The sequence below is a fragment of the Callospermophilus lateralis genome, chromosome 8 (assembly GCF_048772815.1).
Source record: "Callospermophilus lateralis isolate mCalLat2 chromosome 8, mCalLat2.hap1, whole genome shotgun sequence".
Classification (NCBI taxonomy): domain Eukaryota; kingdom Metazoa; phylum Chordata; class Mammalia; order Rodentia; family Sciuridae; genus Callospermophilus; species Callospermophilus lateralis.
The window spans coordinates 3,285,619-3,415,526 of NC_135312.1; the positions used below are offsets into that span (position 1 = coordinate 3,285,619).

General features: G+C 56.1%; 2 protein-coding genes across 3 annotated transcripts; one reads left to right on the top strand and one right to left on the bottom strand.

The window, feature by feature from the left end:
* Positions 1–17,347: 17,347 nt before the first annotated feature.
* On the bottom strand, positions 17,348–39,645 carry Trmt44 (tRNA methyltransferase 44 homolog). 2 transcript variants are annotated; one of them, XM_076864858.2, is made up of 11 exons: positions 39,076–39,645; positions 36,705–36,819; positions 34,140–34,359; positions 32,839–32,907; positions 31,504–31,611; positions 30,973–31,044; positions 27,452–27,558; positions 25,488–25,671; positions 24,062–24,482; positions 22,126–22,242; positions 17,348–18,117 (listed from the first exon to the last, which is right to left on the bottom strand). In XM_076864858.2, the coding sequence occupies exons 1-11, from the start codon at positions 39,626–39,628 to the stop codon at positions 17,888–17,890; spliced, it is 2,196 nt and encodes a 731-aa protein (XP_076720973.1). In that variant the 5' UTR covers positions 39,629–39,645; the 3' UTR covers positions 17,348–17,887. The 2 variants fall into 2 exon arrangements, with proteins under 2 accessions (XP_076720973.1, XP_076720974.1); XM_076864859.2 differs by having other exon boundaries at positions 34,140–34,330; positions 39,076–39,164.
* A 17,233-nt stretch (positions 39,646–56,878) lies between these two features.
* Acox3 (acyl-CoA oxidase 3, pristanoyl) lies at positions 56,879–97,239 on the top strand. Its single transcript, XM_076865368.2, has 18 exons — positions 56,879–57,321; positions 63,226–63,383; positions 63,757–63,990; positions 64,593–64,667; positions 65,071–65,160; positions 66,320–66,463; positions 70,733–70,821; positions 73,905–74,001; positions 75,581–75,763; positions 77,009–77,131; positions 78,709–78,829; positions 81,801–81,923; positions 82,044–82,157; positions 83,664–83,779; positions 88,601–88,775; positions 90,425–90,492; positions 91,132–91,218; positions 93,858–97,239. The coding sequence occupies exons 2-18, from the start codon at positions 63,240–63,242 to the stop codon at positions 93,975–93,977; spliced, it is 2,103 nt and encodes a 700-aa protein (XP_076721483.2). The 5' UTR covers positions 56,879–57,321; positions 63,226–63,239; the 3' UTR covers positions 93,978–97,239.
* Positions 97,240–129,908: the final 32,669 nt, after the last annotated feature.

Here is a 129,908-nt window from a genome sequence, read left to right on the forward strand (position 1 = left end):
TAGAAACATCACTGGTGATTTTTTCTTTAAAAGATGACTCCTTTTTTTTTTCTAAGATGCCCATTTTTCTCTTTCTCTTCTGAAATTCCTAGTTTTTTTTTGTTTTGTTTTTATTTAGCAAAAGCACATTTCCCCAGGCCTAGTAGCGCACATCTGTAATTCCAGCAACTCAGGAGGCTGAGGCAGGAGGACCAGAAGTTCAAGGCCAGCCTGAGAAACTTAGTGAGGCTCTCAGCAACTTAATTTTGTCTTAAAACTTTTGTCTCAACAACTTTTATTTTGTCTCAAAGTAATAAATAATACTGTCTGGGAGTGAAGCTCAGTGGTAAAGATTCCCTGGTTCAATCTCCAGTGCAAAAAAATAAATAAGCACATTTTCCTTTACATCACTGAGTATGTGTTCAAGAGTAGCTGCTTTAATGACCTCCTCTGGTAATGTCACTGCTTGGGCCATCCTGGAAATGACATCACTTGACTGTCTTTTCCCTTGAGAGTGTGTCATATTTTCAGTTTTTTGTGTCTTGAGTCCTGGACATTGTGACTACTACATGTGTGGTGTTATAGTGCTCTAAAGAGTCTTGGTGTTTTGGTTTTAGTGAATAATAAATTTTGTTACACATAAAAAAAAAAAAGAGACAAGAGGTGGACCTGAGCGGGACTGTCGGGAAACTTCCCTGGGACCCCAATAAAACAAGTGCAGGAGGCGTGCGCTGTCCCTCTCCTCTCTGAGAGGACCACTCTCTCCCTTGAGAGCGTCCCTTTCCCCTTCCCCATCCGTCTAGCAAGCTCATCTTTCTGGCATGATCGCAGGAATAGGGGTGAAGAGGGGCCTCTGCAGCTGGCCTCTGTCCTGAAACTGAACCGGATCCTGCACCTACCCAGAGGACACTCGTGAGTATGAGATGTGTCCAGGGCCCGACCGAGAGCCACGTAGGTATGGGACAGGGGAAAGGTGGGGGCTGTGGGAAGAGGAAGGGAACAGGAGGACCAGGAGGAGGAGAAGGAGGGTCCTCAGGGGTGCAGGAGGGGGCAGGGAAGAAAGGGGAGGGAGGGAGAGGAGCGAGGGCAGGAGGGGAGGGGAAAAGGGCCGGTGCCGGAGAATTCTGCAGTGAGGCCTGCCTGTCTCAGGGGACAGAGCTGCCATCAAGTGCGCTGAGCCTGTGGGCAGAGACCTTCCAGCTCCTGGGGCTGTTGGGGGGACAAAGTCAAGGCGACCAAGGACAAGGCACCCAGGATGAGATGGGTGCCAGGAGCTGGGCTCCCGTCCAGTCCTGGGGACCAGCAGGAGGCAGGTAGCAGTCCAAGGTGGCAGCAGTGCTGACAGAGCCCACGGGTGCCTGTGACACCAGGGAGGGCGCTAAAGTCCCCAGAGGGCAGGACCAACCCGCTCCCTCCAGCCCCACTTTCCCGTCTACCCCCACCTGGCCCAGAGTAAGGCAGAGCCCCGGCTCAGCAGGCCCAGCCTTTTAAGCAAAGCCTGAGAAGACAACCTCCAAGAGCCAGAAAGTACCAGAGGCTTCGTACAGAGGGAGGGGCTGGGATCCCGACCCCAGAAATTGTCTCTGCACACCTGGGCTCCCCCAGGTTGGCCTCTGAGCTGAACGTCTGGACTTGGCCCTCACCAGCATACCAGAAACATTGACAACCCAACCCAGGGTGCACCGCTGCTCAGGTCCTGGAGTGGCCACTGGGTGGTACACGTGGGACAAATCTAAATGCCACCGCAAAACTTTAAAAACAGAATGGGTGGGAATGGCGACGCAGGCCTATAATCCCAGTGACTCAGGAGGCTGAGGCAGGAGGATGGCACCCCCACCCACAGAAGACCGGTGGAAACTTGTGAATTGGACCTCCTGGATTACCCGCCCCCACAAACAGAAACACCAGCATTTTCCATAGGACTTAGTCTCCCACCGCCAAAATCTCTTTAGATATATAAATAAATAAATAAAATATTTTATTTATTTATTTGTATGTGGTGCTGAGTATCAAACCAGTGCCTCACACATGCTAGTAAAGAACTCTGCCCCTGAACCCCAGTCCCAGCCATATTCTTAATGTCCAGGATGTGACCTAAAATGACCAGCCCACAAAGATTCAGGGAAAAGACAACCGGCGGCCATTCAGTGCCGGCCTGACACAATGTTGGAATTTCCCGATGGAGATGCTAAAGCAGGAACTATAGTATAAAAAGAATCCAAAAAGAAACGGTGGACACCGTAAATGACAGAGAGAGAGGCTCAGCAAAGAAGTGAAAGAACCACATAGAAAATGCAGGACTTTAAAATACAGTCTGCAAATTAAAGAGCCGCTGTGTGGGTTCCAGAGAGGGTAGGACCGACAGAGGGACAGCAGGAACCTGAAGAGGGAGAGTAGGAGGGGTCCCGTGGGAGCAGCCGTGGGAAACCCTGTATACCCATGATTATCTATTGTCACCACAGTAGATCATATGTCTGGATCTTATGTACAGGAAACCCTAGACAATCCAGACCAGGAACACTGCTAGAGCCAGTACGGAGCCAGCACGGTGGCCGAATACAAGACCTCTGTACAAGTCACTGCTGGAGCAGGTTCCCAAGGCAACAGGGACCTCAACCAGCTGTGCAGGCGCCCAGACCTGAGGACCCTGTGCACCTCCCAGCACAAGCCGTGTGGCCTTGTGGCCTCACTCAGGCTCAGGCACTCTCTGTGTGGAAACCAGACACAGAGATGGAGCCCCCTGAGCCCTGTGCCCCATGGAGGGCTGTTTGAAGGGTCTGGGGGAAAAAGCAATCTCTCCCTCCCCTCCTCTTTCTTCTCCCTCTCTCTCTCTTTTGTGCTGGACGGGAGAAGTCCTGTGGCAGGTGGCCAGAGCCCTGGGGATATGCTATTTCTGCAGAGCACCTCCCCAGGGACCCTGCTGTGCTACCTGGGGGTCAGAAAGGAAGGCAGCCCCCTGCGGGATGGCTGTAGACCCCAGGGGAAACAGAGGGACACACCCCCCTCAGACACGTGGTTCTGCAGGGGGGAGGGGCCTTGCCCATCCCCATTGTTCTCCTAAAAGTTCTCACTTGGGGCTCAGCCTGATCTGCCGCCCCTCCTCACCCGCCCACCAGTGCCACAATTCCAGGGCCTAGGCAAACCTGCCCGCTGCCATCTGCCCTGGGCCTGCAGCCACAGCCTGGTGGGGATTGAGCGCCTGGCAGAGTCCCTGGCCCTCTGGCTCAGGAATGTACATCTCCATTCCTTTTAAATTCACAATATTTGAGATTCCAAAGCCCTGTTGAACTTCTCCAGAAATATTTCCTGCACAGCAAATCCTCAGGGGCCTCCTTCTCCAGGCCCCTGCCTCCCCCATGCCCAGAGACTTCTCTGGTCTGCTGGAGCCCTGGGTGCCCAGGAGAGGCTGAAGGTTCTAATCTCCGCTCCATGGGGGGCTCCGTGGAGATAGGAGCTCACTTACCCCACACCTCCTCCAAGGAGACCCCAGGCTCACGTGGGTCAGCACTTGAGGGGCTTCTTGGGAAGAGCCAATCCCCAGGCTGATCCCCAACCTGCCACTGGTGTGCAGCTTAGTCTGTGGGACTGACTCAAGGACAGGGTGTGCACAGCTGTGACAAGGGAGCCATTACAGCGAGGTTTTGGGTGATACCCCAGGCTCCCAGGTATGAGAGACTCCAAACACCCCACCTTCTGTGCTCCTTGTGGACCTGTAAAAAGACCTCGTGACAGACAGACACCCCCGCCCAAGTGGACTGCTGAGTCACACGGACCTGTGGACCCTCAGCTCAGGTTTCCCAGGGCCACAGCCAGCCTGCAGCCCGCCTTGCCCCATTCCTCCCCAAAGCCCAAGGCCCAGCAAGGGCCTGTGGGCAAGGGAACGCCCAGGGAGGGAAGGCCAGCGTCAGGGACTCAGCCAGGAAGGGGAGGAGGAGGGAGGGGGAGGGGGGAGAAAGGGGAGAAGGGGGAGGGAAGGGGAGGAGGGGAGAAATAGGGGAGGGGAGGAGGAGGAGGAGTCAAGGGAGGGAGGTCCCTGGGATCTCCAGCAGCATGGCAGACGTCCTGCCTCTGGGCTTTGGGCTCCCTTAGGTGCTCAGGAGACCTGCGTGTCCTGCTCAAGGTCACACTCCAACCCGGACCGCAAGCTCCCTCCTGTGCATCCTGAACGTCTCTGGGTCTCTGACCCACTCAGAACTCGCTCTTGTCAGGAGGCCTGCTTTCCCCAGGAATGTCAGTCCTCCCCTGGCCAGCTCCTATTCATCCCTCAGTGCCTTGCAGTGTGCTGAGGAGGCCCCCAAGGGGAGGCGGAGAGGAACTGGAGGACGGCAGCTGGCACAGATGAGTTCAGGGAAAGAAAGACCCTCTGGGCTGAGAGGCGGGGCAGAGCGAGCCAGCGAGCTCTTGGCCAGGCACGAGTCTGCACAGAAGGTCACTAGTACAGGGACAGGGTCTGTCAGGGAGGGTGTGTTCTGGCACCTGGACAGGTTGGCCTCGCCTCTCCGCCTTGCTGCGCTCCGCCTGGAGGGCGTGCGCCACTCGACACTGTGGGGCCTGTGGCAGGCCCAGCAACTGACTCCTGGTGCCTTGGGGACCTGTGGTCTGCCCTGCCAGCCCCTGAGGAGGTGGGCCTCCCACGGGGCTCCGTCGTGGCCACTCCCAGCTCATCCCACAGGTCCCTGTGTCCCTACCCCACCCGGCTCGCGGCTCCTATGAAGGCCTGGGCCTGGCATCTCCTCTGGGCTCCCGCAGCCCCTCGGCTCCCCTCTGTCCACAGCAGAAACACAGAAATGCGCTGGGCAGCTGGGCCCGGCCAGACACAGCCAAATCCTGTCTCATGGCTGGTGCCCTTGGGCAAGTTCCCGACTTCCCTTCCTTCTCCATAAAGACAGCTCACTCTGTTGCACAGTGGTGAAATCACCTCTGCAGCTCCCTGGCTGCTGGGGACTCAGCCACCACTAAGGTGGACACAGTGCTGGCTGCACTTGCCATGCGCCCTGCTCAGCTCCTCCCTTGCTCTTCTGAGTGCTCCCTGGGGTGGGGGCTGGCTGTGACCCCGCCCGCCTAGGCGATGAAGGGACCTCAGCAGGCCACCCTATGGGGGAGAGTAGTTGTCACAGAGCAGCCTGGGGCGTGGTGGCTCTGAGAGAGGCCACTCCCCTCCTGAGCACTCCCCCACAGTGCAGTCAGCCCTGGTGGCCCCCCAGGGTCCTCTCTCTGGTGGAGGCTCCAGCCAGGATGGAGGGCTCGCCCCCTGCACCCCCACACAGGGGGCAGGCCTTTGGGTCCTCCCACACTAAGTGGGACGGGAGGTGAATGCCCAAAGCCCCACCATCCTCCCACAGGCTTCATGGAGTCCCCCTGTGGCCGGCCCTGTGTGACAGGAACAGGGGCGGGAGAGAGCAGGGACCCTCCAGTCCTGGGCCACAGGACAGTTGTCTCTCCAGCCCCAGCGGGACCAGCACGCCAGACCAGACCAGACCCAGCACAGCCACCCCTACCTGCCCCACCGCCATACCCAGCGGCGTCCAAGCAGGGGGCTCTGTGCTGAGAACCCACCCACTCAGTCCATCCCTCTCTGTGCCTTGATGTCCCCCCTGTAAAGTGAGCACAAGGACAGTGTCCACCCCATAATATTGCACGTCGATCACCACAGGGCAAAGCCTTCATTAGCCACACTCTCACCCGCCTATGACTGGAACCAAGGGACAAAGAAGGCAGGCAGAGGGGGAGGGAAGCTGAGCACAGCCTCCCTCAGTCACCCACCTGCACTTCTCAGCCACGCTGGGCCCCGCCGAGCAGCTGACCCTGTCACCTTCTAACATCTGCAGGCTCTCGCAGGAGGAGTTGTCTGGGGCTGAAGTAACCCTCCTACCTGGTCAGCACAAACCCCAGCTCCTTTCTTTCTGTGTGTGTGTTGTGCGCATGCTGGCGCACACGCACAGCCACAATCTGGCTGCCAGAGCTCTGACCAACACATTTACGTTCCAGGTAAAAAGGAAAGGCAGGTCTCAAAAGGGGTGAGCACCATCTATTCCCCTTTAAGGACCTTCCCTGAAGTTTGCTTATGTGGTGCCCACTCCCACCTCCCTGGGCCCAGACCTGCTGTCTTCCCTTCAACCTATCTCCTGGGGCCTCAGCCAGCCTGTCCATTTCCGGTACTGGGCTCTGTCCCTAGTGCCACCACTCAGCAGGAGCCTGGTACCTTCCCTGACCAGGCTCAGACAAAATCCTTCTCCCCTTCATTCTACAGATAGGGAAACTGAGGCCTCAAGATAAGGGGCTTACCCAGGACCACTCACAAAGCCAGTGGTCAAACAGGGGCACGACCCCAGCCCCATGCCCAGCCAGAAGCTGCTTAGGGGCCTTTGAAGACGGTGCTCAGGAGGTCATTGGTGGCTCCAAGACCTCCCTCAGTGGCTGAGTGAGGAGGCTCAGGGCAGTGCATGGGTGCCCTGGGTGCTCCGGAAGCCTGGCCTCAGCACTGCCCACTTAGACCCCACGCTCCTCCCCACACAGACAGACCCGGGCATCCAGCCAAGGTCAGCTCTGGCTTCCAAGAAGGGGTTTCAGCATCCCCCACTGCCCTCTGCTCCCACCCCGAGTGTGGGGCTCTCAGGCACCCCACCTTTAGAAAGAGGCAGCTACAGGGTCCCAACTGGGAGAGGATGACCCAGCTCCACAAGGGTCCCCGGGTCCCACCTGGGCTCAGAGCCTTGGCCCAGGAGTGTCACTGTCACTGTCACTCTGCCCTAGGGCTCCAGTGGAACACAGACCCCCAGGACCAGGCCAAAGCTCCCCCAGAGTCGGGGGATCTCCTCCTGCTCTTTGGTTTGCCTGCCCCCTCCTCCTGGCACTCCTGGCATGGTCACTACTGTCCATGAGGGTGTGGACAGTCCCTGGATGACAGCCGGGCTGCCCATTGCCTCAGCAGGGTGACACAGGGACAGAAAGGGGACTCAGGGCAATGACAGTACTCTTGGCGCAGTCCCAACCTCCACTCAGATCGGCACGGTTGGAAAAAATCCCAAACCACCAAGTGAACCCTCAGCAGCCCACCTCCTGCTGCCCAGCCACCTGGGAGCCAGCCTGGGACGCCGGGAGAGCCTGGTCCACCCTGTCATGAGGGGCCTGAGCAGAGAGGCCCAGGGACACCCTGACCTTCCCGGCCACTACATGGTTAAATGGCCAGTCCCCCACGCTGGGGGCTCATCAGCCCCAGGCCCACACCCCAAGTCCTGCCCTGGTCATCTTCCCTCCTGGGCCAGGAGAGGCCCTGCCCAGCTCCAGGGAGGGCAGGGCAGCGGGCTGCCTTGTGGTGCAGTGGGGAGGGCACGTCCCAGCAGCAGACGACTGGGCCGGACTGTTCCTGGAAGTCGATGCTTCCTTCTGGGCTCGAGGAGGGGAAGTGTCCCCGCCCCGTCCTCCCACGCCAAGCCTGCAGTCTGCACCTCATGCAAACCCAAGAAATGGCCACCTCCCTGCCACAGCCTGCTGCTGACGTGGCCTCGGGCCTGAGCTGTTGCATGGAAAGCCAGGGGGGTGCCTAAAGGCCCGTGCAAGGAGACACCCATGCCAAACTGCCCAGGCCACACCCTGGCCAGAGGGGCGGCCTCAGACAGCCTGCCTTGGGGTTCCTGGGCAAGGGGCTGCAGAGACCAGAGGGTGCCCTGGAAGGGGCAGGCCTCCTCTGTCACTGTCACTCTGCCCTAGGGCTCCAGTGGAACACAGACCCCCAGGACCAGGCCAAAGCTCCCCCGGAGTCGGGGGATCTCCTCCTGCTCTTTGGTTTGCCTGCCCCCTCCTCCTGGCACTCTGCCGGCTCACCTCCCCCTTCACTGCAGTCCAGCTCCCCACTTTCTACACTTCCGATCAGACTCTTCCCTGCTGAGGATAGCTGCCTCCCCCAAGCCACCCAGTGTGTCCTGTGTCGTCTGAAGGGATCCTGGTTTGACTTTCCATATTTGGGTCTCTGGTCCACCTAGGGTGGAGTTGGGATATGAGTAAAGCAGGGCCAAGAGTCACTTCCCCTAAGGACACCAGCTGCTCCAGAGACCTTGGCTAGAAGGTCCTTCTTCCTGGCCACGTGCCTCCCCCATCAGCAGCCCAGGTGCGGAGGTCTGCTCTGGACTGTTCCACTCCCGGCTCTCTCCTGCCCACACACCTCACTGTCTGGATTATGTCACTGCATTACAGTGACTGGGGTGTGGGACCCTCCAGGGAGACCCCAGCTTGGTCTGCTCCGTCAGACCACCCGCTCTCTTGGTCCCTTACATTCCCATGAGCACCATGAAGCCAGCTGCTGGCTTTCCACAGGCAGAGGCTCCGGGATGCTGGGGCACAGACACCGCCCTGCTCCTGCTGGCACACAGCACTCCTAGGACTCCTTTGGTATCTTCCGGACAGGACAGCTGAGGCTCAGAGAGGCGACCTTCAGAGACAGACTTTGAGGACCTGGGCGCCACCCCCAGGGTGTCCCCCAGACAGCTCAAGGGGTCTCCCCACTGTGGGGGGAGCTGCAGGCTGGGCAGGTTCCTGGATGAGTGCAGCTGGGCCCTGGGAGCCCGGGGGCGGGGGGAGAAGGGGGGCCTCCCCTGCGCTGGGCCCATCAGGCTGGAGCTGAGCACCTCTGCCAACGTTTGGTGAATGAAATTGCTCATCACAGCCACATCTCCAACCCTGGCTCTTGATTCTCTTTCAAAGGAAAGAAAAATCTTCAGAAGCAAATTTCTGAAATCCTTCCAAAGAGTTCCTAACATAGCTGTGGGGCCTGGCCACCTGTAGAAACTGATGGTATGAGTACCTACTGGTCACCAAGAAGGAAAACAGAGGCACAGAGTCATGTTAAACAAGTCCCATGAGGCGCTGGGGGCCCGTGCATGCAAAGTTCTGTGGCAGTGGGGACAGCTACAAAAAGACACTCAAGACTCCAACTCGTCCAACTCCCTGAAACAGGGTCTGCACCCAAAGTCTAGAAGTCCAAAGCCCGAGGCCAGGTCCCTGGCATGGGAGGCCTAGAGAGGCTGACAGAAAGCAGGGCCTTGGGAGGGAGGTGGGCGAGGGTGCTTTAGGAGGAGGGGCCAGCATGGCCAAGTAGGGCGGTAGGGAGAGGTCACCACCTGCTCTGAGGACCATGCATGCTGGGTGCCTGTCCAGGGCGCTCTGACTGAGGCCCAGGCAGGGCTGGCTAGAAGCTCATGCACCTGGAGGGCTATGGGTGACACTGTCTCACTCCAGGCCTTTGTCATCCCAATGGGGTGCCCTCTGCTGGGTCCTCTCAAGAGGGCTGAGCTGAGGGGGAGAAACGGCGCAGGACTACCTCTGTCCAAGGCTCCAGGGAGGTGAGGTCCGTCTGGAGTTGTGTGCTGGCTTCAGGGTGTGTCACCTTGATGAGACTGAGGACACTGGAGGACAGGAGAGAGCAGCAGCCACCAGGAGTGCTGTGTGCTGGCCCACTCAGTGCCAGGTGGGGTCCTCCTGCTCCTCCTACTGGGCCTGGCTTCTGTCAAGCCTGCAGGCGGCAAGGACTGAGCTGGGACGGTTTCAGCTGTCCTTGTGGGTTCTGGATCGTTCTTACTCCCCCACCTGTGTCCGTCCTGCTCCCTGGCATCAGCCTTCCAGAGTCTGCTGAGCTGCTCCCTGACTACAGGCAGCGAATCCCTATCACAAAGCCCTTCCTAATAGGCACACACCACAGGTGCTGGAGTGCATGATCTCACGTATTAACACGCGAGTTACATACTCAGTGCAGCACTTGGAACATGAAGTGGGCAATCTGGAAAGGGGAATGGGTGGTGGATGTTGGATAGGGCATGGATGGTAGGTAGAAGGATGGTGGATGGGTGGGTGGATAGAGGGGGATGGATGAATGGGTATGTGCATGGGCGGAAGCCTGAATAGGGGTGGGTGGGTGAAGGCTGATGGGTGAGTGAATGGATGGATACATAAATGAGTGAACAAGTGAACAAACCAGCGGTGGAGACGAAGCAGCACACAGCGGGAAATATAAAGAAGGGACAGGAGCAGATGCCACCTAGAAGGTGCACACACGTTTATGAGGCATTGAATCAACTACTGAGAGTCGAATGCCACACCGACTAAGGAAGGACATTTGTAGGTACAACACGTAAGCATATTTTGCAATATAATGGGTCTATGGACTCTGGTAATCCACCAGACAGAAGCAAGTCTGGGGCCCTTACTGGAGCTAGGTGGCCTCTCCAGCTCCCAGGAGACTGCTGTCCAAGCCACCAAGCCCCATAGCCCTGGAGCCTGAACTCCATCTGTAACGGAAGGGACAGCCCTGCCTCCAGGCTCCAGGTGGGTGTCCTGGGGAGAGCACCCACAATCCCCGCAGGCCTGTTTCTTTCTGCATGCAAGAAAGGGAGAGAAGGAAGGGAAAGGGGGGAAGAAAGAGAAAGAGGAGGGGGAAAGAAATGATGGACTGTCCCAGAACCCCCAGGCAGGCTGCCTCTAGGCCCAGGTGCTCCAGAGCTGTGGGGCTGCCTCCTGCTGCACCCCTTCTTCCTGAGGTTTTCCTCATTCTCTGGATAGAGTTCTAGAATAAAGTGCTGCCAGTGATCTGGGTTTCCACACAACCAGGCAGTCCTTGGAGGAGACACGCACTTTGCCCACTTCCCCATGGAGGCCCTGCCCTGCCCAGCCTGGCCCGGGCTCCCACAGAGCAAGGCAGTCATTCTGAGTGCCTGTGGAAGCTTGGGCTAAAGTGGGAGGAGGCCACCACTGGCTGCTGGAGCTGGCCTGGCCCTGGGAAAGTGCATGTCCACTCGGCTCCTCCGGGCTCCATGCTGGGCAGGGCGTGCGCGTGCACTGACCTCTGTGGGCCCAGGATAGACGAAGTTGGCATGGTCACAGGCCTCCCAGTCCCGCCAAGCCACAGGCTAACTCCTTGACCCATGGCCAGCTGGGTTCCAATGGGGACACTCCACCCCAGGCCGGCCTAATGAACATTCCCCTGGGCCCTGTTGCCCTAAGTTCTGCAGAGATTCCTGCAACCCCTCACTTTAGCAGGACCCTGGATGGGCTGGGACAGAGGACAGCCTGGCTGGGCTGGCCAACCAAGCGGCACTTTCCATCTGGAGTCTGAGGCACTTGGGCTGTTTTCTCTGTGCTAGAAATGGCTCCCAACCCTGCACACGTGGGCTCTGCTGACGCCTCCAGCTGGGGGCCGAGCCGGGCCAGCCCCCTCCTTCCCGGCTGGGCAAAGAAGTGCACACGCAGCACTTGGCTGACTCTGCCTGGCTCCAGGCCAAAGAAGTGAAGAGACCTGCCAGGACACTTGCGGACCCCAGTGTCCAACTGAGCCCAGAAGCAAAGGCTAAACTAGGTCAAATGGGCACTGAGGTGGAGCCAGGCCTGGCTATGGTGCAGGCCGCTCTGGGCACAGGTCTCGCCTGCCGCCCAGCGTGGGCAGCAGAGTGCTCTCACTTCACTTTTGGCTGACCCAAGACCTAAGCAGACTGTTGAGGACGTGGGGATCTCCAGTCTGTGTGCCCCAGCAGTGTCATGGGGGCAGACCAGCAGGAGCTTTGAGACACTGAGCTTGCAGGTCTCGGGGAGGCCCTGGACATAACTGGAGCACATGGCCCCTTGCAAAAGGAGCCACAGACCAGCATAGCCCTTTCTCTGTCTTCACTGGGAGTATGAACTTGGGACTAGACAGGCCTGGAGCTTGCTGGCTCCAGCACTGCAGGTTACTGTGTAGTCTTGGGCAAGTGTCTCAACCTCTCTGTCTCTGACTTATTTTTAAAAGGTGACAGCAAGAACTTACCTCCTGGGTTATGTGTGAGGATGGCCTTAGGCATGAGCCTAAGCAACTCCATTTTGAAACTCCAGTTTGAAACCTGCAGTCTCACAGGCACGCCTAACAGAGCCCTCCAGTATGGCCCTCAGGCACAAAGAAGTCACTTCTCCCTACCCTGACAAACTCAGAGTGAAGCCTCTGGCAGGCTGTCCTCCCATAATGAGGGGGAAAGGCAAAAAGATCAGGGTGGGGACCACCAGACCAGATGTTTTAACCCCAGGGTAAATGATGTCACTGGGAAATCCCGGTGGCAGCTGATAAGGATCAAAAGGGGGTCAAAATCCCCAAAATTTGGGGCTGGGGATATGGCTCAAGCGGTAGCGCGCTCGCCTGGCATGCGTGCGGCCCGGGTTGGATCCTCAGCACCACATACAAACAAAGATGTTGTGTCCGCCAAATACTAAAAAAAAATAAATATTAAAATTCTCTCTCCCTCTCTCTCCTCTCTCTCACTCTTTCTTTAAAAAAAAAAAATCCTCAAAATTTGGTATAAATAATGGGGGGCTGGGGATGTGGCTCAAGCGGTAGCGCGCTCGCCTGGCACGCGTGCGGCCCGGGTTCGATCCTCAGCACCACATACAGACAGAGATGTTGTGTCCGCCAATAACTAAAAAAAAATAAATAATAAAAAAAACTTCTCTCTCTCTCTCTCTCTCTCTCTCTCTCTCTCTCTCTCTCTCTCTCTCCCCATCTCTCACTCTCTCTAAAAAAAAAAAAAAAAAAAAAAAATAATGGAGCAAGAGAACCGACATTCAGCCAGCCCACACTGATGCCCTCACGCTGAGAGCCTGATGAGGACCTGGACTGACATCCCAACACTTTTCACTGTTGCTGATCCTCTGCATCTTCCTCCCCACTCTCAAACTCTACAGCCACATCTTGGCCCTGGGGAGAGCCTCCTCAGCCAGCGGTCAGCTCCACCCCAGGAGAAGCCTGCCTGGTTCCTGACCTGATCACGGCGGTCTGAGTGAGTGTGCATCTGGTCTGAGTGAGTGTGCATCTGGTCTGAGTGAGTGTGCATCTGGTCTGAGTGAGTGTGCATCTGCTGGACTTAGAGCCTAAGGCTTGAGACTTTTGATCTGACACTTGAACTTGGCACGCAGAGGGCATGTCTGTCATGAGCCTGTCAGGATTAAGTGTGTTTGCGGTGCTTAGAATTAATCTAGAATGGTTTGCTGTGAACTGATTATGGCTACTGCAGCGACTAGCATTAAGGACTGTCAAGAACCTATAGAGTGAAATTGTATTGAGTGATCTGAGGGAATAAAGCACTGACCAGGGCAGAAGTGTGTGGACATTCTTTGTTTCTCCCCCTGGACTGCGTGAGTTGCACCTTTTGCCCCATAATGACATTATAACAGGACCATCTGGTGTAGGCAGAGCGAGTGTACCTTGCACGCCCCTCTCTGAGCCAGGTGCAAGCCAGGCTCCTTCTGTGCCTGGGACCTCAACTCATCTACCACCACTTGTTCCCCTGCAGGGCCACACAGGGAACCTGGGGTCTCCATCCTTGGAGCCTCATAGACACTGAGCCCAAGATGCCTGAGGTTACAGCAGTCCTCGGCCCCAGGATTTAAAGTGGCCCCCAGCCACCCTACCTCGGGCAGGTACTCCCTACACACACAGTGGCTCCCACAGCTGAGCCCAGAACCAGCACCAGCACTGGGCAGGCCACGGCCACCAGACCCTGACACTTAGAGGAGCCACCTCTGACGACACTCCCTGAGGCTCTGGGTCCTCCTCCTTCCCCAGCTCCCTGGCTTGTGGACACATCACTCCAGTCTGTCTCTGCCTCTATCTTCTCAGTGTCTGCACCCCCTCCTCAGTACACCCTCGCTGTCAGAGCCCACCCTAACTCCGCACGCCCTCATGGTCGTTCAACCACTTCTGCAAGGGCCCTATTTCCAAACTAGGCCACGCAGGACATTTCCAGCAGACATGGATGTGGGGCACATGACTGCCCGTCATGGGGCTGAAGCAGAATCTCAAGAAAGGGCCTACAGATCCAGAGAGGAACCATGTCCCTCTGTTCCCAGCTGAGGGGCAGCCTCCTGTGCTGTAGCGAGGGTGCAAAGAGCCCTTGCTGGGCTGACCATGCCTGGTCCTCCAGGGTGGGAGGACAGCCTAGATGCAGCGTAGCTCACGGTATTCACTTTTTAAGCCAGGAGACCATGCAGGGGCCATCTTGGAGCAGTGCTCTCTGCCTTCACCAGCAGGCATGTGGCCCCAAAGGCCAACTGCCCACAGATTCTGGATTCCCACATGAACCTGAAGCTTGTTCCCCAGGGCACAGGTTCCAGCCAAGGCCAGAAAGTTGCAACCAGGGCCTGAGCCATTCACCTTGAAAGATGTACAGAGTGCAAAGACTGCTCAGAGGGGTTGTATGGAGACCACCCTGCAGCTGAGGGTGGGAACAATGTCCCTGGATGAGGACCAGCCAGGTCCAGCCCTCCTCTAGCAGGTGAAGCAGAGACCCAGGGAGGAGGCTGCCCTAGGTCACAAGCCAAGGAAACCAAGCTGGGCCTGCCACTCTTGTCGCGTGGGCAGAGGGTGTCTCCCTCTTTCTGTTGCCTCACCCCAACAGCACCCACCTGGCCTGGGTGTCCTGTGTGGGTGCTCATGTGCAGTGCCCACGTCCTGTCTTCAAGCATGAGCACAACAGACAGCAACAGACAGACTCTGAGATGCCCACGAGCCTGCCCTTGGCACTCATGCCTTTGAACAGCCTCCCGAGTGTGGGTAGGGCCTGCAGCTTACCTCCATGGACTCCAGCAAAGGTGGAGGAGCGTTGCCGAAAAACATCACTTCTGTGATCGTGTGACACAGACCAGCTCCGGTCTTGCTGCTGTGTTCTGAGCTGGCCTCTGGAGAGGCTGGCGGTGAGCATCCCCCTGGCCTCAGCCCTCAGGTCCCAAGTGCTGCCCATAGCCACAGAAGTGTGGGTACCCCACCCTAATCTCTGCACACCCCTCAATACTGTGTGGATACAAACTCACCCGGCACGGCCCCGGTGTAGCCCTGGGCAGGCTCAGAGCCTGGGGTGGCAGGTATGGGGACAGGCCCGACACACTTCGGCATCAGTCCAGACATACTCTCAGGGCTGCACCCCAAGGCCCACAGTCACCCAGCCAGGGCCCAGGAGCTCCCCTCCTGCTCGATGAGGGGTGGGCAAGGTCCCACAAAGAACAAGCCTGCAGGGTGCAGGAGAACAGGCACCGTAGAATGGCTGGGAGCAGAAGCCAGGGCTGGGGACTTTGAGACTGTGCAGGAGATGTGGTCTCACTTCTACACACCAGGGTCTGCAGGGGCAGAAACAGTCAGCCTTCTAGAATCTGTGCCACAGGCCTGGGTTATCATCCCCTAGGCAGAGACCAAGGTTGCAGCACCTGCTCAGTGCTGAGGCCCCGTGAACAGGTCGGCCTGGGCTGGTAGTGTTTCCCAGCACACACCCTGGTTCCTTCTCTCCTCACCACCCCTCCTGGCCTGCACCCTCCGAGGGCCCCGTGCACCTGAGTGATGATGCCTGCGTGGCCCTGGATCCTTGGCACTGAGCTCCTGGAAACCAGGAGCCCCCTCTTCTCACCCGTGGACACACTGAGCCTGGCGTAGGCCCCCAGGTCCCAGGGAGGAGTGTGGCTCTACTGGGGTCTGAAACAGCTCTGAAAGAACAAGGCCCCTCCATGCCCCGCCTGCCTGCCTCAGCTCTAGGGACAGTAGCCTTTAACCTGGCCGAGAATCGCCACTTCTGAGAACAATTCAGTAAGAGTGCCCACCCCACTGGCTGTTTTAGTCTTGTGCAGGAAAGCCACCCCGCCCGCTGGCGTGGGAGGAGCAAAAGTTCAAAGCCAGCCTGGGCAACTTGCCTGTCTCAAAACAAAGAAAATAACAACAAGGGCTCGGGATGGGGCTCAGCAGCATTGTCCCCGGTTCAACCCTTAACAAAACAAAAATCCAAAACCTCAATAACAAAAACTATACTAAGAGTTCCACGAATTGAAACAAACTCCTGAAAGGGGAGTTATTCAAGAATTAACCCTACTCTCTACCGTGAAGATTTCTGAAGACCAAAATACTGACCAGAGCATGAGGGCAGAAAAAAATCCGCAGGTGCCAGTGAGCACACAGGTTACCAGGCACTTGAACTGTGTCCAGTGTGTGTTGACTTCATACCTGGGCGGGCCATCCCTGTGCCAGAAACTAGACAGGGCCAGGGTCCCTAGGCCAGAGACATTCCGCAGGGTGGAGGGGGCAACCCCTAACTGGAGTATGGCCATCAGGGCTCAGTAGCTCCCACAGCCTGACACCTACCTCTCTCTCCCTGGGGCTCAGCGTGCACAGCCACTCCAACATGGGGCACAGCCTGTGCGGGTGCTTTTAGCTCCAAATGAGGTGCAACCCCTTCTCCTGGCCCCAAGCATCCCCCTGGACAGTGGCACCCTCACCACCTCTGCCCTGCACAAGGGAAAAAAGCTACTACCTCCTGTGGCAGCCCCAACTGGGAACGATAGAAAAGCCCAGAGGGGTGACCCCCACCCCATCAATCAGAACAAGAGGGGAGGCACCTTCAGGCCTCTTTTGATAAAGAATCACAGCCTCCTAACTACCCAAGGAGTAGAAGCTCCTGCACAGGGCAGCTGGGCCCCAGGTCCCTCTCCTACCTTTCATCATAGCTCTTCCTGACAGTTAGATGCTCTGGCCACCACTGGTAGAAGGGACCCAGGCACCTGCCACTGCAGGGCCAGGGCGGCATGAGAGCTAGGTTGCAGGACAGCTGGAGCTGCTGCGGCCTGCCCTTGACCCTGGCCACAGGGGAGAGATGTCCAAACAGTGTAACTCAAGGGTTCCCATCATGCACCAACTAAATATCATCGGGCTATACTGGCATCAAACTGTGTCACTTTATCAACCAGATTCACTCTGAAAATGTGCTCCACCTGCCACAGAGGGGACCCAGCGCAGTGCCCGGGCAGAGCGAGAGGCAAACAGTCCACCCGTCACACAGCATGCCCTCTGGCCAGTGCCTCCCAGGAAGGAGCCTCAACACAATGACCCCAGCCCTAGCAGCTGTGTGACTCTGGCCACAGTATTTTTTCAAACTTTAAAAAAAAATATTTTGTAGTTGTAGGTGGACACAATCTTTATTTAAACGCAGTGCTGAGGATCAAACCCAGTGCCTCACAGCGAGAGGAAGTGCTGTACTGCTGAGCCCCAGCCCCTCGACACGGCTCTGGACTTTGGATTGCTCCCATGGCACCAGCTTCCTCCCAGCACTGCTGAGCCATGGGCTTCAGGAAGCAGGGGCCATGGGGCGGGCGACACCTGCCACACAGGACTGAGACCCAGGGCCTCCTGGAGGTAGGCCTGTGGGGCCACCCCACCCTAGAATGCTGCAGTGCCCACAGCCACCTTCCCTGTGAGTTCTCTTACTCTAGAATAGAGCCCAGAGCATCCTCACCCAGAGCCACACCGCTACAGGAGACCATGAGCAACACATCCTCACTGCAAGTCCCCAGGACACACTGTGGGAAAGTAAGTGACAGACCAGTGTGTGATGAGATCTTTTATGCAAATTGTGGAAATAATTGTAAGCGTAAACACATAGGGACTGTTTACCTGGAAGCAATCAGAAGAACTGTCAAAACACTCCTGTGGAGGGCCCATGGAGGACAGGAAGGCACAGATATTTCTGAGCCTTGCACAGGAACCCCTTCTGATCGCATAGCCACCTGGCGCAGCCAGGTGAGGGCTGTGCCCGCTGCTCGGCTCTGGGAATTCACACCACAGAGGCCTGAGGCCTTTCAATGCAGAAGCCAGGGGACTGAACCAGTAATGTGCCTGCAGAGTGCCAGCCGCCCCTGGGGAAGAGGCTGGTGTGGCAGCTCCTGCTGGTCAGCAGTTGCCCAAAAAGGATCTGAGTGGATGCCCCAGCTGGCCCCTTGAGGAGACCTGCTGAGAATCTGCATTGTCTGATGTCACAAGGCTGGGTGCATCTCGAATCCCCTGCTCCTCTGGTCTGTGTGTGAGATGCTTGACCACCATGACGTCTGCAGGGAGTCAGGAGAGGCCGCTGGCACAGTACAGGGACCTTCAGGGGGCCTGTCTTTTCTTCTTAGAGGCCTGGGGTGGCCTCAGCTCCCCAGGCCCGTGGGCAAATGGGCAGCAGGCAGAAGGCAGCACGCAACCATCGGGATGATGGGTGAAGAACCAACAGATGCGAGTCTTGAAGGCCTCAGAGGACAGACTCCGCTTGGCTTCAGGTGGTTTCTCCCTCTGCAGCTCCCGTCTCCAGTCACGAAGGTGGACTCGCCCATTCAGCACTGAGGAGCAGGAGACACAGCTGAGACATCGACTACTAGCCCACTCACTCGTGGGTCTGTCGACATCCGCTGGATGGGTGGCACTGATGCAGGGTGCGGGGTCAGAGGTGCAGAAGACTGCACCAAGGTTCTCCCCTGGTGGAGGGAGGAGGCAGTGCCCCAGTGTTGGGAACCTGGGTGCACAGTGGGTTATCAAGCGGGAGACGGCCAGGAAGGCCTTGGTGAGCAGGAGAGGTGCAGAGGGTGGCGGCGAGCCCCGGGAATGATCCAGATCCAGCCAGTGAGGAAAGAGGGAGCCTCAGGGGGACAGAACTGCCTGCTATACCGTTCCAGATGGGCCTGCACACCTGATGGGAAACACTTGGAGGCATCTGGGCTGGGGGCTGGCCTTCAAGAACACTTCAGCACACCAGCAGAAGACAGGCGAGGCAGGAGGGGAGAGTCCCCTCTGGGCAGCCTGAGGTGGGGGCTATGTGCAAGCCCTTCTATCATCTGCCCCACACTGGGGTCACACAGTGCCACAACCAGAGCCCCTCAGATGCCCACGGTGGTGATGGGGGCAGCAGGCCTGGACACATGGAGACGAGGGCAGCTGACCCTCCCGAGCACACTGATGCAGATGCCTGCCTGGAGGCCCAGGCCTGTAGCAGAGGGACCCAGGATGGCCAGGACTGACTCAGAGCTGGGGGGCTGGGTGTGACCGGGCAGGGCAGCTGCAGGCCACTACAGCCTGCTTGTGAGCCGATGGGCAAGCAGGGCTAAGGACCAGGCCTCCCAGGTCAGGCTTAGGCTCCCCCGGGGCTTCTCCTTGGCCACTTCATTCCAAGAAGTCACCAGCTCCATGTGAACGTAGCCAAGGAAACCAAACCCTTCCTGGTTTTCACCGGAAACTATAAACCCACCCAGATAGGAAGGCTGAGAGAAACAGGGCTCCTACTGAGCAATCTGGCCGCCTACTTTCAGAAGCCGAAGAAGAGCATGTACAGCCCCAGCCAGCCTCCATAGCACCCCATGTTCTGCAGGGCCAGCCCACCTGGCTGCCCTCAAGTGACCCTTGGTGGACATTCTCCTCTGAAACCAGAGAAATGAGATCAACAGAGGTGCCTCGTTGCATGGACGGGCCTAAAAGGGGTTTGTCTTCAGGGATGCTCAAGCCCTAAGGCTGCGTGACCCTGTGTGCAACCTGACCTAGGGCCAGGGCAGCTTTAGGACACTGATCTTCCCACAGTAGCACCTTCTGGAGAGGCACAGGGCATAACACAGTCATTGGGAACCCCCTGAAGTATGCCTGGGAGGAGCCCTGGTGCAGACAGGAGCATCCACCAGACTCCCCATGGGGCAAATGACTCCATACACAAGGAGTCTCTGGTCCGGCCTGAAGCCCCCCACCCATGTCATCCTGGACTCTCCTCACAGGCAGGCTCCTCACAGCAGTCCCTTCCGGGGCAGCTCTGTTAACTAAGGCCCACTACTCTGGATTATGGAACGACCCTGCAGGTCAGGGAAAAACAGACCCAGCCAGGACACCTAAGTCCCAGCAGTGGGCATCAATGACAGAGGGACCCCAGAGGGGGCAAAGGATGGCTCCTGGTCTACCCCCAGGACAGAGCACGGCTTGCTGCCAGCCCCTCCTGATACCTGAGCTCCCATTCTGGGCAGATGAATGCGAGGACCAAAAGGGCGGCCCTCCAGAGGCACACACTCCAGCCAGCCCAAAGTCAGACCACCAACAGCGCTCCTCCTACAGAAATGTGTTCCTAATTTTAAAACAGAATCACAGAACAAAATCCGCTCCAGCTAGCCCGCTCACACTGTGCTGACCGCACTCCTCTGCCCTCTGTGGGCGTTCCTGAACTGCAGGCAGCCTGGAACTGCTGCCTCCTCCCCTGCCCTGACACTGGCACTCCCTCAACCTAGGGCACTAAGCAGCCTGTGGAGAAGGAAGCAAGCCCCAGGAGCGCCAACACCGGGCGCTCTACCAGCCAGGAGCCCTTGGGCAAGTTCCTCCTCCCTCTGAACTGTGCCCACAACTTGAGAGGGGGAGGCCCTCTGCACCCGAGTGCAGGTCAGAGGGGGAGGCCGCTGCACCCCAGTACCAGTCAGATGGCACATGCCCATCAGAGGCTGCCTGCTGGCACAACTACCTATGCTCCATGTGGGCTCTGGCAGCCTGGGCAGGAGCGGATGCATGATCAGCAGGGCTCCAGCAGTGTTGGCCATGCTGCAGCCCAGCACGACGCCACACAGGGGTGCTGGCACTAGCTGACCCAGGTCACGTGAAAGAGCATTCCCTTCCCACTCTCACAAGCCCTTCTCCAGACCAGCCACATTAGTCTGAAAAATAAAACAAAACCTCAAAGAGAGATAAGACCCAGCTTCAGTGCATATTTTTTGCATGACTGGAAGAGAATGTTTATTTGGCCCCGCCTACTCAGAAGTGATTCCAAAAATAATTTTGCCCCCTACATGAACTAAACAGAAAAGCAACTTTATAATATTTATAATGAGGGAAGAGGTGCTCATCAGGAAGTCAAAGAAAACAATGTGCAGAAAAACAAAGAGCAGGCCTCCCGCTCCAGGAGGGTTTGAATTGGTCAAAGCTTTGGGGAAGGAAAAGCAGCTCTAGGCACAGCTCAGCTGCCCAGGAACCTGGGGTCCCCTCTCCTATACCCACCCCGACACAGGGCTCCAGGGCATTTGTAGGTGGCCCCATCCCAACAGCATACCACCCCATGGGAAGTCAGTCACCTGAGCAGCCAGGCCACCGAGGGCAGTGGGTGTGCAAGTGGGCGTGGCCACGGGTAATGTGCACGCCCAGGCTCCTGTGCACACACAGGGCAGTGCATGCACATCTATGTTCCTGCATAAACAGGGGACAGGGCTCAATACATGCGTGCACAGAGGACAGGGAGGAGGAGCTGGCAGCACGCCACCCTCGGGAGGCCCAGGGTCTGCTGGCTCAGGTACGAACAGCACCTCCACCACCCGTGTGTCCCTGCCAGGTCCTCTCCGCCACCCAACCCTGAGCTGCTTCTGACCACATGTCCTGGGTCTTGGGGTCCACACAGAATAATAAGAAGGGGGGCCCAGCCCGCCCAGCCTTCAGGAGGGCGTCACACAGAAACAGCATCAAGCTAACCACTTAGCTCCTCCCGTCCACTGCTTAGCCATGCAGCGCCACACAGGTCATGACTGCCCCCTTGGTAACGGTGGAGCCAGGCTGCATGAGGGCTGAAGGCAGCGCTGCACAAGACCCTCAGGCAACAGCAGTGACTCTGGGGCCGGGGTCCTCATGGGGGCACCATCACTGTGTGCCAGGCACAGAACCAGTTCTTCTCTGGCCACAGCAGCTGCACCCCATAGGCTCCCGCCCCAAGCCCTTGCACACACTGCTCCCTCTGCCCCCAATACTCATCTCTGTCCTCCCAACTCCCTGAGTGCTCTTCTCCTTCCAGCCCAGCTCAGTGTCGCCTCCTAAGTCAGGCCTTCCTGAGGGCCAGCCGGGCCCAGGCTGATCTCCCTGAACACTGTGGCTCTCACAGGAATGTGTGCTCTGGATGCTTCCAGTGTGCAGGTGGCCAAAGACAAAGCAGACGGTAACCACCACCTGGGAATGCTCTGGTGTGGCATGAGATCCAGCCAGCAGGCCTTCCCAAGGGTTACCTGCTATGCCTGAGCAACAGGTGGAATGAAAGCAGTCGGTGAGTACATCCTGGATGGACAAGGGCCTAGGCTAGGCAGGCCAAGCTGGACTAGAAGCAAGGGAACCCAAGAGGGAGAGATGGTCACAGTCCCACACAAGGAAGGAGGGTCCTAAGTGACCCGGTGGGCACAGGGAATTTGCGCCCTCCCCAGGGTCTTCTGAAAGTGTTCACTTCCCCCAAGATGACGTGATTCCCCCAAGATGAAGAAGAAGGAAGGGGAGAGCAAAGCCGAGACCTGTGTGGGACATGCCGGGCCCAGGAAGGGCAGCCCACAGCCCGTACTCCCTCCCAGGCTGGCCCTCACCTTCGAACACCTGGTGACTGTTCCTGAGCAGTGTCTGCAGGCCTCCACACTCACGCTTCAGCCTTTGCAGCGTCTCCCTGTCCAGCTCCCTGGCCACTTCCATCAAGGACAGGCTCTCTGTTGAGAAGTGGGGTTTCCCCAAACAACAACAAGACATTACAAACGGGAACCAGGCAGATGCGGCTGGGTCCTGGTTCAATCCCCTCCTGCAAATTCAAATTCCTCAGAGCTCCAGTAGCTGGCCTATACATTGGGTTCAATGGAACACAGACCTCACAACAATGGGAACTAAAGGAGCAGTGGCTCTGCCATCCAAGCTGCCAGACAGAGTAACACTGTGCAGGACCAGGATCCCACTGTCCTGTGCAGGCTGAGCGTCGAAGGATACTGCCAGAGTCTGGTGGTGGCCTGGGTCCCTCTCCTCCCTGGTACCCACAGCATCTGAAGCCAGGGAGGCAGGGCAAGGGGCAAGCCTGCTGTCCAAGCCTTCCTAGGCTGCTCCAGCCACAGCCACCAGCCGGGCCTAGAAGCACGGGCTCCAGGTAGGCCAGATGCGGCACGGAGAGCTGGGTGTGAGGTAAGCAGCAGCACCGCAGGCAGGAACTGCAAGAACCAAGGGTGTCGGAAGCCACCTGTGGGCCAACTGATCCAGGGTGTACCTCCATCCCCAGGGAGCAGCTTCTCACACCCAGGAGAGACCTAAGGGCCTCCAGCTAGCCTTGGACCTGCAAATACCGTTCTAGGGTGCTAGCACCTGGGCTCAGGGTTTCCACAGCAGGCAGGACTGGGGCCTACCACCAGTTGGCTCTCTACCACTAGTTGGCTCTAAGTCTGGAGTGGTTTTTCTTTGTTCACCACTTTTAGACCCACCTCAGCATCGGGGTTCCCGTGCTGTGCCCAGTTAGCCTGCCGCCTCCACTCCTGGCTGTGCCTACTTAGCGGACCACCCAAGGCCCTGTAACTTGGGGGCTGGTCTGTAGTTATGCTGCCAGATCAGCCACCTGACCAGAACCACCCTGACCCAACAGTGGCTCCTAGGGCCCTGCAGGGCTCTGCTGACTAGGCTGTCCTGTTTGGACACTTTCTGGAGAACAAGCTTGTGGTCTTGCCACATCACGCACAGGAGAGGGCAGCAGGTGAGAGGGCATTTGGCCAAGGAAGGAGCCACTGCCTCCACCTGAGCAGGAGCCAGTCCCATGCTGTTCAGGGAAAGGGCTCCTTGCTGTCCTCAGTTTCCCAAGACTCCAGAAAAGCAGGTCTGCAGCACCAACCCCAGCAGACAGTCCACACTGCCCCCTGGTGGCCATCCAGTGTCCCTGCAGGGAAGGAGCCCACCTCCTTACTGAGACCCAGGAAGTTTTAGCAGGAGAACCATCATTATAAATATAATAGCAGCTGGGTGCAGTGCTGCACCCCTGTAATCCCAGCAACTTGGGAGGCTGAGGCCAGATGATTCCAAGTTCAAGATCGGACTGGGCAACTTAACAAGGCCCTAAAGAACTTAGCAAAACCCTGTCTCAATATAAAAAATAAAAAGGGATGAGTTGTGGCTCAGCAGTAAGCAGCCCTGGGTTCAATCCCTGGCATCAAAAAATAAATAAAATAAAATAAAATCAATAATACAATAGCAGATCATATTTTGGCCTGCCTCTCTCAATTGCCACTAATCTCAGACAATGAAACAATCAGATGCAACTGCTTTGATCACAATGGATTCTTTTGAGGATTTCAACGATCTTAACATTTCCAAATTCTAGCTGCACATTCAAGGGAACAGTGCTATTTCCTGGCATTCGGTACCCTGCTTTCTAGCTGTATTATTTCTATGGTTGGGAGTAAGCAGCCCCAGCCTCCGGAGTGCATTTAACTACAAAGACCCACAATTGACGCTGGTGAGCCAGCAGGAGTGTGGCAGCCCCCAGTGTGGATGGCCTACCTCCTCCATTCCAGGTCTTCAGAACTCCTTCCTGGGAACTTCCTGTGTGTAACTTCTTTCCACCTAACAACAAATTTGCCACTTGCAAAACCACTTGATCAATAAAATCTCGAGGGAGGGAAGCGCAGTTCCTCACAGGCTCGGCCTTTTCCCTAGGGTGAAATCCAGGCAGCCAGAGCTCCACAGCCGGGGTCCCTGCTCCATGGGCAGCAGCACAGGCCTCAGACACATCCTTGGCCTCTGCACCCAAGGCTCTGTGGGCACCTCCGTCGGCAGCCACCTGGGGTGCAGCAGGAGAAGACTCCCCACCAGGCAGGCCCCGGGGGCAACCCTGCCTACTGCGAATATACCGAGTCCTCTGCTCATCCATCCAAACTTCTTCAGAGGGTGGGTACGTTCTGGATTTTCCAATGAGACACACCTGGATTTAAAAGAGCAACATAAGCATTTTGGCAGGCTCACATACTCCAGCACTTCTCTACCCTTGGAACTCCCTTATTCTGGAATACAAACCACACAAGAATTTAAGTCATCTGTGATGAACCCGTTTTTGAAAATTTTTCTGGCGGTGCTGAACCTCATGCAATTAGGCGAGCACTCTACCATGGGGCTATGTTGCCAGCCCCAAGATCCTTATTTTAAAAACATTAATATACATGAGCTAAAAAAACTAACAATAAAAGCCCATGAAAATCTCATGACTCAGAGCTTCAGAGGTATCCAAAGGCCAACAAAGTGGCTTCGCAGCAAATCCCGTTCCAGACACGTCACTTGGGCCCACCCTCAGTGGATGACCACATCCACTCCATGAGCAGACAAGGGATTCACTCTGCAGAGCTCCCAAGGGGACAGGGAGAGAAGGCACCTGTGTCAACCCTGCCACAGCAAGGACACACATGCCCTGGAGAGTGCTCGGTGCAGTGCGGGTGCTCAGTACACCCTAGCTTCCTTCCTCCTGAGTAACTGAATGAAGGATGGGCCCAAGGATGGTGGTCATGAACATCTTCTCCAGGCACCAAGCAGAGGCAGGTCACAGATGATGTGAGAAGCCAGTCCAGTGACACCGAGCCTCCCCTGCGGTGGGACCGCAGCTTCTCTGCTGGGAGCATGGTCGCACCTGGCACGCATTCAGCTCTGAGAACACCCAGGCGAAAGATGAGGCAGAGTCCAGGTCTCTGACAAGTAACCAGACCGCAGATGCAAACAGCAGGACAGTGAGACCTCTGACTCACCAGGGGCCTGAACTCTAGCTGATTCCATTAACCAACCCAACCTCAAAAGTCAGACTTGCCCCAACAGAGACACGAGGGGCAACAGCACCAAGATGCTAAAGGACATCTGCAAAGCAGCTCTGAGGGTGACTGCAGGGACCCAGCTGCCCACGTACGTGGACACCAGCACATCCCTAGGACCACAGCACACCTACTCTCTTGGTGGATGGAATCCTGAGGCAGTCTTCTTCCATGTGGAAGCCACAGGAGAGCCCCACTTCCCGAACAAAGTCCAAGTACTCCCGGTACTGCGTCTTCCTGCTCTGCCTACGGCAGAACCTCCCCGTGAAGTCAAAGAAGCAGCAGGGCAGGACGAGGAACCGGCAGGCATAGGAGGACCTGCAGACAGCCACAAGAGACCTGAGCCTCAGCAGAGAGCCACATGGGGGCCACAAAGGGGCAGAACAGCCAAGATTGTTCCTGGCAAAAATTTTTTTTTTTTGGTAGAACTGAGGATTGATTCCAGGGGTGCCCTACCACTGACCTACACCCCCAAACCTTTCTATTTTCAGACAGGGTCTCACTGAGTTGCCAAAGCTGGCCTTGAATTGTGATCCTCCTGCCTCAGCCTCCTGAGCTGGGATCACAGGTGTGTGCTACCTCACCTAGCACGGCAACATGTTTTATATTAAAGAATGAATTAGTCTTTCCCAAGTTGTGGGGAGCCATATTGAGTTACTGAAGCCAGATTTAAAGACAGGTAGTCAGTGTAGTTAGGTAAATCGGGTCTAATATCGAGTAAGATCCAAAATGGAGGCCATGTTGAGAATGAATTCCAGGAAAAGCAGAGCAACTCTTGGAATGTTAATGTCCCCAAGACCCAGAGCCCATCCCAAAGAAATGTTAATGAAACAGCTCCCAGCAAACCTGGAGATGCTAACCCAAAAGTCCTTCCTGCCCAGATTACTCCTTTGGCCCACCTGTGCCCCATCCTTGACAGAACAAAGGACAGGAATGTGACAGGAATGCAAGACCTTAGCTATAAAAAGGGGAGACAACCGCCCTTCTTCCTCCGGGAGAAGTCTTTTCTGCTGTCCTTTAATAAACTTCTACTTTCCACTCTGACCTTGCCTCGGCGTGCTTCTCAGGGGTTATACTTCAACATTAGGGAAGCAAGGACTTGCTTCCAGTCCTGATACACCATGGAAATCTGAAAGATCACTGTAGTCTGGCACAGTAATGCCATGACTCGTGACTCGTGACTGGGTCTTTTACCCCATTCGGATAGCAAGGACAGTCTTATGAGTAGGCACACCCTGGGGTTGTGTATACTCACCTGTTCTTTTGTAATCCTACCCTTGCCCTGTTTGGGATAGAATGTTCAATGGAAATTCCCTTTGTGTCCCCTTCTCTTACTTTGCCTTTGGGTGTGGCCTTCCTAGACATCAGTCAACCTGCTGACAGCAGACATCTTGAAGCTAGACTCAACCCCCTGAAACCTGACCCCTTCCTTGCCTCATTTGAATGGCTTCTCCCCAATAAAAGGTTTCAGCACGCAGCGCGCGTGCTCTCTCTCTCTTTTCACAGACCCTTAAGGTCAGAGGACCCAAAGAAAAAAGTATCTCTGTCTCTTGTGTGGTTATTTTGTGCAGCCCAGTTCACCTGGAGTGACTCTGAGTGCTTTACTTGTGAGGAACGAGACACCAAGTGAATATCTAAATACAATGCAGCGCAGTGTATCTTTTCAATACAATGTGAGTCTAATTACTTGAGCAAAGTATAATTTCCCACCATAGTTATTCTTATCATTGTGATCCAAACATTCAGAATACTTTGAGATTAAGCACTTGGAGTCCTTAGCTAGGAGTAAGAAACTCAGAGGAAGACACCATAAAGACTGGGTGCAGACCTGACCCTGGAACTGCAAGTTTAGACAGTTCAAAAGAAACCTGGGCAAAGGAGACCTGTCGCGGAGCCTCCAGGAGCAGCCCCCCACCTCACGGAGGCTCTAAGGGCAACCCACGTCTCACAGATGCAGAGAGCTCCACCTGGAAGACATCATGGCTGCAAAAGGTCACCTAATGACAGAGTCTGCCTTTGTTATCTGAGAGCAACTTTCAAAGAGGACCCATCTTTCAACACTGGACATAGATATCTCACACTAAGAGTGTCGACTCACCTGGCTGCTATGACAGGAATCCAGGGTGTGAGCTCATCGGAATGGTTACCAATCAGCCAATCAACACCAGGGAAAAGGGTCTCATCACTCGGGGTGATCACATCTTCCTTAAAGAATGGCACAAAAACAGGAGAAAATGTCGAGTCGGCGTGGAGCCACCAAGGCAGCAGGATGGAGGCTGTGGAGCCACACACCACTGGGCCACAGCCCACGTGGGGCATGCCCTTTTTGGCCTCGCTGAACCTCAGTCACCAGGAGCAAGGTGACGACCCTACCCATGCCAGCCCTCAAGGGCACAAATCACTGGCAACTGTTAGGGTCATCCCTGGGGACATGACTAGCCCTTTTCCGAGTGCTGATCTCCTGATAATTAAGAAGATGGTTTTATATGAACCCAAGAAGTAGCTACAGGAGAGATGGGACACAGGAACTGTCTCCTTCTGACAGCAGGAAGAAGGAAGATGGGCCAGGGAGAGCAGCCAGGCCTGAGGCTAAGATAAGGCACCATCACCACACCACCCAGAGCCTCCCACGGAGGGAAGCCAGCTTCACAAAAGCAAAGCACAAGCGAAGTCACACACACAGACATAGCCTCGATTCTGTGCTGCTGCTCCAGTTGCCTTCCGTGAACCCTCGGACAGTGAGTAAGCCTCCCGACCCAGCCCCTGCCAGACAACGCCTCACGTGCTCCTCAGGCTGGCGGCCATCACCAGTTACTGAGGGCAACATTCCCACAAACCTCCACACCGAAGCGGGGGAAGACGGGCCAGCAGCCACCACAATGGCCTTCCTTCTGTAGGTGCAGCATGACGCCCAGGGAAGGGGCAGAACTGTCATTCGCAGTCAGAACACATGGGAAGGTACGTGACCACTCACCGCTCACCACTCAAGGGCACGCCTCACAACAAAGCCACCCGAGCAGGGCCTTTTGCAGAAGTATACAAGAGTAGAGCTGAAATCCTATAGTCTTTCTGGTCCTTAAATAAGACATGTGCTTTTATTTACACAGATGTTGAAAAAAGGAAAATGGTACTGCTGGACCTACAGTAAGTGCCCAACCTACAAGCAGGTGAAACAAGTCTTTGGCGATACGATTCTTTTATTCCCTCCCAACCTAGGTTTGAGTCTGCCCGTCTGGCTCTTCATGTGGCTTGAATTAATTGAGCCCTCCTGTACACCTGTGACTGCCATAACTGCCCCCGAGCCTCTGGCCACAGTGCCGTTGAAACAAAGCCCTCCTGTCTACTTCATGAAAAGCCTTCACTAGCATTGGGAATACAGCAAACTGCAACTTTCCTACTTCATACATAGTTTCACAAAATTAAGTCAGTTTGCAACCATCACAATGCAGCCATTACCAACAGGTGTTTTGTTTTGAAGCAAAAGCGGTTTTTGAAGGACAAGAGGTGGTCTGACACACTTCACCTTTGAAGTTCTAGACTGGCCCTCCACAGAAATCACTCAGCTGTATCAGGAGGAAACACTTTACCAGAAAATCTATAAACACTTTGTATTAGCGAACAAAGCCACTCTTGTGGAACCACAGTCCTGAGGACAGAACTTGTAACTGGAACTCAGTGGGCTTCTACCCCCACCTTGGAACACCAGTCAGCGCCTCCAGACCAGAGACAAAGCTTTAGGGGCAAAAAGAAAAACAGATCGGAACCAGAACTCTCCAGGCAGAGTCTCCCCAAAAGAGCCAGAGGCAGGCTGCTGGGGAGCCTCCGAGGAATGATGAGAACCTCCTACCCACTCTTTTTTTTTAACATAACTTCTTCTTTTAAATTTTTTTTTAGTTGTTGATGGACCTTTATTTTATTCATTTACTTATATGTGGTGTTGAGAATGGAAGCCAGGGCCTCACACAAGCTAGGCAAGGGCTCTCCACTGAGCTGAGTCCAGCCCCACCTCATACCCATTCTCCAGAGCACACACACCAGCCAGCCCTTCCCTGAGGTCCTGACTGTTTGAACTTCTTACCCAAAGAAAGGGAGGCCTCAGGACACTGGAATTTAAAGTCAGCTATTACTCTTTTGTTATTGCTGCTATTATTGAGCCCAGAGGAGCTTTACCACTGAGCACATCCCAACCCTGTTTATTTTTGCTTTGAGACAGGGTCTCACTAAGTGCTAGGATCCCAAGTTGCTGAGGCTGGCCTTGAACTTCTCATCCACCTCTGAGTCTCTAGGATTACTGGCCTAGCCACCTCAGCTCACTCAACTTTATTCCTTTTGCTTTGATCATCAACCTCACAGTCCAAATCAGGGGGCCAGTTATTCTCGGTGTATAACTATCAGCGTCTGCACACACATCCACAGAACCTTCCCCAGCACATGGCCAGGGGACCAAAGGTCTTCAAGCCTGAGGTTTTACAAGTATTTTTTAACTTACTATAACATATGAACGTATAAGCAATTACAAATCCCTCTAGAACAAGCAAAGAATAAATTTAGAATAAAAGTAATTAAGACACAGGGCAGCTGGAGCAAACTCCCCTCCTCCAGTGCTCTCTTCTTTTTGGCAATATTATTCTCCACTTTAAAAGGCAACAGAAGACATTAAAAGTGTCCTGAAGACTTTTACTTTCTTACCTTTACTTTTTTTTGGGGGGGGGGGCGGGGGGGGAGACTGGGGATTAACTCTGGAGCATTTGATCACTAAGCCACATCCTCAGCCCTATTTTGTACTTTATTTAGAGACAGGGTCTCACTGAGTTGCTTAGCACCTTGTCATTGCCGGGACTGGCTTTGAACTCGTGATCCTCCTGCCTCAGGCTCCTGAGCCACTGGGATTACATGCATGTGCCACTGCACCAGGCTTTACTTTCTATATATGGGAGAAATAATAATACCTGCTGCCTGTTTCAAGGGCAATGTGGGTTATGTGGGGGTTGGGAGATAAAGGAAGGGACTCAGCTGGCGAGCACATGGGGCTCACATTCTCCTCTCCACTCTCCAAGGAACAATAAAAAACTGTTTTCATTTCTCAAATCAACATTCTGCCCTCCAGTAGATGGGACTCTGACCTGTCATAGTCATGCCTTTGACTCCATGGACAAAGGCCTTCTAGTAATCCAGCAGCCTAGCAGCAGACACAGTATGGTGGGAATGGAGGCCATGCCCATGAAGCCCGCCAGAGGGCAGGCAGCTGAGCCCATGAAGCCACTGGAGGGTGGGGGCCAAGCACACACAGCCTTCCCACAGGGTCCTGAACACTCACTGCACTGGAGTATCCACAGCCTTGCAAGCACCTAAGAAGAGGAGGCACATCACCCCAAGGTGGCATGGGAACACTCTGCAGGAGACGCATGCCACACGCAGCAAGCTCAGGAGGAGGCACCTCTCATGGCCAGAGCTCAGCTTCCACTCCTCAACGTGACCAGAGGGGTGTGGAATCTCAAGTGTCCTGTCTCCCTTCCTTTCCACTTTCAGCTCCTGGTGCAGGGCTGGCTGAGCCACACACATTCACTCAACAGGTGCCACCGGGATGAGCCAGAAGTCAAGTACGTGGGCTGTCAGTACCTCTAATTGAGTTTGGGGTCCATACAAGTCCCAGATTTTCCTTCTTCGGACATCGATCCCTCTGCCTGGATGCTGAAATAGTTTTAGAAACCAAAGATCACTTTTAATACATCACAACAAACCAGCAACAAAAATGCAAGGTCTGCAGGTAGTGCAGTACACAGGGCAGAAACAGTGCCTGGCAGAGAGGCTTAAACTCCCACTAGCGGCTCCTGGTCAAGGCTGTGCTTCCAGCACTCTGCTCTTCGCACCTCGGCCGAGCTCCAGCTCTCCCATGCAAGCTGCTTACTCCCTACCTGGGAGAAGGGTGCTGACACTCCCCCAATGGTCTCCACGTCTCAGCTCCAAGGTCCCACAGGCAACCTGCTTGCAGCGATTACACAAACTCATTCTCGCAAAGCACTGGAAAAGCCCATTTTAACAGCCAGGCTGACTCTGAGTCCAGACGGCAGCAGCAGAAGTGATGCTGTGAACCCTGTGCCTAATCTGAAGAGGAAGAGACTCTAGCAAAAGCCACAGAGCCATACTCACCCCCTCGCTGCAAAGGATGTGGACCAGGAGACCGTTTCCACACCCCAAGTCCACAAAGGACTGTTTGGTGGTCACTCCTTTCTGAGCCCTTTCCTCCTCCCACAGGATCTAAGGAAACAGAAGCGGCAAAGAAAAGCCAGTTTGTATTTCACATGTTGAAAAACAATCCAGACACAAATCCCTCCTGGGCAGGACACATGGTCACACCTGTGATCCCAGCTACTTGAGAGGCTGAAGCAAGAGGATTTCAAGTGTGAGGCCAGCCTGGGAAACTTAGTAAGATCCTCTTTCAAAATAAAAAGTGAAAAGGGCTGGGGATGTTGCTCAATGGTACAGCACCCCTGGGTTCAACCCCAGTACCACAAAATAATCAAAAAACCCAAATGCCACCTGTAACTACAAATTGCACTCCCAGGCCTCACTTGAAGCCCTGGGCCTCTAGGCAAATGGCACAGGGGAGTCCACTGCTGCTGCCTGACGCTCACTGCATGGGGCATAGAAGCTGCTCTTTCTTTGTTCACCAGGAATCACATTCAGGGTTGGGGCTGTAACTCAGTGGTAGAGCATATGCTCAGCACATGCAAATACCTGGTTCAATCCCCAGATTTGGGAAAAAAGGCTGCATTTAAGTGGTCATTTCTGATATGAGCTTTATAAATAAGTTTCTTTACACTTTCTCTTCATCCTTTAAGTTTTGTGTACTTTAATAATCAGAAAACCTGTTATTTCCAAATTAAAAGAACAAGTCAAAGGGAAACTAAAAATGATCTAAATATTGCATAGATAAAAAAATTAAAACTAGGTAGGTGTGGTAGCGCATGCCTGTAATCCCAGTGGTTTGGGAGGCTGAGGTAGGAGGATCACAAGTTCAAAGCCAGCCCTGGCAACTTAGCGAGGCCCCAAGCAACTCAGCAAGTCCCTCTCTCTAAATAAAATATAAAAAAAGGCTGGGGGTATGGCTCAGTGGTGCCCCTGGGTTCAATCCCTAATGCCAAAAAAACAAAAAAAAGGAAAATTGAAACTACTAAGTTAAATGGCATGCCCAAATTTAGCTGGCTAGCGGGCAAGCTCAGGAAGGACCCAGGGACAGGGGCCCAGGCCCAGAGGTGGAAGGCATGTGTGTGTGAGAGCCTAGTGCCAGCCAGCACCCTGAAGTTGGCTTCAGAGCGTGCTCCCTTCATGCTAACACAAAAGCACCACTCAAAATAAAACCCTCACCTGCATGACAAGCCTGGCAAGAAGCCTACGGCCAGCACACCATAAGTTACAGATGTGGGGACCGTCCCTCCCTCCCAGGGGCAACCTCCACACACTGCATGCTGCAGACCTTCTTACCAGCAGGTATGCAGCAATAGCCACGTCTTCATATACAAACTTTTCAGGATCAGTTACTTCAGGCCACACCTAAAAGATTTTCAAGAGCACACAAAAATGGTTGTTCCATTTCCCACCACTGCACAGTAAGACATCCTCAAAAGGCACAAGTCAAACTGACCTGGTCATGCAATAAAAGAGAAAACACGACCAGCTCCAAAGGGACAACTTCACACCTGAATGCTCCTACTATGAGCCTCCCATTAAGACAGAATCACCACACTACGTGTTCAAAACAGGAAGTGTCTGGTGTATTGTGATCAAAACCAAGATGGGGCTGTAGAAATGTACAAAAGATGCGTAGATAAGGCAATCAGACCTTAGAGGAAAATGCCCAACTACAGGATCCGGTTTATCAGGATAAAAACAACAGGGGCTAGGGATGTGGCTCAAGTGGTAGCGTGCTCACCTAACATGCAAGAGGCACTGCATTCAATTCTTAGCACCACATAAAAATATTGTGTCCATCTAAAATTAAAAAATATTATAAAACAACAACAAAGAAATAGGTGGTGGGGGAGGAAAGAAGCAGGCCAGGAGCTGGACACCAAGGCTCTAGCCCGTGGCAGCAGTGGCAGTGTCCCTGCAAAGCAGTGGGGGAGCCTGAGCCCTAAGGCACGTGCAGAGAGACCACTGAGGGTCCCCTGGAAGGGGCAAAGCAGGCGCTGGGCAAGGGCACAGCCTCACTGCTGAGGTCAGCAAGATGCACATCAGCATCTGGCCCTAGAGGAATCCCAAAGGCCAGTGCTCACCACTGGGATTCCACTTCCCATCAGAGTACATGACACCCCTCCAGGGAGCCAGCTCATGTAAACAACCTTAAAAGCTGTAAAAACATGAGCAGTACCTTCCTGCAAGTACTGAGTAGTGGGCAGGAGGTTGGGGACACAGGCAAGGCTCTTTGAGGGAATGGGCCCAGCCCCAGGCAGAGGCCCTCCAGACTCTCAGTGCCTCGCAGACAGTGACGGTGATGACTGAGGGGCAAGAAACCACGACGTGTGTTTTTCCTGGGAGTACGTTCTCAATACTTGAGCTTTTCATATTTCCTTAAAACATCTTCAAATTCACACTGAAGAATTCTGGTAATTAATTCAATGTTCAATCATTTGCCTGGGTGCTGGGCGCCCCTCAAGGTGGGAGCGCAGCAGCCACCACACACTAGGGGGCACATCTGGACTTGGGGTCTGCAGCTGGACAGATCCAGCTCTACTCCAGGGTCTGGTCATGGCACCTCATCTACAGGGGCTCACCTTCACCATTACCTTCACCATTTCTTTGTACTTCTCTTTAAGTTCCTGGTAAACCTGGCTGTACCGCAGGATGGAAATGAGAGAGAGGGTGCTTTTAAATTCACTTTTCTTGCTCTCTACAGACCACTTGGCCAACCTGGCCAGCAGCTCTTCTCCAAGCCAGGTAGGATTGGGATATATAACTCCATCCGAATGCCACCTCTCTGGACAGAAAATTAAAACAGATATGAACCTTTAAAAATAAGAAAAATATGAGTAAGTGGGGCTGGTTTTAATTCTAATTTTAAATTATGTATTTATTCACCAAAAGAACAGAGCAGAAACACACACATGTATAACTATAAAATATTTTACTAAACCAGATGCCAAATGACCTCAAAGTAGTCATGAAAGTTTTGGCTACTAGAGAAAAAAAAAGAAAAAAAAAAAAACACACTAAGAGCAGAAAGAACTCCTCCTGCTGCCAGCTGTGAAGTCCTCCTCGAGTCCCAGGGCTACAGGGCCGTGCAGGGGGCCGTGCAGAACTGCCGGCCCTCCTCCTGTGTGCAGAGCCAGCCCTGCCCCGGCTTCGGGCTTCCTGACTTTGTAGTTTTCATGCATTTTCATGTGTGCTACTCAAACGTGAGTATATTGGCTCCCCAATACTAGCCAGAACTCCATCACAGAGAAAAGAACTTGTGCACGGTCCCTCTGCATGTGTCTCTCATGTATTCTCTGTCAGCAAGGACACAACTGCCCTATGTCCTGCTCCTAGCAGGGCCAGATACACTGAGGCCCTCTCTATGTTGGATAAAGAAATGACAGCTCACAGTCCACAGGGGGGCAGGCGGGGACAAACATGGGCCCAGAAGACACCACCACCCTGCAAGGCCTGCAACCTGGACAGCATTCTGAGGGACAGAGTGTTAAGCTCATTGGTCAGATGAGAAAAAGCTACAAAAACAAAGGTGACAGGCAACAAGGGTCCCTAAGAGCACACAAAACAAGGTCTTTGGATAAGAAAGGCTGCTAACTGGTTGCCAAGTGATAAGAGTGAGCAGATGGGCAGTCTTCTGAGAGCCAGGCCACTGCGATGCATCAAAGGGACAATTAGCACCATGAGTGTTCCATGGAGGACAGATCTGGGAGGGGCTGGGAAGGACCCTTCCTGGACCTCGAGGCTCTTTGCCCATGTCCCCAGAGGTCCACATGGCTTCCTCCCTCCCTCCCTCAGGCTGCTTATTAGTTGTTCCTTTCCCTGCTGGCCTGACATAAAACCAGTGGCCCAACCCTGCCATTTTTAATGCAGGATCATGGGAACAGAGCCACGTTTACTGTTTTGGCTTTCTTCCTAGCACGGAGAACGTATCTTTTGTCTCCTCTGTGAGACTTGCTCACCTCACATGCCTGGCACGAAGCACATGACAGGTACACAAGTCCAGCCAAAAGGAAGCATGATGAGGAGCCCTCAGATACCGCCTCGTCTGCACGCAACTTAGAACGCAGTCACCTCTGGCCCCACGGTGCGATCAGTGCTCAAGGGGATGCCAGCAGCTGTCTGTGGAGCCACTTCAGGAAATTCCAACCAGGAAATAGGGGTCCCAGCCAATCCTCAGTGGCCTATCTCAGAACAGCGAGCATGACTCCATGTGGCAGGCTCATCCTTAGTGCTTATTGTAGCCAGGGGCCCTGCTGGGTGCATTCACCATAATCTCAAGGGACAGGTGTGGCCTCAAAGCTCACCAGCAGTAGCTCCTGCATGAGTACATGCCAGGTTGATGCCAGAGGTGAGTGGCCTCCCCTGTGTTCCCAAGAGAGAATGCCAATAAGGAGGGACCTCAGGGCAGGTGTCCTCAAGGGACTCAAGCACTCCCATTAGACTTGGCCTGCAATGGACCTGAGCCCAGCCCTTCCTCAGAGGTCAGTAATCATCAGACCCACTTCAGTGGTGAGGAAGTGAGGGCCACATGGGTAGAGTGACAGACACGAAGACTCCACTGCTGGGGAAGCCCAGCTCTGTCTGACTCTAAACCCTGCTCTGTCCTCAGCTCTCCAGGCAGCTCAGGAGTGTTTGAGAAAGTACTGATAAGCTATGGCTCTCAGGAAAGGTGCAGTGGAAGAGTAGTGAGGAAGTTTACCCTTCTTTTGCCTTGTTCATTTAATACTAATGGAATCAACCAAATGTCACACTTGCTGCACAGGACTAAATCCTGCATGGAATCAAGGGTCTTTAAGCCCTACTTTAATGATAAGCACCTCTGAATACCCACTGTGAAAGGGAGCATCATCCACTTCTCCTGATCTAGTTGTAAAAATAACAAAGTAACAACAGGACTGGAGTTGACTTGAACTTCATGTCAAAACTGAGTGCTGCTGCCATGTGGGACACAGAGACTAGTGATTCCAGCCAGGTTGTTACCCCAAAACACAGGGCCAACCCAACAAGAACCAGCAAAAAGACAGGAAAATACCCTGGAAGCCATCCTGCACAAGAGACAGGACTTCAGCTTACCAGTGACCCAGAATCTTTCAGCTGCCCAGACAAGTAATTGATTAAAACCACAAAGCAAAGAAATGAGCCAGCTGTCCAGTTCTTACCATTCGTCTTTGCTACGACTGAGCTGAATCTGATACACATTGTTCATCTTAACCTCTAAATGCCCATCTTCATTTTCTTCCAAAGGTAAAAAAGTTACGATTCCATTGGGGACATCTGGGGAAAAAAGACAATAATAACAGATTACCACTGCATAGCCCTATGTTGCCTCAGAGGCAGCGTGAAGAGGATGAGCATGTCACAATCCCAGTCTCCAGAGGCCTTCCCAGCACTCCAGGAGGACAACTGTGTCTTATCACAGTCAAAGCACAGCCTAGAAAGCATGAGGCACGTAGCACTCGTTCTCAATAGCCATCTGCGGAGGTGCAGGAGCCAAGAGTTGAGGAAAGGGTGCGGTGACATGGACTGAACACTGCTCTAGATGACTGTGACCCCCAGAGGCCAGTTCAGGACAGTGAACACCACTCCAGGCCTCTGAACTCTGGGCCCTGAACTGTGTGGAATCCTCGTGGTTACAGGGACTCTGGATTCACCTTCTCATTAAAATATAAGCAGAGCACCTACTCCTAAGTTAACCTTAAGGCAATTTGCCAATTTGTGTTGAAACTTAAGCTTTGGTGGTATGAAGCTCTATCCCTAAAATTGCTTGTTTACCTTTAATATAAAAAATCAGCAAAATCGAATTTAAAGATGAATGTACACCTCACTTCATAAACCAAGCACGAACAACTGAAATCACCTTCCACAGCAGGCCCAGTTCTCTACTTCTGTGTCACCCTGGTCAGCTACCAATAGCTATGATTCCTTAGTCATGTTACTCTGAGACCTGTGTGACCTCACCCAGAGCAGGGCAGAGAAATTTACAAAAGCTGGGAGTGTCTCCACTTTCAAAAACAGCAGTTATTAAGCACTTAACACTGCCAGGAACTAATCCCAAGTACTTTGTAATATAAAATTTCATTTAACTACTCCTACAACTATAAGAGATTTTATTACCCCATTTTACAAATGCAAAAACTGAGGCGCAGAGACACTATAAAACCTAACTAGGGGCCACACAGCTAATAAATAGCAAAGCAGAATACAAGGCCACACCATCAGTATTCTATGGAGGACATAAATACTCTGAAGAGCCTTCCTGGCAGGGACTGAGTGTACCAGGAAGTTTACAGGAGGAGCATCAATCACCTCCTAAAGAGAAAGGAAGGCAGGGCAAGACAGCAAGATCAAAGGCTTTGTGGGCTGTTTCACTGATCCTCTCAGTCTAGTGGATAGATTATGTAGGTAGATTGTTATGACCACTGATAAAAGCTGGAAGAATTCTAGACTGGACTGGGCCAGAGAGGCCCCTGGAGGAAATGCAGAAGTGTCACAAGGACACCAGGGCAGAAAGTACTGGGGGAGGGAGAATGCACCTACAGCAACTGCCGCCTGTGGTAGGCAGAGGGTCTCCCAAGGATGGCACACCCACACTCATGTCCAATACTCATGAACACATTGTTATGTGGCAAAAATAGCTTTGCAGATGTGACTAAAGCTACAGGCCTTAAGTGGGAGGATATCCCGGTTATCCAGGTGGGTTTAGTCTCATCCCATGAGTCCTCAACAGCAGAAAACTTTCTCCAGCTGGAGGCAGAAGTCAGAGAAATTGCAAGCAAAACAAGGATTCAAAACCACTACAGGCTCAGAGGCATAGGGCACTGTCCGAGGAACCAGAGAGGAACAGACAGGAAACAGGGGCACCAGTTCTACAACCTTAAACAACAGGGTTCTGCCAACTTAAAGGACTTTGCAAAGTGGATTTTCTCCCTGAGCCTCCTGACAAGAGCCAAGTCAGTCAGCTCTTAGATTCTGGCCTTGTGAATGAAACCTAGAGCAGAGAAGCCAGCAGAGACCACCAGAAATTTTAACCTACAGAATTGTAAGAAACAGTTTGTCTGGGTTTGGCCATTAAATGCATAGTAATTTGCTACAGCAACAGTAGGAAGTTCACAAATGCTGAATAAAGTTGGAGGCAGGGAGTAGTTTAAGTCTGAAGGCCACAGTCAAAATAAATGTCTGAAATTTGAAAAACACTCAAAACTAGTCAGTTCCCTTCTGTCCAATCATCACGCTCTTTCTCATCTGTGTCAGCATAAATTGCTTACTGAACTTTAACTTCTCTCTTTAAGGGCTAAACTTCTTAAAGACCGAGCCCATCCTCACCTTCTCCCGAGGGCCTCACGGACTCTGACCACGTGGACCAACCTCCCAACCCCTGGACTGCGGACACGCATTTCTACACACTCCCTCAAAAACAAGCAAACACCTACAACTTCACTAGTAAATCGCCGAGGGCTCCCTGCCGCGCCTTTCCAAGGGACGCTTTGCGCCCTCGCCGCGTTCCTCCTCCACTACCAGCTGCGCGCTGACCTTGCACAACCACTTCTCTGCCGGGAGCCGCGAGCGGGCAACGAGCGCTCCTTTTCGGGATGACGGTTCTGAGAGCCAGGTCGAGCTGCTGCGGGGCCTCGGGCGGCGAGCGGGCTCCGGGGCCAGAGAGGAAGGCCAGCACCTCCGGGCTGCCGTCGGCCAGGCTCCGGGACAAACGGCCCCAGAGCGAGCCTAGATCTGCGGCGCGTCCAGTCCTGACGGGCGACCCGGGATCCCCAGCGAGCAGCGGGGCCTGGGCCTGCTCAGGTCCGCCAGCCGCGGGGCCCCGCTCGGGTCCTAATCCCGGCCCGGGGTCTCCCTCAGCGGAGCCCTGGCGGGGTCCCCGCCGCTCCGGCTCTAGGCCAGCGCTCGGCCCGGGACGGCAGGCTTCGGCCCGGGGCAGGGCGGCGCTCCCGCGGGCCTCCAGGCGGGCGCCGCTCAGCCGCTTGTTGACCACCTGCGGCTTCTCCAGCCACACGGCCACCGCTGCCCAGAAGCCGCCCGGAAGCAGCGCGCCGGGGTCGCACACCCGCGCCCGGCCCACCTCCGCCATTGCGCGCCGGCGCCCCGATCCCAGGCGGCGCGCGGCAATGACGCACCTGGCAGCGGCGCGCCACGACGACGCACGTACGGCTGCGTGTCGACGTCGGGGCGCGGCGGCGGCGAAACTAGAGCCGAGGGGCCTCCTCTCTGGGGTCCACGGCTGCGTCGCCTCGGTCGCTGTCCTTCCGTCGCGTCAGGGTGCTGATGCGGAGGGCGGTCTGAGCGGAGCAGGTTCTGGAGGGCTCTGAAGGCGGCGCGGAGCACGCACGGCGGCCCGGAACCGCTAGTAGGAGCCCGGGAACCCGAATGTGTGAACGCGCAAGGCCGCCGCTCTGGGGGAGCGCCCCCTGCTCCGCGTGCGGCCCGGTGTGCTTTCCTCTGGAAGAGTAACAGCCGGCCACCCCCAGGTCCGAGCTCAGCCCCGGGCCGCCGAGAACCGTGCACTGTGAGCTCGCCCAGTGAGCGGCACCGTGGAGCGGCACGCGGAGGCCGTCCTCGGGAGCGCAGGGCCAGTGGGCACAGCCCGAGGACTGCGGTGGGGAGGGTCTTCGCCCTCGGGAACCTAGGGCCAGTGGGCACAGCCTGAGGACTGCGGTGGGGAGGGTTATCACTTGCAACGAGTAAGGGGAGCACTGGGACAACTCTCAAATCAGTGTCTCCCTGATTGCTCGGGCCAGGGGATTTTATTAGGAAGATTTATGCTAACCTCTGTGGAAAAGACTTTGCTTGTTGAGTCGGGCTGTTGCAGAGCATGCCCAGTCTCAACCCATACTTCCTTAGGTCTTGAAACGTGGCAAGTGGGAATGCTCCTCAGGTGAAGAATTAAACATTATGATGAGCAAAGTTCACTGCATTACCCAGAAGGACTCACATTTTGGCTGAGTTTAAACTGATACCTTGTGGTCTAATCTGGAGGGGCTTTTTGTTTCATTTTGTTTGACCTGGAATTGAACCAATATATTACCACTGATGCTACATACCCCAGTCCTTTTCATTTTGAGACAGTCTTCCTAAGTTGCTAAAGTTGACCTCCAACTTGGCAGTCCTGCATCAACCTCCTAAGCCACCTAACCAAGCCTGAGAATCCTATCTGAAACAACTTGAACGGATGTCAGCAGTTATTTAAAGAGATGACAGCTTCCCCCAAGCACAAGCACCTTGCCCCTAAAAGTTCCTGTCTAGTAGCTGTCACAGAAAAGTTCAAAAACTGCCAATGTCATCCAAGGTCACCAGCACCTGGTGAAAATCTCAAAAGTCTCAAAGGTTTTTCGTTCTTTCTGGGAGTTTACAATAACTCACAGGATATATGGCAGAATCAAAATTGAAAACTCACTTGTCGTGTGATTTATCAGTGAAGAGCGCAGACCAAATGTGGAATTAAGTGAAAGACAGCTGAGCCATGCAGTCTCAGACACACCTGTTCACTCCAGCCCACTCAGACTTTGTTCACACGGTTGATTTTTCTGTTGTCTGAGTAAGTTTCCAGGGGCTTTTGTAACAAGGAACCACAAATGGAGACACATTCTCTCACAGTTCTGAAGGCTCTGAAGTAGAACCTACTCTCTCCCAGCTTCTGCTGCTTACAGCAGTCCTCAACACTCCTTGGCTTGTCTTGGCTTCATTACAGCCTCTGACTGTGGTCACAGCATTCTCTCTCTGTTTCTCAAAGTATCTTTATTTAATAAAGATAGCACTCATATTTGATATTAGGACCAACCCTAATCCAGTGTGATATCACTGTAACTTGATTTCATCTGCCAAAGCCCTTGTGTCCACATAAGGTTAGGACTTCAGCATATCCCTTGGAAGGGCCCGATTCAACCCCAACACTGTTCAGAAACATTTAGCCTGGTTGGGGCAGCCAACTGGCCAACTGTTACACATCTCACTGAGTTGCAAATGTGTGCGGGGACCTCAGCCAAGCCCTGAGGACACAGGTAAAAAGGCCCTGCTCGTCAGGAGGCTACAGCTGCCAGGAGATGCATACAGAGGGCTGCGTGTCCTGGTTGCAGTTCCTTTTATCCCCAAGTAAACTTGCTACCTCTAGAGAGTCTGTCTCTCAGTTTCCTTTTAAGTCAGCATACCCTTTGGTTTGAATGTATTGGGTTTATAGTCCAAAAAATTTTTTCCCATTGGTCATACCACCAGAAAGACTAAAGCTACAGCCTTTTGTATGTGCATCTTTTACAAAAACCATATTTATCAGCCCCAGTTCTACTCTAGGCCATGCTCTGATGCCCATCTGAGTGTGACTTTACAAGGGGAAGCATGGTGCTGGGCAGTGGTGGCCCCGGCAGAGGTATCACAGAGCCACGCTTGGTGCAGAATTGACAGCCCATTCCCAGCCCAGCAGCCTGGTGTGCTGCATGGCTGACCCTTGGAAACCAGCAAGGGGCAGTGGGGGATTAAGACAGATACACACACGCAGAGAAAGATGGGACCAGTGGGACACTGTCCTCTGATGGAGGAACAATGACCCAGAGAGCTACTTCAGCACACTTATTATGTAGGTTTTATCATTGAAAGGATCTTCTCTGAGAAAGTGTCTTCAAAGCAGGAAGTCTTGAGGTTGAAGCACTGGCAACCAATTATAATTCCGTACTTGTGCTCATAATTCTCTACTCCTGGCAGCTGGTGTCTGAACTCAGGGTCAAGACTGGTAGTCCAGTACACAGAACCTCCTTTAAGCAGGGTGTCACCATGGCAACTGGGCAGTCTTGACCTGCACCTCTGCACAGGAAGTTCCCAGCACAGGCGTAGCTCCTGCTGCCAGGCAGGCAGAGACTATGATCCAGGTCACTCTTCTCCACACTGGTGGCCCCATCCCCACTGCTTATCTGTGAACCCTGAACCAGCAGCAGAGGTTTGAGTGGTGGGAGAGCGGAGGAAGGGGATACAATAGCCCAAGCTGTGAGGAAGTGCGTTCAAGGGATTGCAGGTGCCCATGCCTGTGCCCATGAGGGGCAACAGAGCAAACAACTAAGCCTGAGCAGGGATTAGGTGGGCAGTGGAACAGGACTGAATGCACACGAAAAAGAGCGGGTGGCAGTCAGATGACAGCTCCAGTGGACATCTGTGAGTCACTCAGCAGCAGTGCCCAGGGGCTGCTCCTGTAGTTTTACAAGAAAGTCGCTAACAAAACAAGGACAAAAACAGCATCCTTTTCTTTCCTCTTAAAGTGAGACCCTCTGTGCTGACCCCAGTGGCATCTCCATTGTTAGGGCTTGGATCTAGATGTCCCCAAAGGCTCCTGGGTTGAAGACTTGGTCCCCGTGCAGCAATGCACAGGCCAGTTTTGTGGAAGTGTGGGGAGCCACAGTGAATTACCACACCTTCCAGTCCTGATGCCTCTGATTCTACCAAACACGGCATTCACTGTGGCTCCGGTGGGGTCCAGCTCAGATAGTAAGGGGTCTTCTTTGTGGGGTGTGCCCCTAGGGTTGAGTCACTTGTCCCTTGTAGTCCTGCCCCTTCTGCCCTTTTTTGGATAGAACTTTCTAAGAACAAGAATCACCCCAATAAAAGCTCCCTTCAAAACATTTCCCTCTCTCGTCAGCCTCTGGTGACTTTCTCTTGCTCTCCCTTTTGGGGAACCTGAGGCCGAGAGCGGGAAAGCCGTCCTGAAGCTTGTGTAAAGGTAAATTGTGTCTGTTTTCTTTAGTGTCCCTGAAATTCACATGCTGGTCAAGAACGGCAGGGAGAGACTGGACTGTGAGGGTTCTGACCTCTCACTGGATCAGTCTGTTAATGGGTTGATACCTTTGGGTGTGTTGCTCAGGGTTGGATTCAGGGTGCTCCAACACCAGGCTGCATCCCCAGCCCTTCTCATTCAATTCGGAGAGAGGGTCTCACTAAGTTGCTTAGGTGGCCTCGAGACGTTGGTCCCCCTTCCTCTGCCCAAGTGGCTGGGTTGATAATCTGTGTGGACCACCAGGAGGGCGGGAATTGTGGGCAGGTGGGTGTGGCGGGAGGAGGTGGAGACAGTCTGTCCCTGGCCTCTCCCGGGCTCTGCTCCTGGAGGCCTAAGCCGATGGCTTTCCTCTGCCTGTCCTTTTGCCATGATGGTCCTCTTCCCTCAGGCCCAGAGCAGTGGAGCCAGCCAACCACGGACTGAGATGGACAAACCTGACAGCTAAAATAAGCTTTCCTCCTTAAAATTGTTTGTGCAGATGTTTTGGTCACGGTGATCCCTTCACCGGGGTCCCAGGAAACAAAAGTCCCTTTCTCTTCATACTTGACGACCATCCTTCAGCCTCAAGGTGCACCTGAATCCACATAGAGATGTCCATGATGCTCTTGTCAGCCAAGGTTGCACTGTATCCTAAGGCCCAGGAGGGGACTGCAGGTTGGGGAGAGGAACTGGGGGGACAGGAGGTGGTCAGAGCTGGAACAACAGTCTTAGTCCACTCACCAGAACATTAAAGTCTCTGACCAGCCCTGGCAGTGGGGCTGGAGGCAGAAACAGACAAACCAAAGGAGCAGGAACAAGAGGGCTGATGCTGAAGCCAGATTTAAAATTAGGTAGTCAATGTAGTTAGGTAAATCGGGTCTAATATCGAGTGAAATCTAAAATGGAGGCCATGCTGACAATGATTCCGGGAAACGCAGAACAACTCATGGAATGTTAATGAAGTCCCGGAAAGGCCCTAGGCCAAAGTCAACCCCCCCCCCCAAAAAATGTTAATGGAGCCCAGGAAACAGCCCCCAAAAGATTTGGAGATAGCCTATCCCAGAGAAGTGATAAACCTATTCCAAAATGTGATAATTAAGTCCTTCCTGCCCTTTTGGCCCACCTGTGTCCTAACCCTTCCCCTTGCATTCCATCACCAAACCTATAAAAAGGGGAACATATTTGCTGCCAACGGATTCCACCTTTTGGGTCCCCTTCTTCCTCCAGGAGAAGTCTTTTCTGCTGTCCTTTAATAAACTTCTAATTTCTACTCTGACTTTGCCTTGGCATGTGCTTTTCTGGTGTTATTCTTCAACGTTGGGGAAGCAAGGACTCATCACCAGCCAACAGCGGTAACATATTGGAGGTCCCACCGAGATTTTTCTACACTGAGGTAAGCGCCTCTCCACGCACCCCATGTCTGTTTGAGGTGCATCTTTCTCTCTCTTTCTTTCTGGAGGGTAAGGTGGGCACCCAATGGCTACTTAAACGCAATTAGTGCAGCCGCCACTCTTCAAGACTCAGGTGAGAGGTTTCCCGGTCTAGGCAGCTCTCAATCACCTGTTCGGTACAGAGCAGGCATGTTGGGTTCTGCCAAAGCCGCTTCCAACTTTTCTGTCTGGGCCCGGAGAGCAATTGGCGTGAGTACACAGTGTCCCGAATCCTGATCTGCCTCAGATGCGTGGAAGTGGAGGAAGGAGTTTGGAACAACTGCGGAATTCCGGTCTGGGCTACACTCAGACATATTCCTAAGGTTCCTTTCTCTTGAGCCCCCTCCCGACAGCCCTCAGGGGTATCTAGGGTGATTGGTAGATGAATGGCACTGAGGGAAAGCCCCAATCACATTTGCTTCCGTATGGGCCAAGCAACACTCCCAACCTCGCATCCATTCCTCCTGGATGCTCCCCTTCCTTCGCAGGTCAGAAATGTTAGCAATTCAGGTTGTAGGACTGAGAGAAAGGCATGGGATAATTAGTAAGATCTGCCCAGGTTCCCTAAGGTGCATAGTTAACTTTCACTAGTCTGTTTTACCGCCCAATGTTTAAAATGTGCTGTGTTCTTTAAGCTGCTAGAGAGGCATTTTTAGACTCAACCCCTCTGGTAATCTCTCTGATAGAAAGCACTACCTTACAACAGGTAGATTTCCTTACCCTTAGGCGGTTCCTTTAGTCTACAGAGCAAAGGCGACAAAAGAGTGCACGATTTTCTTTTGCTGTGGGTTTTTAGTGGCCGGGAGGATAAGCAGTAATGCCCTTAAGTCTGAATCCTCCCAGGGTCTCTGGCACAGGGCAAACTGAGACCCTAGCACTTTGCTAAAGGGGACCAGAAACCCCTTGGCAAAGCAAGGTGAGAGACGGGGTTTTCTGGACCGTTTAGGAGGCTCAAGCTTAGGGAGATCAACAGTTTTCTCTGGCGCGGGCGCCTGAGTTCTGTTTTTTTCTCTCCTCACTCAGATGGGAACCTCACTCTCCAATACGTCAGGTACGCCACTTACCTGCGTATTGAAAAATTGGGATAAATTTGACCCTCAGACGCTCAAGAAAGAGAAAGTGCCTCATTTTCTTCTGCCACCAGGCCTGACCTCAATACAAACTCCCTACCGGAGAAACCTGGCCACCAGAGGGAAGTATCAATTTTAATACTATTTTACAACTTGATACATTTTGCAAAAAGGAAGGGAAATGGTGTGAGGTGCCTTATGTTCGGGTTTTCTTTGCTCTAAGGGAAAATCCTCAATTATGCCAACAGTGTAAAGTAGACTTAGCCATGATATCTGCCATGAAGAGAGAAAGTCTTGGGACTCAACTACTGAGGAAAAAGAATCAGGAGAACCCACAAAATCCCCATCTGCTGTTGGTGCACAACAACAGCCTTCCTGTCCCCCATATCCTGACCCCCCTGCATCTGCCCCAACAGGCAAACCAAATATATTACCTCTCAGGAGATGCCAGGAGGAGAATTTGGGCCAATCAAAGTACATACCCCCTTCTCCCTTCAAGACTTAAGGCAGATAAAAACTGACTTGGGGAGATTTTCAGAGGACCCAGATAGATATATTGAGGTATTTCAAAACTTATGCCAGGTATTTGACCTCGCCTGGAAAGATATTATGCTATTACTCAACCAGACCTTGACTTTCAATGAGAAGGAAGCAACTCTAAGAGCAGCTGAGGAATTTGGGGATGAACTACACCTTGCTCCTTCCCCAGCAGAACAGACTAAGAGCAAACCTAATTACCCATCTGGAGCACAGGCAGTTCCCAGAAATGATCCTGAGTGGGACCCAAATGATGAGCAAGATGCTTGGAAAATTAGCCATTTCCAAGTGTTGATCCTTGAGGCCCTCAGGAGAATCAAGCCAAAGCCCATTAACTACTCTAAGGTTTCAGAAGTTATTCAGGGCCCCCAGGAAAGCCCTGCTGTTTTCATGGAGAAACTCAGAGAGGCAATGAGAAAACACACCACCGTGGATCCTGAGTCCACAGAGGGCCAACTACTTTTAAAGGACAAATTTATCAGTCAGCCCCAGACATCTGGAGGAAGTCACAAAAATTGGCATATGGCCCTGATCAATCTTTAGATAACATCCTCCGAATTGCTACTTTGGTTTTCTATAATAGAGATATAGAGGAAAAAAAGGAGAAAGAGCTTAGAGACAGAAAAGAACTGAAACGCTGGTATTTGCTCTCAGAGGAGTAAGCTCCCAGGGAGAAGGAGGAAGACGAAATGCTCCTCAATCCACAAAAGGGACTTGTTTCCATTGTGGAGAGGAAGGACATTTCAAACGGGATTGCCCAAAAGCCAAGTGTTCGCCTCAACGGCCCTGCCCTAGACGTCAAGGCAATCACTGGAAGAGTGACTGTCCTCAGGGGCATAAGTCCTTGAAGCCAGACTCCTCCACACAGGCCTGACGGGGCCGGGCTCAATCCTGGCCCCCGTGACTCCGATCACCGCATGTGAGCCCCGGGTATGCTTCTTCTTCGTAGGGAGCCAAAGGTCAATTTCCTTTTAGATACTGGTGCCAGTTATTCTCTGCTCACCTCTTACCCTGGACAGCTTTCCTCTAATACTGAAACCATACAAGGGGTGTCTGGACGGCCTATTACCAGAAGGCATACTCCCCCACTGAGTTGTGAGTGGGACGGGGTGATGTTTTCTCATGCATTTCTGATAGTCCCAGAATGTCCTACCCCTTTATTGGGAAGGGACATACTTTCAAAACTTCAGGCATCAGTTACAATGAATTTAAGACCAAGAGGACCATTATTTTTGCCTTTATTAGAATGTATATAAACCCTGAAGTGTGGGCTACTGAAGGCAAAATTAGAAGGGCGAAAAGTGCAGTTCCAATCAAAATAGTCTTAAAGGACCCTCTGTCTTTCCACATCAGAGACAATATCCCCTATGCCCAGAGGCAAAAAAGGGTTTATTGAAGATCATTCAGAACCTCAAAAGACAGAAACTTTTAGTGCCCTGCAGTAGCCCATGTAACACACCCATTTTAGGAATTCAGAAACCCAATGGGGAATGGAGACTAGTACAGGACCTGAGGATAATTAATGAAGCAGTTGTTCCTCTCCACCCTATGGTTCCTAATCCACACACTCCGTTATCTGAGATTCCAGCAGCTGACTCCCAATCACAATATCTGTTTGCCTTTGAAGAGTCAGATAGTGGATCCCAACTAACTTGGACTGTATTACCCCAAGGGTTTAGAGACAGTCCCCATTTGTTTGGCCAAACCCTAGCTAAGGATTTAACAGAATTCAGAGATAAGACATCTCTGACTGTCCTACAATATGTAGATGATATACTTTTGTGTGCCTCCACTGAAAGGGAATGTCAAGAGGCTACTAAAGAGCTTTTAAACTTCTTAGCTGATAAAGGTTATAAAGTCTCAAAGAAAAAAGCTCAATTGTGCCAAAAACAAGTTCAATATTTAGGATTACAGCTGTCTCAAGGAACTCGCAAGCTAGAACCAGAAAGAATAACCCCCATAGGACAATATCCTCTACCTCAGACCATAAGACAACTTAGAGGCTTCCTAGGGATAACTGGATACTGTAGGCTTTGGATCCCTGGGTATGGGGAAATAGCCAAACTTCTCTATAGCCTCCTCAAGGAAACACTACGCCAAGGAACGACTTCCCTCATATGGGAACCAGAACAGATTAAAGCCTTCAAGGCATTAAAAGGGGCCTTACTCCAAGCCCCTGCCCTCAGTTTACCCACTGAGCAAAAATTCAACCTATTTGTTACTGAAAGAGGAGGAATAGCCCTAGGAGTGGTCACACAAAAGAAGGGACCAGCTCAACAGCCAGTAGCTTATCTCAGTAAGGAGCTTGATCTAGCGTCTGGAGGATGGCCTCATTGTTTGAGGGTAGTAGCAGCTGTGGCCTTGCTGGTTCCTGAGGCAATTAAAATCACCCTGGGAAGAGACCTTATAGTCTACACCTCCCATGATCTCCCAGGAATTTTAAATACAAAAGGTGAACTATGGCTCTCAGACAATCGCCTTCTAAAATATCAAACCCTACTTTTAGAAGGACCTGTAACTCAAATAAGGACTTGTTCTAATTTAAACCCAGCTACCTTCCTCCCAGAGAAATTAAAGGGAAATCCTGAACATGACTGCCAACAAGTCCTGTCTATAAATTACTCAGCCAGAAAGGACCTTCAGAACCTTCCCCTGTCCAATCCTGACCTCCCCATGTTCACAGATGGGAGCTCCTTTATGGAACAAGGAGAAGCAAAGCTGGATAGAGGCACAATCTTTGCCCCCAGGCAGAAGCTCTCAACTAGCTGAATTGATAGCCCTAACAAGAGCATTAGAAATAGGGAAACAACAGAGAATTAATATTTACACTGACTCCAAATACGCCTACCTAATCCTGCATGCACATGCAGCAATTTGGAAAGAAAGAGGATTTCAAACTACGGGGGAAACGTCTATAAAGAACTATGAGCAAATCTTAAGACTGCTAGAGGCTGTCCATTTACCCAAAGAGGTAGCAGTAATTCATTGCCAAGGACATTAAAAAGGAATAGATGAGATAGCAGAAGGGAACAGACTAGCAGACCAACAAGCCAAGGAGGATGCTAAAGGTAATTCACAGATAACTACCTTAGCCCCTTTGATATGGACAGGCCCTCCCCCAGAGATAAGACCTCAATACACCCAGGAGGAAACTAACAAGGCACTATCTAAAGGAGGTATTCTTTTACCCTCTGGGTGGATTCAAATGGAAGATGACAAACTTTATTTACCTGCTAATTCCCAGTGGAAGATTTTACATACCTTACATCAATCTTTCCACCTAGGAGAAGAAAATACTCTCAAATTAACCCGAGAGATATTTGAAGGAAAGGATCTTTCAAAGACTATCCACCAAATAGTCAAAGCCTGTGGCACATGCCAAAGAAATAATCCACATAATTCTACCCAAAAGCCCCCAGGATTACAAAGAACGGGACAATTCCCTGGGGAAGACTGGCAACTTGATATTACCCATATGCCTAAGAGTAATGGATTTCAATATTTATTAGTTATGATAGATACTTCTACTGGATGGACTGAAGCCTACCCCTCCCGAACTGAACAAGCAGGAGAGGTAGTCAAGGCATTATTACAGGAAATAATCCCACGATTTGGGTTGCCTCGAAGTCTGCAGAGTGACAATGGAGCAGCCTTTAAGGCAGCTGTCACTCGGGGGATATCCAAAGCCTTAGGCATCAAATATCACCTCCATTGTGCTTGGAGACCTCAATCCTCAGGAAAGGTGGAAAAAACTATTGATATTTTAAAAAGACATCTAAGAAAACTCACTCAAGAAACCCACTACCCATGGCCTAAAGTGCTTCCTTTAGCACTGCTCAGAATCAGGAACACCCCAAAGACATTAGGGCTCAGCCCATTTGAGCTCCTATACAGGAGACCATTCCTAAGAAATGATATTCTTAAAGACCAAGAAACTGCAGATCTATAACTCATATCACATAGTTGGCCAAATTTCAAGCTGAAATTCGCAAATATCCTATATCTGAGCCAGTTACTTCTCCACCTCTATATGAACCTGGAGATCTAGTTATGATTAAGACCATTCGTTCAAACTCTCCAAACTTAGACCCCATTTGGAAAGGACCTTTTTTTGTAATCTTATCCACCCCTTCTGCAGTAAAGGTGCTGGGACAGGAGAACTGGATCCACCACTCTTGGATTAAGGCCTGCCATCCTGAGCCGATACCCAAAGAAACTTCTCCCCAAGAAACTGAGCGATACTCCTGCACTCCAGTAGAGGATCTAAAATATCTCTTCTGCAGAGAAAATGGTGCTATGTAAACTTTTCCTTCTCTTTCTCTTTGTTACCATAAACAGACCAACTGAGGCTAACTCTTTTCTAATGTGGGCTCAACAGTATGCCATTAGGTTACAGAAAGATAATTGCTGGATATGTGGACTATTGAAAAACCAGCCTCTATCTCAGAGCAAAGCCTGTCCAAGGAAGGGACATGACCTTTGTCCTTGGAAAAACCCACAGAGCGCTCCTAGGCACATTCCCACCCTGCTAAGTTGTTTATCTACAGGAGAGATCTGCTGCGCCAGGTGTCCCTGACTCAATCAGGCTAGGTGGGGACCCATAGCAGCCCCCTAGCAGCCACCAATCAGCATGAGACAGGAAATACCTGGGATGCCAGATGACCCTCCCAGTAGTTTATGATGTTGGGAAACCATGTAGTTCAGCACATACACCCCTCTTGGCTTAAACCAATCAGTTCAAACGAATAGCCCCTTTGTACTGACCAATCACCCCTAGACAACTTGTTCCCACCAGTGAATGTGCTAATCATGTTTTAGAGTTGTTATTTGATTTTCCCGCGGTGTGTGATGATTTGCTATGATGTATGTGAAGTCCCTGCCCTCTCCAAAAAATGTATAAAAATGCTGCAAACCCTGGGTTCGAGGCCTCTCACCATCACCAGTTGCTGTGTGTGTGTGCGCGGAGGACCGAGCTAGCTCGCAATAAACACCTCTTTGCTGCTTACATCGATCTTGGGTCTCTGGTGGTTTTTTGGGGGTCCTGAATTCGAGCTTAACAGTATTACCCCTTTCCAGCACTTCTGGACTACCATGGTGCGTATCCCCCTTTTGTAAGGAAAGGACTGGATAAATTTACAATCCTTAATGTTACAACAAAAGAAAGAAAGACCCTATTTACAAAATGCCTCTCGAGCAGATGTTAATTTATGGCCTATAAATGAAACATTATCACAACCTGGTCATGGAAAGATTTTCACTTTAAACCAGACCAACCTTCAGATGTCCACTACTGTTAAATCCCATATAGGCCCATCTAATTCTCTCCTTCCGCTACCTGTACCCTCAATATGTCACAGATATAAAGATGGTTATTATCAGATTTGGGATGGAGATTTATGGCTCACTCCCACTATTGGGCATTTAAACCAAAAAGCCCCACTCTGTTGGGAACAGCGAAACCACGCCTTTGACACGTGGCCTAATGCTACTCGAGAATTAGGATGGACCCCAGAGTCACAATGTCAACAAATTATAGTTTTACAAGCCAATGATTGGTTTGGAAAAAATTGGCTTTCTAGACCTAAAACTATTTGGCCAGCACCCAATGGGACTCAATGGATATGTGGAACTAACCTATGGCCCTGGCTTCCCCCAGGCTGGATAGGAAGATGTACTATTGGGTACCCCTGGATGCAGGGGAGATGGACCCCAAATATAACACAGCCAGCAAACCTCCCCAATCTCAAACATAGATGGGGACGATCTGTGTTTCGCTGGTATGATCATCTAGCTTCTCTGTTTATCCCACAAATTGGTTTAGAAGACATAATGTGGCATGCGGAGACTTTAAACAATTATACTCAAACTGCCCTCCATGATGTTGAGGAGAGTATCTCTCTCCTTAATACTGAAATAACACTTATGAGGAAGGCCATCTTACAAAATCGAATGGCTTTAGATGTCCTCACTGCAGCCCAAGGTGGTACTTGTGCTGTTATTAAAACTGAATGTTGTGTTTACATCCCTGACAATTCTGGCAATGTGACAAATATCCTTAAAGATTTACATGCTCAGACAGAAGCCATGTCCTCACCAACCTTGTCATGGGAACAATATCTTAGCTCCTGGTTCTTGGTACTTCCTGGTGGAAAACATTGTTAGTCTCTGTCTTTGTCATCATACTCATTGGCATATTCCTGTGCTATGGTATTTATTGCTGCATCAATATGGTTCTAATATTAATGAATTCTTGTTTCTCTTATAGACCACCCATCGCTCAAATGGCCCTCCAACCTATTACTTCTCAATCGGACTTCTATCATGGACCACTCGATAGACCCGATTTTTAAAGGGGGACTCCAAACTGCTTGCCCCACATCGTCCCTTTGTCAGCCTGAAGAAGCCAGAATGTTCTTTGCCCCCATTCCTTACAGCTGTAAGGAGTTCCCCAAATTAGAGGGGGGAATGAAGCCAGATTTAAAATTAAGTAGTCAGTGTAGTTAGGTAAATCGGGTCTAATATCGAGTGAAATCTAAAATGGAGGCCATGCCGACAATGATTCTGGGAAATGCAGGACAACTCATGGAATGTTAATGAAGTTCTGGAAAGGCCCTAGGCCAAAGTCAACCCCCCCCAGAAATGTTAATGGAGCCCAGGAAACAGCCACCAACAGATTTGGAGATAGCCCATCCCAGAGAAGTGGTAAGCCCTGGGCTCGGGCCTCTCAGCCTCACCAGTTGCTGTGTGTGAGCGCGCGCGCGGAGGATGGAGCTAGCTCGCAATAAACACCGCTTTGCTGCTTATGATACCACTGTTGGCCGGTGACAAGTCCTTGCTTCCCCAATGTTGAAGAATAACTCCAAAGAAGCACGCCAAGGCAAGGTCAGAGTAGAAATTAGAAGTTTATTAAAGGACAGCAGAAAAGACTTCTCCCGGAGGAAGAAGGGGACCCAAGAGGTGGAATCCGTGGAAGTGTGATTGTCTCCCCTTTTTATAGTTCTGGTGATGGAATGTAAGGGGGAAGGGCTGGGACACAGGTGGGCCAAACAAGTAATCTGGGCAGGAAGGACTTCATTATCACTTCTTTGGGATGGGCTATCTCCAAATCTGTTGGGGGCTGTTTCCTGGGTTCCATGAACATTTCTTTGGGGTGGACTTTGGCCTAGGGCCTTTCTGGGACTTCATTAACATTCCATGAGTTGTCCTGCATTTCCCAGAATCATTATCAGCATGGCCTCCATTTTAGATTTCACTAGATATGATATTAGACCCGATTTACCTAATTACACTGAGTACCTAATTTTAAATCTGGCTTCACTTACATCGATCTTGGTCTCTGGTGGTCTTTTGGGGGTCCTGAATTTGAGCATAACAGGGTCTCCTCTGCCCAGCAGAGTGATAGGCCTGCAATCCCAGCCACTCAGAAGCCTGAGACAAGAGGATCTCAATTTCAAGACCAGCCTCAGCAACTTAGCAAGGCCCTAAACAACTTAGTGGTACCCTGTCTTAAAATAAAAAGTTAAAAAAAAGGGCTGGCTCTGTTTCAGTGGTTAAGCACCCCTGGGTTCAATCATTGACACCAAAAAGAAAGAAAAAATAAACGTTTCTTCCCTCCCTTTCCTGGGGTGGACTAGAAGTCTTTTATGAAAGTTGCCAGAATCAAAATGGAGTTACCTATGTCAAACCCTAACGAAATGGAGTGGGGAGGCCTTGGGGGATGGGGGTGATTCTTACACATATTTGCCTGGTAATAAGAACTATCACAAAACGGCCAGCCAAAAAACCTCACATAAAAGATGCCTCTGTGTGGCTCCCTATCCAGCATCTGCCTTCAGCCTCAGATTGACACTGAGAAACTGATGTGACTCCATTTTTGAGAAACCAGCCTCGACCTCAGAGCAAAGCCTGTCCAAGGAAGTGGGTGTGACCCTTGTCCTTGGAAAAAAGGACACAGAGCACACTCCTAGGCACATACCAACCCCACTGAGTTGTTTACCTACAAATAACAGGAGAGATCTGTGGTACCAGGTGTCCCTGACTCAGTCAGGTTAGGTGAGAACCCATAGCAACATCTAGCAACCACCAATCCTGAGCTGCTGGGATTACCAGCATGTGACAGGGAAAATACCTGGGATGCCAGATGACCCTCCCACTAGTTTATGGTGGTTGATAACATATTGGGAAACCCGGTAGTTCAGCAAGAACACCCCTCCAGGCTTAAAGCAATCAGTTCAAACAAATCCCCCGCCTTTGTACTGTCCAATCACCCCTACCTAACTTGTTCCTGCCAGTGAATGCACTCATCATGTTTTAGAGTTGTTTTATGATTTTCCCACGGTGTGTAATGATTTTCTAAGAGATGCTATGATGTATGTGAAGTTCCTGCCTTCCCCAAAGAGTGTATAAAACTGCTACAAACCCTGGGATCAGGGCCTCTCAGCGTCACCAGTTACTGTGTGCGCGGAGGACCAAGGTAGCTCGCAATAAACGCCTCTTTGCTGCTTACATTGATCTTGGTCTCTGGTGGTCTTTTGGGGGGTCCCGAACTCAGTAACATATCAACACCAGCATATCAACACCAGCCTGGTTACTGATCTTTGCAGCCAAGGACAAGTGTTTCCAAACAATGAACGGAAACTCCTTCATTTTAACCTCTGAAAACCGGTGTCTTCTTAGATGCCCATGAACTACCATGTCATGCATATCCCAGACTGTAATCTTGTCATTTCCAAATAACATCTCCATGTTGGAGAGCCCATGTCTTTGTTACTGCTGTTTACTGGTGACGAGTCCTTGCTTCCCCAATGTTGAAGTATAACACCAGAGAAGCATGCCGAGGCAAGTTTTGAGTGGAAAGTAGAGGCTTTATTAAAGGACAGCAGAAAAGACTTCTCCCACCCAAGAGGGGGAATCTGTGGAAGGCGAATGTGTTCCCCTTTTATAGCTAAGGTCTTCTTTCAGCTTTCCTGCATTCCTGTCCTCTGATCTGTTATCTTTCAGTGATGAAATGTAGGTGGGAAGGCCCAAAGGGTGGGGCACAGGTGGGCCTAAGGAGTAATCTGGGCAGGAAGGACTTTTGGATTGGCATCTCCAGGTTTGCTGGGAGCTGTTTCATTATCATTTCTTTGGGATGGGCTCTGGGCCTTGGGGACATTAACATTCCAAGAGTTGCTCTGCTTTTCTCCGACTCCATTCTCAACATGGCCTTCATTTTCGATTTTACTGGATATTAGACCCGATTTACCTAACTACACTGACTACCTATCTTTAAATCTGGCTTTATCTTCACCACTCATTTTAGGTTGACGGTTTCCAAGTTGGAATAATGCTTCTCTGTGTTAATAAAAGGTGAATCTAACTTACTAGCTGTGTTTGGGCAGACATAGTGACCTAAAGGTGTGAATTCTGTAACGAGTGGATATTCTGTGACTCTCAACAGTATCTCCAAACGTCTGCAAAACAGCAGCATGTGTTCTTATTGGACTGATTGATTTGTGCTCCTATGGGCTCAGACCTGGGCCACAATGCTGGCTGAGAAGGGACTTCCACCCTGACTGCTTGGCAGGAGACTGCTTCATCCTCTAATCCCTTCCTTCTGCTTTTCAACAGGAAAGTCCCAGTAGCTGAAATCACAAGCCCATTTTGAGTGGTGTGAATAATAATGTTATCATGGAACTAAGGATATTTTAGGGTAGAGCAGGATTAGAAAGAGACTTTCCCAACTGAATCACCACCCAGATATGCTTTCAGATGTCCTAAAATTGACACATCTCTAAAATTCGACTTAGCATCTTTCTCTTCCCCACAACCACACCACCTGTTTTTTAGTTCCCTTTACATGGGAAAAAACCTTTGGGCTAATCTGCTCTTCATATGGAAAATTGCCCAGCCCAGTTGGTTCTCTCTGTGCAAGTTTAAACAGACCATAAGACAGGATTTGGGTGCTGGCAATTAATGTGGAGGTGATCCCAAAATGCGAGAGTGAGGACGTGTGCGATAGAAACAGAGAGAAGTGTGTATTACTGAGTAGGCTACTGCCGGGCGCCACCGCGCTTCCCTCTGGGGACCCGCGCGGCACCGCGGTTCTGGAACTTCGCGAGCACTAGGCCAGCTTGCTAATTTGAAAAGGCGCAGCCCACTGGCGGATGGGGCAGCTCCGGGGCGGGCGGGAGTCTGCAAGTTAAAACCGCCTCCCGGGATTCTGCGCAGGGCCGCCGCGGCCCGCAGGAGGACCGCTCGGGGGAAAGCACCCGACAACAACGTGCGGGGACAGCCGCGGCCACCAGGGGCAGCCCACGAGGTCCGCCGCCGCGGCTTTCTGGGACAACCGGAGCCCGGAGCGAAGACGTCAGGGGGACAGACAGGCCACGCCCTGGAGCCGTGGAGACAAGAGGGCAGGACCCGCCTAGGAGCAGGGGAGAAGCCCCCCCCCGCCATGGGAGGGGACAAGACGTGGAATGCGGACGGGCCACGCCCCGGGGCGGAGCCGAGGACGGTGGGTCACGCCTCCGGGGCGGGGCGGAGCGGAAGGCCACGCCCCTTGCAAGGCGGAGCGGAGGCGGTGGCGGAGGCAGCGGCCATGCCCGGGAGCGGCCGGGCCTGAGAGCTAACCTCGGGGTTCCGCCCGCGGTAGCGACGTCAGGACGACGGTCCAGAACCCGCCGTGTGCGCAGCCGGGGCCGGAGCAGAGCGGACCGCGCGAGGCCTGGACGGGCGCGGGGCAGCGGGCCGCGGCTGTGACCCCGGGGCGCCTGCGGCTGTGACCTCCCGGCGCCCGGCAGCCGCTGGGGCCAAACGCTAGCATACGTGTCTCGGATCACCGCCCGCCCCGGAGAGGAGACTGCGTCACGACAGGTTTAGCTGCAGGTGACAGGCCGGCGTCCACGTCACGTATCTCGGCAGCCCGGGCTCCGCAGGGTGACAGCTCCCTGACAGTGGGACTTGGAGGTGGAACCGGGAAGCAGAAAGGTGGTGACCAGGCCACGGGTCACCCCAGGTAACTTTTCTGTAGGGGTGAAATCCAGGGGACTTCATAATGAGGCCCTGATTGGCTGAAGTGTCCAGTTTCCAGCAAAATGGTGTTTGGTGACCTGGCTGCTTCCTTAGTTAGACTGTGCAGCATTTTGGTTTGCACTGGTGCATGGGGGGCTTCTGTGCAGGACCTCAGACCAAAAGTATAGCCGCTCATTTTTTTTTTTTTTTTAAGAAGAAAAACTGGCATCAGTGAAAGCCACCACTTAACAGATGTCAGCAACTATTGCCAGTATCCGGTTGTGCACTGCGACAGCTTAGACAGTGTGTGCTGACAAACATTGCCTTGCACTGTCCCTGAAGCACACAAGGAGAGGTGGCTTGGCAAACAGGCACCTTGCTGTAGTGTTGGAATTTGAACCCAGGCAGTCTGGCTTTGAATCCTCTTGGCATGGTATAGCAATGGGAGCAGAGGAGACTGGATAGGATCCTAGGATTTGGAGTCACTCTGTTTGGTAATAATTGTAGGACCTTGGGCAATTGGTTTCACTTCAAAAAGCTAACTCCCTGACGATGACCTGCACACAGTCCTTCCTCAATAATGGGAGGTTCCACACTAGGTTTCATAGGGCATATGTGGCAGAGGTATGGTCTTGGGTTTACAGTGTGGGTAGCTCTTGGGCTACTGGCAGTGTGAACCGGGCCTACAGGAGGGCAGGCTGGGTCTGGGGTAATTTTAGTGTTGCACATTCAGTTTGAGCATCTCCAGAACTCGAGAGTAGAGGGCTGTCCAGCCAGCTGCCAAATAAGCACAGGGGTCAGGAGGTATGGATGTGGGAGCTCTCCACACACCAAGGACCATCTGTGTGGATGGGATGGTGCATGGGGTGGGTGTCTAAGGACAGGTCTTCGAGGAGACAGGAGGAGGGCAAAGGGAGGTGTGTGGTGCTCCAGGCCACAGGGAGAAGCGCGTGCAGGGTAGTAGGAATCAGGCCTGGGTGGCCGAAGGACTCTTGGGCTTTTCTGCTGGTGTGTGGAGAACTTGCCTCTGCCAAGTGTGGTGCTTTATTTTTCCCTTTTTACGCTGCATTATTGAGATAGACTTCATATCCCATGGTCTACACTGTGTGCTACGTGGTTGTTTATATATTCACAGGGTTGTGCAAACATCATCACTGTGTAATTATAGAACATTTTCAGAAAGAAACTTTGGACCCATTAGGAGTGGATTGGTATTCCCCCAGCAGCTACTAATCCTACTTTCTTTCTCTCTGTATTTGCATTTTCTGAATGTTTCCTATTATAGGAAGCATATGACTGGGATCTTTGGTGACTGGTTTCTTTCACTGAAATCATGTTTTCAAGGTTCATATATATTGTGTCATGAATCAGTACTTGATTCCTTTTTGTGACTGAGTTATGTCCCACTGGGCAGATCTGCCATAGAGTTTGTCCCTTCATCCACTGGTGGACATTTGGGTTGTTTCCACTTTGGAGATGCTATAAACAATGCTGCAATGAATGTTTATGTACAGGTTTTTGTGTAGACCTGAGTCTTAGTTCTCCAGAGTGCGTGCCTAGGAGTGGAGCTGCTGGGTCCTATGGTCTGAGGAACTGCCAATCTGTCTTTCCATGTGGTGGCAACATTCTCTGTCCCTCATGGCACAAGGGTCTGGCTTCTCCACATCTTCTGCAGTACTTGCTATTAAGGATCTCTTTGTTGAGGCAGTCCTTGTGGTGATAAAGTGGATCACATTGCATTCTTGATTGGCTTTTGATGGCAAATGATGTTGAGCGTCTTTCCTTGGACTTATTGGCCCTTTGTGTGTCTCTTTGGACAACTGTCTGTTCTAGTCCTCAGCCCACTTTAACTCGGGGTACCTGTCTTATTATTGAGTTTTAAGGTTATTGAAGGTGGTTTTTGCAGCAGACATTTTAATTTGGGTGAGATCTCATTTCCTTGATTTTTTTTGTTGTTGCTTGTGCTTTCGTTGCTATATCTAAGAAGGCCTTGCTTAACCTACCATCACAAAGATTCACGCCTATGTTTTCTTCTGAGTTTTATGATTTGGGCTCTTACCACTGGATCTGTGGGTCACGGAGTTAATCTTGTGTGTGTGTGTGTCCATTTGCCCCAGCTCTGGTTGTTGGAAAGGACTGTCTTATTGAGTTATCATGGCACCCTGTGAAAAGCAGCCGAGCGCTATGGAAGGCTTGAAGCAGAGGGGACGTGTTACCTCATTGATGGGAATTGCCGGTTTCTAGGAAAACTGCTGTGTATGGGGACAGTGTTGCTCGGTTTCCATCACCACAACACCTGAGAGAGTCCGATTATAAAAACTGTGGCTGGTAGTGTTGGAGGTTCCAGTGCGGCCAGTTTGGTTGTCCCCATGACTGTGGCCCTGTGGCAAGGCAGCACGTTGTGGCAGAAGCGTGTGGTGGAGCAAAGCCACTCACCTCGTGGACAGGAAGTGAAAGGAAGAAGAGACTGGGGTCCCACAATTTCCCTCAATCACCCAAGGACCCTCACTAGACTCCACCTTTTAAAGTCCCAGCGTCTTCCAATAGTGCCTCCTCCCTGGGTGCCAAGCTGTAACACGTGGGCTTTTGGGGGACATCCCAGATCCGAAGCCCAGCAGGCCGCTGCCTTCGAGACTCAGCTTGGTCCTGTGGCATTGAGCATGAGTGAGTCTGTCTAGTTTGGCCTGTCTGGGGGCTGGTGCAGGAGCCCAGGTCAAAGCGAAGGCCTCTGCCATCTTGGTGTAGGGCCTGCAGCCTGGCTCAGCTGATTTATCAGCTCCAAAAGGCTCAAATCAGTGTTTGTCTTGGAAACTGTGATCCCCTGCGGCTGTTTGTAGACGGCTTTTATCTGGGTGATGAAATCTCCTTCCTTTAATTTTATTTATTTGTATTTTGTGGTCTGGTATTGTACCAGGACTTGGCACACACTAGGCAAGCACTTGATCACTGAGCTGCACTCCATTCCACACCTCCTTTTTTAAAATAAATTTGAGACAGAGTCTCTCACAGAGTTGCCCGGCTGGCCTTGAATTTGTCCTCACACCTTAGTCTCCCAAGTACTTGGGATCACAGGCGTGTGCCAAGACTCCCAGCATTTAAGAATGTTTTTGATTGACACATAAAGACTGTACGCACTGACGGCACCTTGCAGCATCTCCACAGGTGTGCATCCGATGATGCTGGCACCAGGTCAGCCTGCCTGCTCCTGGGTCCTGTGACTTGCAGCTCCCTGTCCCTGGCTTGGCGGTGTCTGTCAGCAGTGTTCCCTTCCTTGGGTGCTCTTTCTGCACCTGTCGCCCGCTGTGCGAGCTTCAGTGCTTGCTCCTGCTGGCCTGGCGTCACAGAGCTACTTTCAGATGCGGAGCCGCCTTGCCCTCCCAGGTGGGCCCAGGCGCTCCTGCCAGCTCCTGCCAGCTCCTGCCACGTGATCTCTAGTCAGATGTCGCTGGGTTCAGTTTGCGGAGTTCAGCTGAGGGTCTTGCATCTGTGTGTGAGGGGTCTTGAGTGGCGGGTGTTGTCTGATTAGGTTGTTGGCTCCCATCTTGGTGTGATTTGGGCGGTCTGTGAGTCCAGGTGCTCCTGAGTATGTTTGATAGTTTTTTTTTTTTTTAATATTTATTTTTTAGTTTTTCGGCAGACACATCTTTGTATGTGGTGCTGAGGATCGAACCCGGGCCGCACGCATGCCAGGCGAGCGTGCTACCGCTTGAGCCACATCCCCAGCCCCATATGTTTGATAGTTGGCATGTTTGAGTTCTTGTTTACTATTTGTCCTTGGGATTGAACCCAGGGGTTTGCTACCACTGAGCCACACCCCCAGACTTTGCATTTTTAATTTGAGACAGTATATCACTAAGTTGCCCAGGCAGTTCTTGAGCTTGAGATACTGCTGCTTCTGCCTCTTAAGGCATGTGCTGCTGTGCCTGACTGGCATGTATACATTTTTATAAAAAATAGGTGTGTTCCTTATAGTGGTGCCTGGCAGGAGAGGTTGTTCCAGGGGTTACTCAGGGCAGGCACAGCCTGAGGACTGCTGTCTTACAGACCAAGGAGTCACCAGGGCAGGCGCAGCCTGAGAGCTGCTGTTCTACACACCATGGAGTCACTAGGACAGACACAGCCTGAGGACTGCTGTTCTACACACCATGGAGTCACCAGGGCAGGTGCAGCCTGAGAGCTGCTGTTCTACACACCATGGAGTCACCAGGGCAGGGACAGCCTGAGGACTGCTGTCCTACACACCATGGAGTCACCAGGGCAGGCGCAGCATGAGGACTGCTGTTCTACACACCATGGAGTCACTCAGGGCAGGCACAGCCTGAGGACTGCTGTCCTACACACCATGGAGTCACTCAGGGCAGGTGCAGCCTGAGAGCTGCTGTTCTACACACCATGGAGTCACTAGGATAGACACAGCCTGAGGACTGCTGTTCTACACACCATGGAGTCACCAGGGCAGGTGCAGCCTGAGGACTGCTGTCCTGCACACCATGGAGTCACCAGGGCAGGCGCAGCCTGAGGACTGCTGTCCTACACACCATGGAGTCACCAGGGCAGGCGCAGCCTGAGGACTGCTGTTCTGCACACCATGGAGTCACCAGGGCAGGCGCAGCCTGAGAACTGCTGTTCCACACACCATGGAGTCACTAGGGCAGGCGCAGCCTGAGGACTGCTGTTCTACACACCATGGAGTCACCAGGGCAGGCGCAGCCTGAGGACTGCTGTTCTGCACACCATGGAGTCACCAGGGCAGGCGCAGCCTGAGAACTGCTGTTCCACACACCATGGAGTCACCAGGGCAGTCTCAGCCTGACCTGCTGTTCTTATGTCACCGTCACTTGTAGGATACATCCCGCTGGCCAAACTCAGTCCAGCTGAAAGTCTACAGATTCCTCAGTCTGTCTGCGAGGCAGCTGTCTCCATGTGGCCTCTCCCTCCTGCCCAGTGCTCCTGCCTTGCTCTTCATAGTATCCCCTGTCGCTCTCTCCGCGTGTGCGTCTCCTCCCGTGACCTGGTATCTCCCCAAGCTGACCTTGGGGGGCGCCGCAGAGCTCCACTGCCTCTTCCCTGCTGCAAAGTGGGCCTGCGCCCTCAGCTCTTACCTGTTTCCACAGGGACAGAGACAGGATGGTTACCCGGGGACTGTCTGCATAGCGCAGTCCCTGGCACCCAAGCAGGACTTGGTGGCCATGTCCCTCCTTTCCCTCTTACTGGAACTGTGGACTGTCCAGGGCAGAGTCCAGCTCTGGAGTACTTCAGCAGTCATCTAGAAGTGTTTCACAGTTCCCCGGGCTCCATGATTGTGGAGAGCCAGGTCCCCAGCCATCTCCTCTAGCACCTCCACTAGCCGAGATCTTGGGAAAGGGCCAGCTGACTCAGAAACCCTCCAATTCCTTGTTTGAGGGCCCTGTTCTCTTAGTGGAGAGGCAGGTGTCTGCATGTTGGGGACAGAACAGGACCAAAGCCTGGGACAAAAGGTGTCTGCATGTTGGGGACAAAACAGGACCAAAGCTCGCGTCCAGGTGTGTGGCCAGGCTGCTTTGCTGGACTCCCAGGGAAGCCCTGCTTGGTGTCCTCAGGCTGAGCCGAGGCTGCCTGAGCCCAAGTCCTCAGTACCCTCTGGACCCCTCGCCTACCATCTGTTTGCTACATCCGCTTCCCATGTCCTTCCAGCGCCTGCCCCGGGACCTCTCTTAGCTCTCTTGTGTCCTCGTCACCCTTTGTCCAGGAGTGGAGGTGAGAAGTGTCACCTCGCCTTCTCTTTTGGAATATGGCACCCCTTCTCTGTTCGGGCCCTGCCTGCCGTCCCCTCAGGTCAGGGCTTGCTTTGCTTGGGTGGTGGCACCTGGCCAGGCATGTGGCTGTCTGAAGGTGACCTGCCACCCTGCTTAGGCAGTGTTCTCCGCAGGTTGACAGCAGAGGATGGCGCCCACCTTGGAAGGAAGCGCTCATGCCCTGTGGCCAGACTTCCCCAGGGGACCCCTGAGCAGGTACCGGGCCCGGGCGTCCTTCAGTGGCGTGGAGCTGCTACTGTTCTTGGAAGGCGAGGACGTGGTCCGTTTTAAGGTGAGGTGCGTGGCGTTGTGGCGTGTGCTGCCGGCATCCTCGTCCCCTGGTGGAAGTGGGTCTGCAGCTGTGAGCTGCGTGGCGTCCTGGGGCTGCTCCTCTGTGAGAAGCTGATCCTGGGCCACCATGGGCCGTTCTCGTCTTTGTAACCCTGGACGGGCCTCAGGGAACCGACCAGAGAGACAGGAACAGACCCCCAGTCTAAGCTCCTACCCTCAAGCCCCTTGTCCCTCAGTTGGGAGTGGGAGCCATCTTTCGGTGGTCCTGGGTCAGACTGTGTCCCCGGCAGCTCCAGCCTTGAGAACTGTGTGGGTGGGAGTGAATGAAGTCCTGTCCTTCCTCCAAGTCGGCTGCACTTCTCCTGTGTTTCCAGAAAACCATCTTCTCAGCTCTGGAGAAGGACCCTCTCTTCGCCCGTTCCCGTGGGGCCGACCTGCCCCTGGAGAAGTACCGCGAGCTCAGCTTCCTTCAGTGCAAGCGGGTGCTGGAGTACGGCTTCTTCAGTGTGGAGGACCTGGCAGCCAGCCCGCTGAGGGTCTGGGCCCTGATCCACTGCCTGGGCATGTACGACTGGTCCCTGGCAACCAAGTGTTTCCTGCACCTGCTGGTGAGTGCACAGCGCAGGCCACTGCACATGGCCACATGCAGCTGGACGGGGCCACCGCCATGCTTCCCCAGGTAGCCAGCAAACCACAGGCAAAGCTGTACACTTGGATGAGACCTGGTGTCCGAGACTCAAAGACCCATGCCAGATCCTGGGCCTTGTGTTCCTTTTTGCTGTGTGTGTGTGACCAGTGGGAATAGGAAGGCGGGCCAAAGGGAGGTGGCCACTGCCTCCTTCCCACACACTGGTAGGGGACTGGGCAGGGTGTGGCCCTCGTCCTGGGTGTGTTGTAGGTGGCGGTGGGGCTCTCCCTGCTGTTCACCGTCCTCCCGGCCACTCTCAGTGGCTCAGGACTTCTCGGAGGCTGGAGGTGCCTGCAGGCTGCCTGGCCAGGGACCGGGCCTTGCTGCCAGTGGAGTCCAAGGCCCCTGGGCAGACGAGCTTCGGGAGGTGGCCCAGGTGCGGAGCTGCCCCTGTCCCGCGGGGCCTCGCTGAGCCAGCATGGTGGTGTGGAGCCAGGGGCCGTGTCGATGTCACGTCAGCCTCCAGTTCCTGAGCAGTGGCGCTTCTTAGCCCCGTCTGTTTACACAATGGTGTTCCTGCAGGTTTTTGGGTCTGCAGTCTACAACTCCGGTTCTGAAAGACACTTCAAATACATTGAAAAGATCTTCAACACAGAGGTAAGGTCAGCGCCAAGAATGGCCCGGCCTTCCTCCCTGTTCTTGGGATTTGGGGAAGGGCAGCGGCAGGAGAGGCCCCTGGAGGTTGTGGCCATCTTATCTAAGGGGAGTCTCGGGCCACGTCCACTCCTCAGCCCACAGTGGGCTCTGCTGCCCGCCCAAGCCGGGGCCTGATGCTGCTTCTGGGGTCCGGAGCAGTCCCCACCACCCTGTGACCCAGAGACGGCTTTGGCTGGTCTGCCTGTCATCTCACGAAGTGGCACCCAGTCCCATGGGACGCAGCCAGGTCAGAGCTGGGGAGGCAGGTGAACGGCGATGGGCGGGTCCGGTCAGTTCTGCCAGGACAGGTGGGGCAGGCCCTCAGGAACAGCTCACCTTACGTACTTTGCTCTTGGACTCCTAGATTTTTGGCTGTTTTGCTCTGACTGAGCTGAGTCACGGGAGCAACACCAAGGCCATCCGCACCACCGCCCACTACGATCCCGCCACCCAGGTGGGCGCCCCTTCCCACCCCTTCCCCGTGGGACTGTCGGGAGTGGGGTGGTCACTAACGAGGAGACCCATCCCGGCCGGTGCTCCAAGATGCACACTGAGCCTCCCGGGTGCTGGAGAGCCAGTGCCCATGCCCCACGACCCAGGGTAGAGTCCAGATGCTCTGGTTTGTGCACCCTGAAAGCCAGAGAGGACACCACTGTTGTGGGGTTCACTGCTCTGCTCACCAGCAGGGCTGGTGCTGCGTGCGCGCGGTCCAGTCATCTGCACGTTGAGTTCTGCGCCTCTCACTGCACTCCTGCCCTGGTCTCGCACACCTGCCCTGGTCTCGCACACCTGCCCTGGTCTCGCACACCTGCCCTGGTCTCGCACACTTGCCATCTCTCACTGCTCACCTGCCCTGGTCTCGCATACCTGCCCTGGTCCACACACCTGCCCTGGTCTCACACTCCTGCCCTGTTCTCGCACACCTGCCCTGGTCTCACACTCCTGCCCTGGTCTCGCACACCTGCCCTGGTCTCACACTCCTGCCCTGGTCTCGCACACCTGCCCTGGTCTTGCATACATGCCATCTCTCACTGTACACGTGTCCTGGTCTTGCACACCTGCCCTGGTCTCGCACACCTGCCCTGGTCTCGACACCTGCCATCTCTCACTGCACACCTGCCTTGGTCTCGCACACCTGCCCTGGCCTCGCACACCTGCCGTGGTCTCACGGCCACACCGAGAGCGCAGAGGCGGCAGCTCGTTCTCCACCTCACGCCTCCGTCCCTCACCCACCCGTGTGTCCACGGGGCTCCTGGGCGTTCGGGGATAGTCTCATTCGTGGATCTTGTAGACCAGAGAGACCGCAGGTGAAACAGGCTGCCACCCCGGAGAAGTCCAGGGGACGTGGAGGAAGCGAGGGTGCTCGGCCCTCCCCCTCAGCCTGGCGAGGAGCGCGGTCTTAGCAGACAGAGTATTTTGCATACATTTTATTGTTTGCAGTGTTGCTCGTCATTTTCTCAAGTCTGTAAATCACAGGCATGGGATATGCTTCCTTTAAAAATAAGGCCCACTTTGCAGCACAGGAAGTAAAGTGCCTCCTTTTGACTCTCCAAGACGACCTGGGGGAGGCGTGTGCCTCAGTGCTGACCACGGTGTCACTCTTCCTCTCGCAGGAATTCGTCATTCATTCGCCTGATTTCGAAGCTGCCAAATTCTGGGTTGGCAACATGGGCAAGACGGCGACTCACGCGGTGGTGTTTGCCCAGCTGTACACGCCAGGGGGCCAGTGCCACGGGCTGCACTCCTTTGTGGTGCAGGTAGGGTGCCAGGGGGACCAGCGGGGAGGACCAGCGAGGGGGACCAGCGGTGGGTGCCTGAGGCCCCTGTGTCTTCTGCGAGTGCAGGTTGGGCCTGGGAAACGGGGGAGCCGCTGGGCAGTCCAGCACTACAGGCAGTCCGGCTGCAGGCTGCCCACCGCAGCACTGCAGGCTGTGTTTAGCCTGATGCCAAAGGTGCTCAGAGGATCGTGCGTTCTCCAAGGCGTCCAGGGAAGCCCACAGTGTGCAGGGCGCTGTGGGTCCTGCCCAGTGGAGCTGCCAGTCCAGGGGAGAGACAGGAGGGGCGAGTGGAGCCCCGAGCCTTGGCTGGTGGAGGTGCCCTCGGGTTGGCAGTCCCTTAAGTGTGGAAGTGTGAGGTGTGAACTGCACAGTTAAATATTCCTGAGATAAGTTGACGTTGACTATTTCTACTTTCGTCTTTAGAAGTCTTTCCTTGATTCAAGAGTTTTAAGGATATTTATAATCACTACATTATCATTTTACTTCTGGATGAACTGAAAACTTGCATTCATCGTCTTTTTGTTTCATTACTTGAAAAATACCAATTGTTTTTATCATTTCCCCCCTCTGTGTTAGCTGTCTGCTACTGTGACAAAACGTCTGAGGTAATTTACTTTTAAGGAGGAAAGGTTTACTTTGATTTGTGGCTTCAGAGGCTGTGTCCATGGTTGCTTGGCCCATCACGGGAGGCCTTTGGTGGGAGTGTGTGTGAACCCACAGGCCTCTTGCTGGTCAGGAAGCAGGGAGAGAGGAAGGGGCTGGGGTCCCAAGGGTTCCTTCAAGGGCATGCCCCACAGATGTGATTTCTCCATTAGTTCCCATCCCTAAAGTTTCCATTTTCTCCCAAGTGCTAAGCCTTCAGCACGTGGCCTCTGGGAGACATTTCAGATTCAGACCATAATGTCCTATCATCCCCGGCCCCCAGAGGCTTCTCTCTCCCCGTCTGTTGGTACTGGGGTAACCCAGCTCTGCTTAACCACTGAGCTACACACCCAGCTTGTAAAAGTCTTGTCATTTGAGACATGGTCTTGCTAAGTTTCTTCAGGCCTTGCTAAGCTGCTGAGGCTGGCCTCAAACTTGCAATCCTCTTGCCTCAGCCTCCCAAGTTGCTGGGATGATAGGTATGTGCCACCGTGCCTGTCTCACGTCCACCTCATAATGTGAAATGCATTTAGTTAATTTCCAAGAAAGACCAAAGTTTTAACTGATCCATCATTGTTCAAAAGTGCAAATACAAAGTCTCTGAGTCTCAAAGGCAAACTTTTAGCTGTGAGCTCCTATAAAAATTAAAATATAAGTTACGTACCTCCAAGATACAGTGGTGGGACAGGATAGTCATTCCCAGTCCCAAAGGAGGAATGGACCATAGAAAGAAGGAATTAGACCAAAGCAAGACCAAAACCAGAAGGGCAAACATTTAACCCTGTAGTTCTGGCACCTTGGGCACATAGTGGTGTGATGTGAACTCGAAAGTGCTTGGGCAGCCAGGCGCGTGGCACACACCTGTAATCCCAGCGACTCAGGAGGCCGAGGCGGGAGGATAGAAAGTTCAAGGCCAGCCTTAGCAATGTAGTGGGGCCTCAGCAACTTAATGAGACCATATTTAAAAATGCAAAATAAGAAAAGGCTGGGGATGTGGATCAGTGGCAAAGCATCCCCGGGTTCAACCCCTGGTACTAAAAAATAAAATGAAAGACCTGGGCAGCCCCACTGCTGCGGCCCTGCTGGCCGAGAGCACTTGGCCTCTCCCTGGGCCTGGCTCTGCTCGCTGCCTGTATTCCGCGTGGCAGGCAGGCCCCCTCCTCATATCTCCAGCTTGCTGGCATCTCACTGTGGCTTCAGCTTTGCTTTCCCAGCGTCACACGTGGCCCTCTGTGGGGGGTGTCTAGGGATTCTGACTCTGCCCCACACCCCTGGCCTCTCGGGATTCCTAGGGGATCTCGGCGGAAGCCTCCATGGCCCCTGTAGGCCTGCAGCACCAGCACCAGCCGGGCACCGGGGCCCACGCCTGTCATTCCAGTGGCTCAGGAGGCTGAGACAGGAGGATCGCAAGTTCAAAGCCAGCCTCAGCAAAAGTGAGGTGCTAAGTATCCCAGTGAGACCCTGTCTCTAAAGAAAATACAAACAGGGCTGGGAGTGTGGCTCAGTGGTCGAGAGCCCCCAAGTGTAATCCTCAGTACCAAAAGAAACAAAAAACTAACACCAGCACCACGTGGACAATGCCAAGGCCTGCCGTCCACTGGAGGCCCACAAAATGTCAGAACACAGAGAAAATGTAGACAAGTTCTTTGTCTACACAGGAACATGGACAGTGTCGATCCAGTTCCCCACAGAGGCCTGTTCCCATCTGAAATGTCACGAGCCTGGCCTTTACTGTCTGAATTACTGTCAGCCTTCTGCTCTTCTGAGCTGGACCAGATTTTTCCATGAAGCTGTTTATACCACCGAGGCTTTCTCTAACCTGCTCCACCAAACTTGTCTGAACTCTCCTGCAAACCAATTCCAAAGGCTTCTGAAGCTGTACGTGGTCAGATAGAGTCGCAGCAATGACTTCGATTCTTGGTACCGGTTTTCTGTATTAGCTCTCTGTTGCTGTGACGAAATCGCTGAGATAATGTACTTAAAAGGAGGAAAGGTTTATTTTGGCTCATGGTTTCAGGGGCTTCGGTCCATGGTCACCTGGCCCTGTGGCGTCTGGGCCTGTGGAGAGACTGCACACCCCGGGGGGGGAAGCAGAGCACAGCCTTCACTTCCCAGCACCAGGGGCAAAAGGAAAAGAGAGCGCCGGATTCCACCCCCGGGCGCCCGCTCCTGCAGCCCCTCCAGCCCCCCGCAGCCCCCTCCCCTTCCAGGTTCTCTCTCCTGGCCTTCGGGCAGTCAAGGGCCAAGCCGGCCACTCTTCATTTCTGTTTTTTGAGCTGCTTTTTAAATGGCATTTATTTCAAAAGATTTTTTAAAATTTTTGCTTCTGACACTTCACTGAGCCTTATTGAAAGACTGGAAAAGGGAGAATATGTCTTGTGTTTGGATTTTGGCCCTTTAAATATTTTAAATATCTTTATTTTAAATCTCAATTAAGTTAGACCGTTGCTTTACCAGATAAAAGCTGACGTACATGCAGACCCGTGAGTTTTAAGTGATCTGACCTCAGCTTCCTCTCCTTCCTCTCTCTTGCTCTTCTCTCTTCTGTGCTGCGGGGACCAAGCTAGGCCTCCCGCGGGCGAGCACTCTCTGCCGGGCCTCCGCCCTGCCATCGGGGTTCCTCCACACCTCAGCTCACCCTGCGACCATCCGTACCTCTAGGGTGTTTAGCAGCCTTGGCCTCCACCACAGGACGCCAGTGCTGCCCCTTAGCTGGGACAACCACATATCTCCAGATGCGGCCTCCGAGCTCTGGAGGGGAGGGTGGTGGCCGCTCCTTTGTGACCAGAAGTCCCCACGCTAACATTCTCGTGGAATGAAACCGTGTCCCTTTCACGGAGCAGGGGTGAGGGCTGGTTAGCCCACTGGCTCTGCATGTTTTTAGATAAGCAGGCCTTTGGAAACCCGTCTTGGTGAGTGGAGAGTTGCCACAAATCTCGACCGTCCCTCTCACCGCACATGCATGCCGCCATGTTGTCATTCTTTTAGAGCCCTGCTGTGGCTGGCATTCAGGTAGCATGCACCGTCAGCCCTGACTCCGGCCCTGCAGCTGCCCCCACAGAGCCCTGTGGCCACCGGCCTCACCACAGCGGACAGCCGCCTTCTCAGTTCCGCAGGCTGCAGGCTGGGGGCTGGGCACTCTGGTTGCATTTCGGGAGCTGAATGTCTGAAGTCCAGATGCAGCAGCGGCTCCCTCTGAGGCTGTGGGGTGGCCCCTCCCTGCCTCTCCCAGCTCCTGGCAGCTCTGGGCATCCTTGGCCCATGGCCACCTCTCTCCAGTCTCTGCCTTCACCCCAGTCATGTGGTTTTCTGAGTATGTCTCCCCTTGGTCCCTTGTAAGGATCCTTGTCCTTGAATTCAGAGCCACCAGGTGTTTGGGGTGACCTTGTCTCGAGACCAGCCTTCAAGGCATCTGCACAGACCCTGTTTCCACATGACGCCGGTTCCCAGGTCCAGGGCAGCCCCTGGGCCTGACGTTCCCAGAGGAGATGGCGCGACCCACAGCTGCGCAGAGTGCCCCTAGCTCAGCCACGGGTCTGGCCACACTCGTTTTGCTTTTCCTGTGATCCTAACAAGCACCATTTGTTGCTCCCCACGACTTCACAGATTCGGGACCCGAAGACCCTTCTTCCCATGCCAGGGGTGATGGTTGGTGACATAGGGAAGAAGCTTGGGCAGAACGGGCTGGACAATGGGTGAGTGTCGGGCTGGGCCTGGCGGTCACAGAGCTGCCCCTCCAGGAACCCTCACTTGAGCTGGCCTTTTGCAGGAGCCTCAGAGCTGCCCTTGCCTGGAGGCTCCCGTGGGCCGCTCTAGGCAGTGAGGACCCTTGCCTGCCTCCCTGCGAACAGCTGTCCCCTCCAGCAGGTGGCGCTCCCAGGCCTCAGGCCAGGCCCAGCCCCTTCCCTCCACCTGGGGGCCTCAGCCTGGGCTAAGCTGGGTGCCAGGCCACCTCCTTGCTGCCAGGTCCTCGGGGCTCAGCCTCAGCACCCTGCTCGGAACCCTAGGACCTGGTCCACAGTTGTGCCCTGCCCTGGGCTTGCTCCTGGTGATCCTGTGCAACTTGGAGGAGGTTTGCTGGTTGATCTGTTTGATACACTCACAGAAACCTACTCAGTGGCTCTTGCTGGGGCAGGAACTGGCCGAGTGCTGGGTGGAAGATGGTGAGCACATGGGGGTCTCTGCCCCTCCCAGCACAGGTGTGAAGCAGGGTTGATACAGGTGTGGGGGGTTCTGAGCGCTCAGGTGGGTGTGCAGACATTGGCTGGGGAGCAGCCCGAGAAGGCTTTAGTGAAAGCTTGATGTCCAGGTAGAGGCCCTGCGCTTAGCAGGAGGTGGCCAGGTGACTGGGGACAGCACGGTGTGAGGCTCCACGGTGTGCAGCCAGCTTTCGTTGGCCCCAGAAGTCTTGTCACCGAGGGACAGGAACATGGGGAGCATGAGCTCTGTGCACCCCAGCTGACTCTCTTGGCCAGGGTCCCCCTCCGTGCAATGTGTGTCCCCATGTCAGGGTCCTCGTGTGGTCCCAAGGAGGAGCCAGGAGAGGGCTCTTGGCCCTCACTGTGTCGGTGCCTCCCTCCCCCTGTACACAGGACCCAGAACTGGCTCCAAGTGAGCCCGGCCCGAGAGAGATCCTGGGCACAGGGAGAGGGGGGTCCCTGAGTCCTGGAGGCTCCTGTGGGAGCCTGGGTCCTGTGTGCAGGGGAGCAGTCCTGCCCTGCCGTGTGGCTCTGCTGGCCGTCTCCCAGCAGCTGCCACCGTGGGTGACCTGGGCCTCCAGGAGGAGGTGAGCCAGGTGGTCGCCAGATACCCGCCTGGAGAGACCTCCTTTCATCTTTCCCTCCCCAGAAGTCGGGGGCTGGGCTGGGAGGGTCTCCGATCTCTGCTTGGTCACAGCAGGTTTTGTCACAGACTGAATCTTAGCATCAGCTTGAGAAAAGCGGGTCTCGTCACTCCTCTGATGAGAGTGCAGGTGTGCGTGGCCAGCGGCTCTGCCACCGCAGGGCCTCTGCTGACCACCCACTAACCTTACAAACCAGCATCATTTGGGAGCACACAGAAGGACCTGCCCTTGGCTCCCCTGAATCAACTCCTGCTTCTGGAGAAAGAATGATCTCTAGGTGGACGGTGCCCCCGCAGCACCTGTGAGACCGCTTCAGTAGACACGTGGACATGGCCAGGCTCTTCTAATGGCCAGGAATGCCCCTCTCCCGAGTCCCTGTGGGAAGTGGGGTCAGCCGGAGAAGCCAAGAGCTCCTCTGAAGCAGAGTCCCTGCTGTGGGACCGTGGTGTCTGCCCACATGCTGGCAGCAGGAGGCCGTGGAGCTGGGGAGCGTCCAGCTTCCCACACCAGCCTGGCTCAGCTGCCCTGTTTCCTCCGCCAGCGGCGGGCTTGCCCAGCAGAGGGCGCCCGCGGCCCAGATGCAGCCCTGCCTCTGTGGTCCTGCTTTTTTTTTTTGCTTTAGGGCTGTTCCTGGCACTGAGCCACATGGCTGAGGGTCGCCTGGATTTCTAGCAGCCACACACCTTGGGGACTCCCGTGAGTGGCCAAGGCTCACCTGCTCACTGCTACCACTTTTTCCACAATAAATGATCTTGAAAGGGGTGGAGAGAGCAGGACCTGCACAGAATAGGGTCACCCGTGGTGTCCTGGCAGAGGACACCTTACCCACCTCTGCGGGGTGGGGAGCCGTGACGGGCTTCCTGGAGGGGGCCGCAGCCCAGCTGCCCTCTGAGGAGCACCAGAGGCTGCCCAGGAAAGGCAGGGAGGGCCCAGGCCAGGAAAGAGCCTGGGGGGTCCAGGTGTCTTGAGTTGGTGGACCCGGCTGCTGGAGAGGCTGGGTCAGCTGAGGGTCACCCTGCATACGGGGTGCAGGCAACTGGGGAGTGGGTGTGGGCTGGGCTCACCGGGCTGTGGCAGTGTCAGAGCGTCTCTGTTCCTGCTGGTGTTTGATGGAAATGGCTAGGGTGGACTGGGAGGGGACGTCCACAAGCCAGGTTTCAAGGAGTACAGGTGTTGGGAAAGGAACACCTTCCTTGTCCAGCAGGCCGTCCCCCATCTCCTGTCCCCAGCCGGGACAGCTGTTCACCACCAATGAGGTCTTCTTTGGTTTCACAAGAGCCGTCCTCTCTGACGTTGTGAGTGATCTTAGTCACTGGCTGGGTGGCTTGAGGAACCACCGACGTGTCTGGCTTGTGTTTGGGGTTTTGATTTGGGGACGGTGTGCATAACGCACATCCCTTGACGTACCGTGTCGCCTAGGCTGTTGCCAAAGGGGTTTCCCTGACCTGATGACCATCACAATATCTTCAGTGTTTAACTCATGCTCAACCATAAAGGTGACCATGCGATCATCTCCTGGCCACACCAGGAACCCCCGGCTGCCCTTGGGGAGCGGGAGGGGCTGCAGAGGCCAGAGGAGGCGAGTATGGACGAGGTGGCCACACAGCTCTTTGCTTTGTCTTGCGGGTTTGAAGCCTCCATTGCACTCGTTGCACCCGGGGCTCAGGCTTGTAGGTGACACATGAGGAGAGTCAGAGCGGCCGCCCTCAGGGCCAGCTGCCGTCCTGCCAGCAGCCCAGGTGCTGCACTGCCCCATGCCCTGTGCGTCCTCCAGGAACACCTGTGTCCCATGGGGCGGGGTCCTGGCCGTATGTTCCCCCATGTGCAGGCTACCACGCCCTGTCCTTGGGGTTGTGGCACTTTTGTGCTGCCCTCTGGGGACAGGAGGGAGCCCAGGGCCACCCCCTAACAGAAGCCGCCCTTTCTTCCCCACAGATTCGCCATGTTCCACAAGGTCAGGATTCCTCGCGAGGACCTCCTGAACAGGACGGGGGATGTCACCCCTGAGGGCACCTATGTCACCCCCTTCAAGGTACGAGGATTCTGCAGGGAATTTGTGGCCAGTGCTCCCCGGGCGCCTCCCCTGCAGGGCCTGCCAAAGCCCTGGGCAAGGCCCTGCCACTGGAGGCCCTGGGCACGCCTCCTTAGCTTGGGTTCTGTGTCCCCAGCCAGGGCAGGGACTTGGTCACACGGTGCCAGCTGCAGGGTGAGCCCGGCCTGGCAGCAGGCTCAGGCTGATTTGGGGCGTCCATGCCCGTGGGGTTCCAGCTGGGGGATTCTCCCCAGTGCTGTCACCTGAGGGTCCACAGGGAGAGGCCGCTGGAGAGCTCCACAGTTGGCAACCAGCAGGGTTCTCTGCGTCCAGGACTCGCCACCCTCCCCAGAGACCTGTGGCCTGAGGGGAGGTGGTCCTGGGCTGAGATGAAGCCTCAGTGCTGTGAATCACGGCCAAGACCACTGAGCCCAAGGATGGGCATTAGAAAGGCACTCTGGGGACACCGTGTCACCTGGCAGTGAGAAGAGGGTAAGGGACACACAAGGAAAGACGGAGCACCCTGAGGCTGCAGGCACGGAGCATGTGACCCTGAGCTGTGGAAACATCCCCTGACGTGGAGCCGGGGGCCTGGAGAAGGAGCTCTGGAGGCCACAGTACAGCCCGAGGGCCAGGCGGCACCTGATGCCCACCGGGAGCGGAGGGGCTGCGGAGGCCCTGGGGAGGCTGAGTGTGGACGAGCAGTCTGCAGACGGACAGGACGGGGTCCTCGGGTGGAGGACCTCATGCTCCCAGGGGAGTAGACGCCGGCCGGGCAGGAGCAGGAGAGGAGCTGGGGGACTTCAGAGGAAAGTCCTGGAGCCCTCAGGTCCGATGGCAGTGAGCAGAAGTCACCTGAACTTGGGATTCTCAAGGCAGCACGGGGTGGGGGGTGGGGGGGAGTGACTGTGAGCACGTGTTCCCACGCCAGCAGAACTGGCGCTGGGGTGCGTCTCCCCAACCCGCAGCGTTTTGGAAGATGATGCAACACGTGGGGTAACAGCAGCCAGGCGGGAGGGGCGGGGCCTTGGGAGGCTATGTACTGGACGTGTCACAGCCCCACCAGGGACCCTGACTGCTCATGGCAGGAGGAGACGCCACCAGAGGGTGACAACTGGAGGTCCTCTGACCCACCCACTCCACAGGGACAAGAACATGGGGGTCTGTAGGCCCCTTAGATTGGGTCCTCTGACAGGGACAGGGGAATCCACAGGGTTGGGAATAAAAGGAACCTATTTTCTCAGCAGAATGTCGGGCCAGAGGTGCACTCCCAGACTGTGGGCACCCTGCTGCCCTCCAGCCGCCCAGGCCATTGCTGCTTACCGCCCGGTGCACACAGGGCCTGGTCCCTAAGGAGGGCTCCTGCAGAGCTGTGGCCTGCCGTTCCCTCCTCCTGGAGCGCCCCTTCCTCCCGCAGCTGGAGTCCTGTCCTCCGCCCATGGTTCACTGGTGGCAGCTGCCGTCAGCAGGCCCAGCCAACGTCTGTGCCGGGAGGCTGGCTCTGGGTGCCCCAGGGAGGCAGGAAGGAAAGGCTACTTTCGTCTTTGGCCCATGTGCAGTGCTTGCTTCTCTTCCTCAGGACACCAGGCAGCGCTTTGGAGCGTCACTGGGCAGCCTGTCCTCGGGCCGGGTGTCCATCATTGGCATGTCAGTGGTGAACCTCAAGCTGGCCGTGTCCATCGCGCTCCGCTTCTCGGCCACTCGGTGTCAGTTTGGACCAACGGAGGAGGAAGAGGTCCCCGTGCTCGAGTACCAGCTGCAGGTGTGGGCTTTCTGCTCCCTGCTGCTCCGGGCGCCTCTTCTCTGGGCTCCTGGGAGCTGGTCTAAGCCGTCGGCAGTAAGGGGACAGGCAAGGGGTGTGGCCCCAGGCAGCAAGGCCCCCTGTGCCCCGGGGTGGCTTGTAGTTCAAAGAACTGTGTGTAGAATGGCCACAGCAGGGGCCAGGGCAGGCTAGCCGGGCGAGGTCTGGGCAGCAAGCATGCTCACCTGATGTGGCCGTGAGGTCCCACAGCTGTGGCAGGTGGTGGGCTGCCTGTCCATCTATCCTCCATTCCTTCCCTGAGACATGATTCCCAGGAAATGATTGTCAGAAGCAACAGGTGAGTGTGGAGCCATGTCCCCTGTGGTGGCTTTTAGGGCTCAGGACAGACACCCAGGTGGCAGTCCAGGCAGGCACAGCCGGGGAGCTGACCCCTCCCATATGCCAGCTCCTGAGGCGCAGGCCCCTGCCTTGCTGGACCTGGGGCTCTGCAGTGGGCCTTCGCAGCCAGGCGGTCGCCTTGTGATCCCCACCACACAGGTGGGGACCGAGGATCAGATGGTGAGGCCCAGAGCTCAGTGGGTAGCTCTGGTCAGGCTGGGGGCCGAGCTGTGCGTGAGCAGGCGTGTCCAGTGAGTCTGCGGGGTGTGACTACTGCACACCTTTCCGTGCACTGAGGCTGAGGTGCCTCCATGCCGAGGGGAGTAGGGTGCTGTCCGTACCTGGGCAGCCCACGGCCTGCCCACCCCGGCCCCTTCCTCCAGCTACAGGTCAGGAGCCCAGGGCAGCTCAGCCACAAACCCAGCCCCATCCTGACGGGAGGCAGGGCCTGGGCCAGTGCCCCGGCCTCGTGCCCAGTATTGGGTCTGTGTGGTGCTGCTGGTGACACTCTTCCCGGGTCTCAGGGATTGGAGAAGTTTGTATGCGGAGGCAGCCGGCACAGCCTTTGGTGCCTGGCAAATGTGGGACCCTGGTGGTGGCAGTTGGCTGGGTTCCCTTCACCTGTCCCCGTCCTGTGCTGATGTGCACAGGTGACAAGCCCACACTCTCTGCCCTTGAGCCTAGTTTCCTGCCCACGTGACTGTGTTACCTGCCTCAGGCCTAGGAAGCCCAGGCTGGGGCCCAGCCAGCTTGTGCACCAGGCAGTGTCCTCTCAGTTCACAAGTGGACTTCCCGGGGGCCTGAGGTCACTGGATGGGCAGTGGCTGGCCCCTCAGGAGGATGCGGGCCACGTCTGGTTTCTTGTAGCAATGGCGCTTGCTCCCCTACCTGGCGGCTGCCTATGCTTTGGACCACTTCTCCAGATCGCTCTTCCTGGACCTGATGCAGCTGCAGCGAGGCCTGATGCGGGGGGACCATGGGCCCAGGCAGGTGAGGCGTCCACACTCTGCTTAGCGCACAGGGTTCGGGTTGCTGAGGTCCAGCAGCCCAGATCCTGCTGATTTGAAAGTCTTCTCCCCGCCCCTCCCTCCGTGACCCCTTCCTCCTGTCTCTCTGTTCCTGTCTTGTCTGAGGGTGGAGCCCAGGGCCGTCAGTGAGGAAGGCTTCCACCACTGAGTCGCACCCCAGCCATGATTCCTACACAAAGGCATGTGTTGATTTGTGTCCCTCGGCCGTGCCAGCTGCTCGGGACCTGGCTCGTGCTTCCATTGCAGCGGTCTGGGCTGTGTGCACGCCCTGGCTTCTCAAGCATGTGCTGACACGACTCCTAATTCCCGTCTGAGTTTAGCTCTTGTTCTCCTTTTGAGAATGTGATGGTTTTGCAAAATCCCTGTTACCAGCCCCTCAGCGGGTTTCATGGTTCTGATCCTTTCATAAACAACGTACAAAGGCTGAGTCCTGCTGATGGGAGTCGAGTTGACAGTTGAGGATCTGTGCAGGAGTGGCATGCAGGTCCACTGAGATCAGCACGATGTCAGGCGGCCCCTCCCGGTTGGTTCTCCTGCACAGACTGGCTTCTGCGCCCCTGTGGGCCGCCGCCGCCTGAGTGGAGTGAGACTGAGTCCAGATGAGTTCCCCTGGAAACAGACCGCTGCAGCCGGGTCGGGCTCTGGGTTCTGAAAGCCCCTCCGCGTTGCATGCTGTGGAATGTGGGGTGTAAACGCGGAGTGAGCGGCTGGAGTCCCTGGGCACTGGGACAGGTGGAGGACCTAGCAGGCTTTTCCCTGGCACGAGTCCTGGCTCTGCGGTGTCAGTAGCGCGGGGCACAACCAGGCTTATTCTTCCTTGGCCCAGACAGACACCATACAAGCTCGAAGTTGCCCTCATTTGAACTTGAAAACCCTCGTAAAGTGGGTCATTTTCTTTAGCAGCTCTCCCTCTCTCTCCCTCCCTTTCCCTCCCTCTCCCTCCCTCTCCCTCCCTCTCCCTCCCCGCCCCCCCCTCTCTAAGTTGTTTCCTGAATGTCAAGTAGAGCAGCAGGACTCAGGGGATGTGTGCGGGGTTGGATGCGAGGCAGGGAGCATCTTGCGGGGGAGAGCCCTGCCGGGTGCTGTCTGTGGTCATGGCTTTTCCGCCAGCCCCAGCCGTGAGCTCCCATCCCGGCCCTTGTTCCCCTGGAGGGAGGCGTGTCTCTGTTGTTGTGCGGGTTCCTTCCCTTGCTCTGTGGCTCTCCGGCAGAGCACCTCCTTGGCTCCCCGCTCGCCTGGGCTCCGTGGGCTTTCCGAGAGCCGAGGCAGCCGTCACTCCTCTGCTGGGCTCCCGCTGCCCACTCCATGGCCCTGAGGCCCGTCTGCTGCCCAGAGCGTGGTCCATTTATCAATGCCATGTCTACTCCTGGGTGCGTCCCTCCCTGTCCTTAATTAAGCTTGGGTCTCCACTGAACCACAGGGGTCTTGGACTAGAGCGGGGGGTGCGGTCCTTTGTCCTTGATGCCGTTGCTGACGCTGGGGCCTGACCTGCAGTCTCAGGGTCTTTTCACCCATTCTCATTGGATTCCCCACCCAAAGGCAGAGCTTGGGCGCGAGATCCACGCTCTGGCATCGGCCGGCAAGCCTCTGGCCTCATGGACTGCCCAGCAAGGAATCCAGGAGTGCCGGGAGGCCTGCGGTGGACACGGCTATCTGGCCAGTAGGTTCTGGAGAAGCGCGCGGTGGTCTCTGCCCTTATCCCTGCTGTTTGATGGTAGGCCAGGGGTGAGCACGCTGCAGCCCACGGGCCAAGCCCAGCTGCTGCCTGTGCTTGTGAGTGGAATTCCCTGGCATCCAGGCACCCAGGCACCCAGCCCCAGGCACCCAGTCCTCCCAGGCTTCCTGTGGCCATCTCCACCGCCCTGCCAATGTTGAGTGGCCCGAGCAGCCCCAACAGAAACCACACATTCACAGGCTGGCCATGAACCATGCCCAGTGTGGTTTGCTGACCTCTGCCCCAGACAGCGCCCTCTGCTTTCCTGACCCATGTCCTGGACAATGAGGCAGCATGTGGGATATGTGAGGGCCCCAGGGGCCAGGCAGGGAGCAGGCCAGGCAGGGAGAGGCAAGCTTTTGGTCAGTGACTCGGTAGGAAACTGGTACGAGTGCTCATGCCTAGAAAGGAAAGTGCTCCATTGGTGTTGGCGGGTGCTCAGGCACCTGACACGAGGCTGAGAGGGTCAGCCAGCTCCCCCGAGGCCAGGCCAGCCCTCGCTGATGTCCACTGAAGGCGGTTTAGCCCGTGGTGCTCGGGCTCTCAGGTCTGCCTGTGGTGTGGGCTCCTGCCGGGATTGAGTGAACTCACGTGGCGTGTCAGTGGGGGTCTGGGTGGGCTCTGGCCCGGCGCTGCTCCCTGCTCCCGTGGCTGTCCCCGTTGGAATCATTGTTGCTTCCATTTTACCTCCTTATTTTTGTACTGAGGATCAGAGCCGGGTGCTCTACATCAAGCTACACCCCAGCCCTTTTCATTTTTTGAGATAAGGCCTCCCTAAGTTGCTGAGGCTGACCTTGAACTTGGGGTCACAGGTGAGTGCCATCTTCCCCGGCAGTTGTTAGTGTCATTATTTTCAGCTTATCTGCACAGCTTCCTGTGGGAAAATCTTCAAAACCAGCTCTCCCAGAAGGCCGCAGACTCGCCCCACAGCTCAGCTGCAAAGCTGTTCCCTTTCCCGGCCTGGGGAGGTTCTGCAGGCTCTTGCCAGCTGGTGAAGGGTGCAGCAAGGACCCGGAATGGCCGTGCCCCTGAGTGGCTGGCTGTCCCTGCTGCTCCAGCCGAGCCTCTCCAGCACTCTGGACATCAGCATGGCCCTCAGTGCCTGCATGCTGTCCCTGATATGCCCTGGAGTGCGGGGACCGTGGATGTACAGAATTCACACCTAGTGTGTCTTCGCCCTCTAGGTGAAGTTCCTGGTGTTTTTTGTTGTTATAACCCAGAGAGACACTACAGATAGTTTAGCTTTGTCCCATTTTTTAAAAAATATTTTTTAGTTGTGAATGGACCTTTATTTTATTTATCTGTATGTGGTGCTAACAATCGAACCCAGTGCCTCACACATGCTAGGCAAGCGCTCCACCACTGCACCCCATCCCCGCCCCACTTTGTTCCCGTTTTAAGTAGAATAAGGAAATTGAATCGTAATATCAGAGACAACAAAAGTGACTGAATCAAGGTTTTTAACTTATTTAAACACTGGGCCAGACCAGTAAGACCGAAGTCAACAGAGACAAATGTAAATGCCCATATCTAGGTTTAAGGTATTAATTAGTGTTTTGAAAAATGACCGGAGGTGACCACAAGCCTCCTGCAGCAGGGCACCTTTCAGCCTGTGGCTGCCTCCGTCCGTACAGCGTGTGGGTGTGGCCACGGGCGCCCTGCTTGCAGGCTGGGCTCCTCGGGTGCAGCCTCGTGCTTGTAAAGTCCCCATCTCAGGAGGGAGACCAGGTGGGTGAGGGCCTGGAGAGTGCCTTATACGGAGCCATGAGACTGACCATTTCTTTTTTTTTTTTTTTTAAGATGTTCCTTAAATGTTTTATATATATATATATATTTTTTATTGGTTATTCAAAACATTACAAAGATTTCAGAATCACATCGGTTACACATCCACATTTTTACATAATACCATAATAGTAACTGTTGTATTCTGCTACCTTTCCTATCCTCTACTATCCCCCCTCCCCTCCCCTCCCATCTTCTCTCTCTACCCCATCTACTGTAATTCATTTCTCTCCTTATTTTTTTCCCATTCCCCTCACAAACTCTTATATGTAATTTTGTATAACAATGAGGGTCTCCTTCCATTTCCAAGCAATTTCCCTTTTCTCTCCCTTTCCCTCCCACTTCATGACTCTGCTTAATGTTAATCTTTTCCTCCTGCTCTTCCTCCCTGCTCTGTTCTTGGTTGCTCTCATTATATCAAAGAAGACATTTGGCATTTGTTTTTTAGGGATTGGCTAGCTTCACTTAGCATAATCTGCTCTAGTGCCATCCATTTCCCTGCAAATTCCATGATTTTGTCATTTCTTAGTGCTGCGTAGTACTCCATTGTGTATAAATTCCACATTTTTTTTTATCCATTCATCTATTGAGGGGCATCGGGGTTGATTCCACAGTCTAGCTATTGTGAATTGTGCTGCTATGAACATCGATGTGGCAGTATCCCTGTAGTACACTCTTTTGAGGTCTTCAGGGAATGAGACTGACCATTTCTGACAGCTGAGGTTTCTCGCTGAAAAGAAAGGTCCGTCCAGCCGTAGGAGGAAGGGCAGCTCTGGAATCAGCTCCCTGGAGACCCGCTGTGGAGACCATGGGCAGGCCGGTCCCCATGCTGCTGGGAGGCGCTACCAGGTGCAGAGGCCTGGGCCTCAGGGAGGCCCCAGCTGCCGTCTGAAGCCCCCCCCACAGCCCTGGTCCAGCGGCCAGTAGTCCTGCACCCCCCCCCACAGCCCTGGTCCAGCAGCCAGTGGCTCTGCACCCCTCCCGTGCCCTTCCAGGGCACCGCTGGGTCTCGAGTCAGTGCCGGAGACGCAGGGGCAGTTCAGGGGACATGGGGCTCCTCACCCCTGTGGGTGGCAGTGGCGTCTCTCAGGTGAGCGTGGTGAATGATGCAGATCCTGTGGCTCTGTCACAGTGAACCGCCTGGGTGACCTCAGGAATGACAACGACCCGAACTGCACATACGAAGGTGACAACAATGTCCTGCTGCAGCAGACGAGCAGCTACCTGCTGGGCCTCCTGGAGCACTGCGGGCCAGGTGGGGGCCTCACGTTGTAGGGGCCACGCTGCGTGACCGCTGAGCTGGGCGGGGGTTGCTGTGTCTTCAGGGCGGTCTTGGGGGCTCCCTTTCACCAAAGTCATGGAGTGTGTGTCCTAGACGGAGCTCGCTTCAGAAGCCCGCTGCAGACCGTGAACTTTCTGGAGGCCCACCCCAGCATCCTCAGCCAGAGGCCCACAGGCACCCACCAGGCTGACTGGCTGGACTCTGCAGGTGTGTCCCTTCCCCCTGGTCATGGGCAGGAGGTTTCCCTGGCTCTCTTGTTCTCTGTCTTACCACAGAGAATGCTGGGCCACGGGGGTCTCTGGGGGCTAGCTAGGGTGCCGGGCAGTGGGAGGTCCTGGGTGCAGCATGGGCATTTGCTTTTATCTTCAATGACTTGTTCTTGGGCCATCTTTCTGAGCCTGTGGCTCGGAGGTGCTGGCTCCAGGGTAAAAGGAAATGCCCTTCCCGCCACCAGACCTCTTCCTCCCGGGGAGGCCATGGGAGAGGCCTCTGTGCCCTGGCCTCTGCCTGCTGTGTGTCCCGAGCCCCTCGTGTCCCAGTGCTCAGGCACACGCTGCGCTGCTGCAGACTTAATGGGTCCCGTCCGCTGAGGCTATCTGGAGGACTGTGGGGTGGCACCGGGCTTTGTACACAGGAGGCCAGAGGATGAGCATCCTCGAGGGCCCTGGATCCCTAGGATAAAGAGCCACCAGCCTTCTCCCCAGGAGGACAGGAGCAGGGCATCCCAGCCACCAGGCCCCTTGTCCGCCAGAGCAAGGCAACTGCCGGCGCCCAGCACGCCCTCCTCAGCCCCCAGCCTGCGGGGCTCCCGAGAGGGCCTGCAGCAGAGAACCAGTGCCATGGCAGCACCTGCAGGAGGCCGCGCTGCAGAGGGACCCATTGTCATCGTTGTTATAGTGATCCAGGAAACGCAGCCCAGAGTAGCTGCCGTATTCTCCGCCATCACCTGCTGATACAGCTGTTCTGACAGCAACAGATCTTTCCGTTATCAATCTGCCTTTTTAATGTGCTAATAGTAAATGGGGTCACGTGAAGATCTATGTCTGAGCTTCCCAAGTGTTGCCACAGAAAGCGCTAGAAATGACCTCACCATGGTAGTTCCTTCAGCCACCAGAGCTCTTTCCCCCAGTCGTCAGGCCTTGTAAAACCGGAATGCAGGGCTCAGCTTCCCCTACCTGCAGGCTCTGCCTGCCTCTCCCGCTCCCTGGCACTGAGAGCAGGAGCGCTGGGCCCTCCCGGTACACCCGCCCCAGCAAGCCTGCCAAGCTGCGTCCTGTGCTTTCCTGCTTAACTGTGCAAGACCCAGCAAAGTGGAAGTGTTTTCTGGAGGAGAAACTGCAATAAAACCACTGACTGCAAGCATGTGTCCCGCGTACGCGTGGTCACAAACCCCAAGTCCGGCCCTGGCCTCGTGTGGGTCCAGGGAAGCCTTATATAGTGACCTTTGGCCCTCCGGCTCTCCTGGACTGGCAGGAGCATGGCTTTCCGGGGTCTGCCAGTGAGTTTAGAGGTGCACGGGACCCAAGACCCGCACCTTCAGGACACAGAGCTGTTGCTGACGGGTGGCAGGAGCTGCCTGCTGCCAGTCCCCACCCAGTGTGAGACATGTGTTGGATCGTGTCCTGCAGCCAGCTCTGTCCATCTGTCCTGGGGTGGGCCCAGGGCAGCTGCTGAGGGCTCTGTTGCTGATCTCCTCTCTTTCCTGTTGTGAAGCCCCCCTGGCTGCGTACAAGTGGCTGGTGTGCTACTTGCTCCAAGAGAGTCATCAGAAGTTAATTCGAGAGAGGAGGTCCCAGAGCAGTGACTTCGAAGCAAGAAACAACAGCCAGGTACTTGCTTGTTTTGAAATTTGCTTTTTTTGCCCCTAATTCCCTGGCTGTTGTGTCCCGGGAAGTCCCGCGTCCCTGTGGCTGCCACCCTACCTCGGAACTCCCAGAGCCTGGGATGATGGCTGGCCTCCGGCACTTTGCTCCTCTGTAGGATGGTGGTGGCACCTGCTTTATGGGGTGGGGGAGGGGTCGAGGCGCATAGTTACCAAGCCTCGTGGTCTCTGCTGGGGCCAGAGCTGTCCTGGGGAGTGGAGAGGGGCCGTGACAGCCTTGGTCTTCTGTGAAGTGCCAGTGCAGGGCCTCAGGCTCCTCCTGATGGGATGGCTCCCGAGCCTGCCCCACTGCCCCGCGCCCAGCTCTTCTCAAGGGCCCGCCTCCCTCCCTGGGCCTTGGTGGGAATGGGCCAAGCAGCTCGTGAGTGGCTTGGGCAGCTTGTGGTTCCGCAGCTGGGCGCCTGCGGGAGCACTTGGTGTGGAGCACTGCTCTGTGCCGGGCCGTGGTGGGCCAGCCCTGTGCGGAGGATCCACGGGGACAGGGTCCTCTGGGAGGCCCTGGTGAGCACACCCGGGCCTCGCAGGGCTGCCGCTGCCCCTTCCTCTCGGTGTCAGGTAACGAGGCCAAGCAGCTGCTGGGGAACCCAGGTAGCTCACCTGCCCAGGGTGCTGGCTCCTGCTGAGCAGGAATAAACTAGATGGAGCCCAGGACTTAATGAATTCAGCAGATGGCCAAGGTCAGTTCAGCTTCGAGTTCAGGTCCACGGTGGCCCAACTAGGAGGCTTAGAAAGACCTTCTGGAACAGGCCACTTTCTGTACCCTGGGGCTGGGTCACGGCAATTTGGTCATCTGGGTAGGATGGTTGGCCACTGGCTCTGGCCACTCCTGCCTGCTGGTCCAGTGGTCATTCTAAAATGAGTAGCAACCTGCCCTCATTACCAGCTGAGACCCCTGAAGAGTTGGTGGCACAAGTCACCCCTGCCAATAGCACCTGCCAACAGCACCCACCCCCAGCACTGCAGGAGGCCCGAGCAGCCTCCGTGCTGCCCTTGGCCAGCGCTGGGCTCTGGCCATGCGTCCTCAGCACTACGTGTGGCGTGGTGCTTGGGGAGCACTTCCTTGGGTGCTTCACTAATGGGCTTCTCAGCTGCCTTTCAGTGAATCCAGCTGCAAACAAGACAGGCCCCAGGGTCTGGGTCCAGCTGGGATGGGCTTCCTGGGAGAGCCGGAGCTGACCATGCTGCTGTGTGGCCGCACAGAGGGGCAGGAACCAGGATGGAGGTGACCCTGAGGCCTTGGGGAGGGAGCACCAGGACAGGCCGGCTCCCTGCTCAGGATCACAGGGAGTTTAGGAGCCAGACTGCAGACAGCTGAGAGCTCGTAGGGCCCTGGCTGGACGCAGGCTGCGGGAGCATAGTCCCTGCCCAACCGGTGAGGTCAACAGCGGTGAGGTCAACAGCCACGTAGCATGGGAAGAAACGCAGACAGATTGTTTACCTAACCTCGGTCCTGGACCAGCCTCCTGAAGGCAGGGACCTCCAGGCTACAAAAGAAAACTGATTTGACAGTTGAAAAGTTCAGCCTTCTGGGCTGGGTGTGGCTCGAGGCAGAGGCTTGCTGAGTGTGTGAGGCCCTGGGCTGCAGCCAGCACTGAGGGAAGAGGAAAGCTGGACTTCCTGAGGAGCAGCAGTCACCTGCAGCACAGCCAGCTGGGCCCTGGGCTGGGAGCGTGGGGAGCGCAACCAACGGGGACCTCCGGGTGGAGGCCACACGCCCCAGGCATTGGCTGGTGTTGGGCAGCAGCTACTCTGCGTGGTGCCCTTTGGGGCAGTCACCGGCCACTCTTGTTGAGGGGACAGTGTGCCTACCCCTCCCCCAGCAGGCTTTACTGACTTTCTTCACCTCTGGCCCTTTGCAGAGGTGAGTGCCCTTCACTGCGTTCCTACTGCGGCCCCATGTGCACAGTAGGTTATTTAAAACCAAAAGCACTTTTTGGTGCCTCGGCCGGGAGGCCCCCTCCTGTGCTGGCCAGTGCTGTTGAAAGGTGGTGGTGTCTTCCTCCCTGCCTCGCTGACCCCAGCCCTGGGACCAGCCCTGCACGGAACCCAGAGCCCCTGCAAGACCTGCAAAGAAGGTCGTTTTCTCTCCCTCTAGCCACCCTGGGCTCTGTGCGTCACATTATGTCATTTGGGGAATTAAGCAATCTGAGGGGGAGAGCAATGTCCAGGCCTCCTGGCTCAGCTGTGCTGGGAGATGGACCTGGACCTGCTGACCTAGAGCCCAGCCGTCTCCCGTTCCGCACCGCTGGGTCTGGGCCTGGACAGCTTGCAGTTGGGTTTTGCCCAAAGTGTCCATTGCCTGTTAAGGTGCGAGGCCTCGGAGACTCAGGCACAACGAGTACTCGATTCTCCCTTTCTTTCCTGGCTGGAGGTGTCTGGGGTTTGTGAGAGGGAAGGCTGGCCTTGGGGACCGATGTGCAGACAGGATGGCTGGGATTTAGGCACAGCCAGGTCCCTCTGTGTGCCCTCTGTCCATGAGCCTCAGGGGTCACTGCTGCAGGGTGTCACCTGGTCCATAGCTGTGACTCCTGTGTGCCTGTTGCATCCTGAACTAGGGACAGTGGAACAGCTCTGGGGGCACTGAGACTGGTCAGAAGTTTGCTCTGGAACAGGCCCCACACCCACTGTCCTGTCCACGACTGGTACAGCTTTGGGAACAGTGAGTTGCCCACACTGGCCCGTGGGTTCCAGGAACACCTTGGCCTGAAGGCACCAGCTGTAACAGTGACCATGGGGACGCCCTTGTCCCGTGTCCCAGCCCACCTTGGTCACTATTGCAGTCAGATCTACTGACTACAGCAACAGACACTGATAAAGAGTCTGTCCCTGGAGCCTGTGTCCCACAGGTGACCAGTGGTCTTATCTGGACGTTTCCTAAGAATGCAAGGGCATGTCCTGCATGCCGAAGCCTGCAGGCCACCAAGAGCCACAACACAGGTGTTTCCCAAGGTGTGAGGAGCGTCACCTGCGAGCTCCAAGCTGACCCTGAACAACACCCAGGGCTCCCGACCACAGCTCTGGACGCTCCTGTGCAGAGATGGTCAGCTCTTGGCTGCACGCGCTGCTCACAGAAGCAGCTGCCACCTCCTGGAACCAGGTGTCCCTGCTGCATGGTGGAGAGCTACAGGGGCAGCTGTCTTTCCACACTCACCAGCCACCCGTCCAGCCCTTGGCATAGCAGAAATGGAGATGTGCTGCTATCACAAGAAGACGATAAAAGAGCGTCATCTGAACACTAGAAAGTCCGCGTGGCGGAAGGGAGGGCATGGACAGAAGAGCAAGCCTGGCTTAGGCCCTAGCTGATGTCCAGGCCTGTGGGATTGATCTCACCTCTGACCCCAGAGAGGACACCCGGTGGAGGAGGGCTCGTGGTGTGTGCTGGGGTGTAGGTGGGACTTTCTGGACCTGCCGGGCTCAGCCTGCCTGGTCCACATCCCCTCTCTTCCTCATTTTGTCAGCGGGTGGAGGGAAGACCAGGGAGGACGGGGGAGCCCAGGAAGCCAGAGCACCTGGCCCAGCCACATGGCCAGCCAGAGGACACAAGCAGCCCGAGGGCCCACCCGCCCTGAACTCAGCAGAGCCCTGGGAAATCTGGGCGCAGGTCCAGCTGGGTCCATAGCAGTCCTCACCTCCCTGCCCTGCCTCCAGCCTCTATTGGCCAAGGCAGGGACACGCGCACCTTAGCATGTGAGGGTGGGTCAGGGCAGGCTGTGGCAGAGGCCCTGTGGGCCCCCAGCGGGCCTACCTTACAGTGTGCATGACCCTGTGGGCTCTTGGGACAGGACAGTCTGGTGGCAGGAGGCAGAGGGAGGAGTGTCTGCTCTCCAGAGGCTGCGACTGTGCCCGGGCCCTGGGGAAGGCCTGCTGGGACTGGAGACCCTGTGCTGCCCCGAGGGTGAGCAGGCCTGAGGGGAGGCTCCGTGCCCCTGCAGTCAGGTGGGGTGAGCCCTGTGTGTTCCAGCTGAGATGGTGGCAGTGTCACACGCAGGGGCACCGCGGTCCCCATCCGTCTCTTGATGTGTTATCTTCAACCTCAGAAGCAGCTCACGCTCACTCACAAACCAAGCAGTGCACAGTCGTTCCCGGGACTTAAAAAGACCTGGTGAGACTGTAAATTGGAGATGAGGGAAGGAAAACTAAGGGTTGTCAGCAGATATTTTGGGTACAGGTTAGAAGAGAAAGCGGAACCCGACTGAGAGCTGTTTCCCCTTGCTGCCAGCCTCCGCCCAGAGGCTCAGGCAGGCTTGGCTGGGCTGCGTTGCGTCTGGCCTCTGCGTCTGGCCTCTTGTCTCAGGGCGACTGCCTGAGCAGAGGGCAGAATGGCCTCTTTAGAAACTTAGGTGACCCTTGGAGTAGTGACACGCTGCCAGCAGTGTCACTGGGGCAGGCCACAGAGCCCCTCTGGGTCCCTCGAGTGTCCCAACTTCAGAAGACTGCAGGCCCGGCACCCTGGGGGCCACATGCTGGTGTCACCTCCCCTGGGCAGCAGCAGCCTCCCGAGCCTGCCCTGCCCCTGTGCTGACACTGCCGAGCCAAGTTCCAGATGGCCTGAGCTGGGCACAGGGGTCCCGGGGCCTGAGTGCCAGGCTGCGCTGGGCTGTGTCTGCACGGCGCTTCTGTTGGGTATGTGGACCAGCTCTTGAGGTGTGCTGTGTCCCCGCCCCACCCAGGGGACCTGTGGGACTGGCCTCACCAAGGCCTTGGCCTGCGTTTCCTGGCAGCCCCATGGGGCGCAGCCTGGTGGACGCAGCCCTGTTCTGTCTCCAAGGTGTACCACTGCCGCTCGCTGGCCCTCATCTTCCTGGAGCTCACCGTGGTGCAGCGGTTCCACGCCTACACGCACGGCCCCGGCGTGCCGTCCTCACTGCGGGCTGTGCTGGGGCGGCTCAGCGCTCTCTACGCCCTGTGGTCGCTGAGCCGGCACACGGCTCTGCTCTATCGAGGTGAGACCGCTGTACTGGCTGGCCTCCTGGCACAGGAGCCCCCCAGGACCCGTGCCCTGTGAACGCAGGCAGCTGTGCCGTGCCCGTGTGGCAGCACCTCCAGGCGGGCTCAGTGGAGGGGCCCAGGTGTCCCAGTGCGACATGAAGCCAGCAGAAGGGGCAGAGAAATGTCAGCACCCGCTGGCCAGATGCAGCTGCCTCTGTCCACAGTCCCTGCAGAGTCAGCCTCCTGTGTGTTTCATTGATGCTTCCAGAAATGTGCGAGTGTATGTGTGCGTGTGTGTATATGTGCGTGTGTGTGTGTGTGTGCCTGTGTGTGCCTGTGTGTGTGCGTATGTGTGTGTGCATGTGTGTGCGTATGTGTGTGCATGTGTGTGTGTATGTGCGTGTGTGTATGTGTGTGTGTGTGCGTGTATGTGCATGTGTGTGCATGTGCATGTGCATGTGTGCATGTGCGTGTGTGTGTGTGTGTGTTGTAGTCTGGGACTGAAGCCAGGGCAAACTGTCCACTGCTGATCTGTGCCCACCCCTCTTACCTGTTACTCTGAGCAGAGTCTTGCTGGGTGGCCCAGGCTGGCCTCAGATGTGCAGTGCTCAGCCTCTGGAGTCCCTGGGGTAGCAGGTGCACCACCGTGCCTGGCTCAGGAGGCCAGTGTCACCGGGAAGTGGGCTGGGTTCCAGAGAGCAGAGCCAGCCCTGTGGGCCACAGGCAGACACAGGACTGGGCTGCTGGGACAACACCTCCAGGAGTTCCCAGTCTAGAGATCTTGGGTGGCTTCTTGGAGGAGGCGGTGCCCAAGCTGATCTGGAAGACTGGCAGGGCCAGGGAGCCAGGTTCTCCCCAGGGAGCCTTTTCTGATGCTCTCCTAGTCACCCGATGAGCCCTCCCTGTGCTGGGGCTGTGTCTGGGCTTGTGGGCAGTGAGGTCCCCCACCACCAAGACCAGCTTTGGGCCCCTGGGGTGGTGGCGTTGCCCCATGGAGGCCCAGGTCAGCAAAGTGGCCGGCAGAGGAGGAGCTGGGCAGGACAGTGCCCAGTGCTGTCTGAGGAGGCTGGGTGGCCGGACTCCATTCTCTAGAGGAAAACCCTCCAGGAAGCGAATCCTTGAGCAGACACTTTCTCAAACGCACAGGCCCTGCCCCTGGACCTGTTAGGACTCCGGAGGAGTCAAGGGGCTGGAGGTGGCCCTCCCTGGTGGCTCCAGAGGCCCACGGACCCTGCATGCCATGGCCCTGTGGTCCTCCTGGTCCCTCTGTGGTCCTGGGTACCCGGCTGCCACACGCCTCTTCTGAGGCCTCCTTCGGCCTCGCAGGCCCCGCCTGGGTTCCTTCTTCAGAAGCACCAGCCCAGCCTCCTGCCCTGGCTGGTGGAGCCCAGGCCCTCAGGGCTGCGTGTCTCACTGCCTCTCTTCCGGCCAGGCCAGTTTCCTTGTCCCCAGTGCCTGGCCCTTGACTTGCCTATCACATGCTCAGAGGAGTGGATCCAGGCAGAGACAAGGTCTGAGTGCCACAGTCCTTCCTGGCTCACGGCTGCTGGGCAGCTCCACCCAAACAGGTTCCCCGAGGGCCTGTCCAGGGCCTCCTGGGTGCACTGCTGAGGGGGCAGGGGGCCACAGCCCAGCCCTGCTGTGACAAAGGCTGTGCTTGCAGGTGGATACTTCTCTGATGAACACGCAGGGACACAGATGGAGAGTGCCATCCTGGACCTGTGCACACAGGTGAGTGGCTGCTGTGACCCCTGTGTGTAGTCGCCAGGATGCTAATGCGCCCAAGGGCGTGATGTTCTCCGTCTGCATGCTGCGGGGTGGCCTGCATATTAACGCACACCCATGGTCACGCACTGTGCTAGGTGGTCAGGGCCCTGAAGTCGCTTCCCACCTGGCAGGGTGGCTGGGACAGTTGACCCCAGTTACTCAAAGGAAAAATGTCATGCTCCCAGGAACACTCCGGGGGTCTCCGCAGATAGGATTCTTTTGGGACCTTGAAGAGCATCTGAGACAGGACAGGGGCCCTGCGCCCTGCTGGCCTTACCAGAGCCATGGCCTCCGCCGTCCTGTGACTCCTGCCCCATTGCTCTGAGTCAGGCAGGAAGCAGTCACCAGGTCCTCCGAGACCAAGACGAGCCTCTGGGGACAGCTCTGGTTAGCAGGCTGCACTGGGGTCTCTGCCCGCATCCCCACCTTGCGGGGAAAGTCAAGCCCGGAGTCCTGAGAGAACAGCAGCGCGGTGGGGTGTCCAGACACAGTGGTGACCGGGCCCTGAGTCAGAGCGGCCTGTGCCTGGGTCCCAGGGCCTGGCTGCTGACTCGGCCTGAGAGTGCGGGTGGTTGTCAGTGTGGGGACCGTGTTTTCCAACAGCTGAAAGACGACGCGGTTGCCCTGGTGGACGTGATCGCTCCTCCTGACTTTGTTCTGGACTCACCGATCGCCAGGGCTGACGGCGAGGTAAGGACCCCCTCATCTGGGTGGGATGTGGGCTGTCCCAGGGGCTGGCGGGAGTCTCTGTGGCACTGCGGAGCCTCTTGGGACCTGTCACACTTCAGGGAGCCTCCGGGGTGGGTGTCGGGTGCTCTCACTGGCTGCTGGCCATGCCGTCCCGGCCTGCTCTTCCTCCAAGGGACGGAGCGGCTGCCCCGTCACCCAGGCCCAGAGTGGCAGTCGGCCCAGCCTCTCTGCTCTCCCCGCTGCCTGCCCCAGACCTCGGCCCGGCTCAGGGCTGGCTCCCGCTGCCTCTGAGTTCCAGTCGCAGGGGTGGCACTGCAGACATCATGAAGGACCATCCCTGGCCACTGCCCGGTCCCCTCCTGGTCAGCATGTTGCTGCTTGACCTGCTGCATTAAGTCTCCACCCCAGCTCAGGCCCCCAGCTCTCGTATCTGTCCACAGCCCTGGGGCTGCTCTCCCCGCCCTGCCCACCTGGCCTCCCGTGGCCTCTGCGAGGCCCCATCATTCCTGCCTCTGAGCTCCATGGAAGTTTCTTTAGAAGTAAGCGGGTCAGCCTGCCCGCAGTGGAGCCCCCCAGCACCCACCCCCAGATCCCCCCGCCACCGCCCAGCGCTGTGAGCCTGCCCTCAGCACTGCTCCCAGGTGCTGCTCCTGCCCTCGGACCCAGCTCACCATCCTCCCACACTCTCCTGATGTGCTCCCCCTCCCGGCCCAGGCCTGGCACCTGCTCCCGCTGCCTGGAGCGCCCTGTCCACTCTCCTGAGCCGGGCACTGCCCTCCCTCGCAGAAGCCTTCTCTGGCTCCCCCAGGAGCATCCCCACCCACTCCACTGCCCTGTGACCCTCGCAGGGCTCATCACTGAGCCTAAGGCATCTCCCTGTGTGACTCTTGCTCAGTGAGTGGCAGTGTCACACAGGTGACACTCACAGGTCCACCTGTCCTCACCCAGAACTCGATGCCCAGGGCCTCTCGGCCCCTTGACCCACGGGGACCTGGCATTGCAGTGTTTCCTCTCGTGTCTGAGGTCTGCTGCTGCGGCTGTGGGGGCATGTGTCACCCAGCCCAGGCCCCCGGGGCCCCCAGAGGGACCTGCCAACCTGGGCTCTGCCTAAGTGGAGACTGGGCAGGGAACACTGGAATCAGCACTTCATAGCCGTGACGGACTTGTCCAGGGAAGGGCAGGTGCCGGCCTCCCACAGTCCAGGCCACTCCTGGGTTGGGGTGGGCACACCACAAGGCAGACCTGGCCCGGGTGGGCAGCATGGAAGACCCGAGTGCCTCAGACCAGGAGGGACAGGGCAGTCATCCAGAGGCCCACAGTCCTCCAGCAAGACTCTGCCTCTCACCCTCCCTGGCCCACACTGTGTGTCCCTGTCCGCTTTGCTGATGGGACACAAGTCCAGAGAAGCCCTATGGGTTGCCCAGGGTTGCCCAGTCAGCATGGCCCAGCCAGGGTCCAGGTGGAGAGGTGGGTCCTGGTGCTTTTGAGGAAGAGGGGGAGGGGGCCTTGGGTCCCAGTGGGAGCCTGAGGAGAGGGGCTTTCCCTCCCCTGGGGGTTGACCAGGCAGACAGGCAGCGGGGCCTGCTGTGGAAGGTCCTGTGGCTGGCGGAGAACCCCAGCACACAGCCTGGGCAGCAGGGAGGGTCGCCCCGGCTCCTGCATCTGAGCAGTTGCCTCGCTCGTGGGCGGGAGGTGCGAGAGGAAGGAGCCTTGGGTCCCCAGGGTGAAGAGGGCCCTCTGGCTCTGGGTGCCACAGTCAAGCCAGAGCCTGCCAGAGGTGCCACCTGGTGGGGTGGCCTGGACTGCACCTTTCTTCCAGCTACTAGGAGCCAAATTTTAACAGGTGCGACCAGGTAGGAGCTTCAAGTTCAGTGAGCAAACCCCCGAGAGGGTCTGAAGGCCCAAATGAGCGCATGCTTCCCACGTGGGAGCTGCTGGGGTGTGTGCCCAGGAGAAGCAGCGGCCTGTCTGGGTGGCCACTCGCAGTGCTGGAGCTGACAGGTGTGCCGCAGGCACAGGCAAGGGGCCATCCTCAGGTGAGGGTGGCCACCATCAGGGCAGAAGGGCCCGTTTCCTTAGGCCAGGTCCTTTGGAGTCACAGGCCCCTCTGCCCTTTGTGGCTGAACCTCTGTCTCCAGCGGGTGGAGGACCAGGCCCCAGCCAGGCTGGTTCAGGACCGTCCTCCCAGACAACCGCTGCCCACCCGGGTTTCCCACAAGGCGATGCGAGCAGCAGGCAGTCCAGCACAGGATCCTGAGGGGGCTCTGGCTGCCCCAGGGCCGGTGGGCCACATGGGCCCAGGCACCCCTCCGGCCGGGCCTGCTCTCCAGCACTTCTGGCCTGCTCGGCTGGTAGTGCGAGGGTGCCAGAGGACATTCTTAGAGCGGGACTGAAGGTGTGGGCTGCACAGGTAGTGCCCACCTCTGCAGCGAGCCCGGGGAGCAGCTCAGGGCCAGCCATCGTAGTTCACAACTGAATTGTCCCAATTGTTTTCCACTTTTGAAAAAGGGTTTTTATAAATTAAGTTTAAAACATCCGACACTTTCTGAGAAGTGACTGCAGAGGATCCCTGTCCTCGACACGGCCTTCCCAGGACCCGCTGAGCCCTTTCTTCCCCCCGTACCTTGTGTTTCCTGCAGCTCTATAAAAACCTCTGGAACGCCATCCTGCAGGAGCGCGGGGTGCTGGAGCGCCCGTCGTGGTGGCCAGAGTTCTCTGGGAACAAGCCCGTGGTGGGCAGCCTCCGGGCCAAGCTGTAGCCGCGCTGGCCGCAGCGCCCCATGTAGCTGAGCCGGTCAAGCCCAGCAGGACATGGCCACCAAGCCGGCTCCGCAGATGCCCAGATGGCCCCTTCTCCAAGCTCCAGTGCCACACCGTGCCCAGCGCTGATGGCTCTGCACCCGGGTTGAGCAGCATTGCCCTGGGGTCCCCAGCTGCTGTGTGGAAAGGGACCTTGCATGGTCACTGGAGTCCACACCTCCTTCCTGGGCTCAGGTCCCTGACACAGAGTGGCCACTCACTGTCCAGGCCTTCTGACCCCCGTGGGCATCACAAGCCTCAGCTTCTCCCAGGACTCCCTGGCTCTTTGGCGCCAACTGGGCGGCCACGTGACTGTGCCCTGACCTCCTTAGCTCATACCATAGGCCCTCTGCACGACTCGGCGTGAGGCCTCGGGGGAAAACTGTGGGTTACTGCTCTTGGCGCATCTGGAAGTTTCCATTGAGGACATTTCCCAAAGCTGCAGAGCACAGGGGTGTGAGCGTGGGCGGCATCATGGCCCACTGTGGGCGGGCAGTGCCCAGGGCTTCCTGCTGAGCGTTCCTCACGGACCCTTCCATATACAAGAAGTGTCCCCACAACCTGGCCACAGTTAAATGAGCGCTTCATGCTTTCTCAGGGTGTGGTCCACTGTGCCCATCTCCTCCTCCTCTCAGAGAAAATGGGAGGGAAGATCCCAGACCCACAGCAGCATGGAGGGTCTGCTCTGAGCGCAGACCTGCATGGTAACCACGGTGCTGCCAGTGCTCCGCCAGTCGCACCTCACGTGGCCTGCCCAGGCTCAGAGGCCAGGTCCCCCGCTCAGCCATCCTGCCTGGGCCCCCAGCCACGGAGTGGGTGGGCCTGGGGCCTGGCAGCCAAGGCCACTCCATCTCTACCTGGTGCCCCTCGTTGGACACCACAGCTGTGCATTCACTGATGGGGCTTCTCTGCCCATATCCATGGCCTTTCCCCACCGCGAGGAGCAGGCCCTGAGTCCTCCTGTCCCCCTGCCTGAGTGGGAGTCCCGGTGCCCTCCCGCCTTAGCACACCCAGGCCCAGCCCTCCCTGTCCAGCAACAGAGCCCGCCTTACCTGGGCACCTGGGGCATCCTTGTGCTTTGCCTTTTCTTTCTTACCTTCAGTCAGGCGGGACCTTGGTTTACCGCCTGTCCTTGGGTTGGAAGCCACTGTCCTTTCATCAACAGGACATGGAAGTTGTCCAAGATCAGGAGAATGCTGCATCTGGCACTGACTCAGGGAGGCTCTCTGCGTGTGCCGCCAGGTCCCTGCGTGTCCCTGTTCTCCTGTGCGGCTGTGAGAAGCTCCCAGAGCAGGGGTGGCTCACTGTCCAGGGGGTTTGACCGACCATCAGTACGCAGGTGTCATCTGCCCCCGCAGAGGGTCCCTTCCACGGACATGACGCCCACCCCCAGGCCCGCTCGGGCCACCTGCCGGCTCCACCCCACTCCTGTGGGCACAGCTGGGCCTGAGGGCAAGGGGGCAGGGTTAAGGGCAGAGGTGGTGTTATGGAGTCAGCTTGTAAGTAGAGATCATTTAGAAGATAAAACATTTTGAAAGCAGCAGTAAAAATTTGAATAATTGGAATAAAACGTTTAATCTTAATCTCTGCCCTCTCACACTCCTTTCTGCTGATGAACCGGGCATGTGGTCATCAGGTACTATTTTGAAAATGTAGAATCCTTCCCAAAAGAAAATGAATATCAGCCCCACCCTCAGAAGCCGCACCTGGTGTCTCAGGTGTTTAGTGGTGACAGTGGCCTGGACTGCCCGGGTTGCCGTCCCTGCCCGAGGGCCTCCCTGGCAGGTGAAGTGTTAGTGGTCCTGTCCCCAGCGCCTTCGTCCCTACACGAAGGCGGCTTTTCCATGGGCTCAGGGGCACACCCTTGGTTTCCCCATCAGTGACGATGTGCGAGATCAGCAAACCTCCAGGAGACACGGGTTAGACGCTTCCCCTCTGCAGGCTGTGGTGACCACGGGCGCACCTGCATCTGCACGTGGGCAGCTCCCCACTCCCACAGGGGAGGCCGGGCAGTGAGAGCCAGGGCCCACTGCACAGCCGCTGGACGCCTATGGCATCATTTTGCCATCACAGGGGCACACAGCCTGGAGCCTGGCACTGGTGTCCAGGAGCCAGGAGCCTGTGTCCTGTAGGACTTGGTGAGTTGTCCCAGCAGTGGCCTTGCCGTTCCTTGTGTCCAGTACCGCGCTCCCGTGTGGCGTTCCCATGCCGCTCTGCTTCCCTTTGCGCCTGCCGAGGCGGCAGCCTGTGCGGCTGGGATGACGTCTGCTCTCATTCTTTGCCCGATGGAGCACTTAGTTTTCAGGTTTTTTACTTGTAAGGAGTTTTACATAATAAGTGACTAAAGTGTTGACGTATCCATTACCAAGGATTTTTCCTGACTTGTCACTTACCTTCTAATTGCATTCATTTCCCCCTTTTGATGTAACATTGTAAAACTTAAAATTTTAAATCAGAAACAAACATCCAAATTTAAAAGCCAAGAATCATTTGTGCCATTGAGGTCATCCTTGGAAATTCTCTGACACCAAGAGTATTTCCATTTTTATCTCTTTTCCTTTGAGTACATTTCAGTGTTCATTGACTGGGAGTTTATTTTCAGGTGTGTTGTGAGGTAAGGGTCCAACGTGATTAGCCCAATGGCGCAAGGCATGGATCCAACATGGTCAGCCCATTGGTGTGAGGTAGGGATGCAACATGGTCGGCCCATTGGTGTGAGGTAGGGATCCAACATGGTCGGCCCATTGGTGTGAGGTAGGGATGCAACATGGTCGGCCCGTTGGTGTGAGGTGGGGATCTGTTGTGGTTAGCCCATTGAACATGCACTGGCCTGATGCTACCTGTTTGAATGCAGAGTCACATATGTTCCTGTTTCTATTTCTGTAATTTTTGGCTATCGTTTCCCATGTCAGCTTCTGTAGTTTTCATCCTTTTAATACCTGTGGAAAAGAATAAAGCTTTTTTTGTCAAAAATGTTCTAGGTATATAAGCTTTGGTATTATTTCAAGCCTGGGCCTCCTCCCAGCCCCAAATTAAAAAAAAAAAAAAAAAACAACAGTTATTTTGAATTGAAGCTTTTGTTAACCTGTAGATGAACACCAGGAGAATCTGTAAGAAGTAGTCTTCCATCTAAGATTCTTTCTTCTTCTTGTTTAAATAAAAAGCTATCTGGCTTTTGTACATTTTGGTTACCTTATTAAACCTTATTATTACAGTCTTTCATTGATTCACTTTGGCTTTTCTTTGACCTCGTTGGCAAATAATGATGGGGTTGCCCTTACCTTTCCAAAACTCTCCACTGAGCTTTCCTGCCTAATGATGTCTCAACCCTGCAGGGACCATACCCACCTGGCCACGTGGAGCAGAGTCGAGGAGGGTTGTGTTAGTCAGTCAGTCAGTGGGTCACGTTAGTGTTATCCCCATGGAAAGGGACTAGGGCAGAGGACCTGGCAAAGTGCCCTCTCACCTGTCGTGGGCACAGGCCAGTGGGGACGGCCGAGGGTCATGCCTCAGGATGAGGGCTCCCACTGGGTGTAAGGGGGCAAGACCCTGCGGAGTGTGGGCGTCTGGGAAGCACAGTGGGAAACACCTGGAAACCAGGGAAGAGAGGGAGACCCGTACGAGAGCCCTGGGCACCTTGGGTTGAGGTCTGCACTGCCGTTGTCACCGTGGATCTTGGTGGCAGTGAGCTGGGGGTCCTGTTTTCCATCTTGGGTTGTGTGAGTGACATGGAGCAGCTGTTGGGGTCATCACAAGCTCTGATCATTTCTTCCCATTTTTGAGGGGAGTTCTGGGGATTGAACTCAGGGCACTCGGTCACCGAGCCCTGTCCCCAGCCCTATTTTGTATTTTATTTAGAGACAGGGTCTCACTGAGTTGCTGAGGGCCTCACTGTTGCTGAGGCTGGCTTTGAACTCGAGATCCTCCTGCCTCAGCCTCCCGAGGCCCTGGGATGACAGACGTGGCCACCGCACCCAGCCCCACTTTCGTTTTTTATCTCTGCAACAATCAAGGTGGCTCTGGCTCTCAGGCTGCCCACTGGCAGTGAGCGTTGATCAGTATTTACTGAGCACCTAACCATGGCTCTGTCCTTGTCACAAGAGGGCTTCCTTCTCTTGGACCTGCTTCTTGGGGGCATTTGGCTAGTGCCCAGACTTCATGTGTGATGTGTCTCACCAGGCGGTGGCCCCCCAGAAAAACATCGCAGCCCAGGTCACTGTGGGTCAGTTGGTCCTGGTTCCTCCTGTCCAGCTGTGGACTCGTGAGTCTCATGTCCACCCCCATCCCCTGCTTTGTCCTAACAGATCCCAGTTCTGTCCCAGGTTCTTCCCAACAGACGTAGCCCATGAGCCCGGGAAGCTGCCCCGGGCAGCTCCAGAGTGGGCCTGTCTCGGCTTGGGCTTCTCGGCTCATTTCATTCCCCTGGACCAGTCCCCTGGCACAGTCCCTGAGCTCAGTGACAGGCCAACCCCAAGAACGCTGCTGGGGTCCTAGGGACTGACTTGGGGTGCTGGGACACAAGTGCCTCTTGCTTTTGCTGCTCTGTGTGGTGGCTGCTGAGGAGCTCCGTGCTGCTGCTGAGACGGAGCAGCCTGTGGGGTGGCAGAGATGCCATGGGTGGCACAGAGCAGGGGGCACAGCACAGCTGCAGGCAGTAGATGCAGGAGGACAGGTGCCCAGACAGCCTCAGCTGACCAGCTGTTCCTCCTCCTGCTGCCTGCAGTTCCCAGGAGGAATGAGCAGAGGCGTGGTGAGGAGAGCTCTGCATCCTGTGCCGAGGAGGAGATGTCCAGCAGGACCGTGCTCTGCTGCCCAGAACCCGGCTGTGCTGTCCAGAAGAACCGGGCGGTGCCGTCCTTCCCCCCAGCAGGATATTTTGCAATGCTTGGGCTCAGCAAGCCAGCCACACTCAGGGGTGAGGTCAAGGCAGGAGTCTCTGGGTCCCTCTGGTCCACATGGGCCATGCAGAGACTCACCCACTGCGCTGCTTCTCCAGCCTGGGGCTGCCCCAGGGACCTGTGCTTCTGCAGGCCCTTGCTGCCTCTGTGAGGGGGGAAGTTCCGAGGAGGTTGTGTGACATGTGTCTCCCGCACAAGAACCGGGTGCTTTGCAGCAAGCCACCTTCCAGGCCGGTGAGCCCCACCTGCCCCCCAGCTGTTCGGGGTGGACGAGCTGAGTCTGGCTGACTCCACACATGGAGCCCCAAGGTCAGAGGTGGCCACCATGGGGGACTGCTCAGCCCCATGGGCGCCCCCGGCAACACTGGCTGGGCAGATCCTGTGTCATCACATGGAGACTCCACTGTCCATGGGGATGGCAGGACGTCACAGCCTCCAGGGGCACCTGAGTCACTCAGTGCTGCCCAGTGACCCCAGGGCAGGCTCTGTTTGCTCCTGACTCTGCCCTGTGGCCTCTTGCTGGAAACATCAGGGCATTATCCATGGGCTCTGGGCTTGGGTCTTAAGTCCAGGAGTTTGATGTGGCTCCCTGTGAGAACCCAGCGTTCCATTCTGTTCCAAGGCTTCCAGGAATGCTCCACCGCCCTGTCCCCAAGACAGTGGAAGGACTGACCTCAGCGGGTTCCATCCCACAGTCTACCCTGCGGTGCTGGGAAGGTGACTCAGCATGTGGTGCTCAGAGGAGGCTGTCCCAGCTGTGCGGTGGCCAGCAGGAGGTCAGGGAGCACTTTGAAGTGAGGCCTCCTGCCTGAGGGTGTTCAATTCACACACTTGGTTGTGAGACTGAGAGCTTTGCTCATTCCCAGGCTCCATCTTCCGCCTTTGGCACTGACCTCAGTGAAGTTTGCTGGGCCTCTTGGTTGGTGCTGGAGGCCCGTTCGGATGCTCCCAAGGACCCACCGCGTCTGACTGTTAGCACTGATAGTCTTACATGGGCAGGGCTCTTGGGTGGGAAAACAAATCCCGAGGCTGGGTGTTCACGCTTCCGCCCTGGGAGGCTGTTCTACAGGAATCCAGTTTGCAGAAATTCTGGACATCTCTCTTTAAAAAAAAAATGATGATAATTAATTTACTTATTTTTTATTCTAACTTGTTTTACACGACAGCAGAATGCATTACAATTCATATTGCACGTATAGAGCTCAATTTTTCATATCTCTGGTTGTACACAGAGTATGTCCACACCATTTATGTCTTCATACATGTACTTGGGGTAATGGTGCCCATCTCATTCCACCATCTTTTTTACCCCCATGCCCTCTCCCTTCCCCTCCCACCCCTTTACCCCACCCAGAGCTCGCCTAATCTTCCCATGCTCCCCATCCCAACCCCACTATGGATCAGCCTCCTTATATCAGGGAAAACATTCTGCATTGGTTTTTTGGGATTGGCTACTTCACTTAGCATTATCTTCTCCAACTCCATCCATTTACCTGCAAATGCCATGATTTTATTCTCTTTTGTTGCTGAGTAGTATCCCATTGTGTATATATACCACATTCTCTTTATCCATTCATCTACTGAAGGGCATCCAAGTTGGTTCCACAGTCTAGCTATTGTGAGTTGTGCTGCAATAAACATTGATGTGGCTGTGTCCCTGTAGTATGCTGTTTTTAAGTCCTTTGGGTATAGACCGAGGAGAGGGATAGCTGGGTCAAATGGTGGTTCCATTCTGAGCTTTCCAGGGAATCTCCATACTGCTTTCCATATTGGCTGCATTATTTTGCAGTCCCACCAGCAATGTATGAGTGTACCCTTTTCCCCACATCCTCGCCAACACTTATTGTTGTTTGCGTTCTTAATAGCTGCCATTCTGACTGGAGCAAGATGAAATCTTAGTTTTGATTTGCATTTCTCTAATTGCTAGAGATGTTGAACATTTTTTTTATATATTTGTTGATTGATTGAATATCCTCTTCTGAGAAGTGTCTGTTCACGTCCTTGGTCCATTTATAGGTGGGTTATTTGTTTTTTTGGTGTTTAGCTTTTTGAGTTCTTTATATACCCTAGAGATAAGTGCAATACCTGATGTGTGAATGGTGAACATTTTCTCCCAAGACGTAGGCTTTCTGTTCACCTCACAGATTGTTTCTTTTGCTGAGAAGAAGCTTTTTAGTTTCATGCCATTTATTGATTCTTGATTTCAATTCTTGTGCTATAGGATTCTTGTTAAGAAAGTTGAAGCCTGATCCGACATGATGGAGATTTAGACCTACTTTTTCTTCTAATCGGCTCAGTGTTTAATTCCTAGTTCCTGATCCACTTTGAGTTGAGCTTTGTGCATGGTGAGAGATAGGGGTTTAATTTCATTTTGTTGCATATGGATTTCCAGTTCTCCCAGCACCATTCATTGAAGAGGCTATCTTTTCTCCAGTGTATGTTTTTGGCACCTTTGTCTAATATAAGATAACTGTAACTATGTGGGTTAGTCTCTGTGTCCTCTATTCTGTACACTGGTCTACAGGTCTGTTTTGGTGCCAATACCATGCTGTTTTTGTTACTATTGCTCTGTAGTATAGTTTAAAATCTGGTACTGTGAAGCCTCCTGCTTCATTCTTCCTGCTAAGGATTACTTTACTATTCTGGGTCTTTTATTTTTCCAGATGAATTTCATGACTGCCTTTTCTATTTCTATGAGGGATGTTATTGGGGTTTTGATGGAAATTGCATTAAATCTGTATAGTGCTTTTGGTAGTATGGGCATTTAGACAATATTAATTCTGCCTCTCCAAGAACAAGGGAGATCTTTCCATCTTCTAAGGTCTTCTTTAATTTCTTTCTTTAGTGTTCTGTAGTTTCATTGTAGAGGTCTTTCACCTCTTTTGTTGATTCCCAAGTTTTTTTTTTTTTTTTTGAGGCTATTGTGAATGGGGTCGTTTTCCTCGTTTCCCTTTCTGAGGATTTGTCATTGATATACAGAAATGCTTTTCATTTATGGGTGTTGATTTTGTATGATGCTACTTTGCTGAATTCATTTACGGGTTCTAGGAGTTTTCTGGTGGAATATTTTGGGTCTTATAGGTATAGAATCATATCGTTGGCAAATAGTGCTAATTTGAGTTCTTCTTTTCCTATCTGTATTCCTTTAATTTCTTTTGTCTGTCTAATTGCTCTGGCCAGTGTTTCAAGAACTATGTTCAATAGAAGTGGTGACAGAGGGCATCCCTGTCTTGTTCCAGTTTTCAGAGGGAATGCCTTTGGTTTTTCTCCATCTAGGATGATGTAGGTCTGCCGGAGGCGGGTCGTCTGTGGGTAGCTGGTGTCTCCGCCCTCAGGAGGGTGGGGTCGCCAGGTGTGAGGGCTGGCCTTGTGCAGGGCCCCTGGAAGTGGGTGAGGCACCCGCCGGTCCTGTTGGGAGACTGCACCTCAAGGATCTCCTCTGGGGTCTGCCCCTGTGATGTGGGCACTGGCTCATCTCTGCTCTGGCCTGGGACCTCCCAGTCCCTGCCTCTGCGTGAGCCCCCTCACCTGCTCCTTCCTACTTTCTGATCAGGAGCCTTTCTCTCGGGGTCCCGTGAGTGGCCCTCTGGAGGCTGCGCACCTGTCGGGAGGCTGTTCTGAACTGGGCAGTCCCTCTGCCGCTGGGGTCTGGGGGAATTCGGACACTCTGGTACCTGGCCGTCCGGCGTCCAGACTGGTGGTTCCCTGACTGAAGATGGTGATGGAGGTGACCCTGATGGAGGCCGCTGCCTTCAGCCCTGGGGAGCGGGTGGCGGGGGCGGGCGATGGCGTGTGCGAAGCGTTCAGAGAGGAGCTCGGCTGTGGCTGTCTTCAGAGCCTGCGCTGTCCCCAGGTGCAGGCAGGCTACCATGCGTAGGGGCCTCTGGCAGAGCTGAGGAGCCCCAAGACGGAGGCGACGGGGAGCCCCACGCGGTAGATGGGGGACTGCGCAGGCGTGGCGGGGTGGCGTATGGGAATCCCGCGCGGTGCTGGCGCTGGCTAGTGCCTTGATAAGTCGCTGAGGCTGGCTTTGAGCTCGCCATCCTCCTGCCTCAGCCTCCAGAGCCGCTGGGATGACGGTGCCCCCAGCACTTCAGGGGAGTTTGAGGACCTTCCAGCTCAGAGGGTCTCCCTCAGGAGGGGTCTCCTTTAAGTCATAAAACAAACAATGCATCGTATAAAACCTGAACTCAGGAAGGGAAGCACCATAGCCCTGCGGCTCACCCTGACCAGGGCTCCCTGTGGGTGCTGCATTCCAGAACGTTCCCCAGGGGACTTTTCTGAGCATAGTTACACTCCCACTCCTACAGACTCCCCCTCATGGCTTCCACTAATACCCAATTTGGAGTCTTTTCTGGGCACCACACGCGCGGGGCTCATCCCCACTTCTTAAAGGGATGCTCCATGTCCCCTGAGGGGAGCTCCGCGGCCGACACCCTCACTCTCCAGCCCTCAGCAGGACAAGCTGCACAGCAAGGGAGGACAAGCCCCTGTGGCGTGACTTTCCTACGCACCTGGGACCAAGCCCTACCCACACTGCTGGACCAGAGCACTGCACGAGCCGCGGCTGGTACTTCAGGAAACCTCGCAGGGACTGGCGCCAGGTCCCACCACCAGCCGGGGGAGGAGCCACCAGGAGGTGCAGTCTGGTGCTTCCCGGCTGGACGCTCCCCCAGGAGCTGGGCTGAAGGAGCCTCTGTCCTCCCCTCGCCCGCCGTCTCCTGACCAGGGCCACAGGGACGGGCTGCCTGCCGGCCATCAGGAGGCAGGGTGACATGGAGAGGGTGGGGCAGGCTCCAGGAGACTTGGGTTCAGGTTTTCCCCAGAGCAGATGAGATCAGTCAGGCCAAAGGACCCTGGCCTGTCCCTTCCCTTCCCTGCGTGGCCTGGGCACATCCTTAGGATCCCAGCCTGACACCAGGCCCATCCTTGGCCCTAGACCTGGTCCCCACGAGGCTGCTCCACAGACCCACTGAGCCAGTGGCCCAGAGCCCTTGGGCAGGCCACAGCCTGTGGCCGGCAGTGCCCAGCGCGCTCAGGAGCAGGTGTGTCCATGTGCTCAGGGGCAGGCAAGGGCTCTGCAGACTGACTTTTGGGCCCTTCCTCCCTGGTCCCCTCTCCTCCCTGCCCAGCACTAGACACTGCAGGCCACCCACAGTCCAGCCACTCTGGGCCCCCCACTCCTGTCGACTGGCCTCGTCTTCTGCCCTGAGCCGCAGTGCAGACCCCCTTGCAGGCCTCGCCTCAGCTGGGGCCATGTAGGGCCTGGCATCCTGCCCCAGGGCTGGAGCGTCCTTCTTCCCGCCCGGCCAGCCCTGGCCCTGCCCTGGCCCTGCCCTGGCCCTGAGCACCAGAGGCGCTCAGCATCCTGTGCTTGGTGCCCACCTAGAAGCCTGTCCTGCCATCGTCCTGCCCTCTCCCACTGCCTCTTGTCCCCTATGTCCACCCAGCCTAGAGGAGAACAGCCCTTCACGTTGGCAAAGAGCCAGGACCCAGGCAGGTGGGCAAGCAGCGGAGCCTCTTCTGTGAAAGGGGTGTCCCCTAGGGACTGGAGGACACAAGGCCACGCTTTCCTTAGAGGCTCAGGGGCAGTGGCTCCCGCCACCACCGCTGGGTGAGGAGCAGAGCGAGGCAGAGGGGTGCAGGGGACCTGGGAGCCTGCGACGGCCCACTCCTGGCAGAAGCTCAGGCGGGTCCGTGGGTCTGAGGGCTCCTGCCTGGAGGGAGGCTGGGTTGGTGCTGGCCTTGTGCTGGCCTGTCTGCGCCTCAGAGGCAGGGCTGACCTCAGCACAGCCAGCGTGCTGTGCCCCCTGGACGAGGCGGCAGGACAGCTGTCGTGGGGTCCCGCGGCCAGCCCTCCAGCCGGGATGTTCTGGGGCCCAGCCGTGAGTGCCTGAGCTGGACCTTGATGTCAGCCTCTCCAGACACCCATCTCTACTCCTCACAGCTGTGCTTCCTGAGGGTGCACACACACACACACACGTGCACACACATGCACACACACACACATACACACACATGTACACACACAGACATGCACACACACATATGCACAGACACACAGACATGCACACACACACACGTGCACACACACACAAACACACACAGAGACACATAGACACACACACAGGCACATACATACACACAGACACACACTGACACACACACACACATGCACACACACACACACGCACAGACACACAAACACACACACAGACACATAGACACACACACAGGCACATACAGACATACACACAGACACACACTGACACACAAACACAGACACACAGACACAGACACAGACAGACATGCACAACAGATACACAGACATGCACACACAGACACACAGAAACACAGACACTGACACACACACACAGGCACATATAGACATACACACAGGCACACGCACAGACACACAGAGACAGACACACAGACACACAGACACATACAGACATACACACAGACACACAGAGACAGACACACATAAACACACAGACACACAAACCAACACACACACAGAGACACAGACACAGACACACACAGAGACATAAACACAGAAACACACAGACACACACACAGACACACGCAGATACACACGCACACAGACACACATGCACACCAGACACATGCACACACACAGAGACTCACGCATACACAGACACACAGGCACACACAGACACATGCACACAGATACACACGCACACAGATACACACAGACACACATGCGCACACACACAAACACACACAGACAGACACACACGCAGACACACAGGGACACAGACACACACACACAGGAACCCAAACCAAACAGAGAACAGACAGGACGTGGAGCTCACGCAGCCACCCGCAGGCTGCCCGGCCACTGTCCGGTACAGGACCCACCCACAGTCACTCTGGGTGATCTCCCTGGGAAGGGTCAGCAGTGTGCTCCCAGAATCCCCTGGGCTGCTGAGGACACAGGGGTGGTTGCCACGTGTCTCCCAGGCCCCTGCCCCACTCTGGGGCTGCTCCAGGACAGGACACAGCAGGAGGGAGGCAAAGCCCTGAGGCCACGGAGGTCACCTTCCAAGGCCAAAAATAAAAAATAAAAGCAGGACAGGGCAGAGCCAGAGAGCAGGTGGGCGGGCTGGGCCCAGGGCAGCGGGAGCCAGAGCAGCCTGCCCAGGGCAGCAGGTGTGGTGAGAAGCCCTAGGTCTTCTGGAGGTGGGACTCAGGACTTGCCAAAGGAGAGGGGCAGACTGCTCAGCCTGCACAATCGGAGGACGGACCACAGTCCCCAGGAGACGGCCACGCGAGCCGCTGCCCCTCCCGCGGGGGAAGCGTCTCCAGCGTGTCTGGAGAGCCAGGCCGGACACACAGGAAGCCTGCCCTCCACATCCGGCCCTTGCTGCCCACCTCCTGACAGCTCGGCTGGCCCTGCCTGGGACCTGCTGGCGCAGTGCTCCCCAGGTCCCTGCTGGGCACCCTGGCCACTTTGGCTCTTGCCTGAAGCTTCTTGTGCTAGGGCCCAGGTCACTGTCTTCTGGCCTCCTCAGTCAGCATCCTTGGCCCTGGGGACACTGCCCCGTGGGCATCTGCAGGCAGGTCTCAGGGTGCACCCCTTAGGGCCGAACCCCACATCTCATGAGCACTTCTTGCCGGGCTCCTTTCCAGAGATGAAAGACCCTCTGTGAGCGGCACAGGAGAGGTGTGGCCCAGGGGCCGCTCTGGGTGCCACAGGGCCTGCCTTCTCCCTCCTCTCCACTGCCCGGGAGCCTGGTCCCCCCAGGGACCTAGTCACCACCAGCTCCTCATCCACGGCTGGACTTCTGGCCTCCTCTCTCCCTGCCCAGGCCTCTCACCCCCTCCCTTTCCCAGATGGCCTCAGCCCAGGGGCCTCCTCCTTGAGCACCCTCCTTGCTGGCCGCCACCCCTTGACCTTCTTCCCTTGGGCTGAACTTGGCCTGCGCGTCCTGTTCTCTAATATCTGTTTAACCAGCACCCTCAGTGGGAGACCTGGGCCGGGTCCACTGTAAGTGCTTCACCGGGTCTGACCTTCTCCTCCGTACACCGCTGAGGTTCTCAGCAACAAGAGAGGGTGGGCAGCCTGCCCATGACACACCGCCAGCGGGCGCTAGAGTGAGAGCAAGACAGACGCCTGGACCCTGCGTCCGGGCTGCCTCGTAACACACACTCAGCTGTCCTTGCCTGTCCCGGCTGCCAGAGCCCCGGGGGTCGCAGCCCCAGCAGAGTCCTCTGCGCCCCTCCCGGCCTCTCCTGGCCTAAAGCTGGGTAGGGGTCACGGTGCTGTGTGAAGGCAGGAGCCCCCTCCTGCGGCACTCAGAGGTGAGGAAACCGGTGCTCACGGTGCTGCTGGATGCCGGCTGGCCCCAGCTGGCCCCAGCTGGCCCCGGTGTCACGAGCCTACAGTTCTCACTCTTGTGAGACTGGAGTAGGATCCAACCCTCTATGACCGTGAGCAGACCCCCGCCTCCTCCCACAGCAGCGGGGGTCTGGGGAGCAGCCCAGGGGGTCTTGATTCCAGCACGAAGCTGCCAGCCCCTGGACCCCGCTCTGAGGAGCAAGGCCGTTGGACCTTAGAATGCCCAGCCTGGGCCAAGGGGACAGGTGAGGGTCTCTCATGCCCCTCACCACCAGGGGAACAGGGCTGCTGCCCGAGGCACATGGGTGGGGGTCAGGGCAGGTTCAGGGCCTGGGGAACTGAAGGGGACAGAGAGCTCACGGGCCTGGGAATGAGGCCCGAGACCCGGGAACTGAGTCTGAGGCCCGCAGCACAGATGGGGCGTGACCAGGCCACCTCTCCCCACGCCCAGGGCCATGGGTCCCCATACTGGGGCCAGAGGGACCGGAAAGTCGTCCCTTTCTCCGAACACCAAGTATCGGCCTCACTTCTGTCCACGGCCTTCGGGCTGCCCAACGTCGACGCAGGCCCCACATCTGTGGGAGCAGGACCAAGTCCCTGCCAAGGCCACTCAGACCCTGTCCAAGCTGAGGGAACCTGGTCCTACCCTCAGGGTATCTTCAGGACTGGCTGGGGGACAGGCCATGAGGCCCAGCCTGGCCCTGCCCCAGCCCTTACACCCACCCAGAGAAGGTCTCGGTCTTCGCTCGCCGCAGACGCTCGGGGACTTATTCTTAACCACAGCCTTCTGTGCGTGGGGTTCTAAGGAGCTGAACCCTCTCCCCGCCCACCCCCAACCGCTTCCCTCCAGGCAGCCACGCCCTTCAAAACCCAAGAAATCTCCTGGGGCTTATGCCTGAACCCTACAGCCTGGTACCGCACCGCGCCATCTCCCAGCCTCCCCAGTCCCGCCGGCCCGCGTGGCCCTTCCTGTCTTAGCTCCCCTCTAAAGATGTCAGTAGCAAGGCGACTGCATCATGTCTGGCTGGATGCTGTTTCAAGCCCCGACTCTCTCCTGACCCCCTCTCCAGCCCGTGACGCACGGTAACCCATCATCCTCCACCTGGATCCACTTCCTGTTGATGTACCTGCTTTCTACTGATGGTCCCTGGGGACTAGTGGCCGTGATCTCAAGGACCTGACAAGGTCTGAATCCACTTGATGAGCAGTTTGCCGGGTTCCGAATTCTAGTTTGGAGATGATTTTCCTGCAGAGGCCAGTTCTGCAGGAGCGGTGCCATCCTGTCTAGTTGCCAGCATCGCTATCCTAAGTTCAAAGCCACTCTGATTCCTAATTCTTCAGAGTGACCCTCCCCTCTTCTAGTACTTACTCAAAAGTTAAGTAAAAAGTCAGTGGCGCCCTGCGAGGTCTTGTTTGTCCCTCACGCCTGTGTCCCTCGGGAAGGAGGAGGTGAGTCTTGCTCCTTCACATGGTGGTGGAGCCGGACTGCGGAGCCCTGGAGCACCCAAGGACTAACAAGTGGCCTTGTTTTCCCCAGGCCCCTCCAGTGTGGAGCTGGGCCAGTGCAGAGGAGGAACCCTGTGTTTGTTATCATCTCGGACGTGACATGAGTTTGCTGAGGCGATGGCTGCAGACTGAGCAGAGGGCCTGGCCTGCCGTCGTGGGCAGCAGGCGGTGCCCAGGAGCAGCAGGCAGCAGGCCGTCCTCTGCACCAGCATCTGCTCTCTCCAACACCACCTGGAGCGCCTGGCCTGGCCCTCCTGCAGCTGCTGCCCGGTCTCCCAAGAGCCACTGTTGAAGGAAGGCAGCCGCACAGCTCAGGGGAGAGCCCTGAGGGGGGCTTGGGCACAAGCACAGCGTGTTCAGGGACAGTGGGCGCCGCAGCCAGGAGGATGGAGCCAGAGCCCACAGGACGGTGGGGGATGGCGGGCTCCTGAGGCCACCCTGGCTGGAATGCTGGGTCCTGATCCTGCAGTGCTACAGTCTCAGGGGACATGAAGCCCTCCCACCCCACTGACCCTCCCTGAGGCTTCAGAGAGACGAGTCCCTGGGGGCGGGCGGGGGTCTGTGAGAAGCAGCTCTTCCTGCCTTACTGAGGGGCGGGAAGACCAGGGCCAGCCCACCTGGCCCACAGCTCAGTGTCCTGGACGGTAAGAACTCAGCCGATGAGTTCCTGGGAGCCCTCTACATGACCCTGGGCCTCTGTCTCTCTATAAAATGGGGTTAAACCCTGACTTGCCCGGCCAGGTCATGAGGATGACCGCTAGCTCCTGTCCCTGCAGTGAGAGTGTGGGGCCTCCCGCCCCGGCTGGCGTCTGCCCTCGCAGGCTCTGGAGAGCGCTGTGCTGGCACAGTGCCCTTCCGTGCTGTGGAGGAAGGAGGAGGGACATCCAGGGCAGCAGAGGCCATGACTGCCCAGACCAATCTGCAGGCTGCATGGGCCAAACGCTCTGCGAAGGCAGCCCTGAGGGAAGGAGAGTGGGGTGGTGGGGCCTGGAGGCCTCAGAGGCGGACCTGCAGCTTGCTGGGCAGAGGAGTGGGCTCCTTCCCCTCCTGTCTGCTGGGGTTTGAGTGGGACCAACCAGCTCTGAGCGGGTTCAAGTTGGAATCTCGGTGTTGCCTCTGCGGCTATGGCGACTAAGGCTGGGGTGTGGTCACTGGGGCCCGGGCTTCCCCTCTGCAGAGCGCGGGGGTGAAACTCCCTGTAAAACCCCATGATAATGAGATGTGGCTTGGGGAGCGTTAGCCCCCTAGGCTGGTCCTCGTATTATTGCCAGCAGCCTGGCTGTCTGCAAAGGAGCCAGGGACCATGGTGGCAGACACTCATGGCACACAGACACCCCAGAAGCAGGGGCCCTGTGCAGACCGCAGCCCCCGTGGCCCAGCCCTGGGACCACCACGTTCCAGGATGCAGGAGCTGGCCAGCTCCTCTGCTTCTCGTTAGGACCGTCCCCGCCCCCGCTGCAGCCCCTCCTGCCCTCAGTGTCTCACTCCACATCGGGGCTGCCTGGGGACTCACAGCCAAGTCTGGTCTGCTGGCCAGCCTCAAGCCAAGGGGCCCACGCCTTCCAAAAAGGAAGAGGCAGGAAGCCCGGCCCGTGAAGTCTGGCCCGAGAGCCAGGCCTAGGGTGAGGGGACATGGATGCTGGCCAGTGAGTGAACTGGGCAGCCTGGGCCTCGAGCCGCAGGCGAGGGCAGCTCTGGAGTCTCTGCTGAGGCTCTTGAGCCTGGCCAGGAGGCAGGGGACGATCCGAGACCTGGGACTCCAGGGCGGACCCAGCCCCTCCCTCGGAGCCTGGAGGGTGTGGATTTATTGGGGGTGGGGTAGACAGAGTGAGTGGTGTCCAGATGATTTCTGAGTGGGAAGACGGTCAGCAGGACGCTGGACACCAGCCAGGCCTTGGTGGGGATGCCCCGGAGGAGACGGCCGGGGACATTCAGGTTTCTCTCAGGGCCCACCCTTCCTGGGTGCTCCGAAGCCCTTCTGCCCTGTTGGGGTGACTGTTGGGCACATGTGCCTGGTCCATATGGCTGTGTGACGAAGCCCCGTAGACTGCGCTCTCACGCACAACAGGCACCTCCTCTCATTGTCTGGAAGCGGGAGGTCCGAGCCCAAGGCTCCGCAGGATGGGGTGGTGAGGCTCCCCTGGCTGGAGAATCGTCCCTGGGTCCTCAAGCGGCTGGTGGGGAGAAAGGTGCTCTCCGGGATCCTCTGGAAAGGGCACTGCCATGGCTTGGACATGGTTTGAGCATGTCCCCAAGGGTTTGAGTGTTGAATTTAATCCCCTTTGTGAGGTGTGGACAGGGTGGAAACTCAACCTGACCCCTGGGAGGGGTTAGGATCACACGAAGCCACCGGGTGGAGCCCCCAAGGCTGAACCCTAGCAACTGTGAGCAGAGAGGGCCGAGGAGACACACACCCGCTCCCTGACTCTGTAGCACCCTGAGCCACCACCTGATGTGGGTGCCTGGCCTGCGCTGTAGCTGCAAGTGGAAGAAACCTCCTTCTAAAAAGCATCAGCCTCGGGCATTTCCACCTGAAGAACCGGCCGGTCTGAGCGCCCACCAGCCCCTCCTTCAGGACCTCCTCACGCCCAAGGTCCGCCTCCTAACAGTGTCCAGCCAGCCAGCGAATTCTCGAGGGAACCGTCCTCAGCAGCACTTCCAGGGGGCGGGGCAGGTTACCCCTCCATAGCTCTTGGTTGGCCCCGGTAGGAGGATCCCCAGTGCCCCCAGTGACCAGCACTGGGCCTTGTGTAAGACAATGCCTGGACAACGCTTTGGGGACATGTACTTGAACCTGCCCACCCCCTTGGTGTCATCCCAGGTGGCCAGGGATGTCCCAAGCAGCCTCCCTGCTCCCAGAGCAGTGGGGGAAGGTGTCTTGGCAGGTGCCAAGCCATCAGGACAGATGGGCCATCCTGCTGGAGTGGACATGGCGTTCTGTCCCTCCCTCTGGCCTCAGTGGCTCCGACTGGTGTGGCACCAGCTAGCAGCAGGGCGAGCTGAGAGGGAGCTGTCTGAGTGGCTGCTGGCGTCTCCCCAGGGCTGTGATTGACAGAGGGGAGAGAGCGTGATGGGGGACCCGGGAGTGTGGGCCTCCTGTGTGTACACTGCGTGTGTAGGTCGCAGATGCTGGCCAGTGGCCCCCGGCCTGTCATGGCTCTGCCAGGGCTGCAGGTGGGGCCAGGCCTCTGGCGCTCAGGCCTGCCTCCCATGTGTCAGTGTCCCCTGCACCTTCATGCCTGTGGAGAGGGGCAGGCCTGCAGGCTGGCCCTGCCCCTGTGAGCCCTACCCTCTGTAGGGCGTGGGGTCCCCCCTCTGTGGATCTGCAGAGGCCCCAGGGCTCAGCTGCAGGATTGCCCTGCCTGCTCTCCTCCCAGGCCTCACTCCCACCCCTGCCTGGGCCTCCTCCTGTCCACCCCGGGCCTGAGTGAGACCCTGTGGCTCAAGTCCTGAGCCTGCATGGCTCCTAGCAAGGGACCGCATCACCGTCACCGTCACTGCTATCTGTGCCTCCTGCAGGAGTGCTGGATGACCTGAGGCCTCCGCCCTGCCCCCAGGCCCTGTGTCTCTGTGCTGCAGCCTGTTTGTGTCTGTTTGTCCCTGGAACTGCCCACAATTCCCTGGTGTCTCTGGCTGTGGGAGCCACCCTGAGTCCCAGGGCACACACCTTTCTGTTGCTCCACAGGACGGTGGAGCTGACAGGATCCCGACACCCTTGGGGACCTCCCACCCACTGGGCAGGAGCCAGCTCAGGCTTCCTGTCTTGCCACATAGGCTAGGGCTGCCATCCTGGGGGAAGGGGCTGGACAGGTCACCTAGTGCCTCCCACCCCAGGATCCTGCTGCCCAGCACTGCTTGGCTCCGTCTGCACCCTTGACACATGGACACCAACCCCAGGGCCCGGCACAGACGCTACCTCACTCACCGGGGCTGCCAGCCTGCAGGACCTCAGCCATGGCCAGCAGGCCAGTCTGGGCAGGGCACAGAAGTTCCTGAGTTGGCTCCATCAGGCTGTGAACACCAGCCGAGGGAGTGGGGCAGCAGGGGGCCGACTTGGTCACTGTGTCTCAGACTCCTTCTAGAATAGCACTTCTGGGGTCCCACCATGCACGGGGAGGAGAGAGGGGAGGGGGAGGCCACCCAGCCCCCGGGGAGTGCAGACCTGTGTGTACCTTTGCCCTGGGTGGTCTCGGAGACTCGAGTAGGACCCTGTGGGGGGGCTCCCACACCCACTCGACCAGTGAGAAATCTGAGGCCCGGGGTGAGCTGACGAATCCTGGCTCACACAGCTACAGGTGGTGGGGGGCAAGATGCCAGGAAATGCCCTCTGTCCCCAAAACACATCCCACTGGCCACACTGCCTTCCTGACCATGCAGGGCCAGCTCCTCTTGGGGTCTCACCCTTGAGCCTCAGGCCAAGCCAGAGTCCCCAGGAACTTCTCATGGAGAGAAGTCGAGAGGTGACCTCGGGCTGCCTGTCTCCTGAGGTCAGGGGTCCAGGTGGAGGCCCGATCCAGGGACGGGAAGGGAGCCATGGCAGCAGGGGCCACTCTCAGGGGATGCTAAGGCCCTGAGTGGTTGCAGGTGTCCCAGTTCGAGGCTCCCTCACAAAAGGCCAGCTCTGCGCAGGGCGGTGTCTGGTGGCTGGAGCTGGTGAGGAGGGAGTTCTGGGTCCCCCTGGGGAGGTCTCACCAGGTAAGCGGATCCTGGCTTTCTGAATCACGCCTGCCAAGGCCTCCCTGTCTCACCAGGCCACAGTGAAGAATCAGGCGGTCAGGCAGGCAGGAAGAGGGTGGTGTGCAGAGCCCCAATCCAGGAAGGTGGCCCCGTGAGGGGCCTCAGAGGCAGGGGGGCATCTTTGGGCATCACAGATGCAGCCTGACCTTGGACCAGAGGCCACATGCCCCTGGGGTGGGCCCAAAGGAGGCCCAACCATCTGGCCTGAGCAGTGGCTTCCCTGGGCCCTGCAGGGTGTAGAGCAGCGTCCCTGCCTCACCCCACTGGGGACAGCAGATAGGGATGTGGTTCCAACCCCAGGTGTTAGGAGATTCCTGGGATCCACGTCCTTGACCCCTGGCGCGGGGCAGCTGTGATGCTGGTGGACACAGATGGCACATGACCGTCACGACCGCACGAGAGCAGTTTTCCGAGCTTTTGCTGAACTCTTCTAAGTCCCAGTGAAGGACAGGGAGCTGTGCTTCTGCTGCTGGGGTCGACATCCTGGAGGCACGGCGATGGCAGGGTCGGGGCAGCGCTGTGTCCACCCACTGGGAAGCTGGGCCACAGTGACGTCTGTGCGTACAGACGGGACGCTCCGCGGTGTGATGTGACCGCCACGTGGCGACCCACCCTCAGAACGCTGTGGGTGCAGCAGGGGCAGATGAGGAGCTGAAGGCCTGGGAGGCAGCCCGGCAGCTGGGCAGGGAGACTGCGTGCCCTGGGAACATCAGTCTCCCCCCACCTCTAGGCTCAACAGCCCAGTCCAACCCGGGAAGTTACTTTGCTGCTCTCAGGGGACAGATAGGGACGTGGGCCCACATCTCAGTGCCCGTTGCCCCCGTGTGCTGGGTCACCAGCAGCGGTGACGTCTTTCTTTGTGCTGACCTAATTTTTCTGCAATGAACATGTGCTACTTCAACATTAGAAAAAAAACAGTAAGATTTTTTCTAAAGGAAAAAATGCAGAGAGAAAGGCGTGCGGCCTGAGGGCCGGGATGCGTCCAGCCGCTGCGCCTCCAGAGCGGCCTGGACGGGGCCAGGAGTGTCACCAGGACGGCGGTCACGCGGCTCCTTCCTGGAATCTGGCAGCCCCCTGTGTCCAAGGGCTCCGACGGGGGGCTGTCTGGGGCCTGGGCCCCTCTGTGCTCTGCAGCTGCGGACAGGGAACGCCTGGGCAGCTTCCCATTTTCCACGGCCGAGATGGGCTGAGGGGACCGTTTCTCCAGCTGGGCCCTTTATGTTTAAACGCTTTAAAAGTGAACGATGCAGCAGGTCTGGTCACGAGTTCAGCTGAGCTTCTCAGTCGTGTCCCTGTCTGCAGAGCCCACGGTGGAGAGGCCCGGGGAGGTCCGGGGCAATATGGGGTCTGCCTCACACTCTGCTCGGTCTTGGAGGCCTGGCCTGGTACCACTCCCTCCAGGAAGCCTCCTCTGCTTTCCTCAGCCGTGGAGCTTGGTCCTTCACTGAGGCACCCGACGGCCCCACCCTGGGCCTCTGGGCTCCCTCTGCCTGGCGGGGGGCTGCAGAAGGAGGGGACATTCCTTCTCTGCCACTTCCCGCCTGTGCAGAGGGCTTAGTTTGGCTCCCATAATCAGATCAGGGCCAAGTGATCCCAGAAAGCCCTGGTGGTGGGTGGGGGGCGTCAGGGAAGGGGCTGTGTTGGTGGGCAGCTCAGGGCTGCGGACACTCAGGGCACAGGGCAGTGGGGCTCTGGGAGGCTGAGGAGCACATCTCCGGTGGCCCCAGGGAGCCTGAGGAAACCAGTGTCACCCACACCTCTCAGCAGAGGACCCCCCCAGGCATTGCCTGCTAACACAAGCTCAGTCTGATCTGAGGTCTGGGGTCACTGCAGGGCAGAGAGGTGGCCCTTGGGTGGATGATGGGGGCCGTCAGCAGGCGAGCTTGTTGAAGGACGGGCCACCACAAGGCCTGGCTCCTGTCTCCTGTGGCCGCCTCAGGACCGTGTGGTTGTTTCCTCCCATGTTGTGCACAGAAGTGTCACCTGATGAGCCACACCTGCTGAGGCCCTGGGGTGTGGTGGACAGGTGAGCTCACCCTTCTCTTCTCCTCAGGCCGGAGCAGGGCTGGGAGGATTGATGAAGGAAACAGCTGCGAGGCTCTGGGCCAGACCTTGCCGGGCCGAGAGGACACGGGGTTCGCTCACTTAGCAGATATTTACCGGCCGCCCGCATGTGCCAAGCCCAAGGCTGAGCCTGCCTGAGCCCACAGTGGCTCAGAGACCCTGAGTAGAGAGGGACCTGGTCACTGTGAAGCAGGCAAGGCTCAGTGTGGGGTCGCCAGCCATGCCTGGTGCCACAGCCTGGGCTCCCCATCTTCCCGCTGTGTCCCAGGCAGGTCCCTCCCTGAGCGTCCACAGGAGTGGAACACAAACACGGCCGCAGGTCACTTGAGGATTCAACGACATCACGGACGGCCGCGCTCAGCACAATGCCTTCCACATGGTGAGTGGTCAACACGGGGTCACCATGGTAACAGCGGTTAGACAGACTCTGCCGGCCCAGAACGTGCATCCCAGAGCAGGGAGCTGGACCTGCCTACAGCAGCAGCCGGGCTCTGTCTGAAGGAGGGATCAGGTGACAGGCCCGCACCTGCCAGCCTTGGCCACACCACGGGGGTCAACACGGCCTCCACATGCTGGGTGAGGGTGTTCCCATGGACGCGCTCAGAGCCGGCCTGCCCTTCCTCAGGGAGCTGGGGACGGCTGTGCAGCCGCACCCGGGCGGGGCTTGGCCAGAACCGCCTGCTCACCTGGGCACGTGTACAGCAGGGTATGCCAGTGCCCGCCCCCACAGGGGCCTCACGTGGCAGAGCCAGAGGCTACTGCGGCCTCACTGGTGGGCGCTCCTGGGAGCACAGCCTCCACGCGCATTCCTCGGGGATGGGGTTCTGGAAGGGGGGTAGCTGGTGGGAGGGGCTGGACACCTTGAACTCTGGGAGATGGACGAGCCCAGCTGCCACCCTGCAGGTGCCCCCTCCAGGGGTGAGATGCCCTTACCTGCAGCCCACCCTACAGGAAGTCCTCAGGGCCCTGACTCCGGCTCAGAGTCGGAGCCCACACCCTTCATCCTGCTGGTGGGAAGAGGCTCAGAACAGAACCTGGTGGTTCTCCTGTCCCTGGAGACTGGGGTGTGGCTCTGGCCCCAAGGTGTCGGGAAGAGGCATCTTCCTCCCTGTGTGGACACAGCAGGCAGAATGGGAGTGGCAGCCGGGTGGGCGGTGTCCAGCCTCTGCCTCTGTGGAGGTAACAAAACACTGCGGTATGGCATCCGCCCATGTCCATGCGGGACCTCCCACTCGATCACCAGCAAGCTGCTGCCGTGGGGCCAGGAGTGTGGCATCGGCAGAGAGGCACAGCCGGGCAGTGCTGCCACTCCTCGGCTCTCCTGGGCAGCGGCCACCTGGGCTCAGCTCTTCCTGCTTCCAGGAGACTCTGAGAAGCAGAGCACAGCTGGGTGGACACAGCAACTGTCCACCCAGAAGGGGCTGTGGCTGCACGTGGGTCTCCCTGTCGGGCAGGTTTGTCTCAGGACACTTCCGGGCTTGCCCCACACCCTGGGCACTGTGACCATCCGGGGACCCTCACATAAGCCCAGATGGACTGCCTAGAGTCTTCCTGTCACCTTCTTCCGCCTGCCTGTCACCTCCTGCAAACCTCAGAGCCGCTGTTACCCGCCCGCGCCGCAGGGAAGGGAGCCGAGGGCCTGCTCCACGTGCCAGGCTAGTTCTCCCAGATGGCAGAATAACTGGCACTTGGGCACTGCCACAGTGGGCACTGTGCCCGGCACCGTCCATTTTTCCTGGAACCTCCACTTATGCACCAGGTGGCAAGGACAGGCTGGTGGGGCCCAGAGCTCCATGTGCTTCTGGAGACGCTGCATGAGAACCCTTCAGCTGAGGGCCCAGCATGGCCATGCATGACCTGCGTGGTGCCAAAGGACACCATGTGTCATGGAAGCCACAGCTGCTCTGGGACTCTCTGGGAGACACTGTGACCTGCTGGAGTCAGGAAAGGTCTTCATGGCCATGGGGAAGGAAAAACGCCTCTGCAAGACAGGACAGGGAGCTTCTGCCTGGGAAGCTCGGGCTGCGGGTGGGGCTGAGGGCTGCGGAGGCCGAGGGGAAGGCTGGGCTAGGCGAGCGGGCCCTGCAGAGGGGACTGGGGATCCTTCAGTCATTTGCTGAAAGACCGGGATGTGCCTTCTCTCCTTTGTGCCCCAAGAAATATTGAGTCATTCTTCACCCCTTATGTAGCTATGAAATGGGCTCTTCTTGAGAAACTCTGATGTGATGGTGGTGGTGATGGCGGTGGTGATGGTGATGATGGTGTTGGTTATGGTGGTGATGGTGATGTTAGTGATGGTGATGGTGTTGTTGTTGATGGTGGTGATGGTGGTGATGGTGGTGGTGGTGGTGATGATGGTGGTGGTGATGGTGATGATGGTGGTGGTGATGGTGATGATGGTGTTGGTTATGGTGATGGTGGTGGTGGTGGTGATGATGGTGGTAGTGATGGTGATGATGGTGTTGGTTATGGTGATGGTGGTGGTGATGGTGATGATGGTGGTAGTGATGGTGGTGATGGTGTTGGTGATGTTAGTGATAGTGATGGTGATGGTGTTGTTGTTGATGGTGGTGATGATGGTGATGGTGGTGATGATGGTGTTAGTGATGGTGATGATGGTGGTGGTGATGGTGATGATGGTGTTGGTTATGGTGATGGTGGTGGTGGTGGTGATGATGGTGGTAGTGATGGTGATGATGGTGTTGGTTATGGTGATGGTGGTGGTGATGGTGATGATGGTGGTAGTGATGGTGGTGATGGTGTTGGTGATGTTAGTGATAGTGATGGTGATGGTGTTGTTGTTGATGGTGGTGATGGTGGTGATGGTGGTGATGATGGTGTTAGTGATGGTGATGATGGTGGTGGTGATGGTGATGATGGTGTTGGTTATGGTGATGGTGGTGGTGGTGGTGATGATGGTGGTAGTGATGGTGATGATGGTGTTGGTTATGGTGATGGTGGTGGTGATGGTGATGATGGTGGTAGTGATGGTGGTGATGGTGTTGGTGATGTTAGTGATAGTGATGGTGATGGTGTTGTTGTTGATGGTGGTGATGGTGGTGGTGGTGGTGATGATGGTGTTGGTGATGGTGATGATGATGATGGTGTTGGTGATGGCGGTGGTGGTGATGTTAGTGATAGTGATGGTGATGATGGTGTTGGTGATGGTGATGATGGTGGTGGTGATGGTGATGATGGTGTTAGTGATGGTGATAATGGTGGTGGTGATGGTGATGATGGTGTTGGTTATGGTGATGGTGGTGGTGGTGGTGATGATGGTGGTGGTGATGGTGATGATGGTGTTAGTGATGGTGATGATGGTGGTGGTGATGGTGATGATGGTGTTGGTTATGGTGATGGTGGTGGTGGTGGTGATGGCCTGACATATTTTGGGACTTACCAAGGTCAAGCAGAGTTTTAGTTTTACTTTACCCAAGTATTCCCATTCAGTCCTTATGAAACCCCAAGTTTGCCCCATTATTGTTCAAATCCAAGCTCCCCTGAGCCAAGCGCATTCCTCGGCCATGTGCTAGGAATATGAGGGTGACTCCGACAGATGCAGCCCCAGCACATGGAGTGCACAGTCTGTTGCTGGGGACAGGCACATCGACTGATGGCAAGGAGGGACAGGCAGAGAACCCCAGACGAAGGGTCAAGGACGGCTTCCCAGGGGAGGTAGGATCTGGTCCTGGGGCAGATGGTGGTCTGTGGAGGCCAGCCGGCTCTGCCAGGGATGCTCAGCAGACCCCGCCTGAGCCGCCAGGGCTTCCACTGGCCGAGCAGAACCCCGCTGGCACCACCTTCAAGGCCTATTTTTAGGCTCAATTTGGCATTAAAAGCAAACACATTGTCAAGATAGCGGGCAGCCTGGATCCCAGCCCTGAATAGGCCTCTCTACGACACCAAAATAGAAAAGGGCTCTGTGTGGATGACCGGCTTCTGGCAGAGGCCAGGTCAGCGCCCAGCCCTTGGATGTCCTGAATACCTCCTGCCCAATACAGAATAGAAATGCATGCCCAGCAGCTCGCCCTGGTCCCGCAGCACACTGCTGGGCACTGCCAGGTGAGCGGGACAGGTGGCACTTGACAGAGTGGGAGAGAGCAGAGGATCCGCCCGCCAGAGCCAGCAGCCTGAGGCACTGCCACCCTGTCCCTAGGTGAGGAAGCCACGCTGAAGGACGGAGGCCCTGACCACGTCGGTGAAGACCCGCGCCCCCAGCTGGGCCCCGCGAGCTCCCCGCACAGGTACTCTGGCAACATGCCACCTGCTTCCCGCCTCCCTCCCCATGGTCGCCCCGCGGTGATGACCACTAGCCCACTTCAGGGAGGGACAAGTGAGGCCCAGAAAGGCAAGAAATTTGCCCAACCAATTAGTGAGTTGGGTTTGGACTTGAATTCAAGTCTGTTCGGCTATTGAATGTCCCCCAAGTCCCATGCGCTGACGTCTGGGTCCTGGCTGAGGGGCTCCTGGGACATGGCTCCTCTGCCAGAGCAGAGATGGTAGCCAGGCCAAACCCTGGGGCCAGGGAGCCCAGCCCAGACCGCGCACTCAGGAAAGGGGTGGGACAGAGGCTTTCGCTCTACAGGGGAACAGAGCCACGGGGAGGCGGAAGCCTCAGTGTGGCTGTCGATGTAGACCCAGGTCCAGGTGCTCTGGAGAGCGAGCCACGCACTGCCGTGATTCAGGTGAGCTGATGGGGACAGCTCCGTTAGCCCCCGCCCCACCTTCATGCACACCCTGAGGACACAGGCTGGGCTCCACGTGGGCCGCTGTGGGCATCAGACCAAAGATCAGGCCCCTGGAGCCCGGCGCACGCAGGCCCGTGGGGATTGCTTAGGTGGACATGTGACACAGCCACACCTCGACCTCAAGCTCCTCTCCTGTTTGACCACTGGCCCCAGGAATGACATTCTCTTCTACTTCAAAAAATGCATATAACAAACGTTACCATTTTAAATGTGCAATTCAGTGGCATTTAGGGACATCTGCCTTGTTATAAAACTGTCCCCACCTGTGTTCAGAACTTTCTCATCTTCCTAAACTGAGGCTCTGTCCCACGAGATACTCCCGCCCCTTCCCCTGGCCCAGGCGGCCACGTCTGCTGTCTCTGAGGACCCGACCACTCGAGGACCCCCTGTGAGTGGACCCCAGGTTGTGTCCTCTGTCCCCGGCTTGTCCCTTGGAGCGCTGCTCCCAGGGGCGCCCACAGGGCAGGCTTTATGTGGCCGAGCCCCAGTGTCTGGCTTCTCCCCTCATCTCCAGTGGACACCTGCAGTGTTCCCAGGAGGTGATTCTGGACCCCGTCAGGGTGTTGAGCGGCTGACCTGGAGACAATCGTGAGGAGCCCATGGCCAGCCATGCTGGGTCTGGAGACCCGCAGAGGAGGCCCATGCCTTGTGTCCTCGCATGTCCTGGGGGCGCTCGCGAACTCGCACACAGCCTTGTTTTAGTCACCTCTTTTTGCTGGTGTGACCAAAAGGCCTGACAGGAATGATCAGAGGAGGAGTTTTCTTTGGGACTCTGGTTTCAGAGGGTCAGTCCCTAGACGGCCGGCTCTGGGCCCAGGTGAGGGAGCGTCGCGGCAGAAGGGAGCGGAGGAGGACATGTCCTGAGGACATGGCCACCAGGAAGCGGAGACAGTTTCACTCCCCAGGGACAAAATAGAAGCCCCAAAGACACACCCCTGGTGACCCACCTCCTCCAGCCACAGCCCGGCCGCCGGCAGTCCACCCAGTGAGTCCCTATGGGGAGCTAACCAGGATTCCGCTGCGTGCCGAGGTGCGCCTCTCACAGCCCGGGCACTTCACCCTGGAACCTTCCGGCACCACCTCACACGTGAGCCTGTGGGGGGCACCTCACACCCAGACTGCACGATGCTCCTATGTGTGATGGGTGCAGGTGCCCACACCAGTGGACACACCAGGCTGGACAGAGGGGTGGGTTGGGTGTCTGCTGGGCCCCACCTGGGATGGTCTGGATCACCAGTGCACTCCAGACCCAGGGGACAGCTGTGCCGGCGGCGTGGCCGAGCTGTGGGGAGAGCAGGGGCCCTGCCGAGGGCAGGGCTGGGCACCTGAGACTGCTCGCACTCTTCTTCTCCTCCTGCCCCTTCCTTCTTCCCATCCTCCCTTCTCCTCCTCTTTCTTAAAACCTTTTAAACATATAAACATTGCCACTAGCCCCCAAGCTGCAGGGAAGCCCTGGACCTGCCCACTGGGGTGGGCAGACCCCACGGGGAAAGGCCTGGCCAGGCTCCCAGCTAAGGAGTGTGGAGTCATCACAGGTGAGGCTTCTGATGGCAGGACACAGGCCAAGGGAAGTGGCTGAGCGTCCTTCAACTCAGTGAAAGACCAAGGGGTGCTGCCCACTGCCTTCCTCATGCTGCCCGCGAGGCCTGACCACGTGCTGCTGCGCTGGCCTGTGGTGGGCCCAGGTGGTTCCCTGCCCACCCGGGGATGCACAGGTCCAGTAGCATCAGGAGTTGGAGGATCGATGCCCTGGCTCCCTCATCCTTTATGTGGGTGACACTGCTGGTCAGCCCACCCCGTGTCCCAAGCTCCCACAAGGACTGTGCCAGGTGCCCAGGGCAGTAGCCAGCTCTTCCCACCCAGACTTCCTGTTCTTCCTCCTGTGCCCAGCCTCGGTGTGTGCACAAAGGCTGACCCCTGGGCACACCCAGGCCTCACCTCTGGCCGGTTCTTTGCAGCCAGAAGAGCTCATCTGCTCTCTCCACACACCTGTCCCCCACGGCCACTCCAGTCCTGGCATCTGACCAGTCCATGCAACTGTGGAGAGGAAGTAGAGGAAGAGGGTCCCAGGTAGGGACATGGCACAGGGAAAGCCGAGGAGAGGGAGGGGTGGCCATTAGGAAGGGGGTGGCGGGCAAGGCAGGGGGAGGACCAGGTGGCCGGGTGGCGGTGAGGCTGGTCTTGGAAGCCCAGGTGCGTGGAGGAGGAGCGAGGGCTGGCCGCGCTGGGGGAGCAGCGACTGTGGAGGGGACAGAAACATTAGATGATGGCCCCGAGAGTCCAGCCCAGGTGAACTGACCAGAGCGTCCCAGCAACTGATCACCCATCTCAAGGGCCCTAAGGGCTGAGGAGGGGGAGGAGGCTGTGTCCGAGGGTCAGGGAGCAGTGAGCCCAGAAAGGAGTGTCCCCTGGTCTCCACTGCTGGCAGCAGGGCAGGTCCAAACTGGAGGAAGGCCGCCCCAGCGTCAGCAGACACACGGGGACAGGGCTGGTGACTTCTTCTCCCTCAGTGGCCCGTGGGCATGGCTTGGGTCAGGACATCCTGTCTGTGAAGCTCACCGAGGGCCCCGTCCCACCCTTGACGGGGTCGAGGCCCTCAATGCTGGCCGGTCAGGGTTGGCTCAGAGGCCATCCCCACGCGGGGACGCAGCCCTCAGCAGCGCATTCTCATTGTGAGCGGCAGGAGTCTGCCCTGCCCAAGCGCTGGCCCCCAGAGTCCCAGGTGCGTGCAACCAACCCGAAGGACAGAGTCCTGTGGCCTTGCTCGAGGGCTAGGAGCCCTGGGGAGCTGGTCTGGGCTCACCGGGGGAGGGCCCCTCTCACTGTGCTGCGGAGCCTGCCGTCCCACGACTTGAACCCTCAGGGTCACTCCAGGTGAACGGGGCTGCACGATTTCACCACAGAGAGAGAGAGAAACACCTTTCTCCTTGGGTCCTGGGGCGGCTCCTCTGACCCTAGGGGTCCTGGAAAGAGAGAGGAGCGCGTGCTGGACCTTTTACTGGGAAGAAGCCGTTCAAATGAGGCGAGGGTGGGATTCCACGGGAACAGGTGAGTGGAGCTCGACCCCTGCGGTGACGCCTGCTCCTGGAGCCACGCCTAGCTGTCCAAGCTGGGACAGTGCCCAAGTCACCTCGAAATGTGGTGATGGCAGAGCCTCGTGCTTCAGGACCGGAAGGCACGGTCATTCAGAGCAGATCCCCACAAGAGCCCCCTGGGATACCATCCGCCACGTCACAGGGGCCACTCCTAGAAAGTGCCACCCAGACCCAAGGCTGGAGTGGGCCTGGACATCTGGGCAGTGGTGGGAGCCACCTGGGAGTGGGAGGTGGAGCTTGTCCCCCGTCCCAGGTCACTGCACGCAGGAGGTCCCCCAGCCACAGCTCTGTGAGGTGCAGGTAGCTGTGCTGAGTCCCCCCCGGGTTCCTGTGCTGGAGGCTTGGTCCCCAGTGTGACAGTGGGGAGGCAGGCCTCGTGGGAGGTTGTCAGGTTGCGGGGGGCTGCCCTTGGAAGGCTTCACGTACTTCTGGGGGACCTTGGTACGTTCTCATGGGGGGGTTGTTATGGAAGAGCAAGGCTGGCCCTCCCTGCTTTCTGGCTTCCTGCCTCGCCATGCGCTCCCCTCTGGCATACTGCCACCATGATGTCATCCACCACGAGGACTTCACCAGAGCCCAAGTAAGGGGGCCATCTGATCTTGGACTTCCAGACTCCAAAAGTGTGAGCTAAATAAACTTTTGTCTTTATATATTCTCAGATTCGGGTATTTTGTTATGGCAAAGGAAAAGGGACTACCATGCATTTTGAACGTACCACTTTACAGAAGGGGAAACTGAGGCTCAGAGAGATGAGAAGCATGGCAGAGCAGCCCTAGGATTGCTTCTAAGCCTGTGGTCCCTCCTGCAAAGTGCCTCTCCCTGCAGTCTCAAGTCAGGTCCTGTGGAGATGGGCCACAGAGAAAAATCTAGAAATAAATGTAAAGGCACCTGATATCAGTGGCCAGTCCAGGACCATGCATTTCCCTCCCTCCCTCCTCTCCCATTGACAGGGCAGTGAGAAGAACAAAGGAAAGGATGTGGACAGATGTCCAGGCCAGAGCGGGAGGCTTCACCATCAAGGCTCAGGGTTTCTGGAAGATGAATCTCAGCTGGCAGTCGGGGGGCTGCTAAGGGAGCTGGATTGGGGGGCTCGGGGGCTTGGGGGTATCTGGACAGGCAGCTCCAGGCTGGGCCACCTGGGGTCAGCATGGAGCATGGAGGAGAGGGAGTGGATTTGGCAGTGGTTTGCAGATGAGCTGAGCTGGTGGGCAGAGATAAGCCCCCAGCTCCTGGACCTGGAGACGCCAGTTTCCAAGGGAAACTCAGCTCTGCAAAAGCAGGCCCCTGGTGTCGTCACTGAGGGGGAGGAAGCCCCCCTCTTCCACACCCTCAGTGAAGCCTGCAGGAGACCCTCTGCGGGCACCACAGGGCAAGGGCAGCTTCTTCTAGGGCAGGCTGAATCTGTCAGGGGACACCACGTGGGTCCCATGTTCCTCGGCAAAGTCCCTCAGTGCTGTGTTGGAGCAGAAGCCAGGACCAGCACACGAGGTGGGGGCAGAGCCCCAGAGGATGGCAGAGTGGACTCCAGAGAGAAGAGGCTCACTCTGGCTGCTGGCAGGTGACTTAAAAATCATTACTGTTCCAGAGGAGTTGAGATTTAACACCCTATATATAGGTTGTTATATGTATATATTTTTAAAAAATTGCCAGGTACGGGGGTGCATGCCTATAATCCCAGCAGCTCAGGAGGCTGAGGCTGGAGGATCATGAGTTCAAACCCAGCCTCATCAAAAGTGAGGCCCTAAGCAACTCAGTGAGACTCTGTCTCTAAATAAAATACAAAATAGGATTAGGGATGCGGCTCAGTGGTCTAGTGCCCCTAAGTTCATTTCCCACTACACACACAAAAAAAAAATGCTAGGCACATGCCGCAGTCTGGCTGGGCACAAATCACGAGCCATTGAAGCAGGAACAAACTTTATTTTTGAACTGCAAGAAAAAACCTCACACGCTCCTGGGGAATTCTCCCGAATGCCATGAGGCTCCTCCAGGAATCCCCAGCCGGAAATATCTCTAGCGGAAATCTCTCCTCCTGCGCTTCCCCAACCAATGGGAACTCTCGGGGAATCCCCAGAAATCCCCACGAGAACTCAAAAATAGTGCAAGAACTCAAAAGTAGGCAGAGGTGGATAGTAATGCCTCACCTGTCAATCAATACTGTTGGCAAAATGCCAGGGGCCATACAGACTCGGCCGTGGCTCTCAGCAGGCACAGTGACACACATTTTCCTTGTGACAGGAGTACTTTAAGTGTTTTAGTGACTTTGTCACCAGGAGGGAATTAAGATTAACTCCATCTGACAGATGAGAAAACTGAGGAAAGAGAAGTTAAGTCCCCAAGTCATGGCTAGAAAGTTGCAGAGCTGAAATTCAAATGCAGGTTGCCTGGTTCCAGATTCTGTGTTCTCATACAGCCTCTAGTACTTCTGGAATGACCAGGAGGGCAGCATCTGTCTAGAGGGTTTCCAGGTTGAAACAAAAAATAGAACAGAACTTGGGTGATGCAGCCAAAGCTGTGCCAGAGGCAAATTATTCCTTTTAAGCACACTTTTTTTTTTAAAGAGGCAAATTAAGCCTAAAGAAGAAAGTAAGAGAGAGGGAATAAAAAAAGGTAAGAGCAGAAATTAGTGAACTAGGAAATAAATATACAATAAGGAGGATCAACAAAACAGATCTTGTCCCTCCAATAAAAAAGAAAAAAAAATTCAGATTCCTTGATAAGACTGAGTCAGATAAAGAGAGAGAAGAGCAAGCAGCCACGTCAAGAGAAACTGAGGACAGTGAAGAAATAAAAGGGGATTCTGTGCAGCCCGTGTTCACACACCTGCGTTCTAGAAATGAACACGCCCAGAGAACGCAGCTCACCTGAGCTGTCCCAGAGGAGACAGGAAATCTGACAATCTATTAAAGCAACCAAAGCCTCAGTTTAGACCTTCCCACAAAGAAAACTCTGAAACCCATGTCTCTACCAGAAAGTTCTGTCACTGGTTAAGAAATGAATGATGCCAACCTTACACCATGTGTCCCAGAGAGCAGAACAGGTTCTGAAGCCCACAGTACACAGTGCTGACCGGGCCCTGGACCGGGCAGCCACTGGAACGCATCTTGTACGACCCGCCTCATGGTCACCTCCACCCGTGGTCTACTTCTGCACCTCTGCCCAGTTTAGGCTCCGTGGGAGTGGACCATGCAGTGTCTGCCCTGGGCCTGACTTATTTCATCAGTACATGTCCTCCAGGTCCATCTGTGGGGGAGGGTGTTTTCTGTGTGTAAACCAAGAGCTCAGAAGCAAGGAGAGAAGGCAGCAGGGGACCACCGAGCCCGGCTTGGACAGGCTCCGCCCCTGGATGCCTTGATGACCAGCAAATGCTTGACAAGCCGCCCAACCTCATTTCCAGTCACGGAGTTGCAGTTGAAACCCGCGAGTCACCACCACCTTCCCAGGGAACGCCATGAATCCAAGACTGGCCTCGGGAGCGCTGGTGGGTGCAACAGTAGGATCCCAGAGCTGGCGGGGTGCAGACCAGGACCCCCTCCGAAAGTGCACAGTCCTACCCAGACTGAACGCAGGTCCCACGCCCACTCAGTAGAAACCTTGCCCAAGGGACGAGATACACCTTGGAGGGCACCAGCCATGACGGTCAGCAGCCCTTCAGAACCAGCCCTGTGCCCGACAGCAGGAGGCTCCTGGGGCAGGCTCTGCACCGTGGTGTTGTGAGTCGCCCTGGCTGCAGCCACACCACGGGGAGCCTCCAAGCAGGAGGTGGAGCTTGGAAGCCAGATGGGCGGAGCACGGACGGAGCGGCTGTGTGGGTGCAGGGGACGTCCGGCTGCCGGCCGTGGGAGCCCCCAGAGGAAGGAAGCTAGGTCCTCCGTGAGGCTGGAGGGGGCCCCCCCTCCCGTTGTCTCTGGCCCCAGGTGATGGGTGTGCGGTGGCTTTGAGGTCATGCAACGAGCTAGCAGACTTGGGGTACTTTTCTGCATGTGTCGCCCTTCATAATAAAAATGACCTTGAAAACATAAAATCACCCAAGCTTGCCAGTCCTCAGCAGGCCCAGTACCCCGCATGCTCTCAGGTCGGAGCAAGCCGTCCTGGGGAGCCGTGGGCGTGTGCACGCGGGTGGGCTGGGCACTTCCCTCTTACTCTGCTCACCTGGGTTTGGAGTGGCCACCAGCTCTGGACCTGAGCAGGTAGAACTCAGCTCTTTGGGGACAGGGAGGTAAGTGTGGCTTGGGACCAGTGTGTGGGGTGAAGACAGGCGGTCAGCGGAGAGCGTGTGGGCAGCCCAGGAAGAGGGGGCCTCCCAGTTAGGGGCTCTAGAGGGAGGGAGGGTGCCCCCGGAGTCCAGGAGCGGAAGTCCCTTCTCCTGAAGAAGGAGCAGGTCAGGGGTGGAGACCGAGGTGGAGGGGACAGGGCCTCCACTTCCTGAGGGCTCTCCTGGTCTGGGGTCCCCAGAGCCTCCTGGTCCCAGAGAGGGGCTGAAGATGGCTGGGGTGTCAGGGACAGCATGAGCCTACCTAGTGGAGGAGCGTTGCTGATGTGGACGCTGCTCCTCCAAACCAGAAGGACCCGAGCCTCAGGGAGCCCAGTGGTGAAGTGCAGCCCCTGCCACCCCTCTCCTTTCTGGGTCTCACACCCCAGGCTTCCCGGCATCCCAGCATTCCCCGGCATCCGGGGGTCTGGTTTGGAGTGACGTGGCCAGCCTGAGCCCAGAGTCCCAGAACCAAGCTGGACTTCTAGGTCCCAAGAAGAATGTATTCCTCGGACACCTGCCATTTTCCGGGCACTGGTGGGCTCTGGGGACACAGCTGTGATGAGCCAAGTCCGACACGGAGCTGGTGCTCCAGGGGAGAGAACTCAAGATCCAAATGAACACCAAGATCAGCTGATGCCTGGGGCCGCGACTGGCTGGGGTCCCTCAGCTCTGTGACACAGGCAGGACCCGGGCTTCCGGGAGGGGCTCAAGTCTGAGACAAGTTTCAGAGAGCACAGGAGTCTCCCGGGGCCGTTGTGCCAGACCATCACCGACTTGGGGTCCAGCCACGGGCTCTATTCTTTGCAGTCGTGGAGGTTGGACTTGGGCAGTGTCCGCCTGGGCTGGGGTCTTGGTGGCTGCAGTGGGACCCTGCCCTGCTTGTCAGCTGTAGAGGCCATCTGCCATCGGCCCTCGGCGTGGTCGCCAGCCCCTGTGCTCTCCTCTCTGGGTGACCCCCTCAACTCCCTCAGGACCCTGGGATTGCACCAGGCCCCTGGGTGACCCAGGATCACCTCCTCATTTAGCCTCCTTGACTTGATCCCATCTGCAAAGTCCCTTTTGCCACATACAGTGACATCCTGGGGCTCCAGGGGTTGAAGCGGACACTAAGGGGGCCACTTCTCAGTTGGTCTTGGAGGGGAAGGTCAGTGGGAAAGAAGCAGGGCCCTGGGAGAATGGTCCAGGTGGGGGAGCCAGTACAAAACCCAAGGCTGCCCATGAGAGCAAGGGCCAGACCAGGCCAGAAGGGCGTGTTGACTATGGACCAGGGCCTGGGAGGGAGGGTCCGGTGCCCTCTCTGGCAGAAAGTGGCAGGCCCCTCCCCAGGCTGGCCTTAATCCTGGGCACAGCCCCAGGCGCCCCTCTCCCTTCAGCTGGGAACCATTCCAGAATGTTCCTCTGTGGTCAACATGTGCTGGAAGAAACTGGGGGTGAGGGGGAGGTGTCCACTGGCAGGGTGACTGCTGGGGCAGGAGCTGTCCACCCTCCTGAAGGTCCTGACCTCTTGAAGGTCCCCCTGTTGCGGAGCGGATGTTTGTCCTGCAGCAGCTGTGGCCACAGTTGCCTGAGGGGCAGGCAATTGCCTGGAGGTCAGCCACAGCCCATGCGTGACCTGGAGCCCTTCCCCCTCAGGGCCTCAGTGCCCCTTGTCAGGCAGACTATGGGACAGCCTCACAGGACTCCAGGTGTGTGCGGAGCCCAGGGGTGGGGGCAGCGTGGCTGCTGAGTGCCCGGTTTACAGCCCCAGGGTACCCCCAGGGGACAGCGGAGTCCTGCTGGGCGTGGGCCTGAGTTGCACAACACTCTGGCTGCAGCAGGCAGCCCCGAAAAAGTTGTTTTTCACCAACAGCAGCTGGAGGGGCAGCTGGGAGGTCAGCACTCCCCGTGGGAGCTGGCAGGCCTGGGGCCATGAGGGGGCCTGGGGCCACAGTCCCACCTCCACCAACAGGGCTGCCCTGGGCAAGTGGACACACAGCCCTGGCACTGCGAGCTGTCTGAGAGCTGGCCCCCCTCGTGGGGGAGGTGACCACGGCCACCTGGTGTGGAGGCTCAGAGCTGAAGGCCCCGAGGGTCAGCCGGAGTCAGAGCCCACCTCGGCCTCCCCCGCACTCAAGAGCAGCCGAGGCTGGGGGGGGCGGGCGCCGGACGAGAGGTGGCACCGGGCAGACCCCTGTCAAGAGCCTCCAGGCACTGTCATTGTCCCCACCACATCCAGCTCATCCTCAG

Excerpts from the sequence above, each read along its gene's own strand:
- Trmt44 (XM_076864858.2), bottom strand. The coding sequence starts at position 39,628 with ATGGCGGAGGTGGGCCGGGCGCGGGTGTGCGACCCCGGCGCGCTGCTT. Across the intron at positions 31,045-31,503 it reads ACATCCTTTGCAGCGAGGGG|CATCCAGGCAGAGGGATCGA; the intron begins GTGAGTATGGCT and ends AAACTATTTCAG. Across the intron at positions 27,559-30,972 it reads GACCCCAAACTCAATTAGAG|GAAGATGTGATCACCCCGAG; the intron begins GTACTGACAGCC and ends CCATTCTTTAAG.
- Acox3 (XM_076865368.2), top strand. The coding sequence starts at position 63,240 with ATGGCGCCCACCTTGGAAGGAAGCGCTCATGCCCTGTGGCCAGACTTC. Across the intron at positions 65,161-66,319 it reads ACTACGATCCCGCCACCCAG|GAATTCGTCATTCATTCGCC; the intron begins GTGGGCGCCCCT and ends TTCCTCTCGCAG. Across the intron at positions 75,764-77,008 it reads TGCTCGAGTACCAGCTGCAG|CAATGGCGCTTGCTCCCCTA; the intron begins GTGTGGGCTTTC and ends GGTTTCTTGTAG.